The 144,179-nt window shown below is 40.3% G+C and overlaps 2 protein-coding genes and 2 non-coding genes across 4 annotated transcripts; 3 read left to right on the top strand and 1 right to left on the bottom strand.

The window, feature by feature from the left end:
* Positions 1 to 48,329: 48,329 nt before the first annotated feature.
* Positions 48,330 to 142,428, bottom strand: CYLD (CYLD lysine 63 deubiquitinase). The gene is made up of 16 exons (XM_049786061.1): positions 141,776 to 142,428; positions 139,544 to 139,846; positions 135,266 to 135,371; positions 103,204 to 103,302; positions 99,281 to 99,397; positions 73,056 to 73,435; positions 72,052 to 72,217; positions 68,328 to 68,469; positions 65,935 to 66,057; positions 58,638 to 58,729; positions 57,926 to 57,992; positions 54,615 to 54,747; positions 53,493 to 53,601; positions 51,700 to 51,818; positions 51,244 to 51,460; positions 48,330 to 49,390 (listed from the first exon to the last, which is right to left on the bottom strand). Exons 1-16 carry the CDS (start codon positions 142,277 to 142,279, stop codon positions 49,206 to 49,208), a joined length of 2,862 nt encoding a protein of 953 aa, XP_049642018.1. The 5' UTR covers positions 142,280 to 142,428; the 3' UTR covers positions 48,330 to 49,205.
* LOC126027110 (60S ribosomal protein L21-like) lies at positions 78,328 to 78,863 on the top strand. Its single transcript, XM_049786093.1, has one exon. The coding sequence runs from the start codon at positions 78,353 to 78,355 to the stop codon at positions 78,833 to 78,835; it is 483 nt and encodes a 160-aa protein (XP_049642050.1). The 5' UTR covers positions 78,328 to 78,352; the 3' UTR covers positions 78,836 to 78,863.
* On the top strand, positions 87,274 to 87,406 carry LOC126028779 (small nucleolar RNA SNORA51). Its single transcript, XR_007502493.1, has one exon. It is a non-coding gene; the product is annotated as a small nucleolar RNA SNORA51 (small nucleolar RNA).
* Positions 107,029 to 107,135, top strand: LOC126029017 (U6 spliceosomal RNA). Its single transcript, XR_007502677.1, has one exon. It is a non-coding gene; the product is annotated as a U6 spliceosomal RNA (small nuclear RNA).
* Positions 142,429 to 144,179: the final 1,751 nt, after the last annotated feature.

The raw sequence follows: 144,179 nt of genomic DNA, 5'->3' as shown, positions 1-144,179 counted from the left end.
TCAGGCAGGGAGTGGTCTGGGCCTCCTGCTCTCCTGGGCCAGGAGCCCACCTTGAGCAAAGCAGAGGAACATGCAACAAATATTTCCCACGGAACCCAAAATCTCACTACACTTGCTCAGGCTAATAAGGAATGTCAAACTCCAGTTGGCTTTGAACAACCTAGGTGTAAACGGCATGGTCCACTTCCATGTGGATTTTCTTTTATTGGTTTTTGGGCCACACCCGGCGGTGCTCAGGGTTTACTCCTGGCTGTCCGCTCAGAAATAGCTCCTGGCAGGCACCGGGGACCATATGGGACACCGGGCTTCGAACCAACCACCTTTGGTCCTGGATCGGCTGCTTGCAAGGCAAACACCGCTGTGCTATCTCTCCGGGCCCCGGATTTTCTTATAAATAATGTAACTGTATCACAGAGTACGATTCCTTAACGAAGTTTCCTCTAACCCTCAGGTGTTTAAGGACCAACAATATTTTCTTTTTTGTGTATTTAGATGGGGTTTTGCTTGGTTATTTGTCCTAGGTTTTCAGACCACACCCTGCAATGCTCTGGGATTACTCCTGGCTTGTGTCGTGGGTGATCATATGAGATGTCAGGGATAGAACCCAATCGGCCTTGTGCAAGTGCCCTATCCATCACGCAAGCTCCCTACCTGCTATGCGAGCACTCCAGCCCCCAACAGTATTTTCTTTCAGCCAAGTAAAAATCCTCTTCAACCCCCATCCAGTAGGAGTGACCAAAGATCAATCTCAGCTTTTCTGGGTTTACCCCAAATTCCAAGATGCTTCGGGATTCTTCAAACAGGCCCTGCAGACAGTCTCCCTTCACTCTGATTTCCCTCTTGCTTCATAACCAGCTGTTCCATCTAGGTCTAGGACTTCCTTCGGGAGCATCCAGGCTCTGGCCACTGGGTTGCCCTAGAAAGCAGGATGCCCCCAGCCACATGGCCAGAAGAAACACACGCATTGCACACACATATTTCCACACCCCAGGAATCACCACCATGCACGCGCACCACACCGGGTACCCAGATACCAGCTGAGATTGTTCACAAATTCCCTTCTGTCCCTGACCTACCCGAGGCCAGATGCTTGCAGGCCTTTCCACTCATTTATGCACACACAGCCAAGGCCCCTGCCTGGGTGGGTGTCACAGACTCGCAGACACAAGCTCCCTGCTTGCAGACAGCCCCGCCCAGACAAGCACCGGCTGGCATCTAGACAGCCCAAACACACCCACCGGCTTCACCCCAACCCCGCACACACGGGCGGACCCAGTACACGCCAACACGTGCTGAGCAGCGCGCAGGCGCCCACGACGCCCGGCCGGGCCCTGGCCATCCCATCCTGCAGCAGCATCCCTGGAGCCGCAGCGCATTGCATGCAATGCAGTTCCCTGGTCCCTGCTGCCACACAGTGGAGGTGCTGCAGCCGCCTCATCGCCCGGCCGCCAGTCACGTGCAGAAAGACAAAAAATATGGATGGGGCGGTGGAGGAGGAGGAGGAGGAGGTGGAGGGAGGCAGGGCAGGGGCAGAAGATGAAATAATAATACTGCCGGGTTTGTTCATTTCGGTGATAATTAGCGGCGCATTCACGCCGCCTCACCGGCCGCTCCGGCTGATCCCGCGTGATGGATGCCTGGTGGTGCTGAATGCAAATTAGCATAATTTCATTACCGAGGGACCCGTGAAAAGGTTCAATTATAGAGCAATCTCATTAATACCAGGGCTTGTTAAACTAATAGAAAGAGACAGGCCCCGCAGCTCCGAGAGGTAGACATGTGCTCGGAATGCAATTAACGCTCGAACCCCTGGTACCTGAGCCACGCCTGCTGCGGGGCGGCCCGTCCCCCTACCAGTTCCCCCCAAATCCCCATGCCCTGTAGATTCGTGCTGCGGGAAGAAGGGGCTCCCCTCTCAGTGACCCAGAGCCCGATTAAGAGACTCACATCAGCCTCCTCATCCTCACACCAGCGGTAATAGATGGGGAGACTGAGGCCCACTGGGGAGGTGACGTCACATGCAAGGACAGTGGCACAAAAAAGGCAGCCTGGAGGGGAACATTCAGGTTAGGGACCTGACTTCATCTGTATTTTAGGAGCTGGCACCTACTTAGCATCTCCTCCTGATAAAGACAAGTGGGTCCCCAGCAGTTTTACTGAAATTTCTGGGATGGGGGTGGGGGTCAGGCCATTCCCCAAATCATCCCCTTGGTCTCCAGGTTTGGGAAAATGGTCCACAGAGCCAGAGAAGGCCAGAGCCCATTGCAAGAGGCAGCACCTTCGCACCCCTATTTCCATCCAGCATCTTCTCATCCCAACCCCTGGCTAAAGATAAGAGACTGGCTGGGGAGAGATGCAAAGAGGGTGGGGCCTGCATGAAACACGGAATTTTATCCTAACTCCAAAAGACTCCCTCTCCAGCCTCAGTGAGCACCACAGGGCATATCCCCTGATCACTGCAGAGGAACCTCAATAAATAAACAAACGATAACATGAGGGCCTGAGAGTCCTGAAGGTCCAGTTCACACATAGGAAGGAACCCATTCCTCCTGAAGCCTCTGGAATTGAATCAAGAAGTCCCTTCTTGCTTTGCAAAGTCTTCTGGTCTTCACACACATCCTCCTCCTTATCTGACTTGGCAGAAAGGGCTCCTGCTTCTGTCTTCAGCCTGTACCACCGTCCCCAAAGGACCCTTTGCAATGACTTCATAGCCCAGCTCCCTTCCTGCCCTGGCATCGTCCACACGCTAAGTCAGGTCATATGAATTTGCTGTATTTTTTATCACCTCTGTAATATTTGATTTTTTCTGCAGTTGTAAGTAAAACAGCACAAGTCCCAAAATACCCCCAAGCTGGAGAATGACTCACACTGTATATTACTGAACACATAAAAATATGCGATGACTCAGAAGGGCCCAGCAGAAGCGACAACCCCCACACAAGGCTCCATTGTTCATATTCTGAAGGTAAAGGGAAGCAGAGCAGTGGCAAAATCACAGAAGGAACTAGGGTGATGGCAACCAATGCTGTCAAGCTGCCTTTCTGCCCTGGATGTGTTTGGTTCCATTTTTTGAATGGCATGGTGAAGCCAGAGAATTTTCTAAAGACGACTCTTGGCTCAGCATGCTATGGTGGAAGACAGGCCCTGCTGCAGGACTTCTTGCCCAGCTACAGTCTCTGCCCTGGCAGAGACTCAGGGGAAAGTTATTGCTGGCCCCTGTGATAGCAGTGGGTTGCTGGGTCCCCACAGGCATGTGATTAGACCCTGGGGGTGGAGAGGGGTTCAGGGGGTAAGGAGAGGTAAAGAAGGCAGGGTCCTGAGATCTATGCTATACCATGGAGAGTTTAAGGAGCTGCATGCAGATTATGGGGTCCAGAAACAATGGGAGACAGAGACCTCCATGTCAAAAAGGTGACCATGGGCTACAGTGGTATCCATAAGGAAAATGCAGGAGGCAGAGTGGTAGCAACTGTTCCCCTCTCACAGATCACATGACAAGTGATGACTCAGGGAACAATGGCACTGCTCAGAGACATTGGGGAGCAGGCCAGAGCCTCCAGGAAGAAGGGGGCCTTCAGAAGCCAGCAGTGCTACTGGTTGTTTAATGTTCTGATTATGCTTATACTTCATTCAACCTAATGAATGAGGAGTGCTGAAAGTGGGGAAGGGATGGGAGGTAGTTGTCAGGGTGAGGTGTCCTAAAGAACCTCTCTACAGCTGAGCCTCAGAGTCAGCCTTTCCCATCATGCCTCATGTTTTCTGACCTGTGAAACTGATCATTGAGCAAGGCGAGGCCATTGCCTTCAATTGTCTGAAGTTCTGCATGATGAGCTTGAAGTCAAACTAATCTGAATTCTAGTTTGGAGTCTGCCCCTTCCTAACTGTGTTTGTAATTTCTCCCTCACCCTCTCCCCATCTATCACTAATCAAAACAGTCTGGCTCTATGCCTGCCTGCATCCAGGACCTAGCAGTGGGTCTGAGGGTATGAGAGAGAATTAGCTCCACAGGTCAGTACTCTGTAGTATTGTTGACATCAGGATCTCTTTTCTCTGTCTCCTGTTCCAGAACCTCCTTCCTCTGTCCTTCTGTCCACTTCACTGAGTGACAACTGAAAAGAGGTAGACTAAATGATGGTGAAGGATCAGGGTTAGAGGCAAGTAGGTTAGGCAGGGAGCTGTTCAGGACAGCTCCAAGGCAGATGGTTGGTAGGGAAAAAGACACCAAAGGAGGCTCTGGGTTTCTCAGATTTTGGAGGCTGAGACTCAGAGCCTTAGTGAGATGAACCTAAATTAAAAATAGTAGTTAAGTGGATTGGCTCACTTAATTGGAAGCATGATGCCATCTTCAGGCCCAGCTGGATCCAGATGACTTCTGTCTTCAAAACCTTTTTCATGCTTTGTTCCTTTCCTATGAAGAGATAGACAGGATGGCCTTTCATGTTACATAGCATGGGAATTCAAAAGTTTTTATCCTATCTCCAAAATAGTCCAGCAGAAAGAAAATATGATTGGCCCTTCTTAAATGGCACACCCAGTTCCAGGCCAATCACTGAGTCCTGGGACCAAGGATGAGAATCAGATTCTTAGTGGCAGTCCCAGAAATAGTTCCAAGAAGAGAGAAAAGAAGTGATCAGCTGACAATCCCATTGTCAAAGTGCTTAGTCTAAGAGTGAGGTTTGGGAAGAAAGGCAGGAACCAAATTGAGACACTCCCCACTAAAAAAAATGCCTCCCATGATCATCTCACTCCCTACTCAGCAAAGGGCTCTCACTACCTTTACTTGGACTGGGGAGTGTTTCCAGAGACTGGTTGATTGAGGGTCATTATCATCCATCCACTTTAGCTACATGAACTAATTTGATCCTTATTCCAATGCTGACCTAACCCATTTTCAGTTAAGGACATGCAGATTCAGGGAGGATCAATCCTACCAAGGGTCATAGTTGAGAAATCAGGAATGTTCCTCAAACTCCTAGTCTTAGACTCTAATATCTGCCTCATATAGTTTGTTTATTCACAATTTTTTACACAATCTTACTAGAAGTGGAGAACACTCCAGAGCACTCTCCATGCTCCCTCATATCTAGTTCTCCCAGTCCCATGAGGAAAGGATTAAGGCTACCACTTTACAGATGAAGAAATGCAAGCACAGAGGATTGAAGTGCTTTTTTATAAGCCTAGTAATGTCAGTAACCTAGCACTTTGGTATATGCCAGCACATAGTAACAGTGGCCAAATGCACATGGTATCTGGCTCAGTTTTGTGGGCATACAAAGCTTACGCAATGGAAGGAAGTAGAGATGCATTGTAAAGAGGAGTCACACCCAGGAGAAAGCTTCAGGCACCTGGGTGGACACAAAGAACCAGGACCCAGCAAGAGGGTCACCCACTGAGAAGCAGAGGGAAGAAGTCCCAGGTGAGGTCCCTGGTACAACACCCCACAAGCCCCCTCAGTGGACTCTGTGGGAAACTTTGAACTCCAGGTGCTTTCATCCCTGCAGGACATAGAAGCAGAAAGAGTGAGAGATGATCCAGGGTATTCCTGGGAGCTAAAGACTAAGCTTCAGCCAATGGGCCAGCCTCAGAGGCGATGGCTTCTTCTTGGGCTATTCCCCACCCAAGAAGAGCAAAGCCATTCTCCTCTCTGTGCTCACATATGGGGTGCCCCATCACCAGCAGACTCTGAACTTTCCAGCCCTCCCTAGTGGCCCTCTGCTCTTCAGTTAGCTTTGACCAGAGGACCCACATTTCCCAAGCACTGGTTGAGCCAAGCACACTTATCATAGCCCACTGGCCCCATTCTAGCGTTTGTTGTCCATCATCTCTGGACAAGATCTCGCGAGGGCTGGAGAGGGCTGCCATGCCAAGCTTCTCCCAGACTTCTCCGCTATGCTTTTCCTTTCCTTTCCTGCTCCTAACTTCCAACACCAAATCTGCCTCTCAGAGATCTGTTCCCCCCATCCGAGCTACTCTTGGACTCTCTCTCTGCTTCCCAGTCTATGTCTCAGTCTCCTCTCATTTCATTTTAGTAACTAATAATGATGGAAATTCTATTGTAGGGCAGTTGACAGGATTAACATGAAATCATGTGGGTGAAATGTTTCAAAGTCCAGCATTTTGTGAGAATTCAATAAAAGTTTCTCCTACCCTGGCTGTGTTCCTATAACTCTAGAGGGAAAAGCAGGTGGTGTTTTCCAAATGATCTGCAATCTCATGTGCTCCAGAATAACGTTATCACTTCTGGTCAAGAGATAGAGAAAAGTAAAGTAATGTTCTATGACTGCTAAAGCAAGGATGCTATAAAAACATAGCTTCCTCCACCTGTCTCTCCTCTCACTCCTCCTTTGAACCTCAAATCAGCTGGTCTGTGACTACCCAGGACACATAAGGAGCATGTTGGGGTGTACCATTGGAATGTCAACCAATAGATATATGTGTGAACAAGCTTCCAAATGATCCCAGACCATAGCATAACAATGTCACCAAGATCTTCAAATGATTCATTTCAAACCCTGGCATAAGAGTGTCAATACCCTGGATCTCTTTGCCCTGGCACTGGAGCCTAGACTCCAGTTCCACTAGACTACTAAAGAGGACCTGTAGCTACAGTTAAGTACTGGAGAGAGGGGTTACGCAGGTGGTCCTCTGGCTTGTGGATGCTTGTGGATGCTGATCAGCTATTAGAGAAGCCACAGGAATCATCCAGGAGAGATTGTAAGCATGAAGGAAACACGCTTCATCAACTTTGAAGGTGGACAAACACAGGTTATCTCTGCAAGAGGAGAACCCCAGCAAAAAAAAGTGAACCTCATGCCTTCATCCAAAGAAAGTAAAATTCTGCCAACAGCCTAAATGAGGCAAAAAAAAAGTTTCTTCCCAAGGGAGGCTAAAATTTACACTCAGCATCACCAGCCCCTGGGAAGCCTCAGCCTAGACACTCAGATGGGCCTGCCCAATCTCCAACATTTAAAAATGGGGAGATGAGTTTGCTTTGTCTCTAAGAACTTATTCTAGCAGCTCCAAACCATATGGAACTTCCAGGTTTTTCTTCTAAACCCCCAGATATGCTGGAGCAGAGACAACTGTTTCCAGGCCTGCAGAAGCTGGAAGCAAATGTTTGTTTCTACCCCACATTCTTGCAGCTGCTTCCCCAACTGCCTTCACAAAGGGGCCTGCTACTCCTGAGGTCTGTGCAAGAGATGCCACTGGCCCTCCAGCTCCACTGTGGCAGCAGTAAGAGAAAGGACCACTGGTATGAGGTGCCCTCCAGGCTGTTTGTGAGAATTTGATGACCAATTTGCATTGTCTGATGCCATCCGTTGGATGGTGTGGTTGTTGATGGTTGGTTGAGTTTCAGTCATATAATAGTCATATAATGACACCCAGCCTGCCTCTATAGCAACACTTTTTCTTTCACTCTCTCGCCTCTCTCTCTTTTTCCTTTTTTCATTTAGACACTATGGTTTATAATTCTATTATTGAAGGTATCATGCATATCACTTTACTTCCTTTCAATACCTAGTTCTTGTCAAGAGTGATCATTTCTAACTATTATTGTCATCATGGTTCCTTCTTTGTTCTAGTGTCACTTTGCCCATTGGGTATTACTCTCATGCTGAGTTTTTTTATTTTAATATCTTGCACTTGAGTGTGATTTTATGTCTGTGATTCTATGTCTATCCCTCTCTCTCTGACTCATTTCAATCAACAGCTAACGCTTGAACAGTGTCGGGGTTAGGCCACCAATATTCCCATCTACTCTAAAATCCGCATACAACTCCAGCCTCCCCAAGCAAAGCTATTTTGTTCAAGTCTGCTTTGAAAGAAGTCTTAACATCAATAGTAAGTGAACCCATATTTTGCATGTTATATACATAATTGACTATAGTTGTAGAATAAAATAAGCTAAGAAGATTGTGGTATTTAAAAATGCATATGTAAAATAAAATACATTCCTAGAATTCCTGTGTTCATCACTATTGTAAATTTACTTGACTTGTTTCTGTTAGCAACCTATACCTAAGTTGTGCTTCCTTCAAAATACTAATGAGCTGAGATGTTTTTAAACCCATATATCCAATATGAGAAGAGAACATATATTTATATACAAGTATAGTGACTCAGATGTTGATAATACTTATTTTTAAAATACTATATAGAAGGCCCAGAATGATAGCACAGCAGGTAGATGTTTGCCTTACATGTTATCAATCCAGGTTTGATCTCTAAGCATGGCAAGAAATGACCTGTAAGCACAGAGCCAGGAGTAACTTGAGCACTGCTGGGTATGACCCAAAATCCAAAACAAAAAAAAACCTGGCTATAAGTAGAAACACATACTTCAATCTGTATTGTTCAAGGATCTGCATCCTATACAAAGAGATATTCTAATTCACTGTCACTATATGTCTGAAATACAACTGTGAAATACTTGTAATTCACAATGGTCTCAATAAAATTTTAAAAATAAAAGGAGGTTTATTATAAAGCATAAGATTTTGTTATTCTGAAGGCTGCAAGCTCAAACTGCCATGGTGCACCAGTAGACTTAGGAATGCTGAGGGCACAGATAAGGACCCAAGAGTACTAACTGCAGTTTGCTAGAGAATTTTCCCTTACCCAGGAAAGGGTATGTTCCTTTGTTCTATTCATAACTTCAGCTCATTGATAATGTTCACTCATATTAAGGAGTAAAATCTGTCCATTAAAGTATTCATGCCATCTAAGAACACCCTTATAGAAACCAAATATCTGAGAACCCAGTCAAGATGACATATAAAAGTAACACCACAATAGGAAGGATGCCATGCTGTCAGTTTTCCCTGGTGCAGCATTACTGCTCTCTAAGGAAAGAGGAAGAGACAAGAGACATCAACAGAGAGCTTACCACCACCACCTCTATCTCCAGGCCAGAGCTTCTCCATGCCATGACTAAGTGCCAATCTAGGATTATCTTGTTCCAGGCACACATCACATCCCCAGTGGGGGAAGTCCTTCTGGTCCCCACTGACCTTCTCTAAGGATCTGTCCCATGATCGAGACTGTTTTCAAACCTGTGCATATCTATGTGCCCAAGACTTATGAGCTTGACAGTAGAGTTCGAGAAGGCTGAAGTCAGCTCTGCCATTCACCTGCTTCTCCATCTTGAGAAGGACACTTTACCTCCCTGCCACTCTATTCCATCACTTTGAATTGGAGATAATACAGATATCCTCTCTACAGAGTATTCTAGAAGGACTGTCACATAGTATATGTATATGGAACCTAACACAAAGTCTAAGTAGATATGGAGACTGACATAGAAGTAGTAGTAGTAGCAGCAGCAGTACTTGTAGTAGTAGTAGTAATAGTAGTAGTAGTAATAGTAGTAGTAGTATAATGCTCACTTTCAGTCAGCCCCCAAATACCAAAATTGATTGGAAATTTCTATCACTTTTATATAACTAATGCAACAGTGCCCCCACGCATTTTTTACTTATTTATTTATTTATTTATTTTAAAATGTACTTTATTTATTATTTATTTATTTATTTATTTTAGGGGCACATCAGTACAACTCAGGAATTACTACTGCTTCTGTTCTTACAGATCACTCCTGGTAGGACTCATTGGGCCATAGGTAGAGCTCGTGATCAAACCCAAGTTGACCATATACAAGAAAAGCATCCGACCCACTCTTCTATCTCTTGGGCCATACCCTGTGGGCTTTTTAACTTCTCCCAAAGAAAAAAATACTATCTTCTTAAGTCCAAAACTCCAAAACTACAAAATTAGAATAATTTTTACCATTAAACATTTTTATGATGGAGAAAACAAAGTTTTTTGGTACCAGAAAACTAATAAAATCAATGTAGGTAAATAATAGTTAATGGATAAATACTTGCATTACAAATATAATGTAAATATTGAGTTGTACAGATTATTAATATTTATAATATTCCAGTGAGAATTTCAAAGTAGAATGAATTACTTTTTAGTTTTGAATCCAGATACATAGATAAATAATCCAAAAGGCTAATAAATCCATGAAACTATACTCCAAGGCAGTGCAAACGAGGCAACATCAAGTCAGTGTTTTTTTAACTGTCAGAATGACAAAGATTTGCTTTCAGGCATAAGTGGAAGAGAGGGTTCTCTTGTTTAAATCTAAGGGGATGCTAATCATCTAGACCCTTTGGACATTCCACCAACAGCCATTTTAATGTAAAAATAACCTTTTCCCTGAAACACACACGGCTAGGAAAACTTACTATAAAAATAATAGCCTAAGGCTGAAAGTCAGGAGTAGAGCATCTGCCTGGCAGATGTGAGGCCATGAGTTCAATGCCTTGATACCAACACATGTGCCAAGTGTGAACCTGGCAGCATTGTCACTGGCCTCCTGCTCCACACACTATGATCAAATGTATGAAAACACCATAGCTAAGCATGAGAGCACAGAAGTCAAGTGTGCGAGCAACAAAAATAAGCAGAAGAGTAGGTAACTATGAAATAAAAGTATAAAAACACACTTGTGGGCTTAAAATCATAAAATAAAAACTCTCATTAAGAATATATATGTAACCACCACATAATTTCACTCTGGGAAGATGATAAATATTCAGGTGGAGGCTAATGAATCAGTAATATCCATATTGTGCCAAAAAGAATAATTTAAAGCTACAAATCAGAGGAATTTCTTCAAGATGTTGATGAGTAAAGAAAGCAAAAAAGTGTGTACAAAATGATCTATTTTTGTAAAATAAATAATAACCTAAAACTCCTCATGCATCTTTGTAACATTTATGTGTATAAAGTAAAAATTATTAAGAACATAAATGCCAAAAAAGAACATGCAATTTTAGATACATATTTACACAAAGCAAAGTAAAAAAATATTCCACTTGAAGATTAGCCATCAAAATAGTCTGAAATGTGCTCTCTGGGGAGTTAAAAGAAAGGGGTAGTTGACAGATTTGAACATGATTTGTAATGTCTTATTTGAGGAAAAGCAAACTAGAAAAAAATTAGAAAGGGGAAAAGCTGAAGGGTGGAATAGGAATGTGTGATGCTTTCTTTGAAATAAGCACAACTAGACAGTACAACTGCTCATAGTGCCTGAAAGTTGCTATAACAAAATTCCATAGACCAGGTGACTATAAACAACAAAAATAGTTTCTCAGGGCTGGAGCCATGATGCAGCAGTAGGGCATTTGCCTTGCATGCTACTAACTACAGTGGGCCACAGTTCGATCCCCCAGCATCCCATATGGTCCCCCAAGCCAGGAGCTACTTCTGAGCACATAGCCAGGAGTAACCCCTGAGTGCCACCTGGTGTAGCCTGAAAACCAAAAACCAAAAAAAAAAAAATTTGTTTCTCACTAAGGATACATTTTTCTGGAAGCTAGAAAGTGTTAGCTGATTCTAATGAAAGCCCATTTTCTGCATAGATAATCTTTCTCTTTCTGTAACCCCAAATGGCACTGGGCTGAAGAAGAGAAGTGCTCTTCCATATAAGAACTCTACCCTCATGACCCAATACTTCCCAAAAGCCTACTACGAGTTATTACCTACTACCATCTTTTTAGGGGTTAAGACTTCAATGTACAAATCTGAGAATACAGAACATTTAGTGTATTGTACAATATAGTGAGATATTCTCAGAGCCTCCTAGGTCAATGATGTGGCTCCATGATAGCGCACATGGCTCAAATGTGTGAAGCCTTTGGTTATACCTCAGAACTGCAAATATTTAGAAATAATTAAAGAAGGCATGAGATGATAGTGCAGGAATCTACTGGATACAGTTTTCCATCTCTAAAATGGCTGTCATTTTAGATCACACTCACCAATGTGGTTGACAGGGTGAAATGAGAAAATATGTGTGAAAAAAACAAAGTACTCAGCCAATACCATTTCTGTCTCCCTAGGTTCTTGTGCAAATGTTTGCAAAAATGCCGCTCCAAGGGATATGGGGGGGGGCTGCTTTATATTCTAAAAAATTTGAGAAGGTTGGAAGGAGAGGGAATGTCACAAGAAAAAAAGTACTCTATGAATAAAGGTATAAAATTGCTCAATAAAATTTAAACTATATTAAACTGAATATAGTGTCATGAAAAATTGTATGCTGAGGCTAAATGAATTTGATGTGGCATTTAAAAATCAATGAATGTAAAAACATCATACTAATAGAATAAAAACAAAACTTTTAGAATCATCTCAACTAGCCCAGACTATATATTTGATCAAATCCAACATATTTACACAGGGCCCGGAGAGATAGCACAGCGGTGTTTGCCTTGCAAGCAGCCAATCCAGGACCAAAGGTGGTTGGTTCGAATCCCGATGTCCAATATGGTCCCCTGTGCCTGCCAGGAGCTATTTCTGAGCAGACAGCCAGGAGTAACCCCTGAGCATCGCCGGGTGTGGCCCAAAAACCAAAAAAAAAAAAAAAAAAAAACCACACAAAACAAAACAAAAAAAACATATTTACACAATAAAAACACTCTACAAACAAAGGATAAAGGGCATCTACAAAACACCTGCTGGTAATGTGATTCCTAATGGTAAAAATTGGGTGTGTTCCTCAGAAGATAAAGAGCAAATCAATATTTGCTCCCATAATTTCCATTCAAATTTACTTTAGAGATTCTAGGCAGGGCAAGTAGGCAAGTGAAAGAAATAGAGGCACCTGTGGGAAAGGAAGAAGCAAATTTATGTTCACAGTTGACAAGATTTGACATATATAATTCTATGGAATCCACTGAAGAACTTTTAGAAGTAATATAAAATTCAACTAAGTTTGTAGGTCACAAAATCAATATAAAAAATCAACTTTGGGGCCAGAGCAATAGCACAGCAAGTAGGTTGTTGCTCTTGCATGCAGCCAACCAAGGTTTGATCTCCAGCACCCCATATGGTCCCCTGAGCCTGCCAGGAGTGATTTCTGAGCACAGAGCCAGGAGTAAACCCTGAGAACTGCTGGGTGTGGCCTATCCAAAGAAATCCACTTTGCTTCTATAACCTTGCAATGAATAATCTGAAATTGAAATTTTAAATGCAAGTATTTTAATAAAAGCATTACAAACAATAAACCAAGAATCAATGTAATTGAAGTGCATATTTACACACCAAATACTATAGAATATCATAGAAAGCAATCAGAGTTAAGTACCTAAGAAAGGAAATTCCTCAAGCATGACTTGGAAGATCTGTCTCCTAAGAGTGGCCAGTCTTCCCAAGCTGATATACCACTAGAAGCATCCAAATCTCAGATGACTTTCAGACATTGAAGCTAAGCCTCATACATAATTTTTAGGTTCATATACAGTTACAAGGGCATGGTGAGTAACCAAGACAATTTTGAAAGGGAGAAGGAAATTGAAAACTGACATCACCTAATTTAAAACCTTACTTTGAAGTCACAACAACCAACAAAGTGGAATAGGCACATACAAATCAATGAACAGAACCGAGAGTCTAGAAATATGCTCCTACATCCATAATCAGCTGAGTTATTTTCAAGAAGTTTCCTCAATAGTGTGCTAAGGTCATAACCATTTTGTGGGCCAGTGAGCTCAGTGCTTGAGCCCAGCATTGAGATACACTGGGATTCCCAGAATGTTGGATATGGTGCTCTGAGGCCATGCAGTGCATAGCTCAACCCCCACCTCACACTTGCAAGGCACGCACTCTACCTCTTATGCCTTGGCAACTGATTTTCAACAATGTGGCAAAAATCAGCCAACAGGGAAAGAACTGTCTTTTCAGCTAATGATACAGGACAACTGGCTATCTCCATGCAGGAAATGAAGTCAGACCCTTTCGTCTGGCTGTCTACCCAACTTCCTTCAAAATGGGTCAAATTCTTTCTCAGGGTTAAAATGTTTACATTTATTTTTTAAAAAAATTAACGAGTAGATATTGATGACCTGAGTTTTTTTTTTTTGGGGGTTATGACCTGAGTTTTGTATATTTCTTTCTTGGTTCATGATTACAATATCCAGTAGTGGCTCTTATCCAATCCAGAATAGAGTATCTGGAGGATGAAGGTAAAGAGCTTTCCCCTCAGGAGGATGATTAAAGACTAGCTCCATGCCCAGACATGTGATCCTGTCAGCCACCACATCAGCCTCTTTGACAACCTAGGTCTAACCTGGGTTAGACCCAACTCTCAGTGCCCTAAGTGAGACGAAAATCACACTTAGGAAACAAGAACAAATCACAGCTTTTACCAATGGTCTCTGCAGCATAATGTTTCTACTCAAGCCCCTTTCTCCTTTCCCTTCTGTTCTGCTCCATGTACTACACTTGGCAAACCCCAGAACACTAGCATCCTCATTGCAGAGGTTTCCTCCCTTGAAGATCCCTTCAGCAGTCGCGGAGCCCAGCTCTACTACCCTGACCTTATTGATGCTGGGACACAGCAGAAGGCACAAACCCATGCTCCCTGATGACGGCTCTCACAGCCTTCCTGGCCTAACCCTGTGCCCACCACCATTGCCACCAAGAAGCCTTCTCTGCTTTGTGTAATCCCAGGGGTACAACTCACCTATTCTGCTGGCTCAACATCAAGTACCAGGATGGGGTGCACCTGCCAGATGGCCAGAGCAAGAAGGATCAGTGACAGCTGCCCAGTTTCCTAGGACATGCAGCTGGAGGGCTCACTGCTCCTTTGGGCGAGAGAGTTTCAAGAACAAAATCCACTGGTTCTTGGCAGAAAGCAGGAATAGTGAAGTGGGAATGGCAAGTGCAAAGACCAGGTAAGTGCAAAGGGAACATCTGTGCACCAACCAGCACAAGTCCAGCCCTACCCCAAACTGGCAGGAAACAAGAAACACAAATTACAACATTGCGCCTGCAAAAACATCCCTGGGAGGATTCCACCATGCTGTTCTTGTTCTTTTTTTTTTTTTTTGAGTGGGGGAGGGAAGTGCTGATGATCAAATCTAGAGCCTCACACATGCAAGATAAATGTTCCACATGGAACCATCTCTCCCCAATACTTCCATGGCATTTTTTTCTCATCATGGAGAAGAAGCAGGATGTGAGATATATGCAAGTAAGGAGTCAACAGGCACTTTGGGATACAACCCTCCTAAAGACAGAAGAGGGGAGGGAGTAGTCTCAGCGACAGGAAACTCATAACAGTATTATTGGGGAGAAATCAACCAATTAGGGGCTGTGAAAATTTCTTGAAATCCATAGCCCACTGAGCCAACAGGGACTGTCCAGTTCATGGAGAACTTACACAAAGGTCTGCTCTGCAGGACTGTAGCCTCCTAATAGACACATTCCTTGTGTGTATGGCAGGAGGACAGAGCTGATTTAATGGTTTCTTGAACACATGCCTACAAAAATCTACACTTCAAAAAATGTACTGTCCCACAACTGTAGAAAATCTGGGGCCTGCAATAGTAAAGCAGGAGGGTGTTTGCCTGGCATGTGACAGGTAGGTTCAAAGTCTTGGCACCACACATGGTCTTCTGAGTTCTGCTCTTTGAGTACAAAACTAGAGTTAGCCTGAGCAATGCCAGGCATGGACCCTAAACAAACAAACAAACCTAGAAGATTGTCATTTGCGATTGTTGCCTTTTATTTATAGAGTTGTTGCTACAGTGTTGTGTGTCCAATTACAAAGGCTGAGCCCAAACAAATGGCAGAGCACCTCTGGAGATCTCAACCACAGCTCCAATCTCAGAGTCTTGCACATGAATCTGGACAAGAGTTGTGAGTTTGAGAACCTCAGAAACAAAATGAGAGGGAAGCAGAGCTTGAGAACCTCATACCATCAAGGCCATGGCCATGTGGAGGAGGCATAAGTGAGAATAACGACCAGATTAAGAATGATGGAGCAGGTGTATTGGGATAAGTCAGCGTTTGCTACAAGAATGCACCAAGCCAATTCTATGGCCTGAAACAACCATGGTTCCATGCTAACTCACAGCAATTGCTTTGATTGGTTTGGTGAAGGGAGGACAAGAAGGCTGCTTCTCATGATAGTCATTGGTTTGGTGAAGGGAGGACAAGAAGGCTGCTTATCATGATAGTCATGGAGAGGCCCAGACATGGAAGCATCAGCTTCATTTTGTTGTATAATCAGGGCCCATGAGGCCCAGCAAGGTGAGGTAGCAAAACCCTGGTTTTGCAGAAAAAGTGTTGAGACAGAAACTGGAGCCCAGGACTGTGGCTCGGGCACCTGGACTGTTCACATCCTTCAGTTAAGAGAACTCAACAGGAGAAGCCTGTTGTGAGCCTGACACCAGGCAACATTCTTCAGGATTGGTGACTCAGCTAGTGATCAAGAGGCATTATCATGCTCCACCACCTTCAAGGACACCCTCACACATGCCACAGATCCAGTCCTCTTGCCAAGGTGACACCTGAATATAATCTGGACAGTGGGAATGGAGGAACCGCCATATAAAGGTGGAAGGATTCTAGTGCTCTGGGGGTGAGTCTGGAGAAGCAGCACAACAAGGATGAAATGATAATGCCTTATGCTAATAAATACATGAAATAAAGTAGTAATAATGATAAAGAATCAGGCATCTGAAAAACTCAAATGGGGCACATTCAAAAAAGCATCTGCCCTGAACAGCTATCAATGTGCATAAAAAGCCCACAGTAGCAGACATGTCCAGATAGAGACTAAAGGAGTCATGTGTGGTACATTACACAATGTGTAGGGAAGGGCTCACCACCTTGGCTGAGGTCACTGCAGAGAGAGAATGCGGCTGCAGATGGCACATCTGTGTTTTAATGTTCCTAAATGAGTCTCTGTGCTTCACTACAGAAAGGAAAGTGCCTGTTTGCGGGTGCATAGATCACGGTAGCCCCACCTTTTCTTGAGGGAGTCAGCATACCCACTGGGAGCAAATGTGCCCAGATGCCAGTGGTGGTGGCTGCAGGTGACAGGGAACAGACTTTCCTCGTACTGTTCTTGCAATAAATGCATGTTTAAATAGAAAGTTCTGTTGTATATGAAAACATTTCCATAAGATTATTCATTGCCTGTTGTCCCACCATGACCTTCCAGGTGGGGGCGCGGTTGAAAGCCGAATAAATAGTTGGGGAGCGAGGAGTTCAGCATCTTTTGGAGAGTTTGCTGGCTGGCTCCAGGTGTTTTTTGGAGCTTGCAGTAGGCAAACAAAGGACTCTCTTCGTCCAAGCTTTTACCCCTTTACCCTCCTGTCTGTGTGGATATTTGTTGTGGATAAATATCACCAAGATCTCCCCCCAAAAGGGGATAAGGGGATGGGAATCAATTTCTTATTCTGGGAGTTCTTTGAGGATACACAAATAACCAACAAAGGAGTAAACGAGACCCCACAGGTGGGGCCACAAGTTCCACTGACCTTCTGTCCTGTTCATTGTGTACTTGTGTGTGTCCATACGTGTGCACTCACTCTGCTGTGCCTCTGCAAGTTTGTGTGTGTATCCATGTCTCTGCATATGTGATGTGGGTAAATTGCTTCACTTGCTCAGTGACCCCACCTATATCTGTTATACCCACTATCTGTTTAGAGACATGGGCAACCTGTAACCACTGGTCCCTTCTGGCGATGGACTCATCCTGCCCAAATCAGCCTGGGTGGCCCTCATGTTATGATCACCAGCTTTGACCTGTGAGTTTTCAAAATGAAGGGAAAGAGAGCATCACCAAGTCTATCCTGCCTTCTTCCACCAATGCCTTCAGGCCTGTCCTGCCCACTTGACTGAGGGAATTCCACCTTATCACCACCTCCTCTGTGAGCTCATTCCCAGTGCCCCTTCCTTAGGGCATGAGGGCCATGAGGACTGGAAGAAGGACACACATAGAATGGCCCCTCCTCATACAATAAGTCCCAGGGTGGGGGTAGTGGGGGATGAGAAGCTTCCCTTCCTCTAGTCCTTTCCTCTGCCCACACACCCCACAAAGGTCTGAGCTGGACCAGCAGGGTTGTGCCAGTAAGTGGCTATTTGCTCCAGTGCAATCAAGTTTCTAGTCAAGTCCAGTCATACACCAATTATCTGTGCCACAATAACAAACCACCCTGAAATTCAGTGGCTTATCTAACAACCCTTATTATTGCTCATAAATCTAGTTTCAGGGACCAGTTTTCCACTATCAGCCTGACAAGAACTAATTCCATCTGCTCATCCCTTCATCCCTTCATTCTTGTGCAACATAGTCCAGTCAGAGAGTTCTGCTCCTTTCTGAACCTGCCTCAACTCTATTCCACTGGGTCTCTTCACCACCCGCAATTGGGCCAGCCTGGTTCTCCTGGCAGAGGCAGAATCCCAAAAGGTACAAATTGAGAACTGGTACTCATCACCTGTACTGTGAGTCAAAGCAACTCTAGTCCAATAGGGGAAGATAAATCATGCTTTGCGATAAGAACAGTCACTGGTTACTGTGTCCTGAGTACAAGGCAGCTGGAGAAGCAGGGTCAACTTGTTGCCACCCACCCACCCATCTATCCATAGACACATTAAGTTTCTACCAAGATCCAGAAACTATTCTAAATGGGTATTTTTGCTATAGTTTTCTTTTCTTTTTTTTTTTTTTTTCCATTCCCATCACCAATGTCCCAAGTGTCCCTCTTCCCCACCCCACACTGGCCTGTACTCTAGACAGGCTTTCTACTTCCCTCATTCAGTCACATTTTGTTATGATGGTTCTCAGTGTAATTATTTCTGTGACTGCACCCATCACTCTCTATGGTGAGCTTCATGCCATGAACTGGACCTTCCAGTCCTCCTCTATTTTGTCTCTGAGAATCATTACACAAATGTTTTTTATATTTCTCATAACCCATAGATGAGGGAGACCATTCTGTGTTTATCTCTCTTCCTCTGACTTATTTCACTCAGCAAAATAGATTCCATATACATCCATGTTTAGGAAAATTTCATGACTTCATCTCTTTTGGCGGCTGCATATTATTCCATTGTATATATGTACCACAGTTTCTTTAGCTATTCATCTAATGAGGGGCATCTAGACTGTTTCCAGAGTCTGTCTATTGTAAACAGCACTGCAATGAATATTGAATCTTGATCTGACAAGTGCATGCAGAAACTAATGTCTCATAAGACAGAGGGGGACAATCTATGCAGAAGAACAGCATGGGAATAGACATATGTGGAGGATAGGACTGAGGTTTGCAGGGATATGTAGGACAATAGTAAGGAAAACCAAGGAATGTTTCACCTGGAGAGTCAAAAGAGATTGAGAGACTGAACCTCCCCAGGGAAATGGGGGTGGAGTAACATTCCTGGAATGGGAGCAGCCAGCAGTGACCAGGCCCTTCGGCAGGAGCAGGACAATTGTCCAGAGGCTAGCAAGACGCAATCAGGAGGAAGTGGGCCAGACATGCAGGTCCTTGTGGGTCATGATGTGGGGGTTCCTTATTACTTTACAGAGAAAGAGGGATCTTGATATAAGGAATGGCCTGACCTCAGGGACTTCCAAGGTTTGGCCTGACAGTTGAAAGGGTAGGAGGCAGAAGGTAAAGACAAGAGGATAGAAATGGGAGAGGGTATGTGGACCACGTGGCTAGCCATGACTACAGAGACTGTGCTGGGACCCAGGAAGGGGGCTCTGGAAAGGGAAAACCCTTTGCCATGCCTTCATGAGAAAGACAGTGAGACAGGATCTCCACCAAGCAGAAGGTATGCCCAGTTATGGTGCACCTGTTACCCATAGAGACCCCTGTTCAATAGGGAACCTCTGTATTCTTCCCCCTGCACCTCCAGAGCAATACTGTTATCTCCTCAGTAAACCACTTGCCTCTGTCCTGGGGATGTGGCTTTGAGTTCTTCTGAGGAAGAACATTTGCCTTGCATGTGTGAGGCCCTGGGCTCAATCCCTAGCACTGAAAAGAATAAAAGAAAACGCCCACTGAGCCTCAATGCTATCTGTGAGGGGTTTAAGGGAGCACTTTGAGGAGACATGAAGAGCAAGAGCCTGGTGAGAGCTGAGGGGAGAGGTGGGGAGTAGAACTCGGGGTGGGGATTGGGGCCCAAGACAAGCAGCCTATGGTTCAGTAAGCACCAGGCACCTGTCTCCTCTCCTGTCTCAATCCCCAAAACAGGTGCACAGCCTGAAGGGAGTTCAGTTCAGAAGATGGGGTGGGGGTGGGGGACAACTCCAAGCTGCAGGACTGTGGCCTCCTGAGTCAGGTTGTGGGACTGAAGCTTCAGGAGTTAATGAGGTCCCGGGCTGAAATGCATCGGCTGAAAATGACAAACGAAAGGCATTACAGACCGCTCCCACAATTACTATCAGTCGGCTGTAATATAAATATGCAAATTCGCTGGGCTTGAACTTTAACACCCTCTGTAGAGACCATTCATCTCTTTAAAGTATTAATTTAAGTTGTAAAAGGACCCATACATCACCGCGTGTCATTTTGAAAACAAATATTAATCAATTTTACCCTCGGAATTGCTGCAGCGGAGGAGGCCCCCATTACCTCCGAGTGGTGGGAGATTTACATATTCATCTGAGCTCAAGGAAGCCCGCGATAATGCAAGTACAACCCCGAAACTTGGGCCTCCAGACCTTATCTGTGCGCCTGGGCGCGCACTGCTCGGGCATTCGGCCGCAGCGCCATGCAGATGAGGCCCCGGCGCTATCTGAATCACCTTGAACGCCAGGACAGTCGCAGAGCTGCTCCCAACTTCTCTCCTCCCACAAATGACAAAGTCTCAGAAAAGCAAGGCAGAGGGACCACTTGGGCTGTGGGGCCCTGAGGACAACAGGAGGGAGAATATTGGGGTTCTTTCTCACCAGCCTGGAGGAGCAGATAGCTATACAGAGTAGTCCTGAACGAGTCTAGGGGTACACTCAACGTGGGGCTCATTTGGGCCTTGCAAAGATGTTGGGGGCCAGAAAGCCCTGATTTACAAGCTGGCTCTTACGTATGGTGTAGGTTTCCATGTGTTAATTTTAATATCTCTGAGCTTCAGCTATGATATCTGAGAAATGGGTTATTACATACCAGCAGAGACCTACTCAGGGTTAGCTAGTAGAAAGTGCAGCAGGCTCAGACCTAGCCAAGGTTCAGTTTGTTTCCTTAGCCCTAATCACCATTCTGCTCTACTCTGCTCTGCACTGACCATCTTCCTGTCCTTGTCCACGTTTCCTTCCACAACTCTATAGTAGCAACAAAAGTGGCTTGACTAGCTTAGGAACTTCCCCATCCTCCACCTACTAAAAATCCATCCCTTCTCTACCCATCACTTCTCTATCCACAATGAAAAGTAGAGCTGAGTGAGACAATAATAGGACCCTGGGTGCTGCTGCCTCGGGAAGATAGGCAGTTACTGCAGGAAACCTCCCAGGGTGGGGCTTAATGGGCCCCATGCCAGTGTCAGCACTATTTTCTGCACCAATCACATTCCTGGAAGCAACTCTCATGGCCCAGAGAACCCACAGATGCTACAAAAATTTCTGGGCCTCCACTTTCTCACCTGGAAAACAGGTGCCTGCGTTTCTACTATGAACCATCAAAGGATGAGAGACTTTCCAGGTCGCCTACTTATTTGTGGGCCTCTGGGCTATACATTACAGCAGATCAGGCTCCACTTGGCCACACTCCCTGCCAGCTCATTTGGACAAATGCTTGGCCCCAGTGTGAATCTGAAAATGAGAACTTTCAAAAGCCTATGCACTAATGGGAAGACTGAGGCCCAAAGAATCCCCCACACACTATTATTAAATGTCCATAACTCCTCCCATTACATTTCTTTGCACTAAAAAAAAAAAAAAAAGAAAACCATAAAATAGGAAGGATAAAAGCCCCTTAGCAAGGGGACAGAAGTGTCCATTCCAGTTGCTGAGCACTGGGAAAGACCAGCCTCAGGCTGCTGGGATTTCCAAAGATGGATGTGAGCAAGATTTGGGACAGGGTTGACAGCAGTAGGAGCGTTTGCATGGTTGACACCGTTTTGTATCTTACACTTAACATATTACCAATATTAAAGCAAAGTAGATCTATCAGACAATTACCTAAGGGACTCAGCTGCTACCATAAAGCCAATGAAGTTATGACAGCAGGTCCCCAGAGGAATCAAAGCAGAGTAAAACCTGTCGAGGTTGCTGACAAATGATGATAAAGTGATCGTTTGCCCCACGCTCGATGGAAATGGACAAGGTGAGTGTCCCCACCTAATGAACAGATGCAGCCCTTGCTACCCACAAAAGGCATGGCAAGTTCCATCCCAACAAACATCAACATAAATTTCTCTCCCAATTCACAAAGACATGAACAAGTGGACAGGAGCTAAGGTCTTCATGGAAGGGACTCCCAATATCTAGGAGAGGGATGTCAGTAAAGCTGTTGGGGACCTCCCCAGCTATAGCATCCCCAAGGCACCTGCCTAAAAACAGCTCCATTTCCCAGCCATCCTGGAAGCTCTGGTATGGAAGCAAAGGCTTCGGTGACACCTATATCAGAGGGACTCGAACCACTCAGGGAGCAACTGTCTCCATGACTCCTATTGATAATATGCGTGGTTCTGGGTTCCATAAATAAAGTAATGTCAGTTATAGAACAATACCAGCCTGCCAGACAAGACACATTAGAGGAACAAGGCGGGTGGCATGGAGGGTGTGGGGAGACACCCCCCACCAACAACCCTCAGAATACAATGCACCAGCTGCACATTAATACATATGTAATGTTTGATTAGAAATATGTATAGTATTTTCCCTCCCCAAATGCCGGCTCGCCCTCAGGCGGAAGACGGGATCTGGCCCACATTGACGGGCTTCTTTCTTGCTTGCTTTGAAAATACAAACTCAAATGTTTTCCTGTCCCAGCTGTTTCCCATTGTTGCTGTTTATCAGCTTGAAGGATGAACAGAGGAATGAAAAAACACGCTTGCATTTCAAATGTGCCAGTCAGTCACTCCATTGTTCCAAGAAGAAAGAGTAATTGTCTGTGCTGGCAAACTTCTTCTTGGTGAATGTCCAGGTTTTAAGAAAAGCTATTCAGCTGTGCAATTTGTTTAATACATGCAGAGAAAAGCTTATAAAATCACACGTTTTCAGGAAAAAAATTAAATAAGGGGAAAAGAGGAATTTGGGGAAAGAACAAGTCACACGCTAAAGTTCTCCAACTTGCCCACTCTGGCCATGTGTCTCTATCTCCTGCTGAAATTCAGGTTTCCTGCTGAGACACTCCAGGCAATTGCACCCAGGGACAAGGCTCACACAGACCTCAGCAAGGCTCAGAGCTTGGAGCAGACAGCAAAAGCTGCGGGCCTGCTGACTAAACCACCCATCGCAGCTTGAACAGCTTCTGCTTTCTAGGAGTGAGGACAGGACAGGAGATTCACCTGGAAATTTTAACCTGGATGTGAAACTACAGTGAAGAATAGTTTGCCCATCTGAGGTTAGTGATACCCAAGTAGATTACCCCCTATGGCCATGACAGCTGAACCAGAGCCTAGCAGGGGCACAGATACAGACCTGTGTATCTGTGTCCCCCCCACCCCCCAACTAAGCGGATCAAGCAGCTTTCTGGTTAACCTGTCAGCCTGAGGTGAAAGTGGCCCTACCTGGACAAAAATGATTCTTTAGGCCATGAGTGTGCTCAGCTTTTCTCCTGTCCCATAGGCCTTCATATGGACCAAGACAGATGGGCACATTCAGAGTCAACAGAGATTTCATGTGTCCCTTTCAGTCCCAAGTATCTAAGGACCACCCTTAAGCATCAGACAATGGAAGGCAAATTCTCACCTGTGAGCAGTGAGGAAGGAACATAGGTCATGATGAAGTTGAGACACCCTCAAGATGCAGAGAAGGGAAAAGGTCCATATCAGCAAGGAGGGCCACCTTCCCACTTAGTCTCTCAAGCAACCTACCTTAGTGTGTCTCTCCACTGGGAGGGAGGGCTCAGCTGGGACAAGCCATGCAACCCCAGTTTCTGAACATCCACTATTTTCCAGGCCCTGTATTCTTTGTTTGGGACTATATCTGGCGGTTCTCAGAGATCACTCCAAGTGGTATTCAGCAGATCATAGGTGATACTGTGGATTGAGCTTGAGCCAACTACATAAGGTAATGGACTATCTCTCTAGTCTGAGTTTTAACTTTTTTTAATTGAAGTATGGGGTGGTTTTTATTTACTTTTTTATTTTATTTTGTTTTATTTATTTACTTATTTATTTTTGTTTTTTGGGTCACACCCAGTGGCACTCGGGGGTTACTCCTGGCTCTGCACTCAGGAACTACTCCTGGCAGACGCAGGAGACCATATGCGATGCCGGAATTTGAACCACCATCTGTCCTGGGTTAGCTGAATGCAAGACAAATGCCCTACTGCTTGTGCTATCTCTCCTGCCTATGGAGTGGTTTTTAAACCCCTGGGAAAAGCCTGTTCATGTTCTGTAAATGAACTGTCTTCGCAGGTAGTACAGAAAGGATCAACCAAGGAAACTCTCTGGATGGTGATTCCTACTCTCAATGCATCTTATTTACTATCCAGATTAGTACAGCTGCACATATGGTGTACAGATTCTAAACTGGCAAATATGTCCATTTAAAACTGCATTTGTTTCCTGGGGCTGCAGTAACAAATTAATACAACTTTGGTTGTGTTAGAAAATTGGCATGCATTTTCTCACAGTCTGAAGACCAGAAACCTGAGACCAAGATGTCATTAAGGCAGTGCTCCTTCTTCCAGGGTAGAATCCTCCCTTTGCTTTTGGAGCTTACAGGGCAGCCAGCATATCTTGATTTGTGGACACATCTTCCCACACTCTCTGTCTCTGCCATCAAACCTATCTTCTCTTTTACAACTCATTACTGGTTTCAGGGTCTCCCCTGACCCACTGTGGCTTAATCTTGAAATTTTTACAAAAGTCCTTACTCCCAAGAAAGTCAAATTTATAGAGTTCAGGGATTACAGGTTTCTCTTGTGAGAAAAGGGCATCATCATTCAGCCCAATGCACATATACAATCTCAGAAAATCAGGATATCTCATTTCATGACAAATAACATTGACTTACAACCTATGTCTTGGATGCGACAATTCTGAATAATGTTATAGCATAGTTTGAAGTGAACTAAAGTCTATGGACACTTTATGGACATGGACACTTTATGGACATGGACATCATCTGTCTTGATGGCACAGTATTATTGGTTGAGATGAGAAGGAAGAAGAAAGTCTTTGGGTATGTTGGAAAGGTGCAGATCTATAAAGGAAGACAAGAAAATTACTCTAGGCTCCAACTGTCTGCTCTCCTATGACTGAGAAAGATCCCTTATGTCTGTTTGGTTGACTATATTGGAGGCCACATATGCCACACTTGGGAAGATAGCTCCTGCCTGTTCACCAAGTTTTTGTATGACAGTATATTCATCTCACAGAGGGCTCTAATGCAGAGCCACAGATATTACACTGCACAAGCACCAGCATAGATTGGCTTGAAGACTCAGATGACTGCATGGTGCTAACGTTATAAAAGAAGAAATGTCTCTAATAACCTCAGTTTCTTCTGTAAGAAACTTGAAAAAGGAAAGCAAATTAACCCAAAGGAGAAGACAGAAAGTAGAAAAGATTAAGATTAAGGGTCAAAACTTAGCACAATTGTTAGGATACATGTCTAAGATAAGTTCCACCCAGGTTCTATCTCAGCACTGCTAAGAATGACCAGTTAATCACTGAGTCAAAGTGCCTAAACAAAACTGCATCCAAGGGCCATCATATTGAGTCATCAACCAGCTCGGTGGATAATTTCTAGGAGTGGACTATGGGCAACTTGGGCATCAATTGGGAGCCCCTCCAAAGATTAAGGCCCAAATAAAAAAAATAGAAAAACAATAGGCAAAATCAAAGAGGAGAGAATCTTGTTCTTTAAAAAGATTAATGGAATCAATAAACTTCTAGGCAGAATGATGAAGAATAAAGGCAGAGACTATGAACTGCCAATATAGGCATGATATTAGGGACATAACTACAGATCCTATGGAAATTCAAAAATTTTATTAGGTGGTTTTATGGTCATAAATTTAATAACTCAGATGAAATATACAAATGTTTTAAAAGACAAACTAGCTAAGTTTCTTTAAAAAAACTTTCTTTATAAATATTTGATTCATAATTTAAAAACTCCATAAACAAAACTACTAGTCCAGAGAGTTTCACTAGTGAATTTTACTCAACATTTAAGAAAAGAATGCTACTCTTCCAGAAAATGGAAGAGTTAATGCTTTCCAATCCTTTCCTAATACCAAAACCAGGTGAAGTGATTGTTCAAAATCTATAGCTCAATGTCCCTCAGGAATATGGACTCAAAAATAGTTTTATACCTGGCACCCCAAGTTACTCCAGAGTGGGTTTATATGACACCTGATGACTTGGAAACACCAATAAACAGCCTTGTTTTCAAGGCAGGTTTCCCTGTATCACGACCTAATAATGAGATGAAACCACAAGATGCTCTGTGATACCCTGACTTAGTCTTTTGTTTGTTTGGTTGGTTGGTTGGTTGGTTTGGTTTGGTTTTGGTTTTTGGGTCACACCCACAGCACTCAGGGGTTACTCCTCGCTCTACACTCAGAAATTGTTTCTGGCAGGCTCAGGGATGCCGGGATTCGAACCACCATCCTTCTGCATACAAGGAAAATGCCCAATCTCCATGCTATCTCTCCAGCCCCAGACACCCAGACTTTAATTTAATATAGGTTCTGTGCAAAAACCAAGATCTCTATTTGTAATCATGGTGTTTAAATAAAGATAATATGTATAAAAAAAAAAAAACAAGATCTCTAATTACAGAAACCTCACTATGACAACCGTGATTGAGGAGAATTTTCACTGGGACCATGAAGAAAGACTTTGTGGTTAGACAACTTAGTATACCCAGGCCCTATAATTGATCTTATGGCAGGATTCTTCATGGGTATGGTCTCCCTGTTTTTAGGCCAAAAGTTTTTCCTTTCTATTTTCCCCAACTTTTGCTTTGAAAAAAAAAACTGCCACCCCTTTTAATCTTTTAAATAGGGGTTCCTGCCTTTTTTTAATATAATTTTTATTTTGATCATAGTGGCTTACATATTGTTGACAATAATATTTTAGGTAAATATTTACATAAAGTCAGGGGGGATTCCCATCACCAAATTGTCCTCCCTACACCTCCTTTTTTGTCCTACCTCCCATATCCTCTTCCCTCACCCCCAGGGCTGCTAGCATATGTGGTCCCCTATGTACCTATCCTACTACATAGTAGTCTTGCACCTGTTTGGTCTTGGTGCCTCACTTATTTCCCCCTCTAATTGGGACCTGCCTTTTTTTATAGAAACTTGGGGTATGGATTACTTTATTTTACCTCATATTTCTGCATTTTTCTATAAAATTAATAAGAAAGGAAAAAAGAAAGGATGGGGATCAGAGATAAGTGTTTTCAAGGGCATTAGTGGAAGAAAACAAGGACAGAACTAAATGTCCAAGCCAAAGCCAACAACAATAGAATAAAGAGAACTAAAATTTAACAATCTAAAAGAAAATGGGCCTATTAGACTGGCAGACCAGGGGGCAAAGGGTGGTGGTATAGGATATACTCTAGGAACATTGATAGAAAGAGGTCAACACTGGTGGTGGGAATGGCCCTGAGTTACTGTATATCTGAAATTCAACTATGAAGGAGTTTGTAGATCACAATGGTTTCAATAAAATAAAATTAAAACAATAGTTTTATAGAAATGAGAAAATAGAATTCACCAATGTATAAAAAGAATACTATATCAAACTATTTCAAAATTTATTCCAGAAATGTAAACTTAGATTAATATTTTCAAATGTGTAAATTCACCTCAACAATCAAAAAAGAACAAAATGTACACCTGAATATCGCGAATAATAGTCAGGCAATGTTCATACACACCACTCCTGTTCAAAATTGGACTAAAATTTTAGCCAGTGCAAAAAGAAAGGTTATAGAAACAAAACTCAAATAATATTTGAAAGAAAAAATATTTTTAAATGTCAGTATTGACATTTTTAAAAGTCTGTCATTTGGGTAGGTAAAGGTAGTTCTAGAGTAAGGTATTTACTTTTCATGTGACCTGGTCCAGTTCAATCCCCAGTACCACATATAATCCCTGGAGTACTAGCAGGCATAATCTCTGAGCACAAAGCCCCCCTCCAAAAAGATAAAAATGTGCTATAGATTACTATATGATATGCTATTTGTTTATTAGAATAAGTGACATTAATGGGATCATAGACTATAAGACCAATACATACAAAACTCAGTTCAATTTCTGGGGCTGTAGAGATACTACAATAGGCAGGTTGTTTGTCTTGCATGCAGCTAACCTGAGTTTAACCACTAGCATCCCATATACGCCCCTGAACAACACCAAGACTATTTCTGAATACAAAAATCAGGAATCATTCCTGAGCATTGCTGGATACTTACCAACAATTACCAAAGAATTGGTGAAAGTTTAAATATCACCTAACAGCTTAAAAATATGAAATAGTCATGAATAAATCAAGCTAAATGTATCTTTTATTTATGTGTTAAAAACATAAAATATTGAGACCGAAGAGATAGCATGGAGGTAGAGCATTTGTCTTGCATGCAGAAGGATGGTGGTTCGAATCATGGCATCCCATATGGTCCCCCGTGCCTGCCAGGGGCAATTTCTGAGCATAGAGCCAGGTGTAACCTCTGAGCGCTGCCAGACCCAAAAACAAAAAACAAAAAAACGTAAAATATTGTTGAAGAAAAAATTAAAAAGCAAAACAAGACACATTCTGTTCTTGAAAGAGATATAAACTAAACCATGAAAAATCATGTTATACTGGCCACACAGCTCATAGCTGGCAATCTTGGGAGGAGAGGATGGGCAAAGTCTTGGCTCTGCTGAAGCCATTTCTAGTGTCCCAATCACCCACAATGGTTGTTTTGCCCACATCCCTGCTTCACTCCTTTATGGCTTTCTGCAGAGACACTGATTTGACCAAAACTCCAGGTATGCTTGTATTTGGGTTAACATCACCAGGACTTTAATATGCAGTGAGTATGGGCACCCTCCCCCCCCCACTGCCTCCTCCTCCTTCTTCTTCTTCTTCTTTTTCTTCTTCTTCTTCTTTTTCTTCTTCTTCTTCTTCTTCTTCTTCTTCTTCTTCTTCTTCTTCTTCTTCTTCTTCTTCTTCTTCTTCTTCTACTACTACTACTATTACTACTACTACTACTACTACGACGACGACTACTACTACTTTTACTGCCTTCTTCTACTTCCGGAAGCTCTGGCAGCCAAAACCACACCCCATCGAAGTGGCAATATCAGCAATAGAGCTTGAATAACTCCATTTTTATTTAATACTGTCAGCCCTATAGAAACACATTAGTCTAGGTGCCAATGTGTATCTGAAAGCACCTAATAATGTTCAGAAACAAATTCTTTTTTTTTTTTTTTTTTTGATTTTTGGGTCACACCCGGCGGTGCTCAGGGTTTACTCCTGGCTGTCTGCTCAGAATTAGCTCCTGGCAGGCACGGGGGACCATATGGGACACCGGGATTCGAACCAACCACCTTTGGTCCTGGATCAGCTGTTTGCAAGGCAAACACCACTGTGCTATCTCTCCGGGCCCCAGAAACAAATTCTTGAAAAACTTATCAAAATATCATTTTGTACAAATATCTGTGTCCTGCATTGCTATAGATTTAGAATCTTTTATTCATTATTTCAAGGGTCTGAAAAGTATTAACAAAGCTAACAGAGTCTCACAAATATTCGAGTATATTTCTTTTCATTGCATTATAAACACTAATATAAAAAGAATTTAATAAAAAAAGAACAGCAGTAATAAAAATAAAAGAAGCAATAGAAGGATCAACTAGTAACAAGAACTTACTAAACTTTCTAACACTGACTTGATCTCACTGCAAGATAGAATAATTTTCACAAATTTTCTTGTTGCCATATCTATTTGTGGTAGCATTTTATTATTATAGACTAAACTTGGAAACATCCCTCAGGTCTATAGAAGGAAGACTAATGCTTATAAAAATGAGGCATTTGATAAGGACAACAACCTAAATAAATTTCAAAAAACAACATTATGATGAGAGCAATCAGACCTCATGTTATTCCATTCAGATGACAGTCAAGAAAAGGCAAAATTATAAGGAAAGAGGTCAAGTCAGTGGCTGCAGAGGAGAAAGAAAGAGGGAATTGACTGCAAAGAGTAAGAAGGAGTCATACTAAATGTTCTAGATCCTGACTGGACCTGTAGCTTGACTGCCTATCTGGTCAAAACCATCCCTTTGCTGAGTGATGTATATTAGACCTCTACACACCTGGCAAACATGTTCACTTTAAGGAGCTCTAACTAGCAGCCAGTGCTGGGTTGACAATGTCTGTGAGGTTTATAATCCCTTATCCAGGAGTTTAGAGCTGGCCAGGAGCAAACTGAATCCATGAAAAGGAAGAACAAGCACCCAGAAAGCAGTTTCACTCAGCAGATCTGTCCAGCACTTGCAGCCAGCCCCACTGCCACAGCAGCAGGATAACAGCTTTCTGCCCTTTCTGGTTTTTCCTCCAAAGTGTGGAGACTAGCCTAGCCTAGGAACTCATCAGGGAAGCCAGGCTAAAATTCAAGCTCATGCTTAGTTGAGTAAGGACTCTTTATTTATTTTATTTTATTTTATTTTATTTTTTATTGTGAACAAAGTGAATTACTAATCTTTCACAATAATATTTAAGGTAGACAGTAACAATAAATCAGGGGTGTTCCCACCACCAGTGTTGTCCTCCCTCCACCCCTGTTCCGAGGATGCGTCTCATATCTCCTCCTTTGCCCTCTGGATTGCTAGTGTAATTGGTCCGCTCTGTATAAAGTTTGTTGTAGATTGTGTATTGATTCTGTTGTTGTTGATTTTGGGTTTGGTGTTTAAGTATGATCATTTTTTTTTATTTCTACTCAATGTTCATATGATTGTTTGGTCCTGGTACCATAAAATAAGAAAACTGGGAAGAGTCAGTCTAGAGGTTATAAATATACATTTTATTTTATTTATTTTTTTTTTTTTTTGGTTTTTGGGCCACACCCGGCAGTGCTCAGGGGTTACTCCTGGCTGTCTGCTCAGAAATAGCTCCTGGCAGGCACAGGGGACCATATGGGACACCGGGATTCGAACCAACCACCTTTGATCCTGGATCGGCTGCTTGCAAGGCAAACACCGCTGTGCTATCTCTCCGGGCCCCATAAATATACATTTTAAAGAAGAAAAGGAAAAAGAAAATAATAACAAAAACAAAGACAAACAAAAAAAAAAAACAAGAAAACAAAACCAACAACTACCAAAAAAGCACAACAGCAATAAAGAAACAACAACCCAATAATAACCACGAGAACAAAATAAAATAAAAAAGGAAGGAGGGCTGGTGTGGCAAGGTCTTGTGCTTCTTTTTTTTCCCCCCATAGGTACAGTAAGTTTTGGGGAAATTAGAAAGGGAATTCCTGGGGCTGGAGAGATAGCATGGAGGTAAAGTGTTTGCCTTTTATGCAGAAGGATGGTGGGTGGTTCGAATCCCGGCATCCCATATGGTCCCATGCCTGCCAGGGGCATTTTCTGAGCATAGAGCCAGGAATAACCCTTGAGCTCACACACCCTGGGTGTGACCCAAAACCCAAAACCCAAAAAAAAAAAAAAAATAAAAGGGCATTCTCTTGACCTAAGAGATACAGGGTTTCTCCACCCTTGAATCATACTGTCATGGGAACAGGCTAGATACAGGCTTCGTAACACATTCATTTTCACACCCCAAGGTCTTTTTATGGTGCCAGGAAACTTTCCACTCGGTTGTGGATGATAAAATCAGGTCTCTGAAACTATAGATCTTGGTCTTTGCACTGGTCATAGGATGAAGCCTAGGATAGTGTCTTTTATTATGGGTCCAGAAGTCCTGCTCAGTTGCAGTTGTCAAAGTCAGACCTTTTGAATTAGAGATCTTGGTTAGTTTACAAATTCTAGCCCAAAGACTTGGTTGGGTCTTTCTTATTGGTCCCAGGATAAGTTCTGCCCGGTCATGGTTGCCAAAGTTAGTCTTCTGTAGTTAGTGATCTTGGTTTTTGCAAAGATCAAAGGACGACGTGTCTTCTGATTTCATCTTACTGTTAGGTGATGAGATAGGACAACCTGCTCTTAGATAAAGTTGTTGCCATTTCCTCATTGTCAGGATGTCATGTCAAAACTGGCACAAGTTGGTGCCAGAGCAGTATTAGGAATTTCTCAGGGTGAGTTTGGTTTCTGGTGCTGTTGCAGGGAAATGTGTCAGTTCTATGTCTGGGGTCTATTCTATTATTTTATTTTATTTTTCAGGCACAAGTGGGTTTTTGTTTGTTTGTTTGTTTGTTTGTTTTTTGGTGCCCAACATTGAGTGAACATTTCAAAAGTGCTAAACTACTTAATACAATGACCTCAGGTAGCCATGTGATCTCAAGCGAAACAGCTTTGAGCTATGGGTGTCTTTTGCCAGCAGATGGCAACTGTTACATGTCCAAGGCCCTGAGTTTGATCTCTAGTATCATGGCCTCCCCAGCACCACCACAAGCTCTGATCTAGAGGCCCCCAAAATATCTATTGCTGGACTGAGCACTGCTAGAAGTGGCTGCAGGTCCCACCTTGGATGTGGCCCCAATGATGCCGTAGTGAAGCTGAGCTTGCTGTGTCTCAATAGAGGGGTTTAGGGGCAATTTTATTCTCATTAGCATCAGTTTTTTTTTTAATGTCCAGAGCTGAACAGGTCAAAGGATATATGGCAGCGAAATATCCTTAGTCCAGCAAGAATAGAGAAGTTACACATACAACTTTAGTGGTCCTAGCCAGGAATCACTCCCACCCCAGTGAGGAGGCTGGCACTGCATCCTCAGAATTTTAACCAAGTCCCACCCTGGGAAAGTGCTGGGGAAGCTGAGCAGCCTTGGTCTCCATACTGTTTTCCTCACTGCCTGCTGCATCTGTGCTACAAGATGAGCAAACACCAACTGCTAAATTCTTTTTTTTTTTTTTTTTTTTTGTTTTTTTTTTTGTTTTTTGTTTTTTGGGCCACACCCGTTTGATGCTCAGGGGTTACTCCTGGCTATGCGCTCAGAAATTGCTCCTGGCTTGGGGGGACCATATGGGACGCCGGGGGATCGAACCGCTGTTCGTCCTATGCTAGCGCTTGCAAGGCAGACACCTTACCTCTAGCGCCACCTTCCCGGCCCCTAACTGCTAAATTCTTAGGCCTATTCTCCTGTAATCGGAATTTTATTCTTCATTACTCCAAAATAATTTGGGGAAAAAGGATAAACACTGGTGGAGCTAGCATCAAGTAATATGTTTTACAAACTTAAAACCAGAGTTTGATTTCCAGCACTGCAATCACATTTTAACTATTTATCTTGGTGAAGTAAGATAATTTGGGGGAGCCATACCCAGAGGTGCTTGGGGTCACTCCTGGTTCTGCACTCAGGAATTACTCCTGGCAGGATACAGGGGACTCTATGGAATGCCGGGGATTGAACCTAGGTTGCCTGTGTGCAAGGCAAATACCCTATCTGCTGTACTATCACTGATCCCACAAGATAATTTTTTTTTTGTACTTTAGGCAACACCCAGTGACACTTAGGGGTTACTCCTGGCTTTGCTAGAATCACTCCTAGCTTGGGAGACCATATGGGACACTGGGGAATCAAACCATGGTCTGTCCTGGGTCAGCCACGTGCAAGGCAAATGCCCTACCACTGCGCCATCGCTCCAGCCCACCACAAGAAAATTTTTATGGAAATTTATTTAGAAAGATGTGAGAGTTGGAAAGCAGATATGTGTGTTTGAGAGAGAACGCGGGCTTCTCCAGATTGGAAATGAAGAAATAAACCTAGAGACAAGCAAGTGAGATACATGTTCAAGGAAGAACATGGCCTTAAAGAGCAAGCCTTTTGTTTTTAATTTAAAAGAAGGCATTTTCATAAGGATGAGCTATGACTCAATGGTAGAGCATCTTTTCTTGCAGGCAAAGCCTGAGTTTTATCTGAAACCACAATATTTAAAAAAAATAAACTTTATGGAAGGTACTAGAGGCAAAGCAGTCTCATGAGCATTGAGTGGAAATAAAGAATAATATCCAACCCAAAGTCGATGACAACAGAAACATGAGACCCAAACTACAACAAGGTATACATAAAAGGGACCTGTTACACTGGCAGTCCAGGGAGCTAAGCATGCTGGGAACAATGTCGGAGGGAGGTCGACACTGGTGGTGGGAATTGCCCTAATTCACTGTCATTATGTACCTTAAATATAACCATGAAAGGCTTAAAATATTTATTATTTAAAAAATAATAAACTTTAGGCTAAGAGCATGTACATTGTATGTCGGAGCCCTAGGTGATTGACCCCCAGAACTGAGGGTTCCACCACCACCACTGAAAATACAACAGTACCTGACTCCCATGCTTTTATAAGACACAAAACAGAAAAAGCTAGGATTGCATATACAGACAATGCCCAGCATCTATAGTGTTTGCTGAACCTTTAGACATTGTTGTGAGACACATGAGTGATGCATACAAAATATCCTGTAAGGGGAGAGACCTGAGCTGTGACAGCACAGAACTACCGCCAGCTCTTCCACAAGAACTATCAGCAGGTTCAGGGCAATGAGGACTCCTCATGGGTTCTTTGAAGTCAGGTACTGTGGGCTGTGTTCCCCAGCTGGTGCACCCCTCACTCTGGGGGGTCCCAGGCTCAGAGCTCAGCTGTTTTTCTCCCTGTCAGTCCATCCACCTACCTGCTCCTCTTTGTGGGATTGCAGGAGAAAGTCACTACCATTCTGTAATTGTGGGCTGACCCAGCAAAGCCATCCAATATATAGAGACCAAATTTAATGGTGTGTGTGTGTGTGTGTGTGTGTGTGTGTGTGTGTGTGTGTGTGTGTGTGTGTGTGTGTGTGTGTGTGTGTGTGTGGTGTCAGACATGAATCAAACCTGGTTTGGTCATATGCAAGGCAAGCACCTCAACCCCTGTCCTACCTCTTCAACCGCTTCAAGTTCATTCTTTTTTGATTTTGGTTCAGGGCACATCCAGCTGTGCTCCGGGCTTTCCCCTAGCTCTGTACTCAGAATCCTTCCGGGAGAGGCTTGCAAGACCATTCAAATAGGGTGTCCAGGATTAGCCCAGCCCAACGATAAGTAAGGCTGACCTACCCTTTCTACTCCAGCCCTTCAAGTTCATTCTCAAAGAAATGGGAACCATTTTTCCAGAGTTCTCAACTGCCCTCAGCTCTCCAGGCCAGGCAAAACTTCAGGAAACCTCCAGCACAGGCTATTGGAAAAGACCAAATCAAGAGACTCTGGTTCTATACTGCCTTGTGCCCTAGTCTGCTCCATGCAGGGAGACCTCAGGCTGGCAGTTTATGGTGCTATGTGGTCTGTCCAAGGACAGGTGCTGATTTGTGTCCTGGTAATTTGGGCTCCATGATGAAGAACACAGGGGAGGCTTGAAAGCCCACAGAGGAGACACTGGAATGGGATATATTGTGTAGGCTTAATATCTTACAGACCTGAGCTAAGCATCCTGGGGTTGCAGGATGCCCTACTATGTGTGCCTGGGAGGCCTCAAGCCAGGCATGTGGGGATCACTTTAGAGATCCCAAGCCCTCTCTCTAGCCAGGGAATACAAACTCCCAGTCTGTCATCTGCCTATAGCACAGGGCTATCAGGTACTAGCAGAGCCCAGTGTCACTCTTGGGGCCTTGGGTGTCCTCTCAGGGACTCATTCAATAGGCCCATATGTGCTAAGTCTTCCAGAAAAGCTGGAGAAGTGGGTAGTATGTGAATTTTTAATTTGTTAAGCACCGAATACTAGGCAGGCTTTGCCTTGCAATGAGCACTGAGTGCAGAAAAATGGTGGCCCTGTGCCCTCTCTTAGCAGGGGCAGCTGTCCGAGCTGAGAGTTTCAGCCCCAATGTCCAGTGGGCATTTATCCTGCTCAATCAACCCCACCCTTTGGCCTCCCTGGTTAGGATTCTTAGAGCCCAAAGGCTCTAACATTGAGAATTTGATCAGTGGTGGGTCATACAGGGGAGCCAGGAGCCAAACAAAGGGAACATGAGTGACAAAGGGGACCCCCACTGCTGATCCTTCATCAGCCACCTTGGCTTCAGGACAGAGGGAGGGCTCAGCTCTGAAAAAATCCAGAACTGGTCACAGAAGCTCCTGCACATGTTGGTGGGCCAGCACAGTGATTGCTCATGATGATCTGAAAGCTCCTAGGAAAGCAATTTTTTGTATCATATGCCAATCCAAAGAAGGAAGATGGAGAGGACAAGGAAGAGGTAGAGGGTAAATGAAGGCAAAGGAGAGCCAAGAAGGAAAGGCTACAATCTGGTGATAGCAGGAAGGGCCATAGTCTGGCCACACACCAAACACCATAACCTCAACTGCTCATGCCCTAGCCGTGTGCTCTGAGCTAGACAGTCATGGTGTACAGGGGCCCTACAAGTACAGCTGGGTGTATGCCCCAAAGGCCAATGCCTATTGATATCCCAGAGCCAATTCTAGAAGCAGGAAGGACCAAAGGGAGTGGAAGAGCTCACTTTCACTCCTCTACTCTTTAGTGTCTTTTCAACCAAGAGGCCATGTTAGTGACATAGCGTAGAAAATAGTTCCAGAAGGTCAGCAAAGGGGAGAGGTTGGCTAAGGGAAAAAGAGAGGCTGGCAAAAGATGCCTGGCTAGGGCTGCAGTGGCCACAGCAGATGTGCCCTCTTCACACAAAGATCAGATGAGCCCATAGCCCCAGGGGAAGCCACAGTCCCAGGTGCACTGACTGGGGGGTGCAGGCATGTGAATAGGACAGAAAGGCCATCGTGTGTGAGTGGCCACACCTGAGAACTCAGCAGAATCTTGGGGGCACTTGTAAAGTTTTTCTGAAAGCAATAAGGTCAGAGTCAGCCCAGATGGGTTTCCCAGAGTAAACTGGAAGCCAAACTAAGTCACAGGGTCTGGTAGGGCCACAGTTCTAAACATGGAGTTCACAAGTGTGGTCCCTACAAACAGTTTCTGAACCATAGATGGATGAAAATTGATCTGGAATCAGCCACAGGATGAACCTGAAGTGTTTAGCTCTCATGTCTGAGGTGCATTTCTGGGGGAATCAGGTCTCAAGGGAAACGTTCAAGGAGCCCTGGAGAGTGTGTGTAAGGGCAGGGGTGCAGCCAGGGACAGAAGACTAAAGGGAGCTGTGGCTGGGGCAAAGGGAGCCACTAAGAGGGGAAGTGAGCGGCCCGTGTGTCCAGAACATTCTACCCCCACTCAGCCCAGCTGCCAGAGGGGCGTCCCCACGCCCCCTCTTCATTACCTGACATAACTAATTGCCCGCTGACATTTCCCATATTATATAGACAAATGTGAATTATGGGCCCAGCTGTTCCCCTCCTCGTCACCAGGAATCGGTTGATAAATATGTTTATTCGAGGTCAGCCTGGCCTCATCCATTAGAAATATTGTTTTTCTAAACATTACATTGATTTAATTTAACTCTAATCAATTTAAAATGGTTCTGACAATTAACAAAAGCTTCAAATATGACCTTAAAGTAATAGGATTCATTAGCTATGTTTAGGATTAAACTTACCCTAATAGGGCAATTTTTCTTCCAAGGGTATTTGATAAGCGACTAGTGGTCAGTCAAAACGAAATCAATTATTATAAATTATACAGTTAAAGTTGATTATGTATCCCCTGCTAATTTGTATAAATAAGGGGCTCTGACAATGGGGGTAATTTATTAATAACTATCTCTCCCCCAGCCCAGTATCACACTTCATGCAGCAGCTGCCAGGACATCTGTAACCCATGAAGTGCTATTTTCCAGGGCCGCTCTTGAGGGCTGCTAATTAAACCCATAATTAATTGGCGCAGTTATAGTTAAAGACACAATGCTGGCGCCCTTTGCCCTATTATTCATGACAGTCAACTCATTCAAAAGGCAAAGCTGATCAAAAATTCATATGCTTGTTCAGGCACCCCGAAAGGCAGGCGTTCAGCCTGAGCCAGAGCCCGGGGGTGACAGCTGGCATGCTGGGGCGGAGGACATGCTGTGGGGACCAGCCCTCCAGAGCCTGGATCTCCCTCCCTGCTGTCCACTAGGTCAAAGGCAGCCCCAGGGCCAGACCTTTTGTCCTATGCTGAGCGACCCTCCCAAACCTAGACACGTGCAGTAAAACCCAGTGTGGGCAGGATTGACAAGTGGGAGTTCATGGTTCTAGGAAATTCTTGGTTCTGAAAATTCACCATGGCCTCCCTGATTGTGACTGGTGAATGTTTTGTGGTGTCCAAGCCCTGGGGCAACTCAACTATCCCTTCTCCAGGCCATGACACTCCTGTGTCAGGCTCTGCCCCTCCTGCCTCCATCCTTTCTCTTCATGGATAGGTCACCTTCCTCAGAGCTGGTGGGAAGGTGTTTATCCCACTGGCCACCTGCATCTCTCCCATCACCCAAATCTGCCCCTTCCAGCACCACTCGACTTCCTCTCCTTTTAAGAGCTCTCACTCTGCCACTCCACTTCTGAGCTTGCCTGGATTCCACTAGGAAGAAAATAAATCTAACAGGAAAAAACTCAAGTGCACAGAAATGGGCTACAGCCCTTCTGGTCTCTGTCCAAGTGTGCTCCTGTAAACACACACAAATATCTATTGAGAAAGTTTAGTCCTTTTGACATAGTTTTAGGGTCTGGGGGAGCTCCATGGACAACATTATCCCTGCTGCCTTGCAAGCCTGAGGTCATGAGTTCAATGCCCAGCGTCATCCTCAGGCACTCTGTTGTCTAGGATCCCTGGTACTACAACAACTAGGAGTATTCACACAGCACTAAAAAAAGCTATGCAAACACCATAGCCAGGTATGTGACTCCTGCAAGTACCTGTGTGAGCCCCCCCCCTGAAAGTACTTCAGCCAGAATATGTATGAGCATCACCACTGAGTATGAGCCAGTGATTTAGGAGCAAACGCTAAAATTAAAGAGCATGATGGGGCCAGAGCAGTGGCACAGTGGTAGGGCATTTGCCTTGCACATGGCTGACCTAGGAAGGAGCATGGTTCAATCCCCCGGTGTCCCATATGGTCCCCCAAGCAAGGAGCGATTTCTGAACACATAACCAGGATAACACCTGAGCATCAGCAGGTGTGGCCCAAAAACAAACAAAACAAAACAAAACAACTAAAGAGCATGAGACCCCCGAAAACGCTGAAGCCACGTATCTTTGTGCATCTTTTTTCATTTGGTTAACAAGTGATGTTCTTGGGGCCAGAGTGATGGCACAGTGGGCAGGACACTTACCTGGCATGTGTGGCTGACCCAAGTTCTATCCCTAGTACCTTAGATGGTCCTCTGAGTCCTGTCAGGAGGAAGTCCTGAGAACTGCCAGAAGTAAAAACATAAGCAGATCCCTGAAAAAAGTTATGTTTTGATTCAGAGGTTTTCAAACATCTTACTTGAATCATTGGAAAGCTCTACAAAATTTTTAATGTTCTTTTAATATTCTTAATCCTATGGCTGAGGGCCAGGCCACAACAGAGACACCAGGACCCTCTCCTGATAGGGATCAGATCTTGGAGCTTTATTTAGGCTTGTGCAGGTGGTTTCAGTGTGCAATCAGGTTTGACATCCACTTCTCTAGAAGGATCGTTAGGGCCCACCCTTCAGAGGGTCAACTTGATCCCTTTTGTGAACAGTGAGGTCTGGGAGTTCCCAGGGGGTCCTGTGCTTTTCTCTAAAAGGTTCCCCTAATGTGGGCCTATTAGATGAAAGGAATCAACCCTAAGGTGGGGTCTGAATGGTTAACATTTATGTATTGAACCCCTATAAGACTCACAATTTCGGCCACACAGTTTGAGGGAGGGGAAGATGTTAGAGGAAGAAGTAAAGGCAGAGTCAGAGGAGGTGGTCTGTGCATCTCACCCAACCGCCCCCTGGTGCAGTGAGAGCTCAAAGAGCCGAGCATGTGCATTGTTTGATCTGGCACCTTGAGGTCCCTGCACACAGCACCATAAGTGGCGGGGGCACACCACCAAGAGTGACCCCAAAACAAATGAAAAAGTGCAACATAGGGAGGCAACTTTGGATTGCAGATTCCTAAAACGTCAGAGCTGGGGAAAGACAGTGAGGACCACAATCCACCTGAATGCAGAAATGAAGAAACTGAGGCATAAAGGGAACACCCAGAAAGGCAATGAGCCCTGATTCTGAATTCTCCGATATAATCCCCACACTCACACCTGTGACTTCTTTCCTCAAGCCCTAAATCTGTGGGGAACTCCTTAGGCCAGCCAGAGTATGGGCAGGCACAGAGAGGAGCCTGGGGCCCCTCCTGTGAGGGCCAGCTGGGGGCCAGGCAGCTGCTCCAGACAGAACCCCTTAGTTCAGGGATTTTCCACCTTTTCCTTCAGAAGGACTGCACCATCCAAGACAAACCAGCAAGAATCCCAGCAGTTAATGCAGTCCGCATCCATTGTGCTGTGTTGGGGGAAAGTCTTGTCCACATGGGTGGGGTCTAGACCTTGATTCTTGATTCAGTGTGAAAAGAATCATTGGGCGGAGTTCAGATATTTGTTCCAGAGCCCCTCTGGGCTCCATTCTCACTTCCACTCCCAAACTGGGAGCCTCTGAGGGAGATTTTTACCCACGACTGTGACATTGGAATACTAATCAAGTTCCTCTCTCTCCCGATCTTTCCTCACCCGCTACCCCCAGAAGAATGCTCTAAAGAAGGTTGACTCCAGGGCCAGGTATGTGGCTTGGCACCTGGAGCCTTTGACTTCTCTGTTCAGATTTGTCCTTCATCCTTTGCAAAACCCCGGGGGACAGTGGGGGTATTACTGCATTCTCCCAGCAGAGGGCACTAACTCACTGTCAAGACGGTTTCTAAAGCAGAGGGAAAGTTAGGGAGACCAGGAGACACCAAGGACAGACAGAGTCACAAGAACAAATGACCAACACTTCCCAGAAGTTCTGAGATGACCGAAGATGCTTAAAGCCAGGAGCCCTGTGTGTGTGTGTGCGTGTCTCATCCATCTGCTTGCAGAATCACTTGCTGCTTCCCAAACCAGTCGTCTCGAGCGAGGGACGTCGCCATAACCCAACATGACCACACGGTGGCGCTGCGGTACGCGGAAGGACGTAGGCGCCTAAGAAACCGAATCTCACACTGGGAAACTTGCATCCTGGACCGGTGGGAGCGCGGACGCTTCCTAACTCTGCTGCCACTACCACTGGCTGATGCATATGCGGGTTCTCTGTGCCAGGCTGTGACGTGCACTGTATAGATGTGTGGTACAGTTTTAAGCTCTCAGTCTTAGGAGGGAAAATCTACGACGTCTCTGCTTCTGAGAGGGAACATTATCCTGGAGCTGGGGCTGGGACCTCTTGTACTTTCTCCAAAGAAATGGGACAGTGACCATTTCTGCCACTTTCACAATAATGAATAGATGTTGGGAAGCCTCCTGGGCCCTCCAATATTCAAATACCGCAGCACAAGCCAAGGTGGTAGGGGCCTAGGGGTGAGGCCTGCCGTTAGTTTTCAGGGACCATCAGTCTGGAGAAGGCTGAGCAAGACCCAAATGCCAAACAGCTGTCCCCTGTTCCCCAGGGCCCTTTGCTAAATGTTCAGAAATTTCAGTCAGCTGGTCCTTAAGTGTATGCATCATCAATATCAAATAATATAAGCATAGAAACAAACATTTCTTCTCCCCAAATGCCATAAATACTCCAAACTCCACTTCTGAGTCATTCCACGTTTTACCAGGATCTGTTAGAAGCAAGGATTTTCTCTGAAGAGCCCATCAGTATATAATTTAGTATTTCTATCAAATAGATTCCCCTGCCCAGATGCATGGTGCTGTATCATTAAAAAGTGATTCATACAGGGGACACCACAGGTGATCTTCTCAGTTGTTAGCCCCCATTGGCCACCCCGGTCTGTGTACAGTGCTTGTGCCTGCTGTTATGACAGAGGCAGCCACCTGCAGAGTGCAAATCCTGCATACATCTCTTCTATCCCTTAATGTGCTGGTGCAACACAGGTTTGCCATTGGCCTGGCAAGGAGGTACATCCCCCAATGGCTCATGGGATTGGTTCAGCCTTTTCTCAATCCCACCCCCTCGGAACTGAATGTTAAAAAGCTACCACTGGCTCCTGGGGGTCCAAGATGGCCTCTACACAAGTCACTCTAGGCCCAACCTGCAGTGCTCTCTTTCTCTTTTCTCTTCTCTTCTCTTCTCTCCTCTCCTCTCCTCTCCTCTCCTCTCCTCTCCTCTCCTCTCCTCTCCTCTCCTCTCCTCTCCTCTCCTCTCCTCTCCTCTCCTCTCCTCTCCTCTCCTCTCCTCTCCTCTCCTCTCCTCTCCTCTCCTCTCCTCTCCTCTCCTCTCCTCTCCTCTCCTCTCCTCTCTTCTCTTCTCTTCTCTTCTCTCCCCCCCCTCACACACACACACACACACACACACACACACACACACAGGAACTATGTCTGAACCAGCTGTTTGTATATAATCAGAGAGTAAAACATACCTGAAATTATGTCAATTGCACTGTTGAACTTCAGTTGGTCTGGCAGCACCTCTCCTCTTTGGTCATTTACATTGCAGAACTGAGAAGGCCTTAAGCCTGACCCATTGCATAAGCAACAAGAATGTGCCTGCCCCAAAACAAAAACCCAAGAGAAATGGCCAGGCCCAAGCCTCCACCTCCCACACAACATGGAACATCCTTCAAAGCCAAGCAATGAGAAGGACTCCAAGATTCAGCTCAGGAAACGTCCAAACCCACTGGTATAAAGCACTGCTTTGGAGAAAGCTATGCTAAGAGCAGCTGTGGGGTCAGCTGTAAAGGGATAACTCGATGCATGGGATTTAAGGGGTTTCCTTGCAAATTTCAACGGTGGTTTTGTGAAGATTGAAGCTGGAATCACGATGCAGAGGCTGCTGACTTCTGAGCCAATCCAAGCATGCTGCTACCCTCGCCGCATCAGCCTGGGAGTGCCTATGATTCTGACACAACCTCTATGCTCACGAACACTTTGAAGTGGTCCAGAACAGAGAGCAGCATCTTCCTCTGGCCCCTTTCAGGGCACCTTTATTCCTGTTCCTCTTCAATAAGGTTAACCCTCCAGCTTCCTCTATCCCTTCCTTTGGACTCCAGCCCCATCTCACTCAGATGACCTGGTGTTGAACTTTCTCAAGGAACTGGAACTGGAGCTTCCCTTTGCAGCTGCCACTTCAAAGCTCACCTGCATCCTCACTGCTCTGTCCTTTGCAAAGCAGATGATACCACCAGGAATTGAGAAGTTGAGGCAACTTCCCCCAAGGCTTCCTTGCCTCCTGACCAAGGATCCCAGACCTGGTGGTATGTCAACTAATGGAAAGTGCTTGGAGACATCTTGATGGCCTGGACCACCATGCAGGTAGATGCTAGGACTTGGGTGATGGCAGCTTTGGTTGGCATCTTTCAAAGTGTAGCCACACAGATTCTGTTATGATCTGTGGATCCTCAGTCTTTTTAAGAGATGTGCCACTACAAGCCAAACCATGAGCAGCAAGCCCCAGGGCCCACCCCAGGAGCAAAGCAGAGGCAGCTACAGTGGCCTTGGCAAACCAGCCCTTGACAGCACAGGGGACCACAGAGTATGTGAACTGCTCCTGCAACATTAGTGAACCCACCAAGACAAGGCTGTGTTGCATCCTGCCCACCAAGGGGGCATCTGGCCACCAGTCTGTAAAAGCTCTACATCAGAAGACTAGGACCCACCTAGAGGAAAACAAATGAGCAGTGCCATCCTCTGGGCCCTCTGGCTGGTGTTATCATGGATTTAGGTGACCCAGAAAAGCTAAGGCTCTTGTTCCCTTGTGAAGTGTGGTGAAGTGGCTATGAGCCTGTATTTAGAGATGAGGGGTATAGCCTACCACAGGGGGGTGGCCCAGTGCCTGGGAGACGCAGCTTCAAGGGGGGTCAGAGCTACTCCAGGATTGCCAGAGACCAGAAGGCCACCAGAGGGCTCTTAGGACAGGTCAGTGTACAGGTCTCTGAACAGCCCCATGGGGTTGCTGACAAGACACAGCCTCCCCGCCCCACCGCGCAGAACTGAGCAGACAGCACATCAGGATCAGCCGGTGGTCCTGGGGTCACAGCCCCCACCCTAGCACAATGCTCCCAAGGGCAGTATCTCCTAGGAAAAGACAAGTGAAGCTAAACTGGATCCCACAACTCAAGCCCCTTCCCCAAAGAAATCAAGGAAAAGGAACCATAAAAATTTCATTTTAATGATACAGAAATAGCATATAGTTACATTTCTTTCCAGAGCAGCACTTCATTCATCTCTTTAAAAATTTAACAAAATTAAGGCTAAAATCAGAGTAATCTGATAGTAAAGGGATATTTATGTGGTGGTGGTGGTGCCTTTAAAGAAAGTCTTCATGAATATAGGTGTTTCTTGGGAAAGAGGGAGGACATTGAGCAAGGTACCAGATGGAGGGAATTCAGTACAAAACCTGCCCCCTGTGATGGGCATTCTAACCACCCTAAGACCCCATGGGACTTTTAAACAATCTTAGGACAAGCTTCCAAGTCTTTCTGAAATTAAGATCCCACAGTTCACTCTAGAAAGTGGAACCAAAAGCATGTTCATAATTATCTCTAGTAGCGTTGAAACAAATAATGCAGGGCCACACTGGAGGACTCACCTACAGGCTAGGCCTGGAGTGGCTTGGCATTACCACTTCAGCCATCTGCTGCCAGAACACTAGACTGTCCGCAAACTCAATTCTGCTGTGGTCAGGGATTAGGGTGGCATCTGTTCCCTTCCTCCTGACCCCAATTCTCAGTGAGCTTCATACCCCTGCTTTGACTCCAGAAACCCCGGAGCTACCCCAGTTTCATTTTCTTCTCTCCCTTTCCCAATAAAACTGTTAGGAAATTCACCTCCACCCCACAAAATCTCCCTGCTAGGGGCCCTGCTGTGTTGGGCCTCTAACAAATGCCTCTTCTAAGGGGTTCCCTTCACCACCACCCTCTCCTTTGCTCTGCTTTCATTTCGAGGCTCTCCTCCACACCCCTTAGGGATGCAAGCATTGTCCCCCCCACCAAAGAAAAAAAGGCAATCTTTCTTTCGAAGGGTGAGACATTTCACTTTCTAACTAGAGGGCCTATTCCCCCCAGAGAAGAAACGCCTCCTTATTCATTCAAAGGTGTTCAATATAAAGAAGCAGATGTGAAAAAGCTATATAACTTTTCCTCTAACTTTCCATGACAATTTTGCTTCTCTTTTTCTTTGGTCCCCAAAGCCTCAATTTCCCCTAAAAAGACAAAATGAAAAGAAAATTTTGCTTGATATATAACATCAAGTATCTCTTAAGACTTATGTATGTTCCAAAGATGTCTGAGAAATGGTGAGTTGAGGTAAACATACCAAAATGCATTTATTATATAAACTCTCATGTGTAAACAAATATTCCAATGGCCCACCATCAAGTAGAGCGATAAACATGTGACACATCGCATAAGGAAACATTTCTTTGAGATCTGCTAGGTCTGTGGTCTGCAGATCTGGCTGATCACCAGATTCACGTGGGGGGAATTCCTGCTCCCCAGTCCTCCAGCCCCCATTCAGGAATAGGTTGAATCAGTAGGGAAGGCCTAGGGCCCAGACATTGCATTGTTTTCCCTCAGAGTCATATTCCAATTTCCTGGTTACAGAGTTGGATGCCCTTAATTAATGAATGCCCTTAGATAATGATAAAAGCAGGCCTTGAAAGAGGCTACAGCCAGGTCTCTGTTCCACCCTGCTCCTTTTTCTTCACAAATGGCCCCCTTAGACCACTGTGATACACAGTCATGAGTGAACATTCTGTGGCGAGAAGCAGACGAAAAGCTGAGAGCAGGACTGTCTCTTGTTCCTGGGACACATCCTAGGTCATCAAAGCCCAATAATACTACTACTTGATTTGCATTCAGTTAAGGCCTAATACTGTCAACTCTGCTCACATCCATCCAGCTACATGCATCCACACAGACACAAACTGGCAGCACTGCAGGCCAGCACCACCCGAGGAAAGGTGGGAAAGGGTGGCCTAGTGAGGAGAGGCCTTGTTCAGTATCAGCCAGAATCTGAATGACAATACAAACTCCATTCATTACTTTGTCTTCTCATTGTCCCCAAGATCTGAACTCTGTGAAAAATAAATTAATCCAAGGGATGGGAAGCAGCCATTTGCCTAGGAAATTTGCCTAGAAAATTCAAATGTGAATTATAAGAATCCTACACTATGCAGAGATCATTTTTCGGCAATGGTAATGACTATATTCTTTGAGGTTCACTACTGCTTCTCTTGGCCTTATAAAACATTCTTTTGAGGCTGGAATAAAACTCCATTATAAAGCTGACAGTGAGGGACTGAACCATTTTATAATATAACTACTCTTCTCTCTCTCCCCCACCCACACCCCCACAGCCCCAAACACACACATGCATGTTTTAATGGGGGATGACTTGTACATTTTCTATTTATAGCTATGAATCACGAGCCATGTTATAAATAAAATGATACCACTAACCTGTCAATTTGATCATACAGATGGCAGAAAAGAGTTGGGAACTGACAAATTAAAGAAGCCAGCACAAAAGTATTAAAAGAAAATCTAAGGGCAAAATTTAAATGAATCAACAGGTCCCATGTCACCTGTGCCCAGCCTGCTGATACAAAGGGGACAAGAGATGACAAGGAGGGCCTCCGTGGGCCCAGGACTCTCACCTCACATGAACTATAGCAACCGGCACATTTTCCTTCAAAGTGCACCCCAAGTACAGGAAACTCCACTTGAGGACATTTTTTCCCACAAGGAAATCACTGAGAGAGGTGGCGCCTCCACACCTGGGGAATTGCACATCTGGTCTCCAGAATCCCGCATGCAAGGCTGGGTAGAACTGGCCTTCCTCAAGTTGCAACCTGCAAAGAGATGTCAAATCCACCCTCACCTAAACAGATTCCCAAGCATTCCTCCACATAACCACTTAAAATTCTCCTATGAAGTGCACCACCTATGTGTTCAACACATAGCTCTTGCTGGGAAGTGGACTCAAAGATGCCCACAGCCAGAGACCTCAGACACAGCAGAGCCACAGCTTCATTTCTCCAGAGACAGTTGAGAGGCAGCCCTCTGGTTCAGCTTCCTCCTTACCAAGCCCCCAAAGCACTTTTCTCATTTTGAAAATGGGAAAAAATTTCAAGATGAAAGAATATTTGTACCTCACAAAGCTAATAAATATTAGCAAAATGGAATGATAAAACACCAGAGTAAATGTACCTTAAAAAAAAATCAAAGCTCAGCTTCACCACTTAACTATAGCTCTCTGCAGAAACACCAAGCCAACCAAAAATCCAGGTATGCCTATATTTGGGCTGAAATCACCTAGACTTTTGTGGAATGAGCACAGACACCTTCTCATTTTCTCTTACTTCCAGAGCCTGCCTGACAGCTGAAAACGTGTTCCAGAAAAGCCACAGTATCAGCCACATTACTTGGAATTCCTGGACCCTGCAGCCAAATAAATACATTGATACACAACAACTCAAAGATTTTAATACTGTCATCAGTAGGAACACATCAGTTTAGATGCCAATGTGTATTTGAAGTCACCAATGTTCAGAAATGTAGAACTGACAGAAAGATCAGCTAGCAACTACTAGGTTAACTTCAGTTAACCTTCTGACAATAACTTAATGACCTCACTTGAGATACAATAATTTTCACAAATTTGTTGTTGCTGTACTTTCTTTTTTCTTTTATGATTTCATTCCCACTTGCTCAAAACAATTTATTACGATCAACTATGTAATACATGGTCTTTAAATAAAGTAATTTATATTTAAAAAAAAAGATCAAGAGTTGTGACGGTTCTTTACAGGTTCACTGACAGGAATCTGTGATGTCAAATGACAACTCTGTCTTTCTGCATGGATAAGCAGTCATTCCAGAAAGACAATAATACCACAAGACACATTTGGGGATCACATTAGACACAGCACACTTCTATCTATGGGAAATCTACACTATAGCATTTGCGTTTGCTCTAGACACACCATGGGGACCAGCTAAGAGCATGCCCACTTCGTACACATCTAGTCCAGAGGAGGCTGAAGCTGCTGCTAACACTTCCATGAAAGGTAGTTGGCAACTGTCATGATCTCAGGTGAAACTAAGTGGACTGAGCAGTTTCAGATGCTCAGTTATTTCTGCACAATGGTATTTAAAGTCCTAGAGGTTTAGGGGCTCATGTTATTGCTTCAAAGATATTTTACTGAGTAATTCCACATGCCAAATTTATTTTCTTAAGGTTTATATGTTATGTAGAAATAAACTATACCTATTGCCCAAACCTCATAAAAATTTTTCTTGCTTCCTCTTCCAGAAACAAGTTAAAGACCTTTGAAACCCAAATGCCTGTGAGTTGACAGTTACCTCCACAGATGAAGAGCTTCAGTGCTAAAAACTGCTCTCCCCCCCCCCCAGGAAAATGACATCAAAATTGGGCATTCTGTGACAAAAAGCATTCATCTGTCTTGAAACCAGAACAAATAGAAAACACCACCATTGAAATAATTGCAATACTTCTCTGACCGCTACTGCAGAAACATTGGAACTCAGCAGACTGCTGACATGCAGGAATCAATTCTATACAGGGAAAAATTTACAAATCAAACCTGATAATGACTTTAATAATTAGATTAAAAGTATACTCTTCATAAAATCAAAATATTACTTCCTCAAGGCAATTGTTATCTACAAAGGAAAAATGATTTCATAATCCTGGTCCATAAAGAAGACACATTTATTTACATTCTCAATGGACTAAAAGAGGTTTTCAACGGTCACAATTAAATTTTTTATGCTTCCAAAAATATCTTATGATCAATGCATTTAACTTAAAGCTTCAGGTATTAATAACTTCATTTAGACTTCTTAAAAAACCAACACAAAACGTACTTTCTAGAGTGCAAAATGCTTCTTATTAAATACTTCAGTAACACAAAAGCAATTTGTATTTAAACACAAATCCTTTTCCGAGGATCATCACCACACAGACATCCATTGCCGGCAATGGACGCGAAACAAAACTGCCAGCTCGCGTAGAATGCCACTGAAGACCTCTGTGCCCAGTCTGTGCTCGTTGGACACCTGTCACTTGTACAGGCTCATGGTTGGGCTCTGGTACATGCACATGTATGCGTCACACAGGAGTCTTCGTGCACAGCCTTGGATCCTTCTGGAGTCCAAGGAATGCAATTCCTCCAGAGACATTTTCAAGTACTCTCCAATTTCGGGGCAGGGTGTCACTTGAGGAATGTTGAAGCCGTTCTGACCACCTGTGGAAAAAGGAAGTGCTCTTTTTAGGGCAAGGAAAGTTCTAGATCCTCTGGCTAGCCAAAGCAATGTTAGAGACAACAGTTTTTAGTTAAAGCTAAGTTTCATTTTCATACCTGAATTCTGAAAACAATTCTGAAGTCAATCGTGAATAAAACCAGTGCAACACATTCTCTTTTACCTTCCTTCCTTCCTTGCTTCCTTCCTTCCCTCTCTCCCTCTTTCCTTCCTTTCCTTCCTCCCTCCTTCCTCCTCTTTCTCTCTCTCCCTCCCTCCCTCCTTCCTCTCTCCTCTCCCTTCCCCTATAATTTTCACCAGGGGGCAAAGTACATACAGCAAATCCTATTGTATTTTCTCGGATCACAAACCTTATTGGTGCCACTTCAGCAAGGTATGACAGACTATTTAGCTAAGAGAAGAGATGGTAGCATTGTTTCGAGGAATTCAGGAAAAGCTCCTGCTTTTTCTAAACAGCAGAACTCACGATGCTTCTGCGCAATACTGTTTAATGCCAATATTAACTGGGACAAGGACATATTTCTGGAAGAAACTTTAGGCTGTGCTCTCTTCCTCAAGTATCTGAGACATGAGGCAGCACTGAGAACCTTGGTTGAAGCTGGACCTCTGTTGAAAAAGTGAAGAATGCAGGGGGAATAGAGAATCGATAGATCACCCAGAAGACCCTGGCAGCTGATATGTAAGGGAGTGGCTGAAAGCAAAGGGTATGTAAGAAGATTAGAGGAATGTGAAAGTCATGCTCACAGCCTTCCACAGACTAATCCTAACCTGAAGCCTCCATATGGGTAGAACGTTAGACAAACATTTCATCCCAGAAACACACATGAATCCCTGATACCTTGAACAAAGGCCTGGAGGTTGAGGGACAGTTTCATTTTGGGAAGAAGCCATGATATGAAGAATAGGCTTGTTTTCCCAAAGAAAAGATTAACTTCTATTCTTCAGGTTTTTCATTTGGAATGCAATATGGTTTGCCACAATTAAAAAAAAACAAAACATGACCAAACAGCTGTAAAATCACTAAGTAGCAAGCTAGGCACAGAGGGGACCACTCATCCAAGCAGCCCCGAGGTTGAGGGTGGAGGATATGGGAGGTAGGAAGGGAATGGAGATGGAGGGAGGACAATCGGTGATGGGAATTCCCCTGATTCAATGTTAATATGTACCTAAAATATTACAGTGAACAATATGTAAGCCACTATGAATAAAATAAAAATTTTATTTAAAAAACACAGCTGGGAAGATGGCTCAAAAGGCTGGAGCACATGCTTTGCATATGGGAGTCCTGCGTTTAATCCCCAGAACTGCACGATACCCCAGGACCACATGGGATGTATGCCACCCCCAGAACAAACAAGACATAAACACCAAGGTCAAAAAGACTAACTTAAACACAAGCTATATGACCTGAGTTATCTCCAAACTCTGCTTTAATAACAGGAAGATGTGAATGAGTCCCATCACACAAGGATTTGGAGATAATAACTTCATGCACTTGGCAGAAAGCTTAGCACATTTGCACTCCATAAATGGCATGAACAGAAGAACACAGTCAGAAAGCAGGAGACAGAACTGAAAATAAAACCTCTGCACCATCAGGGAAGCATTTTAGGAACCGTTTCTTCCAAAAGGAACAGGTGCATATTCAAACATCACACAATATTGTGCCTTTAGTCTAGCAGGAGGATTGCTAATGATTTTAGGAATGTCACACTGTGGCCCCAAGATGTTCCTGAAAGGGTTTTCTACCAAAACACTTTTTTCCTCAGGTTTATCTTGCTATGAACTATCCCATGGCAGACGCAAATACCACATGTAGAGAAAGGTTGAAAACTACCATCCCGATCAGCCATGCTGTCGAAGAAGAGCCAGGCTGAGTCGTCCTTCCCATACTTCACAAAAGCCACATAGTGGCTTGTCTCTATGCAGAGAACTGCAAACAGCTCCATCTTCTGACAGGGGATGCAGCCGTGTCTCCAGTCCCAATCAGGCAGATCCTTAGGAAGCGACACAGGGTTATATTTATGATTCAGCCGCTTGGGATGAAGGTGCACCTGTGAGGAAGCAAGAGAATGTTCTCAGTGAGCGCGTGTTCCAAATGGCTCTTCCGCCTCTAGGTGACAACACTGAGTACTTTACAGATAGTGTCCTTTGAGTTGCCTGAAGTGGCAGAAGCACTTCATGACTCAGTTTTCCATTTATGATTTTTTAAAACTATCCTACATCTGCAATGTTTCCAAGCAGTGGCCTGCTTCCCAAGAGTACAATTCTGAAGCATCAAAGTCAAACTTACTTGATTGTTGCAGGTCTTACAAAACTGCTTGATTTTCCCAGCTGAGATGTCAGGATCATCATAGCATTCTCTGCACTCGTACATGGCAAGCCCACCGCACACCCGACACTGCCTGGGGGCTGAAACAAAGAGGGGGACTTAGGGGCCTTTAGAGTTGTGCTTTTTGTTTTGTTTTTTGTTTTTGGGTCACACCCAGCAGTGCTCAGGGGTTACTCCTGGCTCTATGCTCAGAAATCACTCCTGGCAGGCTCGGGGGACCACACGGGATGCCAGGATTTGAACCTGATGACCTTCTGCATGAAAGGCAAACGCCCTACCTCCATGCTATCTCTCCGCCCCCCCTTTTTCTTTTCATTAAAAAATGTTTGAAAAGAAATGATCAGCTTTAAAAATAATGAATATTGCCAGGAGAGATCACTGAGCACAGAGCTTCAGGAGTAAGTTCTGAACACTGCTAGGAATGTTTCCACAAACATTCAATGTAAATGTTCCCTGTCCCCTTAAACTCCATTTTGTTTTGTTTTAGGGGGCCACAAGTTGTGTTCAAAGGCTTCTCCTAGCTCTGTAGTCAGGGCTACTTCTGGCAGAGAACAAGAGACCAGAGGTGACAGGAATCAAACCTGGGACTCGTACATGCAAAAAGGTGCTCCAGAGACCACCAAGTCATTTCTGTAGCACCTGTTCCCAGTCACTTTAAAGGCATTTTCACTCAACTAGAAGGGTACACTAATAAAGATACCAAAAAGTATAGGGTAGTACATAGAAGGAAACTGAACATAGTGGCAGTTTTCATTCATAAGAGGCAACCACTGTCAGCCCTAATGGTACATTTTCTCCCATAAGTTCCTATATGCTGATTTTTTTTAGTTACTATTTTTATTGTCAAAATTTTAAAATAGTCCAAAAAAATAGTGCATTAAGGAGGGTGCTTTCCTTGCACACAGTCAATCCCGTTCAATCCCCCAGCCTCCTATATAGTCTCCTGAGCCCAAATGAAGTGATTCTGAAAGCACAATGTCAGAAGTAAACTCTGAACACTACCAAGTTTGGGACCAAAACAGTAATTTTTGTAAGTGAAGAATGGAAAAATATTTTAGGATTACTGTTATTGTCTTTGAGACAAAGTATCATCAGCACCAAAGTAGTTAATTTCTTTATTTTATAATATCTTTAAACATCTTGATTACAAATATGATTGTAATTAGGTTTCCTATCTGCTGATTTCTGGCACCACCTCAGGAACTTTCAGACACACTAAACTCTGGACACGAGTTGCGAAAGGGCAGTGTCTGTGCATACATACAGCATTATTCATTTAAGAGCCCAGAGAGGCAGAATCTGATTTCTTTTTTTTTTTTTTTTTTTTTTTTTGGTTTTTGAGCCACACCCGGCGGTGCTCAGGGGTTACTCCTGGCTGTCTGTTCAGAAATAGCTCCTGGCAGGCACGGGGGACCATATGGGACACCGGGCTTCGAACCAACCACCTTAGGTCCTGGGTCGGCTGATTGCAAGGCAAACGCCGCTGTGCTATCTCTCCGGGCCCAGAGTCTGATTTCTTATTCGTGTGACAATATACATTTTCACGTAAGGTGAACATTGCATTAACATTTGCATCTCTGATTTCTCAAGATAAAGCCTAGTACTTAAATGAATGACTGACTCTCACTAGACTCTCCAGATATTCAACTGCCTTTTAGAAAAATTGCCTGCTGTAAGGCTTTTACTCATAGTTGTCAAGAATAACCTAATAGTCTACTTCTAAAAAATAACACATGAACTGGTATTATACTTACTGTCTTCAAGTAAATCGGTTATATTTAATTCCAGAGAAGGAAAAATTTTTTTGAAGAGTTTAAAGTCTTTTCCAAATCGAGGCATCTGAATGATCAGACACGATGGTGCCTAAAGACAAAAATATTAAAACATTATATTTTAGAGTCCAATTGCTGGGGGAAAAATGTCTTCCTGTGAAACTGAAGTTGACATGTCTATCAAATTAAACTGACCACCAACAAGTTGGGTCGGTAAAACAGAATCCATGCCTGGCAGTGAAATGTGAAGGCAGGTACCAAGTGTATATACACATAAACACACACACAACACATGCACACACACGAGAAACTGTTGTCAGAGGCTGGAGAAATAGTACAGTGGGTAGAGCATTTGACTTGCACATAGCCAACCCTTGTTCAATCCCTAGCATAATATGGTGCCCTGAGCCCCACCAAGAGTAATTCTTGAGTACAGAACCAGGAATAACCCTTGTATATTGCCAGGTGTGGCCCCAAAACAAAATAAGAAAATAAAAAAACTTAATCACTCAAGTCCATTCACTGTTCCTTATAATTCAATAAAAATGAATGGTAACTGTTAAGATTTTCCTAGAATATTCCATTAGATATGAATACATTTTTAAAAAGCCACAACTGTGGCTTGTAACATTGTGAAGATATCAGTGATGAGGAAAAAAAAGAGCAATTTATATCACTTGTTCTATCCAGCCATTGTAAGTAAAGTTATTTTGTCTTCTGTCGAAGATAGAAAAGTGAACATTATTTTAAAAATATATATGGATAACTAACATGCTTTAGTAAAATGTGAAACATTTTGTTATAGGTTCTATTTTAAAATACATTAGAAAAACATAAATGTTCTTTGCTTCAAACTTATTAAAAGTTTTCCAATTACATAGTGGCTTGACATCATTAGTCCAAAAATCCAAAAATTATCCTTTTCTTTAATTATAAGACATCTTCTTCAAGATCAAACTTGAAATACTTCACTTTTAAAATATATTTTGTTAACACTGTGTTTCCAACTATAATCCTTGGGTTAAAAATAATAGTTTTTCAATCTACTAATATTGGTAAATGCCAGGGACTTCATATAAGATACAATAAGTAATAGTCACCAACCTCTGCAAATTTCAGGTTACTGTTGATAAATGACCATTCTAACAACTGCTGAATTGTAGGGACTCCAACCTTCTCATTTTTTTCCATAAAAATTTGGTAGAAGTAACAATCTTGTACTTTTTGGCCTGCTGATCTAAAACATACAGGACAAAACTTTTAAGATTTATGATGAAATGCTTAAATAAAAATGACCCAGTAGAAGTTAAAGCTATGAAAATTGATGATGAAATTCTAGATAGAATAGAATTAAAGACAATCATTTTATATATATGTATGTGTGTAAATATATATATGCATAAGACATTAAAAAGATTTCTTGTTTTATCTTTCATACTGAAGCGCTCCTTTAGTGATCACGAAAATGCAGTATAATCACATATGCAATTAAGAAGCCCTTGTAAATAACAGTACAAAAAACTGAAATCACGTGGTTCAACTTTATTGCCCAAATCTGGAAATCAGCAAGTGTTTAATATTGAAATGGGAAAAGATATTCTCCTGTGACTGACTGGTGTGGACAGACCTTGAAAGACTATCTAGAGCAGGATTTCTTCAACTTTAATTCTGGGCCTCTCTCTCAAGAACTCTATGCATCGTTACTCTGTGAATTTAAGTATGTTGAATTTTTAAGAAAAAAACTTCAATTATTATCTTCCAAGTGATACTCCTTTGCTTTACTTTCTCTGTCTCTCTGTCTCTCTTTTCTCTTCTCCTTCCCTTTCTCTTCTTCCTTCTTTCACTCCCCCACCCCTTTCCCTTCTAGAATGGCAACTGAAATTTAGCCACTATTATCTGCCAACTCTTTGTCTCTCGAATGCATTACTATTTGCTTTACAGCTCCTAAAAAATTAATTTTCTCATTAACAATACATACTGGATACCGTGGGATGCCTGTTTCCTGATATAAATAATATATGTAAAATTTCATTTCTGGAAAGCTTATTTTTGTTTATTGAAATTTGAAAAACCAAATCAGCATTTGTTCTCCATAGGAACCTAATTCTTTATCTTGTCAGTAGTTTAAGGATATTTTACACTCTCAGACTGTTCACTATCTCTTGATTGCATGCATCCACTGATTCTCATCCAGAAAAAGAGGCTCATGACAGGGAGAGATTAGACATGACTAATTAACAATAATTTCCATCTCCTGTGATGGAGCACTGGGCTGGAGAAGGGCCCTCAGAGGTGACTCAGATCCAGAGCTCTATTCCTAAGTGTCTGACCTCATTCCCTTCAACAATCACTATCCTTCCCCTATACTAGAATTGCTCTATGGTATTACTGGGAATGCATGACACATACTTGCTATTACTGGGAATGTAGCCCATAGGTGTTTGGGCCTATTTTTTTTGAATGACAACCATTTTAATCACATGGAATTCCAAGATAAGAAACAAAAGTGAATTTTCTTCTAAACAGCCAGCCAGATTTCCTACTTGGGGCATCGAGCATATCTAGCCTTCCTCCTTTGTATTTGAATAGTAACATCTAAGATAATGCAATATGACATATAGTCGGTTCTATTTCTGGGCTCCTATTCAGTTCTATAGATCTGTATTTCTAATTTTAAACCAGTATCACACTGTTTTAATGCCTATTGCTTTGCCTTTATAGCTTATAATAGAATTCTTAAAAATAAAGGCTTCAGTGATTTCATTTTATCATGTAGAAAGTTCTAAAATACTTTACTGAATTCCTCCCCACCCCACCAAGTTTCAAAATCTTGCTTATATACAAATTCTTTCCTAAAAATTACTCTTTAAATTATTTAAGAGTCCTACATAGTCACAATCTTTCTTATCAAGTCACCTTTCAGCACTGAAAAATTTTGAAAATAAGATCAATAAATTTATTTTTGATATTTCAGACTTCCATAAAATACGAAATTCTCTCCTCTTCATATTTGCTTCAAGAAACACAGAAAGGCTATTGATTTCGCCCTGGTTATCTTCTATATAGCCACATTACAAATTCTTTTTGATTCACAATTGCTTCTAAATAATTTTTTATTTTCTTAGTATTTAAATAGATAATAAATATGTATTGTTAACATTTATATGGCGTGCGGAAAATTCCAATTATAATTGTGATACAGTCTATCCTTTCATCTTATCCAACAACTCAACTCCAGCCATCAAGCAGCATCATGAAAGACACAGAGATGAGTAAAAGTACTTATTTGCTCATGATCAATGAAGATAATTGAAATAAATAGAATGCTAGCTAAAAATTTCAGTAGGACAACCCAAGCTAAAATATCTAGAGATCCAGTTATAGTATGAACATTCAAGCTTTCTGTAAAGTTCATCCATTTACAAATATGACTAAGAACTTTACACTGGATTCAGTGTTTTCATTCCAGATGGGAAGGAGGGGAGAACAAATTACAAAACTGGAAACAAGAGGACTAATTTGACTAAATTAGTTCTTTGAGTGATGGCTAGATAAAAAGAGTATTCTAGCAGAGTTCAATTAAATTAGACTAAGATTCTCTTAAATAGTTCATTAATTTTAATTACAAAAATATTTACATCAACTTGTAAGACAATATTAAATGAGTTTTTCTAAAGACAAAAAGTGCAAAATGCATCTTAAAACTCATATACAGCTTTAGGGTGGGGAAACAGCTCAGAGGGATTTGGTCCCAGACTCAGCACCACTGGAATGATCCCCAGGACACAAAGCCAAAACTAATACCCAGTACTGCTGAGTGTGGCTCAAGAACCAAAAACAAATTTTGCATGACTATGTAATAAAATTGGTTTTTGGGGGCCCGGAGAGATAGCACAGCGGCGTTTGCCTTGCAAGCGGCCAATCCAGGACCAAAGGTGGTTGGTTCGAATCCCGGTGTCCCATATGGTCCCCTGTGCCTGCCAGGAGCTATTTCTGAGCAGACAGCCAGGAGTAACCCCTGAGCACCGACGGGTGTGACCCAAAAACCAAAAAAAAAAAAAAATTGGTTTTTGGTAACATTTGTACAGTTAAAGAAAAATATTTATATCCAATTTATTTTATATGGTACTTTGTGAACAATGATTAAAATTAAGTTGCATTGCAGAAATCTAACATATTTAAGACCCATACACAAATACAATAGTAACTTATTATAATTAATTATAAATAAATTATATTAATCATATATATTATGTGTAATATATAACATTTATATGTAATTATATTATAATTAATTATATTTATTACAAATAATAATTATAAAAGTATAATTACTAAGAAAATTATTTCTATTAAATGGCAGTGGAATGAGAACTTTTGATTTTTTCAATACTTTGTAGCTATTTTAACATTACCTTATTTTTAACAAAGGCTCTACTCTTAAAATATGATGAAACAGAATATTCAAGAATTCTTCAGGATCTAGGAGAAAAGTAACACCAAGTAAGTTTTAGACAAAAAGACAAAATTTTCAAATTATTCTAGTCATATCTCTATACTGAATCCAATGTCATAAGCCATATTTTAACACTTAAACACAGTTTTCCAGTTGATCCCAACACCACAGAGATCCTACCAGGAGCACTACCAGGAGTGATCCCTGAGCACTACACAGGTATGATCCCAAACTGTTTCTCACTCCCACCCCCCAAAAAAGCACATTTCTCAAGTTTTCCTATAAAAATAAGAAGGAAGGATATAAAAAAAATAATGCTCCAATTTTGTTATAACTATTACATTTGAAAAGGTATAATATTTCACATGTGGTAAATAATTAGTCTCAAAACATTAGAGTTAAAATATGCTACCTATACATTCAAAGTCAAGACTTGAATATCTAAGTAAGTGCATCAGCTGAGGATAGATTAAAACACTGAATCTGGCCATAAATTTAATGCTAGATTACCATTTGGTAACTCCTTTTGTAACAGTAAAAACTAAGTGGTGGAAAAGTGAATGACAGCACATAATACTTTACCACCATGACAGGATCAATTTTAAACATTTCAAACATTTGAGAAAGGGCCCTCAAATATTCTTTAATGCATATACTATGAAGAGAGTCACCTTTTTCTTCAGATGTAAACCCTGATGCAGCCTCAACTTTTTCAAGTATTTTCCTCAGTTTCATAATTTTTGTTGCACACACATATCCATATCTGTATTAATAAAAATGAATAGATGATTAATCCTGGCCTGCTAAATGAACCCATTTCTATAGTGACACATTTCTTACACAACCCCAGCAGCTCTACGAATACAGGCTCTAAAAATCTAGAATTATCTCAGATCCTGATACCCTAAAAACAAAATTAAAAAATCTTGTCATATACTAATAATAAAGAAAACTCATTTTTAAGTTGTGATAGCTTGTTTTAAATACCATTTGCTTAGAAATGTAAGCATTTATTTTATATAACAGAATATACAGTATTGGGTGAGCGGGAGTATTTTCAACACAAAAATAAAGTTGCCACCAAAAGGAAGGAAAGGAGGAAGGAAGGGAGGGGGAGATAAGAAAAGAGCCTGTCTCAATTACAAACATGTTTGTAATCATGGTGCTTAAGTAAATAAATTATTATTGAAAAAAGAAAAAAGAAAAGAAAGAAGGAAATGAGCCAGTGAAATCTACAGTCCAGGAGCCAAGCTCCAAGTGATGCCTCTCATCACTGTTTGCCTACAGGATGCATTTAGGAGATCACCACAGATTCCCCCATAGAATTCTTCCCAAAAATCAGCTTCAGAGACTTGAGAAGCCATCACAGGCTCCATGAGGGCATTAGAAAACTAACTAACCCTAGGTCTACCTTTTATATGTCTATCATTCACTCATAAATTCTCCACAGCCAGTGTACACTGAACACCTATGACTTCTATGGTGATCTCAAATATTAGTCACTGAACACCAGAGTAAAGGGAATGAAAAACCAGAATCTCTGTCTCCAAGAACTTTACAAAAAAATAAGTCTCTCATGTGGCTTCCAGCTGCAAAAATCTGCCAAGTTCTTCCCAGTCATTTACTTTGATCACTACAATATAATTTTCTGGATGTTTGCCTAGGATTGAATGAGAAGTCTCTGGCTAATAGGCCATTTTTAATTAAATGTTAAGAAAGATTTTTATAAGGCCCGGAGAGATAGCACAGCGGCGTTTGCCTTGCAAGCAGCCGATCCAGGACCAAAGGTGGTTGGTTCGAATCCCAGTGTCCCATATGGTCCCCCGTGCCTGCCAGGAGCTATTTCTGAGCAGACAGCCAGGAGTAACCCCTGAGCACCGCCGGGTGTGACCCAAAAACCAAAAAAAAAGAAGAAAGATTTTTATAAAGTATTTGTGTCACCTATGAATCTTTTAAATAATTTTAGGATTGTACTGAAAAATAATACAATGTTTTGATGTGAATAAATGCATGTAATACAAACAGATATATAGACATACCTGTTGTCCTTTCAGTCCCCCATTTCTATGTGCAAAACTAAAGTTGTTCTAGATATCACCCAAAATGTTTGTGTAAGTGATATGCATAGAAACATTTAGTACCTTGCTTTTTCCTCTTAATATATCATAGACAGCAGTTTATATGTATTCATTCTGTATATGTATGTTTCATTCTTCTTAATTAGATAGCATTTTATTGTATGGATATTTTTGAATTTATTTAAATGATTTTTACTAATAAATTTAAGTCTTTTGCTGTTACTAAAAAAAAAAAAGGTAAGTCGGGCCCGGAGAGATAGCACAGCGGTGTTTGCCTTGCAGGCAGCCGATCCAGGACCTAAGGTGGTTGGTTCGAATCCCGGTGTCCCATATGGTCCCCTGTGCCTGCCAGGAGCTATTTCTGAGCAAACAGCCAGGACTAACCCCTGAGCAGCGCCAGGTATGGCCCAAAAACAAACAAACAAACAAACAAATGGTAAGTCATGTTACAGAGGTGTAGTCAGCAAAAGTCTTTACTGCAACAGGACAGCAGACCCAGCAGACATAGGCTATCTACTGGAGAGATGACCACATCTGGCTAACCAATTTTCTCATCTGGTTCAACAACAGTACCCAAATAACTTGGTTTACTAATAGACTTACTATATTTAGAAGGAAAGAAAAGAGCAGTAATATGTTTAAGAGTTTTGGATTTAATCTCTCTTGTTCTAGTAAACAGGGGAAACAGTATGTTTAAAAATGTTTATCTTTTTAAATTATTGACATAGAGGCATAAAGTTAGTAGGCAGGGCACTTGCTTTGCATGGGGCTGACTGGGGGGTTCTATTCCCTGCATCTCATATGGGCTCCCCAGCACCACCAGGAGTGATCCCTGAGTGCAGAGCCACTCATATGTATGCCCCATCCCTCCAAAATTAATAACTAAAGTCTGAGCTGGAAAAATAGTATTTAAGCTAAGTTAGTACTTGCCTGCAAATGACCTATCCCAGTTCCATCCCCAACACCCAATATGATGCCCAACTGTCATTAGAGGACATTCCTGAGTACAGAGCCAGTAATAGTGCCTGAATGTGGTTCAAATTCCCCAAGAAATAATATAGTAAAATGAAATAAAATAACTGATATGAAAATCAAGACTCATTTTAAGAAATACAATCTTTGTCACCTCTAAGAAGAGATAGTGCAGGGTATAAACACACCTGACACCAGTTCAATCCTTGACACAACGTAAGGTCCCCTGAGGACTACCAGGAGTAACCCCTAAGCACTCCTGACTGTGGTTCAAAACAAAAGTAGATAATTTGAGGAAAAAAATATAAATGGAGAAAGTTATCTTCTCTTACTTTCCTCATGTTATATAGTACCTCAATGTTTATTATGTGTTAGAATATCTTTTATTGAAAAAAAGAAGTATTACTTTTATCAAAATCTTATTGTCTATTTTCAAATTTTACTTATTAACACAAAGTTCAGTTAGAGAAATAACTACATTGACTACTATCATGACAATGGTAGTGAATGAGAGAAATAGAATGCCTGTCTCGAATACAGGCAGGGGGTGGTGGAGGAGGGGATAAGAGACATTGATGGTGGGAATGTCAAACTAGTGAAGGAGGGTGTCCTTTTATATAACTGAAACCCAACTACAAACATGTTTGTAATCACGTTTAAATAAAGATATTAAAAAAATATTTTTTAGAACGAGTTCCTGACCCTGGTTGCTCCTGTGCCCTGACCTCACCCTGGGTCCCCTGGCCCGAGGAAGCCTCTGCTGCCTAGCTCTTGAACATCTTTACGGATCTACAATGCTCGGCCTCTTTCATCATTTAGGGTTGTCAAGGGCTCGGACCCTTTTCCTGCACCATTGCTCCTGCACTGTGACCTCTCCCTGGGTCCATGTAACAATTTCACCTTTGACCCGACCAACTCTAAGGATTGTTGATTTATATATCCTACCTCAAATACCTCCATAACCCTCTCTGCAGGTTAGATCATTAGATATTTACTTGCAAGACCACTGAAATGACTATATATTAATATATATGCTATAGTATATGTTATGTATATTATTAATATAACTTAAAGGCACAAATTATAAGGAATAGCCATTTGCTGAAAATAACAAAACAGTTCAGAACTCACATAATTGGGAATTTGAAGCTCAAATTACAGTACCCACAAATCTTTAAGAACAATGGGCAAACACCCAGTAGTTCTCATGGGTTACTCCTGGCTCTGCGCTCAGATTCTGGCAGGATAGGGGGCCATATAAAATGCCGGGATCAAACCTGGTTTGGCTGCATACAGGCTGTGTTATTGCTCTGGTCCCAAGATTTGTATTTTAATAGATGACACATTTATGTTATTTATAGTTTATTAAAAATACTTTTGGCAGTACAAAAAAAAAAAGAACAATGGGCAAACAAAAGAATTCACCTGCTCTGTCCGACAGAGCATTAGTCCTGGCAAATCATAGAGTTCAAATAAAGCCTCAAGACTCATCAGAGAAGAACCTAAATCAATGCTCCATGCAATGCCTATGGAAATAAAGCAAACACTAGAAAACAAATTCAACCAACTGAAAGATGAACTGATCTAGGTCTCAAAGATTCCATACAAATGGAATTGACGAAGTTAAAAAATACTACAAGCGGCCACTGAAACAGAATTCAACACGTAAAGAACTGGTATCAGTGATATTGAAGACAAGTAAGTTGCTATTTTAATTCTCTAATTCTTCATCACCAAGAACAAAGTGACAAAAGATCAAATAAGTAAATGAGAGGAAGAAAATGTAAGATTTATGATAGGTAGTAGCCAGAGGAATAACCTTTGAATCATAGGAATAGCAGGAGAGGAAAAAGAAAAGGGAGAAGAACAGCTGGTGGAAGAAATGATAACCAAGAACTTCCCTGACCTACACAGATTCAAGAGGCCTAAAAAGTACCAAACAAAATAGATAAACAAAACAACTCCAAGACACATAGTAATCAAAATAGTAAAATCACAAGCCAAACACAAATTGCTTAAAGTAGCAAGAAAAAAGAAACCCCTTAAAAGGCAAGAGCAAAAGTACAGCAGTTAGGGCATATGCCATGCACATGCTGACTCAGGTTTCATCCTCAGCATCCTAAAGCCCACCAGCAGTGATTCCTGAGCCCAGAGCCAAGAGTAATGTCTGAGCACCACCAGTTGTGTCCCCTATACAAAAAAAAAAATATCAGGGCAACAACATAAGAATCATAACAGACTTTCCCTATAATATCTTACAACATCTTTCCTGTGAAAGAGTGGAATGGAATGTTCAATACACAAAATTAAAAAAACTTTCAGTCTACAGTTCACTTCTTTTTTTTTCCCCACCCCCCTACAGTCCACTTCTACCCTAAAATACTATCATTTTGACTTGAGGGAAATATAAGACCCATTTCAGACAAATAATAGCTGGCAGCATTTGTGATAATTAAACCAATCTGGCAAGAAATACTAAAAAGCCTTTCTATAAAAAAAAAATAAAATCTTGCAAAAACAGCTTGATTACACATATACACACAACAGCAACACATCTCTAAATATTTTTAATCTCTTTCAATGTTAATGGATTAAAATCCCCTTTAAATATCATACAGTAGCTGGATTGCCCAGGAAAAAAATTATATCCATCTTCTGCCTACAGGAAATATACCAAAACTTATAGGATAAATATATAGTCTCTCACCAATGGAATCGAGTATCCAAGGACAAATCTCCACATATATGGACCATTTTTTTTGATAAAGCAGCAGAGAATATAAAATGGAAAATAGTCTTTTAAACAAATAGTGCTTAGAAAACCAGATAATTATGTGTAAGAAATTAAAGCTGGACCCGTATCTTATACTTTACATGAAATTCAATTCAAGTGAACCAAAGACCTTGAAATTTTACCTGAAACTATAAAGTGAATACTAAGGAAAATACAAGTGGCATGTTTTCAGCAAAGATCTCATACTATGGCATAACTCAAACATACAGAAATTTACAAATATAAAAATTGTATAAAGTATCATCTCAGTCTGTGATGTCATGAAAATAGAAATTAGCCAAAGAAAGAAGTTGGAGAAAACTTCAACATTTAGAAGCTAAACAAAACACTGCTAACCAACAACTAGATTAAAAAGTAAATCAAGGAAAAATAGAAAGAACCCTTGAAACTAACAATGAAGATACACACTACCAGAATCTAGGAAATACAGCAAAAGCTATGAGTAAAATTCATAGAATGCAGGCCTACAATAAAAAAGAACAAAAAGCCCAAATCAACAACCAAAACACAATCTCAAAAATCTGGAGAAGGAACAACAAAATAAAAATAAAAAGTAGAAGGAGGAGAATAGTAAAAGTGAGAGCAGAAGTCAACAACATAGAAACCAAGAAATGGACCCTTACAAAATTCAAAATATAATGAAAGGTTACTATGAACAACTTTATATTCAAGCTGGAGAATCTAGAAGAAATGAATAATTCTTAGAGTTATGTACTCTCCCAAAGCTGAATGATGATGAAGTAGAAAGTCTAAACAAGCCAATCACATGTAAGGAAACAAATAATAGTTAAGAATCTCCCCAAGAACAAAAGTTCTGGTCCAGAGAGACTCACTGGTGAGTTCTATCAAATCTTCAGAGAAGATTTACTGAAGTTGGAGAAAAGTACAGCAGGCAAGGCTTCAGTTATACTGGTGATGTGGAATAGTGTGGTGTAACTATATATTCAAACACAATCCCAGCAACACTGAAAACATAAAATCTAACTGCACCCCCTGATTTTGTGCCTATAAAGGGTGGCAGGTAATTGGAACACAGGTAGAAGGAAAGTAACACTGATGGTGAGATTGTTGTTTAAATATCATATACCTAAAACTCAACTGTAATAAATTTGTAAATTATTTAATTAAATAAAACATATTTTAAAATTTTAATTATTAGATAAGAATAATGTCACAACATTTAAATTTATCTTAATATGGACTTTATTTTTTCTTTGAGGGGTAGTATTTCCCAAGTTGTGTTCAGGGGATCTGACTGTATTCCTAGTAATACTCAGACTGGCTTGGTGCCTAATGGTTCTACATTCAGGTCAAGGATGAAGCACTGCCTGAACCAGAGTCCACCAGGGCTACACTAGGTGGCACTGAGGACGGGAGTGGCACCCCCCTCCCGAGAACAGAGATAGGTGTATACTCCCTCCAGCCAACCCTTTGAGCCTCTCCCAAATTCCATAACAATGACCTGACACTAGTTTTCCTTTGATAGTCCTAAATTGGGATTTGTTTTATGACCTGTGCCCTTAACTCCTTATAGTTTAAATTTTATAATGTGTCAGTGGCATACAACACTATCACCACTAAATAAAATGTCTTTAGAAAATATCTCACCCTTACGCTTAATCGTTAAAAATTATTTTCTATAGCCAAAGAAAGTTTATAAATTATGACATTAGAGTGACTCAAAAATATCAGTTTTATAAAAGGAATTTAAGGGAGACAAAATATATTCAAGGGAGGCCAAAATATATTCCTTTAACTAAAAAAAGTTCTAATATATCTCATTTTTCTAATAAAAAGGTAAAAATTTTCTTTGCTCATTTTATTTCAGATAAATTAAGCTTAAAAATCATAGACTGCACCAGCTGAACTAATAATAAAAGTATGATTATAGTTAAGAGTGGTACTGGAACTATTATAGAAGATAAAAATTTTAAGAACTTCATCTCCATTTGTCTAACTTACTTTAATTACTATATTATAGTAAGTGCTACCAAAATAATATACTGTACAGTGCTATACATTGGCCAGATTTAAGATGCTAAATAATGACAATAAAAGGACTAACGGTTTAAAATATGTCCACTTTTAAATCAACTTTAATTACTAATCAACAATGCTACTTACATTCTCAAAGGATTAACAATTTCAGTTCTCAGTAATTCTTGAGTTTCGCTATAATATTCTACATCATTCTTTTCTTTGGGTCTAAGTAACACAGTGTCCAAAACAGAACTAAAGGCAAACAAACTGAAAAATAAAAAGGACATTTTTTTGGTAAACATAAACTTTGAGAAACAAAGTCTAAAGAGAATATATAGTAAAAAGAGTCATTTGGAGAACAAATAAACATACAAAATAATATTTTCACTAACACATATATCTATGACCCTGTGAAAAGGGTCCCACAGTTTAATCAATTGGGGTCTACAGATAATTTCAGTTTATGGAAAATATAACACCAGGGGCCACAGTGATAGTACAGCAGGAAGGGCAGGTAAGGGATTTGCCTGGAATGTACTTGACCTGGGTGCGATCCCCAGCAGCCTATATGATCCCCTGAGCCCACTAGGAGTGATTTCTGAGCACAGAGCCAGGAGTAATCCCTGAGCACCAGCAGGTGTGGCAGGCAGAGGAAGGAAGGAAGGAAGGAAGGAAGGAAGGAAGGAAGGAAGGAAGGAAGGAAGGAAGGAAGGAAGGAAGGAAGGAAGGAAGGAAGGAAGGAAGGAAGGAAGGGAGGGAGGGAGGAAGGGAGGGAGGGAGGGAAGGAGGGAGGGAGGGAGGGAGGGAGGGAAGGAAAGGAAGGAAAGGGAGGGAGGGAAGGAAGGAAAGGGAGGGAGGGAAGGAAGGAAAGGGAGGGAGGGAAGGAAAGGGAGGGAGGGAAAGAAGGGAAGGAGGGAAGGAAGGAAAGGAAGGAAAGGGAGGGAGGGAAAGAAGGGAGGGAGGGAGGGAAGAGGAAGGAAGGAAAAGAAGGAAAGGGAGGGAGGGAAGGAAGGAAGGAAGGAAGGAAAGGAGGGAAGGAGGGAGGGAGGGAGGGAAGGAAGGAGGGAGGGAGGGAAGGAAAGGAAGGAAAGGGAGGGAGGGAAGGAAGGAAAGGAAGGGAAGGAAGGAAAGGGAGGGAGGGAAAGAAGGGAAGGAGGGAGGGAAGGAAAGGAAGCAAAGGGAGGGAGGGAAAGAAGGGAAGGAGGGAGGGAAGAGGAAGGAAGGAAAAGAAGGAAAGGGAGGGAGGGAAGGAAGGGAGGGAGGGAGAGAAGAGGAAGGAAGGGAGGGAGGGAGGGAAGGAAGATAGGGAGGGAGGGAAGGAAGGTAGGGAGGAAGGAAGGGAAGGAGGGAGGGAGGAAGGAAGGAAAGAAAGAAAAGGAAGGAAGGAAGGAAGGAAGGAAGGAAGGAAGGAAGGAAGGAAGGAAGGAAGGAAGGAAGGAAGGAAGGAAGGAAGGAAGGAAGGAAGGAAGGAAGGAAGGAAGGAAGGGAGGGAGGGAGGGAGGGAGGGAACATCTAATAGAAGATTAACAGAATAAAAATATGCCTATAGCATGTTCAGAAAACATCTCTGCCCAAGTTAAAAATTTCTTCACAGATTCTACACAGATTTAAACTACAAATAGACAGCAAAGGAGAAAGCTTTAGGTGCTCCCTTAGATACTCTTTCCCCATCCAACACATCCTTAGTGTCTATCTCACTCTCGGGATCCCACTCCTTTTCTACAACCCTCTGCAGAGGTGGAACTTTCTTCCCATGTCAAGGTCATTTGTGAGTGTTAACTTGCTGATATTGAAGAAAAAGAAAATTTTGCAAATATGAACTTTTATCAAAACATTTAAATATTATTATTGTCAGCCCTGAAGGCTAATTTTATCAGTAGCAGATCTGTGATAGTGAAATTATACTGATGCCCCCAACCCCAAATGGGAACATTTATTTATCTCCCTTCTTTAATAATCATAAATCCTATTAACTTGCTCACTTTATGCCATAGCTCAATAATGGAGCAAACAGGATGCCCTCATAGTATTTGGCTCAAGTCTTCAGAGTGTTCAGTTTCTTTCCATGGTAAATTGTTCCACTGTGTAATGATTATATTTTTTAAGCCTGCACCCCCGAACACTGAGGATCATCTAATCAAAACTACATTTTTGAGGCACAAGGATCATACTGAGAGTAATCCTTTAATCCATTCAGCAGCCCAGGACTGACTGGAAGCTGTTATTTGAGGTGCACAAGCAGCACTTCCTGTCCTCCATTACAGATTTCCCAGATAGTCTCAAATGAATCCTTCCACTTGGAACACCACCACCCAAAGTCTGTCATCTCTCAAAAACTTAGTTTTCAAAAGTTGTTTTTATATAGTGACGCGAATTCATACTTAGTAGCTTCCAAGTAGTATAAATGAAATGTAGATCTCCATTTCTTTCCTCTCCTCTAGTACCACCTATTTCTCTACTCAGAGCCAGTTGGAAGTTGCTTTCACACATACATTTGTCTTTGCCTCCATGGATAATCCCATTCATTTTAAACTTACCAGAATAAAGTTGAGTCTAAGTAACAAGAATTGTAATGACCCTGGATACCTTTCTTCTTTCCAATCATTATCTCTAAACCTTCTTTTTCCATTTTTGGTGGCGTATTTTCTTCTACTACCTCACTTAAGTAGCCTCCAAATGCTGAAAAGATAATTATGAACATGAAAATTATTATTTTTAAATATTATATATGCATTCCCAAATATGTCTTCACTTTATAAAAATATTTATTGAGAATATTATTGTATTTAATAAGAATGTTTCTCAAAACTAAATTGAAGATAGTTTTGGTTATGTTTTAGGATGACTTGTAAAAAATACTACTCTTCATTCTCACTCTTACTTCTTCTATAATGTAAAAACCACTTCACACGATTAAGTAATGCATAAAAAGCCACCAAACAAGTAAAAATATGTTAGTCCCCTTGAAGCTAAAGAGGTAAGGTATGCACTTCCTTGCATACAACTAATTTAGGTTCAGTGCCCAGCATTGAATATGGTTTCCCAAACACCACCAGAATAGATCCCTGAGCAAACTGAGTGTGGACCCCAAAACCAAAAAAAGTAAAAAAGTAAATTTTTAAATGTATTAAAATATTTTCGTTCCCTAGTATTTTACTGTCTGAATATGTTTCACTTTCAAGTTGGAAAAGAAAACAAATTCCAAAGAACTATTTCAACTGTAGAAAGAAAGGGCTTCCATAAAGATGGTGGCCCTAAGCCTGCTTAACACTCGAAAGTCTTCCCTCTAGGATCCCAAACTAGAAAGGGAACTGCCACCTCCTACCAAAGATGGAAAGCTGCCTTTCAATAATCAATCCAGATCCATTTTTGGTAATTACACTAAGATGTGCCTATTGCTGGAACAAAAATGTATCATGAGAGGGCAGTCATCTGGGATAAGCTGAATTTCCTACTTGACATGGACAGGATAGGAAATATTGACAGGAAAGTTGCTGCCCAAAGAACACATCTTAATATGTATCTCAGGGCAGGCAGGGTTAAAAAGTCAATGTCTATTACAATCAATTAATTTTTGACAAAGGGGCAAGAAATGCAAAATGGAGCAAGGAAAGTTTCTTCAACAAGTGGTGTTGGGACAAATGGTCATCCACAGGCCAAAAAAAAAAAAAAAAAAAAAAAAAAAAAACCTCGAAACTCTATCTAACACCATACACAAAGGCCAAATCAAAATGGATTAAAGACCTTGATAGCAGACCCAAAACTATAAGGTATATAGAAGAAAACATAGGCAAAACATTTCATGACATTGAAACTAAAGGCATCTTCAAAGAGGAAACACCATTGTCCAAACAGGTGGAAGCAGAGATAAACAAATGGGATTACATTAAACTGAGAAGCTTCTGCAATTTAAGGGAAACAGTGACTAGGGTGAAAAGGTCACCCACAAAATGGGGAAACTATTCACACAACATCCATTAGATATGGGGATAATATCTAAGATATACAAGGTACTGACAGAACTTAACAGGAATAAAACATTTAACCCCATCAAAAAATAGGGAGAAGAAATGAACAGACATTTCCTCAAAGAAGAAATAAAGATAGCCAAAAGGCAAATGAAAAAATGCTCCATATCATTAATCATCAGAGAGATTCAAATCAAAACAACGAGATATCATCACAAAGAACAAGAACAACCACTACTGACATGGATGTGCTGGTGGTAATGCCATCTAGTCCAGCCTTTCTGGAAAGCAATATGTATATTCCTTAAAAAACTGGACATTGAGCTCCCATATGACCCAACAATACCACTTCTAGGAATATACCCTAGGACCACAAAAACACAATGCAATAATACCCTCTGTACTCCTATCCTCATATCTTCACTATTTACAATAGCCAGAACCTGGAAACAGCCCAGATACCCAACAACAGAGGAGTGGCTAAAGAAACTATAAAATGGAATACTATACAGCTGTTAGAAGAAATGAAGTCTGGAGCTTACCACAAAGAGTGATGAGTGCAGTTGGAGAAATAACTACATTGAGAACTATAACAATGTGAATGAATGAGGGAAGTCTAAAGCCTGACTAGAGTACAGGTGGGGGTGGGGTGGGGAGGAGGGAGATTTGGGACATTGGTGATGGGAATGTTGCACTGGTTAACGGGTGGTGTTCTTTACATGACTGAAACCCAACTACAATTATGTTTGTAACAAGGTGTTTAAATAAATATATTAACAAAAAAAAAGAAATGAAGTCATGAAATTTGCTTATACATGGATGGATTTGGAGACTATTATGTTATGTTGAGTGAAATAAGTCAGAAGAGAAATAGCACAGAATAGTCTCCCTCATATATGGAATTTAAGAAAAAAAACAAAAGACAATTTAATAATAACCAGAGACAATAGAGATGAAGGCTGGAAGGACTAGCCCATAATAAGCTTATCACAAGGAGTGGTATAAGTCAGAGGGAGAGAGATAGACAAGGAATAGTCTCATCAATCTATGAGTTTTAAGAAAAATAAAAGACTATTGTAACAATGCCCAGAGACAATAGAGATGAGGGCTGGAAGGACCAGCTCATGATATGAAGTTCACCACAAAGGGTGGTGAGTGCAGTTAGAGAAATAACTACACTACGACTATCATGACAATGTTAATAAATGAGAGAAGTAGAATGCCTGTCTCAAATACCAGAGGGGGTTGGGAGGAAGGAGATAAAGGGCATTGGTGGTAGGAAAGTTGCACTAGTGAAGGAAGGGTGTTCTTTTTATGACTGAAACACAACTATAAACATGTTTGTAATCATGGTGCTTAAATAAAGATATTATTTAATTTAAATAAAAAGAGTGGTAAGTGCAGTTAGAGAAATAACTACACTAACAGCTACCATGACAAAGATAGAAAAATACAATGCCTGTCTTGAAGGCAGGAGGTGAAGGGAGGTAAGAAATAGGGAGACAAAGATGGTGAGAAAATTGCACTGGTGAAGGGGGGATGTGCATCTAACAGCTGAAACCCAATTTACGAACATGTTTGTAACCATTGTGCTTAAAGAAATTATTTTAAAACAAAAAGTCAATGTCTGTAATCAACAGGAAGAGAAAGCCCCACTATTTTTCACTTTTGTTTTGGTTTGGTTTGATTTGTTTTTTTATTTTTGTTTTTTTTTTTGGTCACACCCAGCAGTGCTCAGGGGTTACTCATGGCTCCATACTCAGAAATCGCCCCTGGCAGGCACAGGGGACCATATGGGATTCTGGGATTCGAACCACCATCCTTCTGCATGAAAGGCAAATGCCTTACCTCCATGCTATCTCTCTGGCCCCTATTTTTCACTTTTTAAGTTCCAATCACTTTCCTAATGAGCACTTAATTTTTGGTTTGTTTGTTTTGGGGTCACATCCTGTGGTGCTCAGGGCTTTGCACTCCTGGCTCTGCACTAAAGAATCACTCCTGGCAGAGGTAGGGACTATATGGTGTGCTGAAGATTGAACCCAGGTCTACCACATGTAAGGCAAGCTTCTCGTCCACTTGTCCTCACTCTCCAGGCCAGTATTTTATTCTTTAAGTTTGTCTGAGGAAACCTGTAAGTTTCTTATATGCCCAATAAAGCATTTTGTTGATTTAAAAGCTTGATGGTCCTTGACAAGAAACATATTTAAATCTAGTCACTGCCACCTGGTGCAAAATGGCATGAAGTGAGACCAGTCATCCCAGATTGGCAAATAAAGGAAAGGCAGGTAGATACCTAAAGAGTTGCAGCGTTCAATCTGATTGGGAACTGGCTGAAGGGATGCAAACCTCGAGTCGGGCCTGCAGCTCTTCAGTTTAACAAACAGTGCCTTCTTCAGGGCACAGGTAAAGTAGCGAGTGCCCCGAAAGGTGCCATCTGTACAGCCAGCACATTCGTCTTCCTGAAAAAGAAATTCTTTCATGTGTATCCTTGTACATCTTACAAAGAGAGTATACAAAGGACTAAGGTTGCTAAGATTTCTTTGGAGTTGACTCTCAACATTCCCCCTTTCTGACTGTAATTTAATAGAGAAAAGGGGCTGATCATCTGTGCTTCAGCCCACAGCTAACGTTTTAAGAAATGAAACCTAATTCAGCATGAAGGCCTCAATACAATTCTTTAAAGATGTGAAACAACTTCCTTTGTTCACTGAATTTCCTACAGTTTCCACAACCAGTAAAAACTAGGAAAGTGATTTAACAATCTTCCCTTGTCCTCCCCCACTAACAATCAACATCACATAGACAAAAACAAGAGCTATATATTTGTAAAAGCAGAATGTGTTCAAATTCTTTTATCCAGTTATGAAATGCCAAATAATATATTTCCTAATATCCAAAGGGGAAAAAAACTTTCTTATTCCAAATATTTTAAAAGGCAATTATTCTTAAAGTAAATGATATACATGTAAAAACAAACTGGGTAGTAAAATAAAGAGAAAAAAAAACAGGCTAACAGATTTGTTTTCCTTGCTGTATTCTCTTCATTACAATGAGCTTAAACATATTAGCCTAAAAATCTATTTTCATTCCTTGAACACATACCAATTAACATTACAAACACAAAAATCAGATGCTTAATGGGTAACAAAGTCAGACAATGTGGTACCAAAATTTTCTCTCCTGGTGGTTTTTGTGATAAATATAACAACTCAACACAAAGCTTGCAGTAGGGGGGAAATATATTTCCAAAACCCTAGAGATAAAAAGAACTGTACATTTTAGGTCAAATTAAATTACCAGTTCCAGTCCAGCTAGCACTTCATTGAGTCCTGGTGGCTGGCCAATCCAACGGATAACTCCATAGAAGGGAGGATTCTCTTTAACTTCAGCCAGTGAGCCCACCTCTAGCCCATGTGAGTTACCGGAAGATAAGGCCAATGGTGGGCTCTCCTGGACAGGTGCATTGTTCAGCTCTCCCATTACAGACTGGACTGACAGAGAAAGTGGACTGTGACCAATACTCCCATTGGTATTGGGCATCTTGGTCAAACTGAATGGTAAAGAATGAAATCTGTTCTCATTAGATAATGAGTTCAAAGGAGGTGGCTGTGGTGGCGGTGAAGCATGTCCAAATTCTGGAGATAACTCTGTGAGGGATTTTGCAGGATCTTCAGCAACTATAAAAAATTATTTTTAATTAGAAAAATGTATTTAAGGATATTCAATAGACCTTACATTTATAAAAATGAGCAATTACTTCTAGTCCAAAAGCCCACTTAACCTTTCTAGTGGGATTCTAGTGAGTAACACACACTTAGTATCTTCAAAACAGTGTTCTTTTACTCCTCCCCACCTTCACATATTTTGTAGCTCAGTAAATCGCTTGAAGCAAAAAGAAAAAAAATCACTGACAATATTGAATATATTATATTCTTTGTTTAAAATATATTTATGGAAAAACTAATAAAATATCAAAATATTTAATAAAGATGTTTTTAAATGCATGAATCAAAAATATATTATTATGTAAATTTTAAAAATAAAAGAGAGATAAAGAACAATTGTAGAACAGAACTGGAGGTAATATTTACAAAGGAAATATACAGATATATACCTTATTTTATTTATTTATTTTTGGGTTATGGGCCATACCCGGCAGTACTCAGGGGTTACTTGTGGCTCTGTGGTCAGAAATCACTCCTGGCAGGCTCAGGGGACCATGTGGGATGCTGGGAATCAAACTCAGGTGCATCCCAGGTCAGCTACATCAAGGTAAACTCCCTACCACTGGTCCCCATATAACTTATTTTAGAAAAAAATTATTACAAACCCAGCAAACAATTATAGAAGTTATAATAATACCCTGGACAACGTAAGGAAAAATAAGCAAAAATATATATTTATATATAAATTTAAAATAAAGCAATTAAGAGAACCAATACTGAAAGTTTCCTTAAAACTTTTTGCTTAAACTTTTGCTAGATCGGCATTGGAATAACTGAGGAAAGAGTTTCATTATAGAGTTGAGAAACAGGTTATCCATTTTTTTCTTTAAAAGTGAAACTGTACTCCTACCTCTTATACTATACAAAAATTCCTGCTTGCTTAAAAGACAGACGTGAATGGCAAAAGTATAAAATTTTGTAAGTAGGAGTTGGAGAGATAGCACAGTGGTAGGGCATTTGCCTTGCATGCATCCCATATGGTCGATTCCTGGAATCCCATATGGTCCCTCAGCCTGTCAGGGGGTGATTTCTGAGTGCAGAGCCAGGAGTAACCCCTGAGCACTGTTGGGTGTGACCCAAAAACAAATCAATTGATCAATAAGTAAAGTTTAAAAATAAATAAATTTGTTTAAGTAAATAGAGAAAAATATTAAGACTTTGGAGTAGGGGCCGGAGAGATAGCATGGAGGTAGGACGTTTGCCTTGCATGCAGAAAGATGATGGTTTGAGTCCCAGCATCCCATATGGTCTCCCAAGCCTGCCAGGAGAGATTTCTGAGCATAGAGCCAGGAATGACCCTTGAGCACTGCCAGGTGTGACCCAAAAACAAAAACAAAAGCAAAAAAAAAGACTTCGGGGTAGAGAAAAATTTCTTACACACATACCTGTGTAAATATACATACATACATACATACATACATACATACATACATACATACATACATACATACATACACAAGCTATAAAGGAAAAGACTGGTATATATGATCAGATTAAAATTAATTTGTTCATTTAGGCATCATAGTCTGTCAACCCCTCCCAGGGCAAAATGCTATTACCTTATGGTAAGACCAGCCCATTTCTGGGAGGGGTCTATGGAAGGTAACAAAGGGGTTGTCTCAGGGGATGGAGGGGGATTCAGAGAGAGATTCAACAAAAAGCCTCAGCTGATGTAGGGAGCATGAAGATAGCAGAGTGAGGATTAACTGTAGGGCAGTTTAAGGGGCTGCTTAAAAGGTAAGCTTAGAAGCCACACATGGTGGCTAGGGCGTATTATTACTAAAAGTTTAGTGTCTCCTGAAATCTGACTTCTGTGGGTCATTTCCTCGACACTACCTTGAACCCTGAAACCAGCTGGCTGGAAGGGGATGCAGATGCCCAAGCTGGCCAAGAAAGGCCTCACCATCCATCCATCATCCACCGCCATCCAGGACTCTTATTATTTCATCAATAGTCCAAGTAAAAATGAGCTTCAAAAAGAGAAAATATTTGCAATACACATATCTGACAAAGGAGTATAACTTGTAAAACTTATTAGTTCTAGAAACTAATAATAATCTTACCTTCAGAAAACTAGGGAAATAATTGACGAACTCAATTAACAAACAAAATTAATTACAGATTCTTGCTCTCACTAGTAATGAGAGTCAAAGTAAAAATCAATATAAATATAATTTCAAAAGTCAAAAGTCTTTAATCATTATTTTAATGATAAAAGCAAAGTGACAAACTTAAAATGCTGACTGCAGAGGTGGAAAATAGTCTGAAAGAAATGAACAGCACACCAGAGAAGTAAGAGATGAATTCAAGAGAAACAGTATAAGAATCTCTGGAGCACCTAAAGAACAAGGCAACAGTTAAAGAAACCATCAATAAAAACTTCCCAAATTGAGAATTACAGGCACCAAGATTCAAGAGGCTCAAGAGTCCTAATGAAAATAGACTCAATGAAAATTTCCAAGATACATCATACTCAAAATGACAAAAATCCAAAGACAGAGACAGAATACCAAAAGCAAGAAGTAAAATAAAAAAAAAGAACTTTAATACAAAGGATAGCCCATAAGAATGTTCCACAGATCTAGCAAATGAGAATCTACAAGTCAGAAAAATATGGAAAAATACAGTACAAAAACAACAAAAGAAACACCTCACCAATCAGGCTAGATTATCATTCATAGTTGAAGGAACTACACAGAGTCTCAAAGATAGGCATCAGCTTAGGGAATTCATAACCTTGAATTCAGTTCTACAAGAAGAGCTCCTAATGATACAGATGGCTGTCTGTACTAGATTAAGGAAGGTTAAAACATATAACAATTATCACCACTTGATCAAATAATATCAAGTAAATTTGCTCTATGTTTGCCGGGGAATTGGAGGGAACCTGGGCATTGATATAGGTGGAGAGAAGGAGACATTTGTGATGAGATTGGTGCTGAAATATTGTATGCCTGAAACAACTCTATTATGAACAACTTTGTAAACCACAGTGTCTGAATAAACATTCATGATAAAATACTGATTGCAATATAAATGGTATGAATATTTGGATAACAATTTGGTATGATTTAGTAAAGTAGATTATATGTCCTAGAAATTCCACTCTTGGTTTATATCTCAATCGTGTAAGAACAATAAAAGCAGAGCTTTTAATAATAAAAGGAAAATAGAAAAAAAAACTTACTAATGATTAACAGGTTAATTCTATGGTGGTGTATTATTATATTTTATAATAAAAACAAAACATTATACATATATATTATACAGATATGGAACACATGTACTTTGTATTCATGAGACCCCCAACCTTGACCCTGGCACTATATTGTCCACTGACCTCTGGCCCTGGCTGCTCAGTGGAGTCCAGAATTGCTGGACTTCATCATCTCACCACTAGGCCTATTGGACCAAGTATCTCAGAGACTAGCCTCTGGGTTCCTAAGCAAGGGTAGAAAGTAATGGTTTCCATAAGGACACAAATGGCCTAATTCCTTGTATCTAATGGTCAAGAATATGCAGAACTATGTATTTAGAGATAAAACTTAAGAAGATATAATAAAAATCAAGAAGATGATAAACACTATACTAAAGATGATGATAGCTCCAAGTAAAGAGCAAAAATAAAAAGAATAATACTAGTAAAAAAAAAAAGATACATTAAGGAGACTTAAAGGGACTCAAAATAGGCCTCAATAGGACTTCAAAGGTAATGAAGAAATTATTTTTCTTTTATTTTTGAGGGTTTTTGTTTTTTTTGTTTTTGTTTTTGTTTTTGTTTGGTTTTTAGGCCACACCCGATTGTGCTCAGGGGTTACTCCTGGCTATCAGCTCAGAAATAGCCTCCTGGCAGGCACAGGGGACCATATGGGACACCGAGATTCGAACCAACCACCTTAGGTCCTGGGTCGGCTGCTTGCAAGGCAAACACCGCTGTGCTATCTCTCCGGGCCCAGAAATTCTTTTTCTTAAAGTGAATGTGACTACATGGGTATTTACTGTTCATGTTTTGCTGTTTTTTAAATTTTATTTGGGACTTTTCATTAAGTCAATCTATGATTTATTAAGTTATTCTTTTCTTTCCCAAATCCACAATTTGCATCAAATCTACAATTTGCATCAAATCCAACAACCAGACGCACAAGGCAAGTTCTGTTGGCTTGACACCAAAACATGTATCACATTTATCTTCATCTCTACCACCATCTCCATCATTTAAGCAGCCATCAGATCAGCTTTTTGTTTGTTTGCTTGTTTTGGGGTCACATCTGGTGGCGCTCAGGAATTACTCCTGGTAGGCTCCGGGAACCATATGGGATGCCAGGATTCAAATTGGAGGCTGTCCTGTATAGGCCCTTGGACAAGGCTAAAGCCTTATCACTGTACTATCACTCTGGCCCCAAGCCAACAGCTTTTATGTCCTGGTTATAGAGTAAGAGCCTCTACAACCAGGTTCTGACTTGTTCTATCTCCTTTAATACACCTCTCCAAATTATTCAACTTACAACTTCTAGTGAGATCCAGCCATGTAAATGTAAAAAAAAATCTCACTTAATCTTTTCTCATTTCACTATTTAAAACTGATTACTGGGACTTGAAGAGAGAACTCCAGTGGTCTATATACATGTTTGGGATGTGGGTAGCCCAAGTCCAATCCTCAGCACATGGTCTCCCCAAGCATTGTCAGAAGTGAATACAGAGCCAGTAGTCCCTGAACCTACCAGGTATAGCAGAGGAATGCAGGGGGATGAAACAATTCTTTGAATTTCTGGAATTGTTAGCATAATTTCTTATCGCAACACTAAATTTCTTATCAAGATCTCAAGAAAGCAGAACCGCCATCTTCCAGTTTTCCAGTAAATCACAGTCATGACCAACACAAAGGGAAAGAAATGGGGTACCCACTACATGTTTTCTAGATACTTTAGAAAACATGGAGTTGTTCCTTTGGCCACATACATGCGGATTTATAAGAAAGGTGATACTGTAGACACAAAGGGAGTGGGCACTGTTCAAAAAGGAATGCCCCACAAATGTTACCATGGAAAAACTGGAAGAGTCTACAATGTTACCCAGCATGCTGTTGGCACTGTTGTAAATAAACAAGTCAAAGGCAAGATTCTTGCCAAGAGAATTAATGTTCGTATTGAGCATATTAAGCACTCTAAAAGGCGAGACAGCTTCCTGAAGCAGATGAAGGAAAATGATCAGAAAAAGAAGGAAGCCAAAGAGAAAGGAACCTGGGTTCAGTTGAAGCGCCAGCCTGCTCCACCCAGAGAAGCACACTTTGTGAGAACCAATGGAAAGGAGCCTGAGCTGCTGGAACCCATTCCTTACGAATTCGTGGCATGAGAGGCATTTTTTAAAAAATAAAAGATCTCGGTGGAGGACCGGAGGCATCCGCGTCCGCCACCTTGCGCGCGACCCCCCGCCCATAGACTCCAGAGACCAGAACCGCTCCAAACCCGGGAGTAGGGAACCCAGCTCCTGACCCCGCGGCGCCCAGGGTGAGTGCATTCTCCTGGGGCGCCCACACGTGGAGGACCGGAGGCATCCGCGTCCGCCACCTTGCGCGCGACCCCCCCCCCCATAGACTGTGGTAGACTGCAGAGGCCAGAGCCGCTCCAAACCGGGGTGTAGGTACCCCTGCTCCTGTCCCCGCTGGCGACCAGGGCACTCGGAGAACACCGCACAGGCCAGATTGTTGGCACAGAGACCACACCAACCATTGCCTCAATTTCCAGGCCCCAGAGTTCACCCCACCCGACCTGAGCGTAGACAGAGGAGGGAATTCCCTAGTACCTAGTGGGCCGGAGTCACCTGCCCCGCTGGGACAGGTGGGACGAATAGACTGGGTGAGCTTGGGCCTGCCCCCTGGACCTTTAGGTAACCTAGAGCAACCTAGCCCCGAGCCCCAGAGTGGAGCTGAGACCCCCCAAGTGCTGAGAGCAGCTACCGGGAGGGCTTGACTGGGGGAATTTCTTCCACGAAAACTCGGAGGAGCAGAGCTTCATTGACCCCCAGATAAGGGAGGGAACAGAGAGTCAGGCTCAACAGCGCCCGCAACCAGTGTGGCCAGAAGCGGAACTACACCTGCTGACAGGAATAAAGAGGAAGACTGACTTCCAAGTAGTAGAGGAGAAAGAGGAGAGGAGAAACAGTGACCCCCACCACTGTGGTCAGGAAAGGGCCAGTACTAGCTGCCAACAAAAGGGGAAAACAACTAACCAGGCCACATAAAGAGTACAGGAGGATCCAAACCTCAGCGAGTTCACCCAAAAGTCCCTCTAGAACCACCCTCGGGAAGGGAACCCACTCCCACACCACAGGGGATCAAAACAGGTGAAAATTAGAAGCACAGCACTCTAAAACACACCATTAAATACAAAGAAATATGCGTAAATCAAGGAGATCTCTAATATCTGGAGATATGGGGACAAACCCTTGCAAGCTTCCAAGTCCACCAAAACGCACAGATCCACGCGATGAAGACCTAAAAGCAGCCATGAAGAAGGAAATGCAAGAATTAATAAAAGAATTGAGAGAAACCCTAGCTATCGAGTATAAGAAATCTATGGATGAACGAATCAGCCAAATTAAAGAAGAAATGTTAAAGAACATGAGAGATTCCATACAAAAAGAAGTGAAGGAATTAAAAGACAAAGTAACAAGCCTTACAAGCAGAAACACAGAATTGGAGAAACACATTGAAGAACTCGAAGGAAAACTGCAAACAAAAAATGATCAAGAAACCAACAAAGAAATAAAAGGCAAAGCACTGGAAGGAAAAGTCCAGTATCTAATGAACAAGGACAAAAGAAACAATCTAAGAATTGTGGGTATACCAGAAGGAGAGGAAATAGGGAAAGGGGAAGAACAAGTAGTCAGAGAGATAATAGAGGAGAACTTCCCCACCCTCTGGAAGGAAACTGCAATGCCAATACAGGAAGTAAAAAGAGTTCCCAATAAGATAGACCCTAATAAACAAACACCAAGACACATGGTAATCCAATTGGCAAAAAACAAAGAGAAAGAGGAACTCCTTAAAGCAATAAGGAAGAAAAGAAACCTCAAGTACCAAGGTAGGGACATAAGAATCAAACCAGATCTCCCATTCGAAATAATTCAAGCAAGAAGACAGTGGAATGACATATTTAAAAGACTGAACGAAAGAAATTTCCAACCTAGGGTCCAATACCCAGCAAAACTTACATTCATATGGGAGGATAGACTAAAAACATTCTCAAACAAGAACGAATTTGAACTATTTGTGCAAACAAAACCGATCCTAAGCGACTTACTCAAAGACGAATTACACAATCCAAACCCCCGATTGTAACAAAAACCACCCTACACAACACAACTACACAACAATCCTCTCTCTCAATAATCTCCCTAAATGTTAACGGACTAAACTCTCCAATTAAAAGACACATAGTAGAGAACTGGATTAGGAAAAATAAACCGGACTTCTGCTGTCTGCAAGAAACACACCTACAGATGCAGGATAGGCACAGGCTTAGAATAAAAGGTTGGAAAGTAATTATTCAGGCCAATGGAAAACAAAAAAGAGCAGGGACAGCCATTCTTATATCAGACCAAATTGCATTCAACCTCAAGAAAGTGATCAGAGACACAGAGGGTCACTACTTACTGATCAGGGGAACAATAGATCAAGAAACACTAACCCTGGTCAATATCTATGCACCTAATGTAGAGCCAGCAAAATATGTGAGGCAACTACTGGCAAACCTGGAGAAACACATGAAGGGAAATGTGATAATAGTAGGGGACCTCAATACTCCACTATCACCACTGGACAGATCCACCAAACAGAAAAATAGCAAAGAAATAAGAGCTCTGGCTGAGTGCAGGCTGGGGAGGCGTGAGTGAGTTTCTCTCCTTTTGCTTGGCGTTTGGGCCTGCCATTCCCCTCAGAGACTCCTGAGTGCCGGCTGGGGAGGCGTGAGTGAGATTCTCTCCTTTTGCTTGGCGTTTGGGCCTGCCACTCCCCTCAGAGACTCCTGAGTGCCGGCTGGGGAGGCGTGAGTGGGTTTCTCTCCTTTTGCTTGGCGTTTGGGCCTGCCATTCCCCTCAGAGACTCCTGAGTGCCGGCTGGGGAGGCGTGAGTGGGTTTCTCTCCTTTTGCTTGGCGTTTGGGCCTGCCATTCCCCTCAGAGACTCCTGAGTGCCGGCTGGGGAGGCATGAGTGGGTTTCTCTCCTTTTGCTTGGCGTTTGGGCCTGCCACTCCCCTCAGAGACTCCTGAGTGCCGGCTGGGGAGGCGTGAGTGAGTTCCTCTCCTTTTGCTTGGCGTTTGGGCCTGCCATTCCCCTCAGAGACTCCTGAGTGCCGGCTGGGGAGGCGTGAGTGAGATTCTCTCCTTTTGCTTGGCGTTTGGGCCTGCCATTCCCCTCAGAGACTCCTGAGTGCCGGCTGGGGAGGCGTGAGTGAGTTTCTCTCCTTTTGCTTGGCGTTTGGGCCTGCCCCTCCGCCCAGAGACTCCTGAGTGCCGGCTGGGGAGGCGTGAGTGAGTTTCTGACTTTTTGCTCGGCTTGGGGCCGGCCCCTCCCCCCAGGGTGGCGCCTAGAAAGACAAGTTGAGCGACCCGAATAGACGGGGAGATAGGGCCAACCATCTAGACTCGCAGGTGACCTAGAACAGTCCACCCCCCTGGACCCTGGAGCGGACCAGGGACTTCCCAAGGGCGTAGATAGAGCCTGCAGAGTGGAACTGAGGGAACTCCTTCAAGGGAGGATTGGAGGGGGCGGAGCTCCATTGAATCCCAGAGAAAGGAGGGTGGATTGAGTGCTAGGCTCAACAGCGCCAGTAACCATTGTGGCCAGGAGTGGAATTGCACCGCTGACAGAAATAAGGAGCAGAAAGGGGACAAAACCCACTGCAGGAAGGTTGAACTCTAGGGATCAAAGGGGAGGAGAAAGGGCTAGGTTCAACAAACTCACCCAACAGGCTCCTCTAGAAAAACCTTCAGGAAGGAGACCAAAGCAGACCGAAATTAGAAGCCATAGTACTCCAAAACATACCATTAAATACAAAGTATTATGCGTAAATCAAGGAGATCCCTTATAACTGGAGACAACATGACAAGCCCTATCAAGTTTCCAAGTCCACCAAAGCGCACAGATTCATGGGAAGAAGACCTAAAAGCGGCCATGAGGAAGGAAATGCAAGAATTACTAAACAGAATGAAAGAAACCCTAGCAACCGAGTATAAGAAATTCATGGACGAACGACTAAGCCAAATTAAAGAAGAAATGTTAAAGAACATGAGAGATTCCATACAAAAAGAAGTGAAGGATTTAAAAGACAAAATAACAAGCCTTACGAGTAGAACCACAGAGTTGGAGAAGCACATCGATGAACTCGAAGGAAAACTGCAATATAAAAATGATCAAGAAACCAACAAAGAAAAAAAAGGCAAAGCACTGGAAGGAAAAATCCAATATCTAATGAATAAGGACAAAAGAAATAATCTAAGAATTGTGGGTATACCAGAAGGGGAAGAAATAGGGAAGGGGGAAGAACAAGTAGTCAGGGAGATAATAACAGAGAACATTCCCACCCTCTGGAAAGACAATTTAGGACAAATCCAAGAATTCAAGAGAGTCCCTAATAAAATAGACCCTAATAAACCCACACCAAGACACATAATAATCCAAATGGCAAAAAACAAAGAGAAAGAGGAAGTCCTGAAAGCAATAAGGGAGAAAAAAAACCTCAAGTACAAAGGAAAGGACATAAGAATCAAACCAGATCTCCCATTTGAAATAATTCAAGCAAGAAGACAGTGGAATGACGTATTTAAACGACTGAGTGAAAGAAATTTCCAACCCAGGGTCCAATACCCAGCAAAACTATCATTCATATGGGAGGGCAGACTAAAAACATTCACAAATATGAACGAACTTGAACTATTTGTGCAAACTAAGCCGATCCTAAGCGACTTACTCAGAGATGAATTACACAATCCAAACCCCCGATTGTAACAAAAACCACCCTACACAACACAGTACTTAGGGGGAAACTCATAGCATTACAGGCCTATGTTAAGAAACAGGAAAATAACAAAACCAAGAGTTTAAAAGATCACCTCAAAGAATTGGAACAACAGCAACAGAGAAATCCAACCACAACCAGAAGGCAAGAAATCATAAAAACCAGAGCAGAAATAAACAACATAGAGACTAAGAAAACAATACAAAAAATCAATGAGACCAGGAGTTGGTTTTTCGAAAAAATAAATAAGATAGACAAACCATTGGCAAAACTTACCAAAAAAAAGAGGGAAAACACCCAAATCACTAGGATCACCAATGAAAGGGGAGAGATTACAACAGAACCCCAAGAAATACAACATATCATGAGATCATATTATGAACAACTATATTCAACTAGGCTAGAGAACCCACCAGAAATCGACAGATTCTTGGACAAACACTCTCTTCCAAGACTGGAAAAGGAAGACCTAGAAACTCTAAACAGTCCAATCACTTCAGAGGAAATTGAAGACGTAATTAAAAGATTCCCTAAGAACAAATGCCCAGGCCCAGATGGATTTACAGGTGAATTCTATCAAACATTTCAAGAAGACTTATTACCACTGTTCCATAGGCTTTTCAAAACCATAGAAAAAACAGGAATCCTCCCCAACTCCTTTTATGAGGCTAATATCACACTCATTCCTAAAGAAGGCAAAGACACCACCAAAAAAGAAAACTACAGACCAATCTCACTAATGAACATTGATGCAAAGATACTCAATAAAATATTAGCAAACCGAATCCAACACCTCATCAAAAAGATCATATATCATGATCAAGTGGGATTCATCCCAGGAATGCAAGGTTGGTTCAACATACGCAAGTCAATCAACATTATACACCACATCAACAACATGAAGGACAAAAACCACATGATCATATCAATCGATGCAGAGAAGGCGTTTGACAAAATCCAACATCCGTTCATGTTAAAGACACTCAGCAAAATAGGGTTAGAAGGAACCTTCCTTAAGATAGTTACAGCTATTTATGAAAAGCCTACAGCCAACATTATACTTAATGGCGAGAAACTAGAAGCATTCCCACTAAGGTCAGGAACTAGGCAAGGCTGTCCACTCTCTCCACTCTTATTCAATATAACCTTAGAAGTCCTAGCAATAGCAATCCGACAAGAGAAGGGAATCAAAGGAATTCAAGTAGGGAAAGAGGAACACAAGCTAGCTCTATTTGCTGATGATATGATGATATACATCAAAAACCCTAAAGAATCCACAGAAAAACTCCTAGAAACAATCAACCAATACAGTAAAGTGGCTGGATACAAAGTCAATACACAAAAGACAGTAGCGTTTTTATATACAAACAATGAAGTTGAGGAGAGAGAGATTAAAAATACAATTCCATTTAAGATAGTATCAAAAAATATCAAATACCTAGGAATTAACCTTACAAGAGAAGTGAAAGATCTATACCAGGGAAACTTCAAAACACTTCAGAAAGAAATTGAAGACGATCTAAAGAAATGGAAGAACATCCCATCCTCATGGATAGGTAGAATTAACATAATCAAAATGACTATTTTACCCAAATTGCTATATAGATTTAATGCAATCCCTATCCAAATCCAGACACAATTCTTTAAAGAAATAGAACAATCAATTATAAAATTCATTTGGAACCATAGAAGACCCAGGATAGCTAAACACATTCTGAAAAATGAGAAGTTGGGAGGTATCTCCTTACCTAACTTGAAACTATACTATAAAGCCATAGTAATAAAAACAGCATGGTACTGGAACAGAGACAGGACCTCAGATCAGTGGATTAGAACAGAATTCCCAGACATAAACCCCCAGATATATAGCCAACTAATATTTGATAAAAGAGGCAAGAATATGAAATGGAACAAAGAAAGCCTATTCAACAAATGGTGTTGGTACAACTGGAAACTCATATGCACGAAAGTGAAAATCGACCCATATCTCACTCCTTATACAAAAGTCAACTCAAAATGGATCAAAGATCTGGAAATCAGACCTGAATCTATAAAGTTTATCGAGAATAAAATAGGCAGAACACTCAAAGACCTTTATATTAAAAGGGTCTTTGAGAATGGAGCACCAATGGCAAAAACGTTAGCATCAACTATAAACAAATGGGACTATATCAAACTAAAAAGCTTCTGCATGGCAAAAGAAACCCTACTTAATGCAAGAAGACAGCTAACAGAATGGGAAAAAACTCTTTTCACTTGATATATCAGATAAAGGGCTGATATCTAGAACATACAAAGCGCTCAGAAACCTGAGTCCTTCAAAACCAAATGAAGCCATAAAAAAATGGGGAGATGAAATGAATAGACATTTCTCTGAGGAAGAGAGAAGGATGGCCAACAAACACATGAAAACATGCTCACCTTCACTCATCATCAGGGAGATCCAAATCAAGACAACAATGAGATACCACCTCACACCAGTGAGGTTGGCTCACATCAAAAATAATGGGAACAACCTTTGTTGGAGAGGATGTGGTATGAAAGGAACTCTCATTCATTGCTGGTGGGAATGTCCCTTGGTCCAACATCTATGGAGAAAAGTCTGGAGAGTGCTCAAAGAACTCAGAATTGAGCTGCCATTTGACCCAGCAATTGCTCTCCTAGGCATATATCCCCAAGATGGAAGGACATTCATTCCAAAATACGTATGCACCCCACTATTTATCGCAGCACTCAGTATAATAGCCAAATCTTGGAACCAACCTAGATGTCCAACAACGGATGAATGGATCATCAAGATGTGGTACATATACACAATGGAATATTACATGGCAGTTAGAAATGATATAATCACAGACTTTGCAGCAACGTGGATGGACCTAGATCATATTATGTTAAACGAAGTAAGTCAGAAGACAAAAGAAAAACACAGAATGGTAGCACTATTCTGAAACACCTAGAACACATAAAAAACAAAAAAAGGACATTGAAGAAGCATAACTGCTAGAACCACAAAGAAAGACTTCATAAACTCCATTCACTGATCTGCACAGCCACTAAGACCTCTAGAAACAGGTCTGATTTTACCATCCAAGATAAAGTAGAAGTTTTCCACATACCACGAAAGCAGCAAGAGGAGAATAAATGATCTATTTTTTTTGACGTCTTTATTTTGGTGTGGAGATTACGGTTGATGTCTCCAATATTATTTTATTTTATTTTGTTTTGTCTTTCTCTTTCTTTTTGCACTTGAGTATGATTTGATTTCAGAACCGAGATTATTGTGTGGTTCCTGTCTTTATTGTTGTGGTGCTTATCGGTTATTTAATTCGATATTTTTTTTGTGTGTGTGTGTGTATTGTTGTGGTATTTTAATTACTTTTTTCACATCCTCTCTCAAACTGAGGTTGGAAGCCTCTAGACAGGACTCTGCCTATTTTCAGTATATTTGATTTTTGATTGAGAAGAGGACATATTAGGTGATGGGTATTCCCCTGATTCAATGTGAATATGTACCCAAAATAGTACAGTGAAAGATATGTAAGCCATTATGAAAAAAAAATTGTGTTTTTAATCAGAAACTTTCTTTGACTTACATGTATTATTATTATATCAATTATATTATATGTTATGTTATGTCACTATATTATGTTATATTAGTTTACCTCATTATGTTAATCAATTTTGTCCTTTAAATGAATTCTTACTTAAAAAAAAAAACAACTTTAGTTTGCCCTGAAGGAAAAAAAATAAAATAAATAAAAGATAAAATAAGGCCTCCCAATTCTTACCACAGGCTGTGTTCTTTACACTGGCTGTATAGAAAGAGGAGGTACAGTAAAGGCACCCCATATACACCTCAACACAGGACCCTTGCCGGGTATGTATTGTGAATTGGGGGACAAAAAAAAAAAGAGCTCTGAATGAAAAATTAGAAGATTTAGGGCTAATAGACTTATATAGAGCCCTCCACCCCCAGAAAGCAGAATACACATTCTTCTCAAGCCCACGTGGAACCTTTTCCAGAATAGACCATGTCTTAGGATTCAAAGCCAACCTATATAAGACCACAAAGGTAAGGATCATTAGAAGTACCCTCTCAGATCACTATGCAACAGAGCTCAAAATTGAGGTCAAGAAGAAGCAATGGAGAAAAACTAATACCTGGAGATTAAACAACATGCTGCTGAACAACAGCTGGATCAAAGAACAACTCAAGGAAGAAATAAAAAGATTCCTTGAGACAAATGACAATGAAGAGACAACATGTCAAAATTTATGGGACACAGCAAAAGCAGTAATTAGGGGGAAACTCATAGCAATACAGGCCTATGTCAAGAAACAGGAAAATAACAAAACCAACAGTTTAAAAGATCACCTCAAAGAATTGGAACAACAGCAACAGAGAAATCCAACCACATCCAGAAGGCAAGAAATAATAAAAACCAGAGCAGAAATAAACAACATAGAAACTAAGAAAACAATACAAAAAATCAATGAGACCAGGAGTTGGTTTTTCGAAAAAAATAAACAAGATAGACAAACCACTGGCAAAACTCACCAAAAAAAAGAGGGAAAACACCCAAATCAGTAGGATCACAAATGAAAGGGGAGATATTACAACAGAACCCCAAGAAATACAACATATCATGAGATCATATTATGAACAACTATACTCAACTAGGCTAGAGAACCCAGTAGAAATCGATAGATTCTTGGAAAAACACCCTCTTCCAAGACTGGAAAAGGAAGATATAGAAATCCTAAACAGACCAATCACCTCAGAGGAAATTGAAGATGTAATTAAAAAACTCCCTAAGAACAAAAGCCCAGGCCCAGATGGATTTACAGGTGAATTCTATCAAACATTTCAGGAAGAGTTACTACCACTTTTCCATAGGCTCTTCCAAACCATAGAAAAAACAGGAATCCTCCCCAACTCCTTTTATGAGGCTAATATCACACTCATTCCCAAAGAAGGCAAAGACACCACCAAAAAAGAAAACTACAGACCAATCTCACTAATGAACAAAGATGCAAAGATACTCAATAAAATATTAGCAAACCGAATCCAGCACTTCATCAGAAAGATCATACATCACGATCAAGTGGGATTCATCCCAGGAATGCAAGGTTGGTTCAACATACGCAAGTCAATCAACATTATACACCACATCAACAACATGAAGGACAAAAACCACATGATCATATCAATCGATGCAGAGAAGGCGTTTGACAAAATCCAACATCCTTTCATGTTAAAGACACTCAGCAAAATAGGGTTAGAAGGAACCTTCCTCAAGATAGTTACAGCCATATATGAAAAGCCTACAGCCAACATTATACTCAATGGTGAGAAACTAGAAGCATTCCCACTAAGATCAGGAACTAGGCAAGGCTGTCCACTCTCTCCACTTTTATTCAATATAACCTTAGAAGTCCTAGCAATAGCAATCCGACAAGAGAAGGAAATCAAAGGAATTCAAATTGGGAAAGAGGAACACAAGCTATCTCTATTTGCCGACGATATGATGATATACATCAAAAACCCTAAAGAGACCACAGTAAAACTGCTAGAAACAATTAACCAATACAGCAAAGTGGCTGGTTACAAAGTCAATACACAAAAGACAGTAGCGTTTTTATATACAAACAATGAAGTTGAGGAGAGAGAGATTAAAAATACAATACCATTTAAGATAGTTTCAAAAAATATCAAGTATCTAGGAATCAACCTTACAAGAGAAGTGAAAGACCTATACCAGGGAAACTTCAAAACACTTCAGAAAGAAATTGAAGACGATCTAAAGAAATGGAAGAACATCCCATGCTCATGGATAGGTAGAATAAACATAATCAAAATGACTATCCTACCCAAACTCCTATATAGATTTAATGCAATCCCCATCCAAATCCAGACACAATTCTTTAAAGAATTAGAACAATCATTCACAAAATTCATCTGGAACCACAAAAGACCCAGGATAGCCAAACAAATACTGAAAAACAAGAAGCTGGGAGGCATCTCCTTACCTAACCTGAAATTATACTATAAAGCCATAGTAATCAAAACAGCATGGTACTGGAACAGAGACAGGACCTCAGACCAGTGGGTCAGAACAGAATTTCCAGACATAAACCCCCAGGTATATAGCCAACTAATATTTGATAAAAGAGGCAAGAATCTGAAGTGGAGCAAGGAGAGCCTATTCAACAAATGGTGTTGGTACAACTGGAAAACCACATGTACGAAAGTGAAAATCAACCCATACCTTACTCCTTATACAAAAATCAACTCAAAATGGATCAAAGACCTTGAAATCAGACCCGAATCCATAAAGTTTATCGAGAACAAAATAGGCAGAACACTCGAAGACCTATATATCAAAAAGATCTTTGAGAATGGAGCACCAATGGCAAGAACGTTAGCATCAAATATAAACAAGTGGGACTACATCAAACTAAAAAGCTTCTGCATGGCAAAAGAAACCCTACTTAACGCAAGAAGACAGCTAACAGAATGGGAAAAAATCTTTTCACTCGACATATCAGATAAAGGGCTGATATCTAGAACATACAAAGCACTCAGAAAGCTGAGCCCCCCAAAACCAAACAAAGCTATAAAAAAATGGGAAGATGAAATGAATAGACACTTCTCTGAGGAAGACAGAAGGATGGCCAACAAACACATGAAAACATGCTCACCTTCACTCATCATCAGGGAGATCCAAATCAAGACAACAATGAGATACCACCTTACACCAGTGAGGATGGCTCACATCAAAAATAATGGAAACAACCTTTGTTGGCGGGGATGCGGTATGAAAGGAACTCTCATCCACTGCTGGTGGGAATGTCCCCTAGTCCAACACGTATGGAGGAAAGTCTGGAGAGTGCTCAAAGAACTCAGAATTGAGCTGCCATTTGACCCAGCAATTGCTCTCCTAGGCATATACCCACAAGATGGAAGGACATTCATTCCAAAATACGTATGCACCCCACTATTTATCGCAGCACTCAGTATAATAGCCAAATCTTGGAACCAACCTAGATGTCCAACAACGGATGAATGGATCATCAAGATGTGGTACATATACACAATGGAATATTACATGGCAGTTAGAAATGATACAATCACAGACTTTGCAGCAACGTGGATGGACCTAGATCATGTTATGTTAAACGAAGTAAGTCAGAAGACAAAAGATAAACACAGAATGGTAGCACTATTCTGAAACACCTAGAACATATATTTTACACACAACTAATACCTAACAATCATACAACAGGGTTTAACAGGGTAGAAACTCCGAACACTGTAATAGTCAACATATACGTGGGAGCAGTGTCCAAAATACATGAAAAAGGAATAACGCAAACTCTTGACTGCACATTATACCACAAAGAAAACAGCAACAACAGAAACAGAAACATAGAGAGAACAGGTATGTAATCAGACTCCCACAACAAAAGCCCACAATAATCCCTTAGAGATCGTAAACAGGAACACAAGTTAGAACACCACGGGAAATCACGGACTGCAATGGCAACATACCATAACACTACGTTTTAATACCTTTACCTTGCTATATTTTAAATAACCTCTCAGATTTTCTGTCCACGGGCACCCTTAGATACAAAGGGCGGACTAACTAAGATGGCAACTCGGGATACCACACGAGATACCATACCTTGATTGCACTACGAGATGGCCACGAGAAAACTCTTTAACATACACTTTATCTCTAGGTTAAACCTTCTTTTAGGAATTGAAGCACGGGACCAGTCAGACCACCAAAGCAGTACCTGCGACGTACAGACCTAAACTACAGGCTCTAGTCATCGAACACATTCAACCAAACCAGCATTCCCTTGCTATTCTCTCCCTTCTTCTCGCTACTTTTTTCTTTTTTTCTCTACTATTCTTCTCTTTACTTTTTCCCCTTTCTCTTTTCCCTTTCTTTCTACGGTATTTTCTCTTTTCTCTTCCTTCATACCCCTCCCATATACCTTCCCCTTTCTCCCCCCCGGAAATCCAACTATCCCATCACCCCTCAATCCCATCCAGATCTCCCACCATATTAAAACTCTTCACCCTCAGTCCTTAATCTTCTAGGCATCAAGATCAACCTCCTACCCAACGAACCAGTACCCAGCACCCAGGAGAGGGGACACCCAGCCAAACCCACACCTTGTCTCCTGCAAGAAAAGACAGCCAACTTCCCTGTGGACTCATGCTACGAGACCCTCCCTACCATCTCCCCCTAACGTGGACTGTTTCCTGAAACCAGACTTAGGTCCAATAGTATCCCCAATGCAAGAACTCCTCCAAGACTTCCCTGCCGCAAATTTTTACCAATCTGAAGAAGGTCAGGGGGTGTGATTGGAAGATGCCTGGGAACCCACACACCACAAGAAAAATCCAAAAGACAACGGGAAAAACCGTACTTTCAACATAGGCATAAGACCTGTAATACACCACCTCTTTACCTGTTCTCCCCCAAATGTAAAGTAGTCTTTTGCACCACTTTGGTCCTTTAAAAACTTCGCTAACTCATTTTATTTCTTTTTTTTATTTCTTTTTTATTTTGTTAAATGTTTGCCCTACATATACATTTGTGGGCACTACACTTTTATTTCTTTTTTTTTTTTTTTAAATCGTTTTTGGGTATGCGACCTATTTCGGTTACCCACTCTGTCCAACCCAAATACACCGACAACATAATGGAGCACCACTTCCCTCTGCAAAGGCACACTAAATAAAGGGGAAATCTTACATATATAAAAAAAAAGAGCTCTTATCTACTAGAGATGGGAACTCATAGTTGTTTACAATACAGGGTTATCTCCTACCTTGAAAATATGTCATGTGGAATCAACTTAGACCTCAGGTGATTAGATACCATTCAACCAGCCTTGAACCCTGGATCCCAGACATAGAAACGGCACAGCTCTTCACAACAGCTGCAAGAAACAAACTCCATCTGGGACAGCCTTATTACTGCAGGGTCAACAACAAGGGCCAGCTCTAACATGATATCCCGACAATGAGGAAAATGTGAACAACTTGACCTTAGAGCAGTTTAGCCTACCTCACCAGCTAACGACAAGACAAAACCAGAAGACGTGGCACCCTTTGGTAGGTCCAAAAGCCAAGATCGTGATTTACAGATGACTGGATACTAGAACCACGACCAGACTGTATACATCTTGGGACCAATAAAAAAGCCCTAGTCTAGGGTTTGAACTAAGACCTGCACAATAAGCATGATCCCCAGTCCCAAAGGTCCGGCAGAGACAATTGTAATGGAAAGGGGCTTCTGGAAGCACAAAGAAAGACGCTATCCTAGGTGCCATCCTAGGTTCAGGGCAAAGACCAAGATCACCAACCACAGAAGATGGATTAAAATGGCACTGAGGTAACAGAACCTCTAGATTCACAAAGACTGACTTCACCATAAGTCCCACCTCAGGATCTGTATAGATACTGAGACCTCTAAACACAGAGCTCTGATTGTATCACCCTGGACAGAGCAGAAGTCCTCCACACACCAAAAAAAAACAAACAAACAAAAAAAAAAAACACCCACCACCGGAAGAGTAATGATCCTGAGCAAAGACTAGAGCTGATCCCATGACAGTATACTCCAAGGACGGAGAAACCCCATATCGCATAGGGCAAGTGAATTCCTTTTCGAATGACCCCAATATTTACTGTGTTTGAATGTGATTATTGAAATTGTTGTCCCCAATTATCCTTATTTTTTTTTCTCTTCCTTTCTTTTCTTTTGATATGTGCTATGCCATGTTTCTTATTTCAAGACCACGGCGTGTTTTTTTGTTTGTTTTTGTTTTTTGTTTGTTTTGTTTTGTTTTTTATCTGTTTCTTTTGTGGTGCTTATCGATATAGCTGGAGTCTTCACTGGATATTTGACACTTCTTTTGGTACTGGTGGAGTGTTTCACCTTCTTTTTCTCATTCATTTCCCAAATCGATGATGAGAACCTCTAGAAGGATTCAGCCCATTTTCGGGGTATTAGACTCTTACCCCCAGTTTATTTATTTTCTCTTTTTCAGGCAAAACCACGCAACTTGTACTAGCTAGCCCTGCCCCCACTTAGAGGGGGAAATAAGGGAGGCATCAAGACCAAACTGATGCAAGACTACTAAGTAGTGGGTTAGATACAGAGGGGACCACATATTCTAGACGCCCTGGAGGTGAGGGAAGAGGAAATGGGAGGTAGGACAAAAACGGAGGAGTAGGGAGGACAATTTAGGGATGGGAATCCCCCCTGATTTTATGTAAATATATACCTAAAATATTATTGTCAACAATATGTAAGCCACTATGATCAAAATAAAAATTATATTATTAAAAAAAATAAAAGATCTCTGAACTAAAAAAAAAAAAAAAAAGATCTCAAGAAAGGTGTTGAATAACATACTTTCTACCTACCTATCCACATGCATTTCATACACCACTCTCCTTGGAACTATGCTACAATCATGTCATACATGGAAAGATCCTGCCAAGGTCTTTCTTTGGTCCCTAATCAATATTCTCTACCCTAATCAATATTCATACTACACCCTAGGGTGTAATCTGGTGATGAAATTATTGGATTGTTCCCTACTTGGTCTTCCTCTCCCACTCTAGGGTGTGGCCCAGTTCTTGTTAAAAAAAAAAAAGCAGGCATCTGAGGAAGGCAGGCACTCATACTTTGGTCTTTCTCCACTAAACTGCATTCCTTCTTTGGAGCAGAACATTTGTGTGGTTGGATTCCTTGCTTTTGTGCTGAATATCCTGAACCCATTCTTGTACCTTTTCACTTGTGTGGATTATTTCCTGCATCAACATTTGCTTCCAGGTCTGCATCTCACCAGATCCTCGTTTTGGAGCCCTAGGCTCCAATAGCAAACCAGGTATCACATTAACCCTTTCTTCAAAGAATATTTTCCAAACCACTCAATGGTAACCTCCTATCCAGGTGTTCTCACCTCGTCCATTTCCTTAACTGCACCTATCACACTTTGTCTAAACATTTCCTGCCAAGCAGAGCATCTCAGAAGAATAGGAAATGTATTATTCTTTGTCAGAACTGAATCATGGCACTTGGTATAGCTATTAACATAATAAAATATTCAATACTGGTTTTAAGTATAGAGAAAAATGTATATGTTCAATGAAATTAATTGGAGAAACAATTATGCTTATTCTTTTCATTAATTATTTTGGTATTCTAGTTTAAGGATAAATTTTAGTCCACATAAATTTTGTTACTTTACATATTCCAAATTTAAAACCAGTCTTCTTTCATAAATTATTTATACAACATTAAACCGCACAAATAGAATCCGAAGTCTACATATTCTACAATACAGAAATTATACTAAAGTAAGAATGATAAAAGTATATCATGCTCCTGAGATCTTAGTATAACATATGACTTCATATGAAAAAGTGAGGGATTTAGTAGTTTGTTTTCCTTAGAAAGCAGGCAGCAAAAAGGCCAGGACTACAGAGCCCTGCACCACACACAGTCTCAGTGCTATTTGAAGACCAGCTGTGAGGGGATTCCCCAAAGGGACTGATTTTTTTTCTTGCCAATCCCTTGAAGTTTCAGCTCACTCCAGGAAAAGTTTTTAAGACAGCATCTGCTAAAATATAAAAAAAATTTTTTTTGTTTGTTTGTTTGTTTGGATTCTAGGCCACACCCAGCAGTGTTGGGGATTTACTCCTGGTTCTGCATTTATGAATCACTCCTGGCAGGGCTCTGGGGACATACTAGAGAATGAACCTGGCTTGGCCACATGCAGGCAAGAACCCAACTTGCTATACTATATTTCTGACTTCCATGAGAAAAATTTTAAGGAAAGCAGTCTAAAAGGAGACAGGGCCTCCAGTAGAAGCATCATTTAAACAAGCCTCCGGCTTGCAAACACACACCTCAGCCCCTCCCAGTGCCACTGCATTCCAGACAGAACTAAAGATATGGAAGACAAAAGGACTGTGCAAACTATTTGCATGTGAGTATTTATCCCCAACACAACAGTAGACTTTCATTGGAACACCTGTGGATATCTAACATACCTGAATCTATTTGTTAGCTAAAAAAATTGTCATCATAAGGTTCTACAGTACTCAAAAACATTTTTTTTTTACTTAGGGACCACTCCCAACAGTGTTTAGAGGATGTTAGCTTTTCTCAATAACATTTGGCCTTAACAACCTGATGAGTAGTACTCAATCTACACGGAGGCCTGAAGCTACACTGGTCATGCTCAGAAGAGCCTGGTGGTACTCAGGAGGCTTGTGCAAAGGGATCAAATGCAGGGCCTTATACATGCTACCACTAGGCTTTCTCTCCAGCCCCTAATATTCTTTTCATTTAACTTACACATAATTTCTAAATGGGAACCAGGAATTCACAGTCTCCCAGGCAAGAAAGCAAAACTGTCATGATGTCACTTCGAACCTAGAAGTAGGAGGGAAGAAGAAAGACTTTGAAGAAACTAATGACCAGGCTGAGACTTAACTCATGGGGAGAAGTCAGAGTGTGAATGAAGGATTTCCAGGCAACAGTGAGAGCATATGCCAACAAAGTGCTGGGTCAGCCTGGTGGGAGCAGGGTTCAAGAGAAATGACAGACAAGAAAGAAGTGGCACTATAGAGACTCTAACAAGACAAGTAAGGAATCAGGGTTTTTATCTCCAAAGACTAGAGAAGTATTAATAGATAGTAAGCAAAGGAAAGACATAGCAGGTGTAGTTTCAGAAAAATCATTCAAAGAATAATGTAAAGAGAAATGCATGCGGTGATCAAAAGCTTGTCTTCTGGTGTCAAACAGATCTGAGCTGAAAAAATGGCACCACCACTTCCAGCTGTGGGGCCTCAGGCCAGTTATTTAACACTGGAACAGAATTACCTACCTTTCAAAGTTGTGTGAGAATAAAGTAAAATAACAGGAAAAGTACATATCACAATGCAGAAATAAGTAGTTAACAAATGTCAACTGCAGAGATGATGTTGATAATGAGTCATTATTGTTCAAAAAATGTAGAAGAAACGAGGCTGAGGGAAAGAAACCAGTTGGAGCCCTGGTCACTATGTCAACTTACTTAGCAAACAAAGGATCTGAACTATAGTGATTGTGAAAATGAAGAAGAGAAGGAAATTGAAAGGTCTTGAATGTGAACTGAAAGTGAAGACAGAAGAAATTCAGAATGAAATGCACACTTCTAATTTAGATAGGTAGGAGCACATTTTTCCTTCACACACACACACACACACAATTCCCCAAACTCACTTACTGGCAACTCCATTGGCTAAGACAATAGTGTGTGTGATGTCCATCTTGTCCCCTCAGTACTACCACTACCATGCTCTAGCTCTTGGCTTTCCCCACATCTGATCACATTTTCCTCTCCTGTCCTGTCCTCTTCTCTCCTTCCCAGCCCCATCTTCTCACAGTTTTCTCTCATCCCCTTGTCATGATGTTCAGGGGACCATATGCAATATAGGCAAGTGTATTAATCCCTGTTCTCTCTAATACCACAGTTTCTTTTGAAACCTTATTCTCTTCTACCCCAGGCTTATACTCTTCCATTTAGCTCCTGACAAATTAGGCTTCACTTGCCTCTTTATCCACTCTCTCCTTAAGCATTACTATTCATAGAACTTCAATCATCACATTTAGCCTATAAATGTATCTCCACAGATCAGATCTGACTTCTCTTCTAAATCCCATATCTATATATCCAGTTGTCTTCTTGACAAATTGCCATTGAAAAGTTTTTAAGGCATCTCAAATATAACATATGCAAAATCAAATCCCTCACCTCCCCACACAATTACTAAGTAAGTATGGTACCCAGAAAGTCAAGGGCCATCTTGGGCATGAAGTCATCTTGAGCTCTCATTTTCTATCTGTGCACAGATATGATCTCCATGATCAAAGAGACACCTCTTCTGTCCCTCTCTTTCCCAGAAAGTCAGTTCTAGTCCTAATCTATGACTGAACCCTGCAAGAGCTTTCAATGAGATCCTTGTCTGTATATAGCCTTGACTTCAATCCACTATCCTCTGTGCAGCCATGTGATCTTCAAAAGATCACTGGCCAAACTTAGCTGAAAATCCCTCAAAATGTTTCCCTTTTCTTTTGAACAGGAATGTTAAGCATATTATCCAGGGACTTAAGGAAGAAAAGGCCAGATAACCACCACCACCCCCCTCTAAAAAACAGAATGTGATTTGACTGGTTCCTTTCAACAAACTCCATTAACATAGGCAATTCAATTTGGCCCTTTCAACATACTCCATTAACATGCTAAGAAACCAGCCTAGCAACAGTATTAATCTCACCATCCATTTATATAAGAGACAACCATTCACATCAGACTCATCATCCTTCATCTACAAAGTCTTAACCAGACAAAAGAAATGATTAAGGGGTGGAGGATAAAGAAATGCATATATGGTAAATATCTGGGTAGACTAAGCCCATCAGACAGCGGGTCCACGTAGGATTCATTGCCTTTTGCATTGGTTATGAGCTCTGAGACAAATTTCAAGCTATTACACTGAAGATACTTGATCTACGTGCTGTTTTCACTCACTCCACAGAACCTGTTAGATCTGTTGCAATAGGAGTTCCCTGGGTTTTCTACATCCTATCCTATTTCCATTTTCATCTCCTAAATTACACTTTTCCCTCTCTGTTCTAGTTATCCTGGACTACTCTTTTCAGTCCTTGGTAAACACAAGGTTCCACTTTTCCACAGGACTTGTACATAAAAATTCCCTCTACTTAAAAGGTTCTTCTGCCCCTTTCACTTTGATACCTAGTACTCTGGTAAATCCAAGCTCACATACAACTCATCCTTAAGAAACATTGCTGGGGCCAGAGAGATAGCACAGTGGTTTGAATCCCATCATCCCATATGGTCCCCAGACTGCCAGGAGTGACTTTAGAGTACAGAGCCAGGAATAACCCCTGAGCACTGCCAGGTGTGACCCCAAAATCAAAAACATACCAAAAAAAGAAACATTGCTGAGCTCTCCAAGTTAAATCATTCTTAATATTCTCTCTTAGAGCTGCACACGTCATGGTTGCAATTCTACATCTGTGTTGTGATTATTTAGTAATTTCTATCTTAACAACTTGATCATAAACTAAGAATAGTCAGTGACTATCAATTTTTTCTCACCCCTATAATCTCAGTGACTAAAAGAATACAGAATTCATATTGAACACTTAATATTTATTTATTAAAAAAAGGAAAAATAAAACAGAAAAAATGATGTCCCAAAACCAAAGGAAAGGCAGCGTTTTTAAAATGGAGCACTTTAAAGCTGGAAAGATGGTACAGTGGGCAGGGTACTTGCTTTGCACACAGTCAAACTAGCTTTGACCACTTGCATCCTTCCCACATGGTTCCCAAATGAATTATTCCTGAGGGCAGAATCAATAGTAATCCTTGAGCACTTCCAAGTGTTTGTGAAACAAACAAACAAAAAAGGGAGTACTTTAGAACTCAAGAATGACCCAGACAGATTTAACTGACTATTCTAAACAGGTCAGTTATACAAAGAATACAAGCTGCTAATATATTTTCTAAATGTTACATCTATTTTTATAACAGTGCAGTTCAAATTGTGTACATAATTTTAGGCTGAGGAGAAAGACTATTTCGAAAAAACTATTTCTAAAGCTTTCTTCTTTATCTCAAAGGCATTTTTGCTAAGAAGGCTGTTAGAAATAACATTAACATTACAGATTACCTTCATCAATGTACCATGTATTTTTTGATTTGGGTTGTGGCTGTGAGTCAACAGAAGACCCATTTAAGGTATAAAATAATTCAGATCTGTTTCTATTTCCAGGGTCTGAGGTAGATCCTATGGAAAAAGAAAACTTTTAAAAAACAAAGTCAGATGATGGGAAAACTTTTAAGAGAAATTAATATGCATGCAGTTAACCACCAGTTATATAATGAACATATGTATACAATGCAATCTATTATTGTCTTCAATTTTTTTAATTTGATCACCATTTGGCAATGTCAAAGAGTCAATATGTAAGGGAACAGGAGTAAGTTGAAAGAAAATCATGCTTTTAAAATAATAACTGTTTTTAAAAATAATTCCACATGCTAGAGCTTTTAACTTTCAATTGTCAAATTATCCATTTTCCAGTCTTATTCTATGAACATGCCAGTTCACAAATTTAATCTGCAAACAATTTCTTTCAGGAACCCTTATCCACAGCTAGTATGGGTTATCAACTGATCCAGCCTTTTTGGAACAATATGGATATTTCTTAAAAAAACTATGTTGGCATTTACCCCAAGGCCCCAAAATCTTTATCGTGAAAAAACTTATGTTTTATTTGTACACTTATGTTCATTGCAGCACTATTTACAATAACAAAAATCTAGAAACAGCACAAGTATCTAAGAGCAGATGACAGGATAAAGAAACTATAGTACATCTACACAATGGAATACTCAGTTATAAGAAAAGATGAAATCATGCAACTTGCCACTATATATGAATACATCTAAAGAGTACCATGCTGAGTGAAATTAATCAGAAGGAGAGGGATGGACACAGAATGATCTCCTTCATATGCAGTATATAAAGAAACAATAAAGAAACAACAAATACCCAAAGGCAACAGAAACTGAGATGGGTCTTTAGTAGGACATGTATCATTGTAGGAGTGGTGTGAGGGAGAACATACTAGGGAGTGGGGAAGGGACACTGGGACAATGGTGGAGAGAAGCTTAGTCTGGTATGGTGTGGTGAGACTCTGAGGGCATGGTGTTAGAATATTTTATGCATGAAACCCTGACATTATCATTCCAAAAATTAAATTAAAATAAAAAACATCTCCTTTCATAAAAAGTAATATTAAAATAATATATACATATATGTGCAATATAAATATCAAGTTTAAAAGATTTGAAGTTTAGGAGCCAGCATGATAGTTTAGAAAGTAATGAACTTGCCTTGCACCTGGCCATCATAGGTTTGATCCCTGGCATCCCATATAGTACCCCAAGCCCACCAGGAATAATTCCTGAGCCCAGAGCCAATAATAATCCCTGATCACTGCAGGTGTAGCCCAAAAGTAAAATAAAAAACAAAACAGAAATTTAAGATTTAAGGGCCAGAATGATAGAATAGCAGGTAGGGTGCTTGTTTTGCACATACCTGACCCAGGTTCAATCCCCAGTACCCCATATGTGTTCCCCTAATCCCAGCTAAGAATGATCACTGAGCACAGAACTAGGAGTAAGCCCTGAGCACTGCCAAAAACAATATATATATATATATTTATATAAATAAAATATATAATTTATATAAAGATATATACATATAAATATTTAAGGCCTAAACGACTTGAAATATTTTTTGCCAAATTTCTTATTAGCCAAAACTCTTTACTTAATTTCATGTTTTTGAAAAATAAAGGAGTAGGAGAAGTCTTTCTTTCCTTCTTTTTCGGTTTTTAGCTGTGCTCAGTGTTTATTCCTAGCTCTGTGCTTAGAAAACCAAATGTGGTGCCAAGGATGGAACCTGGGTCAGCTTAAGCAAGGCAAGTATCTCATTCATTGAACTCTTTCCAGCTCTATAACTTATTTCTTATATATTAGAATAATAAAAGATGAGAAACTGTCACTCTACCTAAATCAGACACTTCAAATAAAAGATGAGAAAGTGTCACACTAAGTCAGACAGTCCAAAACAAGATCCCTCCTGGGTATGAGAGGACATGCCACCATTGAGAGAAAGCAGGGTCTCCAGAACTCATCAAAATAGAATTTTTCAATTTAAGACAGATAATGTTTTATTACATTTAGGCAAAATCTGCTACAGCAAAGGTGATGTGTCTTAACATAACCTTTAGATTACTTATATTTACATGAACATAGCAAGTTTTATTCTATTTTAGTTAATATAAAAACGCTATTACCTAGATATCCTACTGAGTTATAAGCCTCCCAGAATCAAATATCACATATAGTATTCTTTTTTATGGGAAGGATTAAGCCATACTCACTGGTGGTATGTAGGGGCTACCCCTGACTCTGTGCTTAGGGATTACTCCTAGCAGTGCTCAGGGGACCATATGCTGTATTTGAAATTGAACCAGGGTTGGTTGTGTGCAAAGCAAGCATTTTAACCCTGGTACCATCTCTAAGTCCACATATAACATTCTTTGTGCATTTTTTTTTAATTTTGGGCTTGGGAGATGTAGCAGTTCTCAGGGATTACATTTCACACTCTGTACTCAGGGATCACTTCTAGCAGAGCTCAACAACAATACAAAGTATTGAGGATTGAACCATGACTGGTCACATACAAGGAAGCCTGCTGTACTAGCTCTCCAGTGCTAAAACATACAATCTTCTTAAAGCACAATTTCCTTTTATATTAAGTGAAATTAGTTTTGTTTCCTAAATTAAGGAAAAAATATCCTTCTAACCCATATGTGTGTTAACAAAAGTTCTTAGTTCTTTTAAGTGAGCTATTTAATGTTTATAACTTCAACCCTATAATTCTAAGAGCTATGTAGACATTAAAGAAAACAAATGAAAATTAAAATCTCCACATGTATTCTGGGGGAGCTTCTGGGAGGGTTTGCTTAGAAGTTTGGAACTTAATTTCAAACTATGTTATATATAGTTAGCAAAATCTACCTAACTGATCTCTCATATACTTTAATATTTTATTCTACAAAATATTAATATATATGATTACTTTGCAAAGTTGCACATTTTTTATATAAAATGTTACAGGAAGGGGTTGCCAAACCAGATAGGAAACAGCAAGAAACAAAGCCCTGGGGCCGGAGAGATAGCATGGAGATAAGGCGTTTGCCTTTCATGCAGGAGGTCATCAGTTTGAATCCTGGTGTCCCATATGGTCCCCCATGCCTGCCAGGAGCAATTTCTGAGCCTGGAGCCAGAAATAATACCTGAGCACTGCCGGGTGTGACCCAAAAACCACAAAAAAAAAAAAAAAACACAGTCCTCCAAGAGAACTTTTCATTAGTCAGAAAAAATGTTGGGGCACTGTCTAGTACTAGAGTTAAGACACTTGCCTTCCATGGAATTAAGCCTGGTTTAATCCCCTGTAAAGAGTGAAGAGTAAGCTCTGAACATCTTTAGATGTGGCCATAGCCCCATCTTCCAAAAAAGATGAGGTGAGGCAAAAGTGCTCTGACGGGGCATTAAGGGGCATGACTTAAATGCAGCTAAACCCAGTTCAATCCCTGGCACTATATGGTCTCCCATACCCTCAGACCCTAGAATTAAACTGTGTCCTGGCCCACTGGGAGAGACTGCTGGGTCCCCTGAACACACTTTAAGAGAGCACCCCCTAAAAGTAGTTGGAAACCCTTGATTTACACAATAGTAGCTATAAAACATTTTTGGTAAACTACTAAAAAAGTATTCAAATATGTCTACACTGGAACATAATGCCACCAATACTGTGACAAATCAGATGACAATAGCTACCATGACAGGGGGGTTGAGCGAAGGGAACAGGGTTGGAGAGTGTAAGGGGGAACATCTGGTGAAGAATGTGGTGTTGGAATTTTGTGTACATGAAACGCTACCACAAAATGTGTGGTAAATAACAATGCCTAACACAAAAATAATTTTTCCAAAGAACTGTGTCCCATTCATCCTTACCTGGAACCTTTGGTTTACTATGACTGGAGGAACCTTTGTCCCCAACACCTCTTGGCATGAAGGAAAGTTTGGGAGGCCTCCTTTCCTGCGTCACATTATCTGAAACAGTAAATATGATTTTTAAATATAAAAACAAACTCTTAAAAAGAAGAAACAGTGACACAAAACAATAACAGAAACAAAACCCTCTTTCTAACAACAAAAAATTGTAATTGTAGTTCTACAAATGTGTAAAGGCCATCAAAGAAATTGAAAGGGATAATACCAAAAAAAAATCAATGCTGTACTTCAAAACATAATTTATATGAGAAAATACACTCCAAATACAATTCAGCTAAATGCTTTGACTTCTTGAAAATGTAATCCCTTTCAATCAATTTTATTTGATGTGTTAAAACACTACAAAGAAAACCTTACACAGTTTTTTGTAAGATTTTCTAAATCAATATTCCTAGTATAGCCTTTGTATTATAAAGGCTCAAATACTGCACTCAAATACTTCTAGAAGATACTAAGACAAACAAAAATCAACGGACTTTTTAAATGGCACAAGACTTGAACCTTTAATATGCTATCATTAACTGTGAAACTCTCAAAGAGGGGCAGAATAAACTTGTTTGATAATAATTCTTATGTCACTCTACTGAGCATTACAGATAAAGTATTTTATGAAATAGTTTTAAAAAAGTTTGGCTGGAAATATGTATCACATATTAAAAACACAAATGTAAGAACAACATCAATATGGATACAACACATATTCATATAAATAGGAAAAGACTGAGAACTACATATAGATTATGCCAAAACCCAGAGATAAATGTTCATAATTTTTAAAAGAAAGTACTCAGAAATGTTTTATCTATGAATACAAAATTTATTTATTTATTTTTGGTTTTTGGGTCACACCTGGCAGCCCTCAGGGGTTACTCCTGGCTCTATGCTCAGAAATCACTCCTGGCAGGCTCAGGGGACCATATGGGATGCCAGGATTTGAACCACCTATCTTCTGCATGCAAGGTAAACGCCTTACCTCCATGCTCTCTCTCAGCCCCAGCAAATTTATTTTCTACACAAAGACTACTCCTCTCTACCTTAATAATCACTGGTTTTTGTAGGGTATTTACAAATACTGAGCAAGAAAATACAAAAAGTTAAATTTTCAAAGCTTATCTCCTTGAAAGTTTCAAATTCAACTCCTTGATGTTGGCATGACACTTAGGAGTCAGAGCTGATAAAGCTGTGATTAGCAAAAATTAACCATCCATATTGGATTTTTAAGAACAAAAAGAAAGAGATAGGAAAGATTTTACATTTCAAACACAAGGAAAAGATCATTTAAAAAAAATAAAAGGAAATAGTGCTGAATCAGTTATATACAAAAGCTTGGTAAATCTTGCCATGATGGAAGAAAAGGAGAATTACAGTGAATTCTAACTTAATGTCTCAGAATATGATTAATGCTGTATTATTTCAATTCAAAAGCTACCAAATATCGCTGCATAACTGTCACTATTTTTAATGTCTTTATTTTGGACCAAAAAAAAGGGGGGGACAGGGGGACCGGAGTTGTGCTGCAAGTGGTAAAGTGTCCACCTTGCCCGCACTAGCCTAGGACAGACCTCGGTTCAATCCCCTGGCATCCCATATGGTCCCCTAAGCCAGGAGCAATTTCTGAGCTCATAGCCAGGAGTAACCCCTGAGCATTACTGGTGTGGCTCAAAAGAAACAAAAAAAAGGGTGGAAGTTGACCTTTATGAGGCCTTTTTGAGGAAAAAACAGTGTGTGATGTTGCAGATAAAACAGGGTGTACAATTATGTAATGGTGACAATTATACAGTGAATTACAGTACACTTAAGTACTATGAATTTAATATAAAAGTAGAGCTATAGTAAAAGAATAAGGTAAATGAAGAGACATTTATGAATACTATTATGATGTTACCATTTAAAAATCTTCACATAGAAAAACAAATCTTCACATAGAACCAGAACTACAGTACATGTAGTGGGTAGGGCATTTGCCTTACAAGTGGTTGATCGAGGTTCAATCCCCAGCACCCCAGAGTTCCTGAGCCAGCCAAGACTAATTTCCTTTTGTTAAATTTATTTAAAGAAAATGCATCACTAACATCATAATATATTTGTTTCAAGATGACAGAAAGCAAAGTTATTTAAAAATAGAAAAACTAAAAAAATGAAAGAAAAAGAAGAAAAAGTTCAGTAGTAAGTTTATGAAAATTACTGTATCACCAATGAACCATTATAACAATAGCAGAAGGTTTAATAAGCTCTTTTTAAAATATTTTTAAACATATCAGAGATAAAAAAAAATATAGTGAAACAAGGTGTGGGTAAGGCAGTTGTTGTTTGCAGTGGGCCATAAAATATGGGAGAAATAGAAAGAAAAAGCCTTTGGTCTAACTACAGGGAAACCTTACTCCTGAAGTATTCTGGCATAAGACCAACTCTGGGCTCCAGGCATACTAGGTTGTCCAACCCCTGAGTCATTCTCTGTTGTCCCAGTAAAAGTATTTCACATAATCACGGTTGCTGCTGTCAGATTTCTGTAGTTAAAGATCCTGATTTCTGTGCAGATCCTACATCAAAATCAGGATGATGTGGAGCATCTTTGGTTTCATTCCACCATTAGAGGGCAATGCAGAGAACCCTGCTTTCAGGCTGTTGCTAAGTCGTCTGGGTGTCAAAAGAACCCCTTTTGGAGTAAGTCAATGTCAGGGCAGCAGTAGGGTCTTCCCTGATAGAGTTTTGCTTACTGGTGATGGTATAGACCAGGGGTGGCAAACAGGATTTTTACTCTCACTCAAAATGGCAAAATACAATATGTGTTTAATAGATTATTGTTAAAATTATATGCTTTTGTGTGAGCTTTTGTCTGTTTTGGCAGGTCACTGCATGGTGTGGCTCTCTGACTCTCACAGTTTAAAATTTTGGCTCTTTGTGTCGAACTTGTTTGCCACCCCTGGTATAGACAACCGTGATTGTTTCCATAGATGATATCCATGGTTCAGGGTAAATGGACAATGTCCGTTCTTCTGAGGCTTAAGCCAAGTCATTATGACGATGTTTAGGGTGTAAGGTCCCACAGAATTATAAAATTTGTGTGTTCCTATCTCTATTAGGTAAAAACTTGTTTGCATATGTAATATTTTCCTATTTTAATATGCCTATGCAAAAAAGGAACAATGCCACAAGGTATTATTGGTACATATGGGGACTGAGGTAACAAGTCTAACAATCCCTGTAACCTGATTCTAACATGAACTCTAAATAGAGAGACTTTTCTATTAGAATTCCTTATTGAACAGAATAGAAAAAAATGGGGAAAACTGTTGCTATATAAGAGGATATTCAATAAGGATTATACCTGTTAAGGAAATACATCTAAAGAAATATTCAAAGGAGATATACATGTCCCCTTTAAGTCTTTAGAAATAGTTGTGGGGGGAATGTAAAATCCGGAGCACCACTTCGACATGTGATTTGGTCTGTGGCATCTGAAAAACAGCTCCCAACAGTCATATATCAGGAAATGTCCTTGAGCGGGAGATTTCTCAAGCAAAAGTCCACAGTGAAGGGAGGTAGAGGAAAAGTGGCCTTTGAGAGCAAATCAATAGCAACAGCATATTGGTTCCTTCTCAGGCTGAGAGTCTATCTTTTCACTCTGGGAGCTGGTTGGCAGCTGGGTGGAGTGGAGAGAATAATCTGCTTCATGAGGAGTCAAGAACTGAGGGTATAAAGGGTTAAATGTAAGGTAACAACAGATGGCAGTGAGAGAGTGAAGAGCTACAAAAGAGTTTATAAGTGCTCGCTTCGGCAGCACATATACTAAAATTGGAACGATACAGAGAAGATTAGCATGGCCCCTGCACAAGGATGACACACAAATTCGTGAAGCGTTCCATATTAAAAAAAAAAAAGAGTTTATAAGGTGGTAAGCAAAGGGTGGAAGAACAGTATACAACAGACATTCTATAAATTGCAGACGTACATTAGTCAGACATTGGTATGGCAGACCTATGCACTCATGTGCATTCATCATCAGACACTGAGGATTGACCCATGGGTTACAATCGAAAAGCTGACCCAGGTGAAATTGGACAGAGTGCTTAAAAAAATAAAATAAGATAAAACTGGCAAGTTGATATAAAGGTTTTCCATTTTCTAGGCCTAGATTGGTGAGGGTAGACTTTACTGAAGAGAGGTTTCATGGATTAGATTGTGTATAGGACATTCTTAGAAAAAAAAATCATTATTTTTGAGTCAAGAAAGCTAAATGATATGGTAATGAGCACTGTATGTGGAGTCTATACCATGAAATAGATATATGTTCATTGAACAGACATTGGTATGGTGAACACATATACTCATGCAAGTATATCAGCAGACACTGAGGATAGATCCATGGGTTACAGTTGAATAACTGACCCAGGTGCAATGAGGCAGGATGCTTAAAAAAAAAGTCTAAATACGATAAAATAAAAGAAAAACAATAAACACACACACACATATATAAAGTCAGCTAGTCTGATGTAAAGGTTTTCCATTTTCTAGACCAATCATGGTTAGTGATGGTAAACTTTACTGAAGAAAGGCTTCATGGATTGTGTATAGATTGTGTATAGAGCATTCTTAGAAACAATCATAATTTTTGAGTCTAGAAAGCTAAGTGGGCCCAATATGTGGAGTTTATACCATAAAATACTGTCCAGTGGGTCTTGATCATATCGTTTCCTTTCCTAAAAACAGTCTAAGATTATAAGCACTATAATATCCTGTTAAACTATCTATAAGTTCATGTGTGCTTGCACGGTTTTAAGAATAAAGACTGATGGGAAGGAAGGTTACTGGAGACTTCCCCAAGACTACCCCGCTTGTGTTGGTTGGGGGATAGTTAAGGCCTGGAGTCCCCTTTAAAGTCCTCTCTGAAACTAACTACACTGCCTTCCCCCGTTCCCCCCAGGCAGGAGCTCAGTGGTAACCCTGGAACCCAGGAGGCAGAAGATGGAAAGCTGCAAGGGAAGCAGAAGCCTCACAGCCCCATTTAAACTCAGTAGAAGGCATTAGGCTTAAGGCTTCTCAGCTCCCCTTGCCAGCAACTTCCCTAAGACTGCCCGCTTGTGTTGGATAAGGGTGGTTAAGGCCTGGGGTCCCCTTTAAAGTCCTCCCCAGCATCAACCTCGCTGGCCCCCCGAGCAGGTGCCCAGTGGTGACCCTGGAGCCCAAGAAGCAGAAGAGGGAACAGCCAGGCGTAATTTCTGAGTGAAGAACCAAAAGTAACCTCTGAGCACTGCCAGGTATGTCTCTCATCCCCCAAAAAATTTTCCAAATAAGCAGGGCCAGAGCAATGTCACAGCGGTAGGGCATTTGCCTTGCACACTACTGACCCAGGATGGACCGCGGTTCAATCCCGCGGCATCCCATATGGTCCCCCAAGCCAGGGTTTCTGAGCAGGAGTAACCACTAAGCATCACCGGGGTGTGGCTCAAAAAAAAAACAAACAAAACAATTCCAACACTCTAAAAACTACTGTGAATATAAAACTTATAGTCTACTGGCTGAAGTTTCCAAATCGTTGTATATAAATTGACTAAATAAACATAATTTCTATCATTATATGTATTAAGTACATCTAAGCCCAATTTTAAAAGATATTAAAATAAATGCTATGTTCTCTGTGCACTGCACAGTTAGTGGCATTTCTGATGAAAGAAGCAAATGATCTTCATTAAAGCAGCCTACAGTTCCAGGGGTCAAATGAAACTGGGAGTGACAGCTCTGCTGGTATTGCTGTGGAGGCTCCAAAGCTCTGGGGTAAAGACTTAATATGTTTATCTCCTGCAAAAGCCTTGGTCAGAGAGGGGTCAAATACCATTATTTGAGGAATAAGCATAGCTGTGGAATTCAATATGCCACATTTAATTTGTCATCTAACAATTACATACCAAGCATTTTCTGTCTCACAACTATGTTAATAATCTAAGGCTAAGGTGTTTATTTTAAACAAATATTAAGATGCTACTGTTGTAGTAATGATATAGAAGCATAAACATAGGCATAAAATTTAACAGTCAATTTTGTGAGTTTAAAATAATCGTTAAAAGGAGTAGTTTACGGCCCGGAGAGATAGCACAGCAGTGTTTGCCTTGCAAGCAGCTGATCCAGGATCAAAGGTGGTTGGTTCGAATCCCAGTGTCCCATATGTTCCCCCGTGCCTGTCAGGAGCTATTTCTGAGCAGACAGCCAGGAGTAACCCCTGAGCACCGCCGGGTGTGGCCCAAAAACAAAAACAAAAACAAAAACAAAAAAAGGAGTAGTTTAAGGATAAAAGAGATATGAGACATTTAAAAAGATCACATAGGATGTCCACCAAAACATACACAAAAGCATACACATCAACCTCATTTATGAGTAAATAAAAACTAGGAACAACCTAACAACCTATTATACTAAAGGAAAAAGGATAAAAAAAATTGTGAACTATTCATATAATAGACTATGACATAGCACTAAAAAGAAACTACTGACATACATAGCATAGATGTTGTACTAAGCAAAAGAAAACAAACAAAATGTATTATATATATATATATATATATATATATATATATATATATATACAGCAAAACTGTTCTCAAAATCCTAAAACCAGAAGCACATCTATCACTTACTGACTTCACTAGAAAAATAAATATATCTTGAAGAATCTTGGTAAGAAATCATAAATCAATAAATAGCAATGAAACCATGTGAAATGTTTATGAATTTGACAAACTGAGAAAAGCTGCTTAATTGATGTACTACTTAAATCATGAGACAATAGAACATGATTAAATTACCAAATGAGAATTTAATAACCACAGAGAAATTTACTGGAAAAAAAAAAAAAGAATGACATTTAGGTAGAATGAAGTAGTATAAAAGTCAATACCAGATACAACATTACTAGAAACTAACTAAAACCAGGTGAGACTACTAATTAAAAAACGAAACAGCTTTCCTTATATTTTACACAGTCTTCTTTGCAAATAACATCAGACTTGCATACTAAGTTCTAGTATGTCAAAATAACCTATGGGGTACCAATTGCCCAGTGTGAGCAGACAAATACTTCCAGGGCAATTCACACTGACAATCACTCTCTATAGAACAACAGTCAGCATTATCCATCAAAAAGTAAAATACTTGCCTTTTGATCCACCAGCTATTTTAAGGAAGCAATCTGAAACTAGAGATGTCTTATGCATGTTTTGTTCACAAATATGAACATAATAATAAATCTTACTGAAAATCTCTGATGCAATGGCAAAGATTAAGAAAAATTTACAATCAATCTAATGGTATTCACAATCAACCTATTCTCTAGTGGGAGAGACAAAATATAAAAGGATAGGGCTGAGGTGATAGAACAAATAGAAAGGCACCTGCTGTGCATGAGGCTGTAAGTTTGAGCACTGGTACTCTCTTTTGTCCTCGAGCCTGCCAGGAGTGAGCCTTAAGCAGAGCACGTGTGGCCCCCAAAACAAAACAAAGCAATCAAAGACAGAACTGACATCCAAAATGATGAGATATTGGAATAGTAGACTGCTCTAATGATCTAATGGCATGAATTTTAACAGGGACAAATGTAAATCCTACTACATATCTCCCAAGTAAAATGTACATAGTTGAAATCAGAAACAAAAATAACTAGGGACAAAACTGAGAATTTAAGTAAATGGTGAACTCAATACTCATGAACTCATTTGCTTAGTAAGTATGTTTACTCAGTCAAGAAAAAGTACCTGCTTTATATATGGAAGACATTACAATGGCCCTCTGTAAATACGATTTAAAATTTGACAGGGCTGTCCCAAAATCTTTTCTTACACCGTCTTAGAGGATATCAGCCCACATCTGGACTGCTATAGAGGTGCCAAGCATAAAGGTTCTTCAACAAACCAGATCTTAACTAAAATATCTGGAGACCATGCCATAGGAGAAATGGCTAAAATGACTCAAATGGTTTGGGTTGAGGAATAGAAGTTTGAGATATCAAAGATTCAACTTTGACTATTTGAGTGTTGCTGTAAGGAAGAAGGGCTAAATTTGTCCTACTTTGTCTTCAGTTCAGAGCTAGAATGAATAAATAAGAAAAGTTAAAAGATGCACTCAAATGTTTTGAGGTTGGAGGAAGGTTGGGGCCACACCTGGTGATACTCAGGATAACTCCTGGCTCTGAACTCAGAAATTACTTTGACAGTGCTTGGGAGACCATATGGGATCCTGGGGATCAAACCCTATCCACTGTATTGTCTCTCTTAACCCTAAATTGATTTTTCATTTTTCTAAAATAAATAATGCTATTTTCTTCATGAGACAGGGATTTTTCTAGAATAGGGATACACAGATCCAAAAAAATATATGTATAATAAGATAGTAGAATTATATTTGGGCTATCTTGACCCACAAACAGACTGATGTACATAAATGAAATTATTCACCAAACACTCTATAATGGCAAAAGACTGAAAAAATATTAAATGCCTACCAGTAGGAAACTGGTCAAATTTGTGTGATGCATTGGTAAAACTAAATAAAACCTAACCATTTATTTTTACTATGTGTTGAAACCCACCAGAAGATTTTTAGAAATAATAAACCAATAATAGTGAAGTAGCAGGTTACAAAAAAATACACAAAAATCTATGGCATTCATGAATGCAAATAATGAACTAATTAAAAAATTAAGATTATATCCTTCAAAACAGTACCCTCAAACATAAAATACCTAGGAATCAACTTAACAAGGGAGATGAAAGACTTCTACAGTGAAAATTGTAAGTCATTAAGAGAAACAGAAGACTCAGGTAAAGGAAAATATATTTCCTATTCCTGAATTGGAAAAATCAACATTGTTAAAATGACCACCCTACTAAAGTACTATACAGATTCAATGCAATACCATTAAAATTTCAATGATGTTTTTCAAAGACATAGACCAAACTATACCAAATTTGAATTGAAAGATAAAACTCCCCAAAGCCAAAGCAATCCTAAGCATGGAGGAAAAATGAGAGGCATTCTATTTCCTGACTTTGAACCATACCACAAAGCTATAGTAATCTAAACTACATGGAACTGTCTTTACGGTAGATCTGAAACATAATTAAGGAGAATAGAGAATCCTGAGCGTAGCAAAGAAAATTACTTCAACAAATGGTGTTGGGAAAAATGGATAGGTAAGCATTGAATTGATAAGCGATAGCACTTCTTCACATATATCCTCAAAATACAAAAACATTAATTAGAAAGGATATATGCATGTCCTATGTTCAATCACCATATATAAAAATATTCAAGATATGAAAAAACCCAAATCCCAATAATGGATGAATGGATCAATAAATTGTGGTATATACACACAATGGAATACTATGCAAATCTAGAAAGAATAAAATCATGCATTTGCTGCAACCTGGATGAAACTAGAGTATAGCATGCTGAGTGAACTCAGTTCGAAGGGACAGATACAGAATAATCTCTCATATGTGGGATTTAAAAATACATTTCAAGGCAACCACAGAGGGTCAATGGAAACACAATTAGAAAGCTAATCCACAGGACTAGGTGGAGAGTGCAGAGTGGGGTTGAGAGGGAGGGATACTGGTAACCTTAGGGAAGGGAACTAGGTACACTAGGATGGATAAGGTGCTGGAATTATGAACATGGGAAGCCACAGTCAACAATATTCACAGTACCTCAAACAATAAAAACAAGTTAAAAAGTAAATGTTTTGTTTGAGGGCCACATCTTAGGGCTTAGTCCTAGCTCTCTGTTCAAGATCTCCCCTGTTGGGGAGACCATTGGGGGACCTAGGTTGGAGCCCAGGTTGGTTGTATGCAAGGTAACCCTTGCCTCCTGTACTATCTCTGCAGTTTGCACATATAATACTTTAAAATAACAGGTTATTCAACTTATACACTCACACAAAATGTTCCCTAACATCTATTGTTAACTTTTTAAAATAGAAATAACTTCTGGTGGGGGAAAAAAGCACACGTGAATGGTACACAGCATTTTAGAGGCAAGTCTAAGCCCTGGCACCATATGGTTCCCTGTACTATACTGAGGGTAGCCTGGTGGCCTTAGAGCATCACTTTAAGTAGCTTCACATCACTGAGTCAATGATTGCTGGGCATGGCCTCTCAGAGGAGTTCCTTCAAAATAAACTTATACCTCTGGAGGTTATAATAGATAGGTGTCCATTTTTCCTATTCTGTGTGACAAACACTAAAAATTCTGGATGAAACAAATGCAATGAGTTAGAATACAGGATAGAAAAGATATCAGCTCAGTATCCTGGAATATAAGGAAGAACATGCAGGTAATCTCCCAGAGCTTTCTACTTGCCTAAGATATCCCAGACCTAGAACTAAAGAAGCAATCCTGATCTGTCACAGGCACAAAGAAAGCAGTAGAAGCTAACTGATTTCATCTTAAACGAATAGTCCAGGCTCATACCTGAAGAACTTGGGGAAAAAAAAAGAGTAGAAATTGGTCCAAGACAATCTGAAGGAAAGTAGTAATAGCATAAATTAATAAATTTAAAACAAAAATAAAGTCATAGAAGTTTGCCACCAATAGTAGAGCAGTGCAGTTATGGCAAATAATGGACCACTATGACAATGACAATTGGAACTGATCACTCTAGACAATAACTGAGTACTGGATAAAGTGATATACACAGTATCCCTTCATTAATAGTAGTGAAAACCATGGTGTACAAAAAAGGAGAGAGAGAGAGAGAGAGAGAGAGACAGAAACAGAATACCTGCCCTAGAGGCAGTAGGGGAGGTGGTGGAGTGGGAGCATTGGTGATGGGAAATGTTCATGGGTAAAGGGAGGTGTATAATGTAAAACTAAAACTCAATTTTGAACAACTTGTTCAAAAACTTGTATCATGGTGCTTAAATTTAAAAATATTTTTATTAAAAATAAGTAATAGGAGGCCGGAGAGATAGCATGGAGGTAAGGTGTTTGTTTGCCTTTCATGCAGGAGGTCATCGGTTCGAAACCCGGCGCCCCATATGGTCCCCCGTGCCTGCCAGGAGCAATTTCTGAGCCTGGAGCCAGGAATAACCCCTGAGCACTGCCGGGTGTGACCCAAAAACCACCAAAAAAAAAAAAAAAAAGTAATAGGGGGCCGGAGAGATAGTGAAGCGGTAGGGCGTTTGCCTTAGACGCTGAAGGATGGTGGTTCCAATCCCGTATCCCATATGGTCCCCCGAGCCTACCAGGAGCGATTTCTGAGCATAGAGCCAGGAGTAACCCCTGAGCGTTGCCAGGTGTGACCCAAAAACAAACAAACAAAAAAATAAGTAATAGAAAAAGATGAGTAAACCATAGGGCTGGAGCAGTGGTGCAAGCGTTAGGGAGCAGACCCCAAGTACCACCAGGTATGGTCTCCCACAAAACAAATTTTAAAAATTCATGAGTTTTCCCTTAGAAATCAGGAAGATGACCAGGTATCTTCCTTTACTGCTCTCACTTAACAGAGCACTATAATTGGTTTCCAGTACAACAAAGCCAGTATAGAAACAATTAGAGGAACACAGATCAGAGATGAAGGAAAAAAAAAGTTCACTGTTTATACAGAAAAAAAGGCTGTTCTACATTAGCATTCCCCAAAATGGGCAACACTATCCTTGAATACAAATGCGAGGCAAAGATGATTTCTATTTGGTCACTTAAATAAGGTATATCTCTGGGGCTGGAGAGATGGTACAATGGGTAGGGCATTTGCCTTGCACAGAGCCGACCCAGGTTCTACTCCCAGCATCCCATATAATGCCCTCAAAACTACCAAGAAATTCTTGAGTAAAGAGTCAGGATTTACCACGGAGCATTGCTAGTGTTCAAAAAAAAAAAAAAAAAAAAAAAGAAAAGAAAAGAAGAGAAAACAAAAAAAGAAAAAAAGAGGTATATCTGAAAAGGAAGAGGCAGACCTAAGTTCAGGAATCTCTGATCCATATAGAAAAATCCCAAAGAACTGAGAGAAATATAGTACCATTGAAAACTACTCAAAAAAAAAACATTAAATGCAATCTTAATAAGATATATAAAAGATTGGGGCCGGAGAGATAGCAGAGCGGTGTTTGCCTTGCAAGCAGCCGATCAAGGACCTAAGGTGGTTGGTTCGAATCCCAGCTTGCCAGGAGCTATTTCTGAGCAGACAGCCAGAAGTAACCCCTGAGCACAGCCGGGTACGGTCCAAAACCACCCCCCCCAAAAAATATATATATGTATATATATAAAAGACTTCTATGCTAAATTAAACATTGATTTAAAAAATCAAAGTAATATAAATGAAAAGACACATACTATCTTCGTGGATTATAAAATTCAACATAGTATTTATGTCATTTTCCCCCATATTTATATAAAACTTCAATATAATTCCTATCGATCTCAGACAGACTTCCTAAGTGAACAGGGCTTTATTTTTCAATGTATCTGGAAAGACAAAGACCTAGAGTACTGTTTAACCAGTTATAAACCCTACTGTGAAAGCTATAATAGTCTGTATTCAAAGATAGAAAAAAATTTTCTTGAAATACATGATTGTCTTTAAATAATGGCAGTGGGGCCAGAGTGATAGCACAGCTGGTAGGGTGCTTGCCTTGCACACAGCCGGCATGGGTTTGATCCCCAGCATCCCGTATGGTCCTCTGAACCTGCCAGGAGGATTCCTGAACACAGAGCCAGAAGTAATCCCTGAGTGCCACCAGGTATGGCCCCAAATCCAAAAATAAATAAATAATGGTGGTACAATTATTTGTGCCATCTTAAGTTTTGTGACATCTTTAGGTTAAAGAAAACTTCTAAGTCTCAAACCTTATAAAAATTAACTCAAAATATCTCTTGGATTTAGATATAAAATGAAAAACTAAGAGACTTTTTAAAAAGAGAAGAACACTAGGATAATGGAAGCAAAGAACTAAATGGGAAGAATATGTTTTACATGTGAGAGATCCAGTTCATTCCACAGTACACATGGACCCCTCCAAGCAGTGCTCAGATGTCCACATGGATGCCCTTGAGCCGGCAGTACACTTCTGAGCATTACCAGATATTGGGGGGGAAAGAGAAAGAAAGAGTAAAGATGTAAACAAATAAAAATTTCATACAATACTGCTAGGGACACGAAATATTGGATCGATTTGGAAAACAGTTTGATAGTTCAACAAATGTTTAAATATATTGTTGCCATTACCATTTGATTGAGAAATTCCATTCCCAAGCATACATCAAAAAAAAAAAAACAAAACAATGCATGTGTAAGCAAAGACTTGTACATGAATGTTCACCTCAGCACTTTGCTAATATATAAAAGAGAAGCAATCCAATGCCTATCACCTAATGACTGACTAAATCAAAGTATAACCAAAAAAAAAACATGCAAAATCCTACAGATTAATGATCACCAAGGGCTGAGGAGAGGGTAGGTGGCTTAACAGGCTGTAGTTTCCATGAGGGATGATGAATAAAATTCTGAAACCAGATAATGATGATAAATTGTATAACACTATGAGTATTCTTAAGTGTCATTATGAAAGTCAAATGAGTGGCTATTATCATGAATTATACCTTAGATTTTTTAATCTTAGGAGGAAAAATCTCCTTTATCTAGAGCCAGGCAAAAATTGTCTCACTTGATACCAGATGCATGATTCATAAAAAACAAAACAAAACAAAACAAAAAAAACTAGGTGAGGGGCTGGAGCAGTGGTAGGGCATTTGCCTTACACACAGCTGACCTAGGATGGACAATGGTTCGATCCCCCGGTTTCCCATATGGTCTTCCAAGCCAGGAGTGATTTCTGAGTGCATAGCCAGGAGTAATCCCAGAGCGTCACTGGGTGTGGCCAAAAAAAAAAAATCATGGGCCAAGATTGAGGGGTCATTTCACTACTGAAAATAAACATGTGGCAATCCACATATGAAAAGATGTCTAATACCATATGTCACCAAGGAAATTAACATTATGACCACAATAAAATATCCTTACATACATCTCAGAGTGGCTGGAACAATGACAGCATCAAATATTGAGGAAAGGACTGAAAACTATATTCCTCACAAATTGCTAGTTCAACAAATGTTTTAACAATTGGCTGGGCTGGTAATATAAGATGGTAGAGCTACTCAGAAATTCTTGGAGGTCCTTTAAAACCTAAACATACCAGCAAGACTAATTCTTTATTTCACAGTATACAACTACTTATGAAAGCATTGCTTAAATAGCCCCAAGCTAGAAACAAATCAGATGTCTTTCAGTGGACAAACAACTAGACATCTGTTTGTGGTAAGTCATAACGTGGCAATACCAAGAAATCATTTCCCTTGACAGAATCTCCTATATTGTTCCCTATAGTAGCATGAAAATCAATTAATAATCACATATATTTTCGTACCATGTATCTGGTATATCATATCATGTATCTCATAGAAGGCTGAGTTGGGGACTGGAAAGTCCAGGGTTTAGAGCACATGTCCATTTGATCCCCAGCACCAGAAGATCTTACCCCAAGAACTGCCAGGATGGTCCTGGAGGGAGATTCCTGAGCAATGCCAGAATGGCCCCAGTGGTCCCCAAGCACCACCAGAAAGACACTGGACATCTCTGAGAAATGTCAGATGATTCAGTCGTCCCCAAACACAACGAGGATGGCCCTGGTGGTCCCCAGCACTGCAAGGTCTGGGCAGCCCTGCATCCAGCCCAAGCATTTAACATTGGCTGGGTTAGTCAAGGAATGCTAAAAGTTGCCCCTGGATACCACAATGAACTTCTTGGGAGGCCCCAAAACTGAGCTTATAATCACTATAATCAGAATTTACAAAGAAGTCTCAAACTCAATGATTATTTTATTTTTTAAACTATATTGATTGATTGATTCATTGACTGACTGGTTTCTGAGCTACACCCAGCAGAGCTCAGGGGTCCTCCTGGCTCCGTATTCAGAAATTGCCCCTGGTAGGCTGGGGGACCATATGGGATGCCAAGAATTGAACCAGTCCCTCCCGGGTCAGCCACATACAAGGCAAACGTCCTACTGTAGTGCTATCTCTAAAGCCCTCCCTTTTCTATTTTTTTAAATAAAACACAATGCCAGAAAAATAACGAAGTCAATAAGCCACTTGCCATGCATGTAGCCAATCTGGTTTCAATATCCAGAAACCCATATGGTCCCCTTAGCTCACCAGGAATAATCCCTGAGCATCACTGGATATGGCTCCAAAACAAATAATAATAATAATAATAAATAATAATAATAATAATAATAACCCCCCAAATGAAACCCAATTAAAAAATTGGCAAAAGACAGACCTTTCCTTGATCTTTCACCAAGAAAGATATATCCAAAATGGTAAATATATTTCATGTGAATACATTTACACAATATTCCTATAGAATATATAATTTTACATCAAAGGAAGGAATATTTCTCAACAATGTTTAAAGGCACATGCATAAATCAAAACATCATTCTATTCAGTGAACTAAATCAGACATCAAAAAAGTACATTCTAGGACCCAGAGAGATAGCACAACGGCGTTTGCCTTGCAAGCAGCTGATCCAGAACCAAAGGTGGTTGGTTCGAATCCCAGCGTCCCATATGGTCCCCCGTGCCTGCCAGGAGCTATTTCTGAGCAGACAGCCAGGAGTAACCCCTGAGCAACGCCGGGTGTGGCCCAAAATCCAAAAAAAAAAAAAAAAGTACATTCTAAATTATGCCATCTCTGTGATAGTGAAGGAGAGGTGAACAAATGTATAGAGATACCAAGTTGAAGTGTCCGGTTGCCTGGGATAGGTGGGGGGCAGCAGGTGGGAGAGGCAAACACAAAGAGCACGCCTAGACAAGCTCACTATCTTGGCTGTCAGTATGGTCCCAAACATACAATACATTCTAGAATACAACAAATTAGGGGCTGTAGAGATAATACAGCAGGTAGGGAGATTGCCTTGCACACAACTGAACCAGATTTTATCACTGGAGCCCCATATCATGATGCCCTGATCTCCCCTGGAGTGAAACCTGAGCTCAGAGTCAGGAGTAAATCCTGAGCACTGCCAACTGTGGACCAAAGATAAAAACAAAATGAAACAATCTTTTGAGAATATAACAGATTTGAGACGTTGAATATTTGTAGTTAATTGCATGTTAACTTTGGCTTATAAAAATTTGCACAAAGAAGTTTAAGGTGCAAAACTATGCAAACTGAAAAAAAAAGCACAAATTAAAAAAATCTAAAAGTATACTAAAAGAAATTAGATAGTTTGGGGGTCAATTTAGGGAGAGAAAGTTCTCATTTCTTAAAATGTTCCACAAATATAAATGCATTGTATAGCTTAAAAACAATAAAATTAGCATAGTCCCAACCCGCAAAACAGAACGGACTAGAAAGAGCAGAAATATCTAATTTAGGAAAAGGAATAAAGTGAGAAGCTTTTCACAAGGCTTGAAGAATCTGAGCACAGGAACTGGAGAGCAGGATGGAACGGTGCCTCCTGGCAAGCCTGAGGCCATGAGTTTTGATACCTAGGACTGCCCATGCAGAGTGACCCTAGTGCACTATATGATCCCTGGTACCACCTCAATAAGGATAAATGGTGTCCAGGGCACTGCTAGATCATGATGGGGGGTAGAGGAGGAGGAGAGAGAGGAGGAGGAGGAGGAGGCAGCAGCAGTGTCAAAGGTTTTAAACCCTTTAAATAGGAAAAATGTTAATAGATTAAAGATGTCTACATCTTTGAGTCAAAGGCATTTTTCTGAAGCTTGTTATGACAAGCAAACAAATGACTGGGATCAATTCTCTTCAATCCCACCAACTCAGCAACTACTTAACAAATCTTCTCTCAAACACTTGGAAATAATAGCTTTGAACAAATGAAGTCAATTGGGCAAGGGGAGGGGAGGCAATAAACCAAGAATGAAAGGAGATGCTCTCATCTCTCTTAAGAAAAGGGTGTTAATGAGTAAACAATATACACTGAAGACCTATTCAAATACACTAAATTAATTTTCACTTAGTGAAAATAAAATTTCACTTTGCCTTTTAGAGTCTATTTGCCAGCTTAATCCTGTTGGCAAAGAAATATAATTTGATATTATGTAATAAGACTGTTATCATTCTTAATTATCTGCTGTTCAGCAATTATGGAAATCAAGACTTAAAAAAAATCAGCATGACTTTCCTCTCCTTCCTTGCTCTAAGAGCTGATAATGACAACAATGCCAATCACTGGAGTATCTCTAAGGTCAGAGGGAGCCTGAAGAGAGATCCCCAGAGGGCCCACTTACTAACTTTGGCAAGCCTCTATTACCACATTAAAATAAAATTATATATGTTTGGGAAGGTTTATACTAAAGATTTATTGTCAAGTTATATATAATTTCATTACAAGAAAAATTAAAATGGCAGTCTACTCTTAGCACTCCTGCAGAACCCAAGATCATTTACATTTCAAACCAAATTAAGATGTTGAAAAATAGACAAAAACAAATACAATCTGTTGTACAAATACAAATTCTAGCATTTGAGGGTAGAAGATAAAACCATCTCAAACATTTATTCCACAGCAAACAGAAAAATATAATTATACTAAGTCAATGGTATACTTTGGATTATTTACTTCTTTCTTAAATTATTTTTTTGTTGACTGGTGATTTTCTGATATAGTAGGTCATATTTTGTTACAAAATGTAAAAATCAAAAAACTTCAATTAAGATAAGGGAAAGGAATGGTTCACTAAGGTTTAGAGATTTCAGAATCTTTTCTTCAGAAAAAAATTTTAATGAGGTCCTGGAGAGATAGCACAGTGGCGTTTGCCTTGCAAGCAGCCGATCCAGGACCAAAAGTGGATGGTTTGAATCCCGGTGTCCCATATGGTCCCCCATGCCTGCCAGGAGCTATTTCTGAGCAGACAGCCAGGAGTAACCCCTGAGCACCACTGGGTGTGGCCCAAAAACCAAAAAAAAAAAAAAAAAAAATTTTTTAATGAAAAATAGTCAAACATTTAATCTTAAAAAAAATTAAATTACATTTATCTGCATGGTTTTTGAGAAATCCAAAATATCAGTACAGATTCAGTGACTTCATATAAATACATAAATAATAAAAAATATATTTCATAAAAGGACTAACAGGTTAGCATTATAAAATTAGCATAACACATAGATTTTGCTATGGACTGGACCTCTCTGCCTCAAATAATACAGATGGTTAAAGCAGACAGAGAGGCAGCCTTTGGCATGGTGAGGATTGCAGCAGTGTCACACTTCTGCAGTCACCAGGTGAGGTTAGCCTCTTGGTCCAACATGTACATCAAAGTTGTCTCTAGCCTGTCAAGTATCTTATAGAAACAATCATGCTGCTAAAAGCTACTGATTTTGAAATAAAATGATTTTTATAAGGTTTGATACCAGTGCTTTAAAGAAAAATATTTTAAAATTCAGTATTTAGATGGTAAAACAGTCCCATAGACTAGTTAACAGTATAAAAGAGAATAATATTCAAATAATAATAAAACCATAAAAAATAAAATCTAGCAAAAGAATCCCACTGACACAGAGAAATCCCTCCCTTTTCTAAAACAAATACTCTCCATCTTATAAATGAATATTTAAAATCAGAACCTTTGTTTGTTTGTTGTTTATGTTTTTGGATTACACCCTGCCATGCTCAGGTATTACTCCTGGCACTGTGCTTATAAATCGCTCCTGGCAGGCACAGGAGACCATATGGAAGGCCAGGATTCAAACCACTATCTGTCCTGGATCGGCTGCATACAAGACAAATGCCCTACCAATGTGCTATCTCTCCAGCCCTAAATTCAGAACTTTTGTTTAGTAAGCTTATAGCAGACCATTTCTCCTGAAATCATAAATATAAATGTTGACAAATTACAAAGGGCAGCGAACTCCCTGCAGACCCACAACACAAGTGGAAATTTGTGTATGATTCTTATATTGCAAGTGATAGAGATGAATTTTATTTTGTATTTTGGGGCCACATCCAGTGATGCTCAGGGCTATTCTAAGCTCTACACCTGGGTTACTCCCAGCAGTGCCTGGCTGACCAGGCGGTGCCAGGAATCAAACCTGGGTCTCCTGCATATACTCAGTCTGTTAAAATCTCTCCAGCCTGGTAGAAAAGGGACTTTAAAGAGGCTGTTTAAATTTCTTTACACTTGATCTTAGCCATAAGGCCAAGAAGCGATATTTAAATTTCTTTAATGGGATTTTTAAAAAAAAGATATTCTTACAGAGAAGATTCCAATATCTATCAAAGATAGTCACATGTTTTCATAAAAATAAGAGTCAGATAAAATTTCTTCAAAATACACTTGAGGGTCAAAGAGAAAGCATGAGGTAAAGCACCTTCAATGCAAATGGTTAACCCAGATTATCCCAAGCATCATCAGGAATGATCCCTGTACATTCATGAACATATCCTCAGGAAGAAACCTTGAACACTTAAGTGGAGTTGGTGCCAAAATCAAATAAGTAAAAAACTTTTTGAAATTAAAAATTATACTATGTGGAAAAAATTGTTGCACCATTGATAGGAATTTCTATATTTCTATGAGGAGGATGGACAGAAGGCCTGCTAGCATGTCATATTCTTGGTGCAGATGGCTGTTTCAAATACTCCAAGGAATATTTCACCACAAGGCCCGCTGGGATGCTTCTCCCCTGCATGGATTACTAGAATATTTCTTTAGAAATATTTTTGAGATTTGTGTTATGGTACTGACATTGTTTCCTTCACATCTAATTAGCCTATAATTGATTCTCCCTTCTGCTGTGTGTATTACAGGCAAATATAGCCTTGATTAAAATTTAATTTACCTGTAAAATTCCAGCACCAAATTAAAGGCACTTAGAAACAATTTTCTTCTCTGTTACCTCTAAATTTATATCAAAAATTCTTAGCCATGATGTAGCATTGGGCCATCAAAACTTTTACCCGGTAGAAAATCTGCATTTCTTTCGATATAGCTTGTCTCCAACTTCAACCTCCAGGGCTCTCAAACTCAATTTACCTGGGGGCCACAGGAGGCAAAGTCAAGGTGATCCTTGAGTGCAAAGTCAGTAGTAAGCCTTGAACATTGGGGGTGTGACCCAAACAACTAAAACAAAACAAAACAAAACAAAAAAAGATTCCTCTAGGGCAGGGCCACAAAATGTTGTATGGAGAGCCACGAGCCACCGAGACCCCTGCAACAATTAAACCTCTCCCCTAGAATACGAATTTGATAGAGAATTCCCGCTTCTCACTAATACCTTATTTTACATCTGAGGCTAGCCTGCCAGTAACTGCTTTGAGATGTTAAAATTAACCTTCTACTTTGGAACTCAGGACTCTTAATACAGATTTTATCATCAGGTCTGCATAAGCCCCTAGCCAGGTATTTACTGTTAATCTGTACTTCGTTTGTGAACGAAGTACCTGTGACTGGCAATTTACCTCATCTATACCTGTCCTACACATTAAGGGATCAAATGAGCTGTTTCTTCCACATAGATTTGTGTGGTCTCTTATTTTCTTCATATCTCGCCATTCATGCCACCCACTCTCTCAAGGGAACTCAAAGATGTTCTCTAATGCAACGGACCCCAAAAGCTAGCCTGCAGCAAAAAATAATTTATTGGATGAGCTAAACTACACTGGGGATAAAAATGGGGGAGATTCAGTAAAAATAAAGATAGAAAAACAAAAATTTTCTAATAAACAGATAAAATCTTAAACTAGAACAATGACAGACGGAACTGATCACTGTGGGCAAAAACTCAGCACTGAAAGTGGAAAAACTAACAGACAAGGCACCTCTCCATTAACAATAATGCAAACCTGGGGCCGGAGCAGTGGTGCAGTGGTAGGGCATTTGCCTTACACGTGGCTGACCTAGGACAGACCACAGTTCGATCCTCCAGAGTCCCACATGGTCCCCCAAGCCAGGAGTGATTTCTGAGTGCATAGCTAGGAGTAACCCCTGAGCATCACCGGGTGTGGCCCAAAAACAAACAAACAATAGTGCAACCCACTATAGTGTCAAAGAGGAAAGAAGAGAGAAAAAATGGGAGAGAAGCAATTTGCCTGCCCTAGAGCAAGGTAGGGGTGGGCGGGTAGGGAGTAGGAGGGAAATTTGAAACATTGGTGACAGGTGAAGGGAAGGATGCACTGATGAAGGATGGTGTACACTGTATGACTTAAACCCAACAATGAACAATTTTGTAACTACAGTGTTTATGTCTTTTTTTTTTTTTTTTTTTTTTTTTTTTGGTTTTTGGGCCACACCCGGCAGTGCTCAGGGGTTACTCCTGGCTGTCTGCTCAGAAATAGCTTCTGGCAGGCACGGGGGACCATATGGGACACCGGGATTCGAACCAACCACCTTTGGTCCTGGATCGGCTGCTTGCAAGGCAAACACTGCTGTGCTATCTCTCCGGGCCCGTAACTACAGTGTTTAAATAAAGCAATAAAATGAAAAATAAGAAAGGAAACAGATAAAAGCTTGAAAAATTTGAAAGCCTCAAGGGCCAAGGATAATTATCAAGGGTTCAGAAACATATCTAAAGGAACTCACAGAAAACCTGGCATGTTTTTATTTTTTTGAAAAAAATAAATTACAAATTCCAGAACTTTATAAACTCTAATTATGAAAAACAGTAAAACTAAACTAGGTTCAACTACTATAAACCAAATTTCATGAGAAAAAAATTTTAAAGCATCTAGAGGAGAACAAACCATATTACATACAGGGAAATGATTCAAAAGACTATGAACTTTTCACTGGAAACCATGGAAGTAATAAATTAGTAAAACACACACACACAAACTAACTAGAAAGCAAAAATAAAATTCTCTATCATCCCAAATAAACTTCAGAGTAAATAAATACATTTTCAGAGAAACTAAATTAATTTTCAGAAAAATTCATTTCTAGAAGACCAGCACTTCAGTAAACACAAGCTCTTTAAGATAAAGGAAAATGATAACAGGTTCTTTGAATTCATTTTAAATATATAGGACCCTGCCACTGTGCACCATCTTCCTGGCAGAAAAACAGCCCAGCTTCACTACTAACTCTAAAAGAAAATGATGGTCATCCTCTTCTCAGAGAGTCTGGTTTGGGCTGAAAACTTGGGGTCTCCTCATAATGAAGCAGGTAGATTCCCCTTTCTGCTTGAAGGCACAGAAGCCCACAGTCACACTCAATACCCTCTGACAGAAATAGCCCAGCTCCACAATTTAACCAAAGTGCCAAGCCACCAAATTTGCTCCAGATCTATGTGGTCACACAACACCTTAATATTTCACAGTAGTCTCAGCCCTGTATGATCAAAGCAAATCTGTTGGGACTAAGCTCACTATCAAGCTCAGTGAGTCAAACAGTAATAGAGAAGGCTCAACTAGCACTAATCATAGCCCTGTAATTTCCAATGACTTTAGTACACCATGGATAACAATTATTACAAATTGACCCTTGTTGATCAACTTTTGATCATTTCACTTGCTTTGTATTGTAACAAAACAATATGAAATAAATTTGTACCTGGAAGAAGACTAGGGTGGGAAATTAGGGGCGCTGATGGAGGGAGGGAAGGTCACAATGGTGGTGATTGGCTTTTGAACATTTAATGCCTGAAACAATTGTATTATGAACAACTGGTAAATCATGCTGTTATAATAAAAAAAAACTTTTTTAAACAGTGAGCCCTGAGCACTGCCAAGTGTGATCCAAATCTCCAAGTGCTCTGATCCAGGTCTGCAGTCTCTGCTCACAAAATGTGCAAAGGCCCTGGCATGTTGCTACCCATCCAGATTGTCACAAACACTTTCACTGACCAGACTTCCACAGATGCAAAGAGCTGGGATTCTTATTAATTACTCCTTTCATTTTTCTTTTTTTGGAAGGCAGGCATTAAAGACTAAACACAAAAGTGACAGTATATATAGAAGAGATTAGCACATACTAAACTACAGCACATGCTCAAGGAAAGGTTGTCTCAGATAAGACCTGAAAAATACCTTGTGATACCTCAAGCTGATTCTTTTTAGTTTCTTGCTTTAAGGTCAATTCTTTGGGGGTTTGTTTTGTTGGTTGCTTGTTTGATTTTTGACTACACATGGTTGTTGTTCAGAGCTTACTCCTGGCTTAGCACTTGGGATTACCCCTGACAGATGTGGGGGACTGCAAGGGATGCCAAGGTCAAATCCAGGTCAGCTGCCTGCAAGACAAGTACCTGCTATATTATCTCTCTTGCCCTTTAGGCCAATTCTTGAAAGAGACATAATCCAATTTTTGTCTTAAAGCAATGAACAGCAAACTCTGGAAAGAGAAAAGTGATCTACAGATTTAACCAAATTAATCATACTCCACTTTTCATCAAAAGAAATCATGGGGTCAGAGAGATAACATGGAGGTAAGGTGTTTGCCTTTCATGCAGAAAGTCGGTGGTTTGAATCCCGGCATCCCATAAGGTCCGCTGAGCCTACCAAGAGTGATTTCTGAGCACAGAGCCAGGAGTAACCCCTGAGCACTGCCAGGTGTGACCCAAAAACCAAAAAAAAAAAAAAAAAAAAGAAAGAAAGAAAAGAAGAAATTATAAGGTATACAAAGAATCAAGAAAGTATTGCCCACTAAATATGGGTAGGGTAGAGGGGAAGAATCTATAAAAAACTGTTCCTTAAAATGACCTGAAGGCAGATATACTAAAGTCCTTTTAAAAATGAACTTAAGGATGCTCAAAGAATTAATCAAAGATGCAGGGCCCAGTAAGACAGCACAGCGGCGTTTGCCTTGCAAGCAGCCGATCCAGGACCAAAGGTGGTTGGTTCGAATCCTGGTGTCCCATATGGTCCCCCGTGCCTGCCAAGAGCTATTTCTGAGCAGACAGCCAGGAGTAACCCGTGAGCAATGCCGGGTGTGGCCCAAAACCAAAAAATAAATAAATAAATAAATAAATAAATAAATAAATAAATAAATAAATAAATAAATAAATAAATAAATAAAAGATGCAGAGAAGGTAGTATAGAAACTAAGTGGGAAGAGCATTATCTAAATGGTAGCAAAAAAGAAATTCTACAGCAAAGTACAATAACTGAGATTGAACTACCAGACAAAAGACTCAGTGAACTTCATGATAGAACAGTGTGAAAGCTATATTTGCAGAATACAAAAGAGACTGAACAGCCCATGCTACATGTGAGGAAATATATACACTGTGACATTACCAGAGCAAATGAGAAAGCTGCAGAGGGAATATCTGAATAATAAATGGCTAAAATCTCCTCAGTTTGTGAAGGGCATGAGTATAAAGCATCAAGAAGCTCAATGAACTCCAAGTAAGATGAATTCAAGGAGTACCTTCCACCCAAACATACTACAAACTGTCAAAACAGGAAAAAAGAATCTTTAAAGCAACAAGAAAAAAAATTAGTCAAATAAGTGGTCAATATATGCAAAGAACAAGAAAAGGAAAAAAATCTGTGGGCCAAGAATCGTTATTTTGGCAAAAAATAAAATAAAATCCTGTTTTGGCAAAACTGTTCTTCAAAAGTGAGGGAGAAATTAAGATGTTCCTGGATAAATAAATAAAAAAGAAAAAGCTCATTTCTACTAACTTTGCCCTGCAAGAAATACTCAAGGGACTGTAGAGTGGAATGGTAGGACAAGAGACAGTAATCACAGCCAAATATTAAAAAAAATATCTTGTGCCAGAGAGATAGTACAGGGGCTAAGGCTTTTGCTTTACATGTAGTCAACCCCTATTAAATCACTAACATAACCCCTGAGCAGAGTCAGAAATAAGTTCTAAGCATTACTGAGCTTAAAATTAATAAAAATTATAAAATAATTTAAAAATTCATAAATAAAATCTCAATACAGGACAACATATTGGCAAATATAAAAGATAACATTACTGTAATAATGATTTGTTATCTGTTTTTCACACACTTTAAGCGACCAAAGCATTTTTAAAAACAACTGCTTTAAAAGCTGGACAATCTCACATAATTTGAAAACAATTTGAGCACATAGTAAAGACTTTTATTGAATGATAATAGCAGATACAGACACAAAAAAAATGCAATGATGATTGTTTAGGACCAAGAAAAAAGGATGATGGAGTGACAACTCAAAGGTACAGGGTTTCTTTGCTTTGAAGAGTGGGAAGTAAGAAGATTAGACCTGGGCCCGGAGAAATAGCACAACGGCCTTGCAAGCAGCCGATCCAGGACCAAAGGTGGTTGGTTCGAATTCAGGTGTCCCATATGGTCCACCGGGCCTGCCAGGAGCTATTTCTGAGCAGACAGCCAGGAGTAACACCTGAGCACCGCTGGGTGTGGCCCAAAAAAACAAAACAAAACAAAAAAGGAGATTAGACCTACAGAGCATATACTCTACCACTTAGCTATGGCTTTTGTCCCAACATTCCTTTCAGAGGTGATGACAATGTTCCAGAATGTACTGTGGTCAATCTCATATGACGACAAGTGTCTGCAAATGACTAAAATTGCTGAATGGGGGCAAAAAGAGAGTACAATAGGTACAATGTTTGCCTTTTAGCTAACCCGTGTTTGACTCCTGGCACCACATATAGTCCTTGAACCCCAACAAGACCCCGAAGAACAGGGCCAGGAGTAAGCTCTGAGTACTGCCAATAAAACCTTGACTAATTTTAGTCCTTTAGAATATGTATTTAGGGCCTGGGGATGGCACCATGGCCATCTGCCATTGTTACTGTAGTACCCTGCTGCTTTGCAAGCCTGAAATCATGAGTCCAATGATCAGTTCCACCCACAGGTGACCAGTATAGCTCTGCCATATGGGATCACTAGCAGCACAACAGAAACCCCCCCCATCAGTGTATCAACAGGAGTGTGATTACATCACACTTAAAGATGTGTGAACATCATGACCAGGTGTGTGACCCCTGCAAGCACCTGTTAGCCTCCCAGTAAGTACTTCAGCCAGAATGGTGTGAGCATCAACACTGAGTGTGAGCCCCAATGATTTAGGAGCAAGCACTACAACTAAAGAGTGCAAGACCCCCAAAAAGCATCATGGACAAGTGTGTACCACACCCTGTCACTGCAATCACAGCAGCAACAAAGAGGAGAAAAAAAGCACCTATGACAGAAACATGTTTGTTTGTTTTATTTTATAAAAACCATTGTGATTTACAAAGTCCTTCATTGTTGGGTTTCACACATACAACGAATCAGGGACAATCCCATCAGTGTTGACCTCCTTCCACCAATGTTCCCAGAGTGTACCCCATACCACCACACCTTGCCCCAAGCCTGCCAGTATAACAGGCCCATTTTAAGCTTACATTATTAAAATTTGAGTCTCTTGATTCCAGTTTTGTTGACTTTGACTTGGATATTTAGTTCTGTCCTTTTTTAACTCCACCAATGCACCTGAGACCGGTTGGTCCCTGGCCCCCATCCTTTCATATTTGTATTTCTACTTCTCCACTCAGTTTCTTTCCTTCTCCTCACTATATTCTGGAGTCAAAGGTGTTCGAGACAACTCCCATTTAGACCACTGCATTTCTTCATGCAGTTATTCTAAATACCACATATAAGTGATATCATTCTGTATTTATCCTCCTTCTTCTGGCTTACTTCATTTAACATAATAAATTGCATGATTGCATCATTCCTTACAGCTATGTAGTATTCCATTGTATATATGTACCACAGCTCCATGATCTACTCATCTGTTGTTGGACCTCTAGGTTGATTCCAAGCCTTAGCTATTATACTGAGTGAGTGTTGCAATGAATAGCAACACACATACATACATCCTTTTGGATGAATGTTTTTCTGTCCTGGGGATATACCCAAAAGTGGGATTGCTGGGTCATATGATAGCTCAATTTTGAGTTTACTGAGAACTCTTTATACTGTTTTCCATAGGGCTTGGGCCAGGAAGCATTCCCACCAGCAGTAAATAAGAGTTACTTTCTCATCACATTCCCACCAACACAGACTGTTACCAGTATTTTTTTATGTGCCATCCTCACTGGTATAAGATCTCACTGTTGTCTTGATTTGGATTTCCCTCAAGATAAATGATAATGAGAATTTTTTCATGTGTCTGTTGGCCATCTCTTGGTCTTTCTCAGAGAAGTGTCTGTTCATTTACTCTCCCTATTTTCTATTTTTTTAAAACTTCAATATTTAAACACTATGTTTACAAAGATGTTTATAATACAAGTATTACAACAGTCAATGTTCTACCACCAGCATGACCTTCTCTCCACTACTTCTCAGTTTCCCACCTACCTCCCAAGTCTGCCCCCTTTGCAAACACAAAATAACTCATTTTATATTGTTTACAACAAAATGGCTAATGAAATTATTGAAAAGAAAATTCATAAATTTGGCTTATTTCTCACAGTGGGGTCATTAAAGTCATTATTTAAGAGTTTTCTCAGCTGTTTTTAGGTTTGCAAGTTGAGTCTTCTGTGTTGTTTTTGTTCACTGAACTTAGTTGGTTTCTATGCTACCTTTCCATCTAGTTTGGTGTGTGGTTAGTATTGTGAATAAGAGCACACCAAATGCTGTCTTTATTGCTGAAGTGACAGCCACATACAGCTGTGTACCCCAGGAACTCCAGGATCTGTAGAATAAGTTTGAAATCCTATAAGTTTCAGGAGTTTAGCTTGCATCTATTCCAATTTTGGTGAAACTGTAAAGCTGGTCTGTGTTTTACATGGTAGTGGATGTTGGGGATTCAAATAGTGGGGAGAGGGAAGCTGATGCCCATACTCTGAGAAGACCCCAGAATTCTTAACTCAAAAAACAGTGTACCTAGAATATCTGTGGGGTGTCTCTACAGAGATTAAGCATGAAGCAGTGAAGCTGGGTCTTTTGCATGGTAGTGGTTATGAGGTGTGGGTGAGTCTGCCTTAGATTAGACAGGGTGAAGATTTAACCTGCCACTCCATTCGCAAGGGTAGCTCAGAGTTTCAAGCCTGAAGAACATTATACTCATGAGTTTTAGCAACTTGGCTTGAATCTCTTCTAAGAGTAAAGATAAAGTTATAAAGCTGGGTCATTGTTTACATGGCAGAAACTACATGATACATGTTTTTTACAGCTCACTTAACCAAATACTTTGTGTGCTTTTATGCACCTGGCTATAAAGCAATTTATTCAATAGGGCTGGAGCGATTGTACATAGGACAGGGAGCTTGCCTTGCATGTAACTGACTCAGGTTTGGCCCTTCCTTGGCACCACATATGATGGTGCTCCAAGCCCCACCCGGAGTGATCCTTGAGTGTAGAGTTAGGAATAAGCCCTGAGCACTGCTGGGTATAACCTAGATAAACAAATAAAAATAAAATACACTGAATGGTACATTAACATGAGTAAATTATATGGCATGGGAATCAGACCTCAATACAGCTACATTTTTAAGTCACTTATATTTCTATTTTATAATCTCTGTTGGCAGGATGTGGTAAGAAAGAAACTCTCATTCACTGCTGGTGGGAATGCTCTCTGGTCCAACCCCTATGGAAACAGTATAAAGAGTTCTCAGTAAACTCAAAATTGAGCTACCATATGACCCAGCAATCCCTCTTTTGGTTATCTATCCCCAGGACAGAAAAACATTCATCCAAAAGTATGTATGCATACCACTATTCATGGCAGCACTCAATACAATAGCTGAGGCTTGAAATTAACCTAAATGTCCAACAACAGACAAGTGAATCATGGAGATGTGGTACATATACACAATGGAATACTATATAGCAATAAGAAATGATAAATAAATGATAAATCATGCAATTTGCAGCCACATGGATGGAACTAGAGGGAGGGAGGGGGAGGAAGAGGGGGAGGGAGAAGAGGGGGAGGGATGGAGGGAGGGAAGTTTTATAAGAAGTCAAAAACTCCATAAACATGTGAAAGTTATTATAACAGGGATCTTACAAATTAAAACCACTTTGACATGTCATTTTTCAAAGCATCAAACTGATAAAAATTTTAATTCATACCAATAGCTAAAAGGGGATATGGAAATAATCCAAAACCCAAACATCCATTAACATTATAATAGGTTATTAAATTCTGGTGTTCACACAATGAAATAAAACTATGAAGCAGTTAGAGAACCTCAAAATACACTTTATAAAATTATGTGAGTAATCAAATACAATTAGTATGATTTATATTAAGATTTGAAACAGCCTAAGACTAAGTAATAAGTAACACTTCCCATCCAACACAAGCCACCAGCATCTAACATCAAGCCTCCTGCCTCTCCGATTTCTAACGTGCAGTCAGAGTGATCATTTTTGCAGGGGTTCTGAACACTGTGGTATTCACAAGTTACTCCTGGCTCTATACTCAGAAATCACTTCTGGCTAGGGTTGGAGCACCATATGGGGTGCTAGGGATTGAACCCAGGCTAACAATATGCATGGCAGGCACCCAACCCACTGCATCCCCAGAGTGACCATTTTAAATTGTAAATAAGGATATTTAAATGTAATTTAAAATGTAAATAAGGATATTGCCAAAGTAATAGCACAGCAGTAGGGCACTTGTCTTGCACCCTGCTGATCTGGGGACAGACCCATATTCGATCCCCAGCATCCCATATGGTCCCCTGAGCCTGCCAGGAGTGATTTCTGAGTGTAGAACTAGAAGGAACCCCTAAGCACTGTTGGGTGTGGCCCCCAAAAATAAATAAAATAAATTGCAAATTAGGGCCTGGAGGATGGAACAGGAGATAAGGCACTTTGCATGTAATTCATCCCAGTTCCATCCTCTATACTGCCCTATAAAGCCCTTTGTGCAGTGTTGGAAATGACTCCTGAGCAACAGAACCAGGAGAAAGTAAGTTACGTAAATTACCTTTTAATCAAAATCCACATCTAGGTCCCAGTTGTATCAGGTAAAAGCCTGTGTGGCACACCTGTTCCAGCTCACCCACTGCAAGCACAAAGAACCTCTTAACTATACTCAAACTTGCTAAGCAGGCCACAGTCTCGGCCCCTCATTGAAGATCCAGGTGGCTCATTCCTTCATATTCTGGGCCCCAGCCCATATCAGAGACTCTTTGGGATTCCCCTCTACTATATCTTGGACAACTAGCCCCACCCAGTGCTCCCACCCTTATTTAATCTTCATGCTCCCTAATCACACTCTGACCACAAATTTTATTTATTTATAGTCCATCTCTACTTACTAGAATAAAAGCTTCATGTGGGAAGAATTCCTATCTGTTCTGCTTTCCTCTACATCATTTTATCATCTGTCTAAAAGAAACCTAAGGAAGGGCTTAATTGTGTTTGACTAAAGGAGTAACAAAATTGCTTTTTGAACGGGCCCATTCAAAGTAATAAAATTATACTTTAATGAAATATAAAGCATTATACAAAGCAGCATTAAAACTAACAACATTAAAAGCACTTTGCTTTATAAAATCAGAAACTGTATTCTTTCCATAAGCAGCTTAGAAAAGTAAATTAAAATATCACTAGACAAACCACGAGGCACATGTATGCCCTCCCCTGAACATGAACAATTTGTCTCTTAAAGGAAGTAGAGATGGCTCGGCATCCAATTTGCAAGAAATTAAACACTGAGTTTAAATCGTCAAGAAAAGCAAAGAAAGTGCGACTTTTATAAAACAAAACTGAAGTAATTACTTGACTCCCACATCTCTAACTAAATTAAAGTTCTCTTGTGGAAAGCTAAAGTAGAAAGCAAAAGGAATATTTGTTACTTGATAGGCTCATAGGGAAAGAGGAAGGGCAAAGAAAGCAGATTCAAGAGGGTCTCCAACATCACCAAGGACCAGTTCCTGTGTTTTGACACAAAAGAATCAGCAATGATTTTGAAAAACATTGAAAGCAAACAAAAGAACATTTTATTCATTTCTGATTCTTGCTATAATAAAATTCTGCTTTTATAGAATTAGATAGAAAACATCTCCATGGAAACAATATTTCTCAGCAGATATGCCAGGCTGGAAATTGTTTTTCTGTGTAGGTCTTTACATCCCCGAGCAAACAGATAGAACTTGGGAGTGAGGAAATACTAAAAAGAGCAAAGCACAGCTCTTTAATCTGACAGATCTGGATTTGAATTCTAGCTTTCTGGTTTACTTGTTGCAAATCAATCTGACTGAGCCTTACCCAAGCCCAGGTTCTCATCAGCAAAATGAGAATAATCAAGAACTACTTTACAAGTTTATTCAGATGCAAAAATGGTGCAAATCATCCAATTCAGAAATGCATATGTTCTTGATTTTAGAATTCAGGCTTTCAGATATTCTTCCTATTCATAATCATCACCTCTAATCACATGTTTGGTTTATGATTGGCAAATCATGAACATCATTGGCCAATGTGTAATGAGGACTTCTAAGTACAGGGGAAAGGCATTGACAATGCTGCTATCAATAGAGTTTGGCTAAATTACTTGACAGGTATCATTAGGTTTTACTTGTCTGATAATTGTAGGATTTGTTTCTAACGACAAAAGTCAGAAAGTCTAACCAATCATACCATCTCTAAATGCTCAACCAACAGAATCTTCTCCACAACATATTAGATGACATGAACAACTTTTACTTACAGGCTTCTAGTTCATTAATCCTGAGCTAATTCAAACAGTAACAACATATTACCTTTTCTGACACTTCTCAGTATTTTAAAGTATCTCAGTATCTTAGACTTACAACAGTGATTTTCAAAAATTAACCATAATATAAATATAACCCCAAAACTTTTAGAAGAGAAAAAAGCCATTAAGTATTGTTTTCATTTAATGAATAAAAACATTATAAGTAACAATTCTACAATATAAATTTGTTACTACAATTATAAGTAACAATTCTACAATCAAAAGGTCAAGTTCCATCCAACAAGCCATTTTGGACATCTATTTAGATCCTCAGAATAAAATGCATCTACAATCTGCTTTATTAATAGATAAGATATAAAAGAAAACATACCTGGGAGGATATCATTTATATGCAAAAGAATTGTACTTTCAACACTTGCAAAACTGCAAAGCTGTACTCCATCAAATCTTCCATCCCAATTACCAATAGGATTATCCTAGAAATTAAATAATAAAATAAATATCAAAACCCTCAATAAAATGTAAATATAAGGGGCCAGAGCGGTGGCACAGCAATAAGATGTCTGCCTTGCACGCGATAGCCTAGGACAGACCACAGTTCGATCCCCTGCTGTCCCATATGGTCCCCAAGCCAGAAGCTATTTATGAACACATAAATAACCCCTGGAGTAACCCTGGGAGTCAACGGGTGTGGCCCAAAAACCAAAAAAAAAGAATCTTCAAAATATTTGACATGGGAAATTTCTAGTACTTTTCTTAAAAGGAAAATAAAAATTCTTCTAGGCATAATTATCCCAATCACCCAGTCATAATACTTTTTTTTTTTTTTTTTGGTATTTTTGGGTCATACCCAGTGGCGCTTAGGGGTTACACCTGGCTCTGCGCTCAGAAGTCGCTTCTGGCAGGTTCGGGGACCATATGGGATGCCGGATTCAGAGGGAGAGGGACACAGATCACACACATTTGCATGATATAAAAGAAATTCTATGAAAATGATACCCAAAGACAATAGAAAAGGAGGGAGTGCAGTTAGGACAGAGAAGGTACCATTATGACAATAATGGTTGGAAATGACGACTCTGGACAAGAATTAGGTGCTGAAAGGAGGAAAAGTGATATTCATGATATGCTTTCAGTATTGCAGACTAAGTTGCCTAAAAGGGAAAAAAAGGGAGGGAGGGAGGGAGGGAGGGAGGGAGGGAGGGAGGGAGGGAGGGGGAGAGAGAGAGAGGGAGGGAGAGAGAGAGAGAGAGAGGAGAGAGAGAGAGGAGAGAGAGAGAGAGAGAGAGAGAGAGAGAGAGAGAGAGAGAGAGAGAGAGAGAGAGAGAGAGAGAGAGAGAGAGAAGTCTGCCATGGGCTGGGAAGAGGGGAAGGGAGAGAAACTAGGTGATGGGAAATGGAACACTGGTGAAGAGATAGATGCTGGGAACACTGGATGACTAAAACTTAACCTGGACAACTTGGCAACTCTGTATCTCACAGCAAAAAGTTAAATTAAAAATAATTTAAGAGATGTGCTCATAACTACTTTGATCACCAATGTGTATAACATATTAAACAGAAGAACATGAAAAATATTCCATTTGCCAGATTGTGCTTTCTAAGAATACTAGTATATTTTGGAATGAATGCTTATACAAACTAACTGGAGGCAGAGACGGGAGAGGTTGATAAGATAACTACTAGGCAGCTGCACCAATAAGTAACAAGTTGATACTAAGGTTGCTGTCTAAGAAGGGGAATACCAAATGGTTTTTGCCAAGTTTGAAATCCCAGTGAATCTACCTGAAGCAAGGAGAAATTCAACCTAGAGTCTGTTCTCTTCTCCAACCTTCCCTTTGCCCAGCCACAATTTTTGCGTGGCTGGAGGCTGAAGTGATAGCATAGGGGTCAAGGTATTTGCCTCGCAAATCCAATGACCCTGGTTCAAATTCCCAGCAACACATATGGTCCCCTGGTATCACCAGCAGTCACCCCTGAGCACAGAGCCAAAAACAGCCCTGAGCACAGATAGGTGTGGTCCAACAATCCCCATTCATACACATACACAAAATGATTGGTTGAGGATGGGTTTGGCAATAGAGCACTTGCCTTGCATGAGAGGCGGAAGTGCGAAGAGAAGTTTAAGGAAGAAGCAGTGGGGAGAGGGGGATAAGAAAAAGGAGGAGCAGAGGAGGAGGAGAAGAAAAGATGTGCATTTTTGCAGGCTATCCTGAGGGACCCAGACATTTCACTCTGATGCTTAAGTTGGTAAGCATTTAGGAAATTAAATGTGTAGTTAGAAGACACAGTAATGTTTGTCTATCCAATTAGTTGCAAAATAATTTCCAAGCTCAATATAAGAAAAACAATCAGACCCTCTCAGCAAAAGTTTAAAAAAATACCCAAATATATAAAAATAATCATCCACATAATCATGAGAATACAAGAGTCTTACTCTGCTAACTGTTCATGTGTTAATTCTGCATGAATTTCTTGCCTTTATTTTCAATCTATGATAAAATGTTCTTAGCATTTTCCTTCTCAATCACTCAACTTGTTATGTTAAAATATAAACATTATTAACAAGACTGTAAGGTAGTAATAAAAACAAATAATGCCAAAATATTTATGATTTACTTATATAAATTATCTAGAATAACCAAATTCACAGATATAGGAATATTAATGACCAGAAGAATACAGCTGAGTGGGATGAGTAGGGAGTTCAACAAACACAAGGCTTCTTTTTTTTTTTTTTGGTTTTTGGGCCACACCCGGCGGTGCTCAGGGGTTACTCCTGGCTGTCTGCTCAGAAATAGCTCCTGGCAGGCACGGGGGACCATATGGGACACCGAGATTCGAACCAACCACCGTTGGTCCTGGATCGGCTGCTTGCAAGGCAAACGCCGTTGTGCTATCTCTGCAGGCCCCACAAGGCTTCTTTCTGGAATGATGGAGCAATGGTTATACAATAATGTGAACATTTAATACCATTGGACCATAAAACTTAAATAATAAATTTTATGTTCATATATCTTACACTATAAAAGAAACTGAGGTGAGCTCTAACCTAACAAAATTGTCTTGTCCTCTTTAAAAAACAAAAAACAAAAAAGGACTGGGCCAGAGAGAGTACAGGGCTTGCCTTGCATGCAGTTGGCCCAGGTCTAATCACTAGCATCCCTTATGGTCCCCTTAGCACCAACAGAAGTAATCCCCTGAATGCAGAGCCAGGAATTAAACCCTAAATATCTTCAGGTGTGACCCCAAAAATAATATAAAAAATAAAATTAAAAAGTGATTGTGAGAAGGGGAGGAGCTGTGGCACAAGTGCTAGGGTATTTGTCTTGCCTGCTCTAGCCTAGGACAGACCGTGGTTCACACCATTTGATTCTCCAGCATCCCTTATGGTCCTTCAAGTCAGAAGTGATTTCTGAGCGCATAGCCAGGAGTAACCCCTGAGTGTCACCGGGTGTGGCCCAAAAACCAAAATTAAAAAAAAAAGTCATTGTGAGGCCACACACAGCTGGTGTAGAGTACTTGTACTCACCACACCCAAATTCAATCCCTAGCACCACATATGACCTCCCCAATCCTATCAGATGTCATCCTTGAGCACAGAGCCAGGACTAAGTCCTGAGCACTACTGAGTGTGGCCTAAAAATAAAAATAAAAAAAAAAGTCATTAAAAATAGGGATTATAGGCCATAGAAATAGGCCAGGTGATAAAGTGCTTGCCTTGATGCAGCCAACCCAAATTCAAATACCCAGAATAATATTGGTTCCCTGAGTACCACCAGGGGTCACTTTTGAACACAGAGCCAGAATAGCTACTAAGCTTAATAAAATATAGCACACTCCTATCACCCCCAAAAGCAATTGTTTCTTCCTTTTAGTGTTTTCTATAAATTTTGTTATAGTAATTATTAAAATCGGGTCAGCTAATTAAATTTTGTAAAACATTACAAAAAGAGAAACATTGAGTCAGAGAAATAATATAACATGTGGACACTCGCTTTGCAAAAGTCTGACCTGGGTCCAGTACATGGAACTATATGTTTTTGGGTTTTTAGTTTTTGGGGGGAGGGGCCACACCTGTGGTGCTTAGGGGTTACTCCTGGCTCTACGCTCAGAAATCACTCCTGGGAGTCTCGGGGGGACCATAGGGATGCCAAGGATCAAACACAAGTCAGCAGTGTGCAAGGTAAACAAACATTCTACTGCTGTGCTATCACTCAGGCCTGAGTACATGAAACTATAAATGGCCTCCTGATCACCATCAGGAATGATCCCAAAGCACAGAGCCAGGGTTGTGCAACACACACACACACACACACACTCACAAAGGAGAGATAAATACTAATTATCAAAAAAAAAAACACCCTTTCAAAATAAAAATAAGGTATCTATTTTTTTAACTTTTTCTCTCTTGATAATAAAACAGAATGAAAGCACTAGTCCAGTTTATTCAAGTTGAAAAGTACATGTAATTCTGTCTAGACTTCTGTCTCCTATCAGTGTTCTTTTACTAAAGATAAACTAGAACATGTTCTTTAAGTTATTCTGAGTGACTTCACTCTAAATATTCCAAACATATATAATCTCTGCCTAAAGCAAGCATAAGGCAGATATATTCAAAAGATAAAATAATCTAAAAACTTCTTACCATATCCACACCAACAAAATATCCTAAGCTTTCTTTCCCTGGCAAAACATCACAGAATATAACTGTTCCAGATTCCACAGTTTCTCCAAGCTTCAAAGAAACTCTAGAGTTAATTTCCAGAGGAGGAAGTTCAACTTGCATTGTGTCCACGGGACCTGCATAATCACTTTCCAATGCGGTGTCGTCATCTTCTAGAAGTTCTAGTTTGTCTAACGCAACGAATACGCCACAATCCTCCTCACACTGAAAAAGCTGCTTCCCTTGATATTGTCCATCAGTGAAGCCTTGGCCACGACCTTCTTCCTAGGTTTGAAAAGAAAGGAAACAGTGAAAGACTGTCACAGAAGGGCCCGGAGAGATAGCACAGCGATGTTTGCCTTGCAAGCAGCCGATCCAGGACCAAAGGTGGTTGGTTCGAATCCCGGTGTCCCATATGGTCCCCCGTGCCTGCCAGGAGCTATTTCTGAGCAGACAGCCAGGAGGAACCCCTGAGCATCGCCGGGGTGTGGCCCAAAAACCAAAAAAAAAAAAAAAAAAAAGACTGTCACAGAAGATGGTCTTTAAGAAAATGAATCCTCCTTGGAGATTTCAACACAATCAATCACCTGGGAAAAAATCCACATGACACAGATTAGAGCTGCAATCATTAGCAGCTGATGTTCAATTTGTGGCATTATAAAGGGGGAAGTTTATGAAATTTATTTATGGAAAATAAAAGACCTGATAAACTCAAGTTATAATTACATTATGAGAAAGCTGGATTGCATTCTACCCTGTGGTTTTAACAATAATTGTGTCATAAAAAGAAAACTTTTCTTAAAATAGCAGTAGTTTCATTAATTGAGCAGTACTTTGTGCCAGGTGCTATGCTGAAATCAGAATCAATCAAAAAAAACAAAACAAAAAACACTACCAGCTGAATACTAGTATCACTTGATCTTATATAGATGAAGGAGCTGAAGTGAGAAGTTAAACAGATTGATTAAGTAACCGAGGAACCAGTTTATAAATTTATAAAAGACACAGCAGAGATTCAAATCTTCAATTGTTTTATAATCACTGCTTCAGAAATTAAATCAAGAAGCAAAGCATAAAATCCTATTTGCCAGAATGTCAAAATGTGACATTTAAATTCTGAAGAATTAACATTAATTTTGGAAAGGTATCACAGAGTGCTTGGTTCTATTTTAGTAGAATTACATTCCAAGATGATTTTCCTATATTTTATCGGAGACAACTGTCAGCAAGTTTAAATGGCTGTGACTTATTTTTCAAATCTGGGGCTGGGGCATGCTTTGCATTCAAGAGGTCTGGTTTAAGCCCCAGGTGAGTACAGAGCACAAATACCACCAGGAACTGTGGGGAACTAGTCTCCAACACTGCTGACTGTGGCCCCAAAGATGAAACAAGACAACAATATGGGGCTAGATAGATAACCCGATGGACTGTAGCAAATGTTTTGGGAGGCACAGTATCAATTTCCAGCATTGCATAGTCCCCCAAGCACTGAGCCAGGAATATTCCCTAAGTATTGAGTATGATCCAAAACAAAATTTCTTATATCTAAATTAATACTATGCAATAAGAAAAATTAAGAACTGGCTAGTGATAAAAGTCACTATATAGGGGAGGCGGCGGTGAAAAAAAAATTCACAATATAACTAGCAAGTTAATATAATTTGTTGTAAGTTGTATAACTGAGCTTTCTGTTCATATAAATATTAAAATTTCTAAGATATAAAAATTCTTCACAGTTACATGACTTATTTGTATTTTCTATAATATTAGCTAGTCTACACAAAGTTTCAAGTCATCATCTTTGTTTCATTTTAATTTATCATTAGAGAGTAAATCTTAAGAATTCTGAATAAGGGGCCGGGTAGGTGGCGCTGGAGGTAAGGTGTCTGCCTTGCAAGCGCTAGCCAAGGAAGGACCGCGGTTCGATCCCCCGGCGTCCCATATGGTCCCCCCAAGCCAGGGGCGATTTCTGAGCACATAGCCAGGAGTAACCCCTGAGCGTCAAACGGGTATGGCCCAAAAAAACAAAAAAAAAAAAAAAAAAGAATTCTGAATAAATATTAAAATTTACAGATTTCTGGGGAAATTTATTCTTTGCACGAAGGGGAAAAACACATGCAAACAAATACACATTCATATCCGCACTCACACATACTCTCTTCCTCTCTTCCATACACACACAGACTCACATCCCAAAATGAATATAAGACTTACCAGTAATTCTACTCCAAAGAATATGCCCGACACTGTCCTCTCTGCTAACAGAGGTCCTCGGAAGCGCACAACACCAGGGAATTTCTCTTCCCCGGATCTCAGCTGCACTTTCACCGGGCTGCCCACTTCTATTTGGAGGCCTTTACTCAGTCTGTTTTTGTTGCTAAACAAGCTGACCCTCTCTTCACAATTGGTAATTGCCAAAAGCAATTCTGTGAATTTCTCACTTATTTCAACAACATCTTTTTCATCAACAAAAACAACTGCATGAGGTTGCTCTAGGATTTTTATTCCAATCTGATTTTTCTTGCCTTTTGCAGAAGGAATCCTTGAGTGTCCCACTGAGCGATCCTGGATATACTGTCCTATGCTCCCTTTTGGGACTTTAAGGATCTTTGGGGTCTGTTTGTCTGTCACACTGCATTCTTGAAGAAGCAAACAAAAAATGCGCTCCTCCCAGTAGGGTGAAGTAACTTTGTCTTGGCTCCATAAGGCTGAACTCATTGTGAGAGTAATTCTAAAATCTTAACTCAAAAAAAAAGGGAACATTTTTGTGTCTGTAGTAAAATCACTAAAAACAGATTCACTGGCCATCCCAAAGCACGTGTTTAGCAATTTGGTGTCCATGCTGTGAAAAGTTAGCAGATCCAAATGCCTGGAGGACAAGCAAAGGGAAAGTTTACACTTCATTCACTCTCTATGGGCTAACTTCTTATTAAAGGTTAAAGCTGGTTTTTCAAAATCTCTACCAATACACATAGACAGAACACTTGTTCCAACTCTTAAAAAAGTTCAAAGGTTACTTTATCTTCTGTACTTTTTCAGTTAAGAGCCCTAACTATAAATTAGACAATACAATGTTTGTTTCCAAGCACGGCAGTTTATAAAACCAAATGCTAATAATAAAACATACAAATTCAGATTTTTTTAACATTCAAATGTAGCATTTTAGTAGATCCTAGTTATAAAATACTGCATTTTCAAAACACACATAAATTCAAAAGATTATTTCTATATATGCAACTTATGTTAAAAGTTGTTCTTCATACTTATTATGTTGAACACCTTTAATAAGAAAAATACCATAAAATTATATTATGAAGCTTTAACCACAATTTATCTATATGCCTTTTTTTTTTTTTTTTTTTTTTTTTTTTTTTTTTGGTTTTTGGGCCACACCCAGTGGTGCTCAGGGGTTACTCCTGGCTGTCTGCTCAGAAATAGCTCCTGGCAGGCACGGGGGACCATATGGGACACCGGGATTTGAACCAACCACCTTAGGTCCTGGATCGGCTGCTTGCAAGGCAAACATCGCTGTGCTATCTCTCCAGGCCCTATATGCCATATTTTGACAATGGAACATTTTATCTCTGACTCAGCTTCATTTTCTTAATCTTGTACATTTTGTCCTTAGATCGGCAAACATGTTAATCACATTATCAGAGCAATCATTTTTTATAATAACAAATATCAGATATTATAAATCTTATTATGTCCAAAGTATCTTTGAAAATCTATTTTGTATTCATCCAAACTAGTATAGCAGGGTGCTTGCCTTGCACACAACTGACCTGGGTTCAATTCCAATATGGTGCCCCAAGCTATCTGGGAGTGGTCCCTGAGCTCAAAGCCATGAATAACCCTTGAACATGGTCAGGTGTGGCCCCAAAATAAAAAACTTGAATGACAATAAAACAAAGAAATATAATTATAGCATAGTTTCAAATATAGTGTTATTAATACATTTTAAATGATCACAGTTACAAAGTTGTTCATTATTGAATTTCAGTCATACAATGTTCCAATAGATAACCCATCATATGTCATCTAATTTAAACTATGTGTACTAGAGGACACTATCTTTTCAGTTAAATATCTCATTAAAATAAAATTTACCAAAATAGTTAGTTTAATTTAAATTTTGGGGTGTTTTGGGCCACACCCAGCAACACTCAGGGGTTACTCCTGGCTCTATGCTAAGAAACCACTCCTGGCTAAGGGGACCATATCGGATGCTGGAATTGAACCCGCATCCATCCTGGGTCAGTCACATTCACGGCAAACATCCTACCACTGTACTACCATTCTGCCCCAGTTTAAACTTTTAATGTAAAAATTATAAAATATTTTACAAGAATATTAATCTCTTACAATTAAAGTGGCCATTTCAATCCAACTTTGGTAATTAAATACTGCAATTTCATTCAATTATGGCTAAAATTTATTTTAATTATCACTTATATATCCAATATCACAGAAACATGGCTATTTTTTTTCTAAAAACAGCACTAAATCTAAAATAATCCCATTCTTCTTTGAGCAGAGCTATCCACTTCTATTCCTCTGACTGATGAGTAGCAGTATTGTATTTAACTATGTTATTTGGGAGATGGAAAAATAAATG

Source organism: Suncus etruscus, chromosome 14 (genome assembly GCF_024139225.1).
Source record: "Suncus etruscus isolate mSunEtr1 chromosome 14, mSunEtr1.pri.cur, whole genome shotgun sequence".
Lineage (NCBI taxonomy): Eukaryota > Metazoa > Chordata > Mammalia > Eulipotyphla > Soricidae > Suncus > Suncus etruscus.
The sequence above is the reverse complement of the archived record's forward strand: the minus strand, read 5'-3'. Positions and strand labels throughout refer to the sequence as shown.

Coding starts and splice junctions, on each gene's coding strand:
- LOC126027110 (XM_049786093.1), top strand. CDS start 78,353: ATGACCAACACAAAGGGAAAGAAATGGGGTACCCACTACATGTTTTCT.
- CYLD (XM_049786061.1), bottom strand. CDS start 142,279: ATGAGTTCAGCCTTATGGAGCCAAGACAAAGTTACTTCACCCTACTGG. Junction 72,218..73,055: donor TGCTAGCTGGACTGGAACTG/GTAATTTAATTT, acceptor TTTCTTTTTCAG/GAAGACGAATGTGCTGGCTG. Junction 53,602..54,614: donor GTAACCTGAAATTTGCAGAG/GTTGGTGACTAT, acceptor TTTTGTCTTTAG/GCACCATCGTGTCTGATCAT.